We start from the raw sequence: 121,055 nt of genomic DNA, 5'->3' as shown, positions 1-121,055 counted from the left end.
TATTTTTGCAGTCTTGGGTCAATTTGTTGTTGCCAATCTTTGAGGGGGACCTCTTGTAACAGTAGTGTTTTGTTTTGCTGAGCAGTTTCAGCATGTCTTCCCTTTGGGGCATCTCTTGCCTCCAAAATTTAGAGGATTTTCTGTGAGTTCATCAGGACTGCTTGTGACACTGTTGGCAATCAGCATGTCTTTCCAAGGTGTGTAGAATTTGCATTTGGAGTCTATATATATCTTAGTGTCATCTTTAGAATGGACTCAAGCAGCTTGTGGTTGGACTGGACACTTGGACACTTTTACCACATACACAAACTAGTAGAAACTTTTTACAGAGAACACAAGGTTATGAGATCCTTCTCTATGTGGGCATTTTGGTTTTTTATCTGTCAGTGCTCTTGACCCATAGGAGATCAGTTTTGCAGTGGACATGTACAGCCTAATCCATGCCTAATGTTACTGTCTGTATGACAAATCGTTTTTGTGGGGAACTTGAGTGTTGAAGCACTGATCCGAGAGCTCTGTTTAAGCTTCCTCATAGTTTATTGTGCTGACATTGCCAAGTCAAATCTTTGCTTAGCAGCTGTTGTTATAGTGCTGTGAGTGACGCTTCAGCAGGGTTGTACTGTGTCAGACGTACATTTCTAGCAGTCTTTGTAGCAATGCTTTGCCAGCAGATGGCGGCATTTTAAGTAGTGCTTGCACCTTTCTGCTTATACTTCATCTTTTGTAAATGTGTGGCCCATTAACTTGACATGCTACTTGCTATGTCTACTTATTGATACACAGGTGCAATAACTCCTTGTCTAGCTTCAATTGCCAGTAGTAAGTCAAGCTTTAGCAAGTAAAGTAATTTTTTGTCATTTGGAGGGGGCAAATGTGTCACCAAAAACAAATACAAATTAATAAAAGAAACAAAATACAGGACGTTTTTAAAGAAACTCATGGGGGCACATCAAATAACTGCATATGCCAATTATTATTCATTTTTATTTTCTAATGTAAATAATATACATTATTACCAATAGACATTGGGGTCTTATTGCAATACAGGGTGTTTTCTTTCTTTGTTAAATTACAAAAACAAATCATTATTAAATGAAATCTGAAACTAAAAGTGTTATGTAACAAGCCACTTAAACCGAATTTACAGAAGTTTGTCTCGGTTTAGTTTCAATGAGTAAGTCCGTCTCCCCATTACAAAGATGGTGTATACAATATCTACTCACTCAATGACCATGGGCGATTCTTACAATAAAAATGTTTTGGTCATTGCTTTCTTATTCACCAATAGTAACACCCCAAACAGGATGGTGTCTGTCTAATGCATCCCTAAAGTGTGTTAATGAAGCATGATCATCTAAATAAATACATTCAACAAATATGACATCTATATATTAGTCTTTATTAGATCCACTCCAAGTCAGAGAGACATAAGTATATATGAATAATTGCAACTACAGTATGGACTCCAGAGCCACCTCCCTCATGAGTTTACCAAAACAATCCTGTATTTGGAGGTATCTATAAAAGTGTCATCCTTGCACACCTTGGTACTCTCTCAGTATCTGAAAGCTTTGAAGAGCCATCTTATCCGCAACAAATTGATTGAAAACATAGGCTTATATTCGGTGTTAAGCTTGTGCCAAACATAGCACTTCCCATTGAGGCGAAAAAGCCTCAGACCACACTATTCTTCCTATTGGTCTCAGTCTCCAACATGCCTTCTGTTGGAGACTTCTGGCAAGCTGAGATTTGATGTGATTTTTTTCTCAACAGTGGCATTCCTTTTGCCACTTTCCCATGAAGGCCTCCTTTTTGAAGCACCCAGATTATTGTTGCAATATGCACAGTCTCCAGCTCAACAAAAGAAGACTGGAACTCCTTTAGAGTTGCCATAAGCCTTTTGGTGGCCTCCCTGACTAGTGCCCTTTTTGCTCGTATGCTCAGTTTGAGAATGACCTGTATGCAATTTTAAATGTTATTTTCCAGCATCAGTGCAGATTTAACTTGATGTGTTGTATATTATGTTGGATATACTTTAAGTAGATGCAAATATGCACACTGAAAATAAATAACAGTCAATATACAATGCCAATAGCAAAGACAGCTTTTTCTCAGAATAAGACATTTTTGAGATGTCCTGATTAAATTGAGATTTGGATAGAGGGATATGTTCTCTTAGCCATAGTATATTATGCTGGCAGCAAAAAAAACAGATTATTTCCTTCAAAATAAAAGTCCCAATTGAAAATACATACTAAACATAGGTATAATTTTCCTTATAAACATTTAAATTATCATTTTTATAGAACACAGCAGATAAGAAGAACACAGGGTTACTTTAAACAGTTATAGGAATGGCTTTATGTTATTCACTTTTTTAAAATAAAAAAATAAACAAAACAAAAAAGTTATACTGAGATTTACCCCTCCTCTGCCACCAGACAAGCCCAACAAACTGGACAACAAATAATACAGAGTGTTTCTGGCTTTTCTGAATTTCTGAATTTAAAGTTAATGTATATAAATTAATGTGCAATAGTGTTAGTCAAGCTGAAGAAAAAGCATTGTCCCCACAAAGTCACTGTCCCCACAATGAAAGAACCAACTGAATACACCTAACCCAAGTTTTACATCAGCACATATAATAGTTTTTTAAACAAAAATCTAATATTTATGTCAATAGGGAGTTTTTATTGTATTATAACCCATGGAAAGGTGGAGTAAAGGTAATTAACACTGAATTGTATTATTTTGACTCATATTGACTCATATATTATTTTGACAACCATATAAAGATTCTACAAACCTATAGTACATCCAAGACCAATTTTACATTGTACAAATAATCCTTTTCATTTTCTGACAAATTTACATATTGTGATCTGCATTTTTTGTGGTTTTCATCCAGGCCGTGGAACACACATCTCTATACCCTCTACGGGGTGCTGGAGGGTTCATGGGAGTTTGCCCAACCAATCCCATTGTGTTGTGTGGATTTGGAGAAGGCATTCAACTGTGTCCCTATCCTGTGGAGGGTGCTTCAGGAATATGGGGTCCTGGGTCTTTTGCTAAGGGCTGTCAGGTCCCTGAACGACCGAAGCAGGAGCTTGTTCCGCATTGCCAGCAGTAAGTCAGACTTGTTCCCATTGCATGTTGGACTCCGGCAGGGCTGCCCTTTGTCGCCGGTTCTGTTCATAATTTTTATGGACAGAATTTCTAGGCGCAGCCAGGGGCCGGAGGGTGTCAGGTTTGGGGACCACACGATTTCGTCTCTGCTCTTTGCGGATGATGTTGTCGTGTGGGCCCCTTCAAGCCAGGACCTTCAGCATGCACTGGGACGGTTTGCAGCTGAGTGTGAAGAGGTGGGGATGAAAATCAGTACCTCCTAATCCGAGGCCATGGTCCTCAGTTGGAAAAGGGTGGCTTGCCCACTTCAGGTTGGTGGAGAGTGTCTGCCTCAAGTGGAGGAGTTTAAGTATCTAGGGGTCTTGTTCACGCGTGAGGGAAGGATGGAACGGGAGATTGACAAACGGATCGGTGCAGCTTCTGCAGTAATGCGGTCGATGTATCGGCCTGTCGTGGTGAAGAAAGAGCTGAGTCGCAAGGCGAAGCTCTCGATTTACCGGTCAATCTACGTTCCTACTCTCACCTATGGTCATGAGCTTTGGGTCATGACCGAAAGGACAAGATCCCGGATACAGGCGGCTGAAATGAGCTTTCTCCGCAGGGTGGCTGTGCGATCCCTTAGAGATAGGGTGAAAAGCTTTGTCACCCGGGAGGAGCTCAGAGTAGAGCCGCTGCTCCTCCACATCGAGAGGGGTCATCTGAGGTGGCTTGGGCATCTGTTCCGGGTGCCTCCTGAACGCCTTCCTGGGAAGGTGTTCCGGGCCCGTCCCACCGGGAGGAGACCCCGGGGAAGACCTAGGACACACTGGAGGGACTCGGTGTCCCCCCGGAAGAGCTATAGGAAGTGTCTAGGGAGAGGGAAGTCTGGGCTTCTCTGCTTAGACTAGGCAAACTGCAGTCGGTCTAGTAGTGGGTCGGGCAATGGGTCTGTAGTCATTAATTCCTGTGATCCTTCACTTCTAGGGGACTGGGATGGTGATGCAGGATTTGAAACAGGCCGGAATTCAGCATGTCTCCAGTAAGATGTTAAAAATGTCAGTAAACAGCAGAAAGCTGATATGCACAGTGCTTTAGGGTGGATGGGTAGACACCATCAGGCCCTGCTGCTTTGTGGGGGTTCTGTCTCTTGAATAGACTGTTAATGTCCCCCTCCAGGATTGAAAGTTCCATTGTAGTGGCAGAGGTGGGGATGATTGGGATGAGTGATTGTGTATGGGCCCCGATGGTGAGGGGCTGGTGTTGATGGCTGGACACACAGGGAGAAGGTATGCTGTCTTTCAAATCTGCAGCAGAACTCATTCAGGTCGTTGGCAAGTTGCAGGTCATTAATGGAGTGCGGGGATCTAGGCTTGTAGTTGGTCATTGTTGGAGGCCTCTCCATACAGAAGCAGAGGCGTTGGCTGAGAACTGTTGTTTTAATTTCCATAATTACCATACAGGCACTTGACTTCCTTCACTGCCTTACCAAAGCTGTATTTAGCCTCCCTGAACCTGTCTCTGTCCCCGCTCCTGAACGCCTCCTCCTTTTCAAACGCAGCCATCTGGGTTTAGCTGCGAACCAGGGTTTGGCATTGTTGTAACTCAACCTGCTCCATGATGGTACACAGCTGTCCTCACAGAAGCAGATGTATGATGTCACAGCATCAGCATCTTAAAGGGATAGCAACCCACCATGGTAATTATTGCCTGGTGAAATTAAAACATGTATTGGTTCTACAGACCCTATAAAAAAACTTCTTACCAACTTCAGGACCTGAGGACAGGATTGTCATGATGTGTCAGCTCTACTGCTCTGAATGAAACATTGTTTTCAGAATATATTAGCCAGTTTTGCAAAGGTTTTTTTGGGGGGATGGTCTACCCTGAATACAGAAATAATATGGTTGGGGCCCTAAGTGACTGTTTTTGTCGCTTCTGCCTAGAACTGGCTTTGACCCTAACCTTACTCCTTACCTAATCTTAACCCCTTATCCTAACAGTTTTAGAATAAAAAAGGTAATGTCATTTTAATGAGTTATCAACACTGCAATAATTGGAATTTAGAGATTTTATTTTGAAGGTTTACTCATTACCATAATATTGTGACGTCATCATTCGTGCTGCTAGCAGAATATAGTAGTAAACATGGCGACAAGTCAGACAGTCAAGATGCTGTCGCCACTTCGGTTTACAATATATTTGTTATTGTTCGTCGCTCCTGAGATATTTTCATCCAGTCTACACCTTCATCGAGACCAGCAGTTTTTGCTACCGCAGGACAAGGGGTTTTCTTTTGTGAATGCAAATGCATTTATCCATGGAATAAGCACCTCGGGGAAGCGACGGGCTGCGCGTAACGTTGGTACGAGTGAAGATAGGCTATCTTCGGGCATGTATCAGCATCGCAATCCGCGGAGTGCAGTCGAACCACCCGTGCCAAAGGTGTATGGACAGGTAATGCATTAAAGTATAGCTATGTAACTACTGCAGCTAGCTACAAATATTGAAATCACGCACCTAGCTTGTCTCACGTCAAATTTAAGTTCACGTTTGGCTGGATTTCTATAGCCTTGTAGATAGCCAGTTAAGTAACAGAACCTTAAGCAAGCCTGTTGTTTATGGCTCTCCGGTTTCATGCCCGCCCCTTGGCGACGAGACATGACGACCAAATGGCCGAGCTGCCAAACTGTCTAGTGCAAGTGTGCGACTTACTGGTACCTCTGTAGACAACGTTAGCCTAGTTAATAACTGGATATCTAGCTGGAGGTCTCTCTAAGTACAGTATTCCTGTTGGGTTTCAGCGTTCGAGGGAATGGTGTTTTCTTTCATCCCAATGTAGCTATTGCACGAAATACCATAGCTAAAATGCTGCTATTACCAATTCAATGACGTCAATCACCATCTAGTAAACATACCTTTTATCTGTTTGTCTGCAACAAAAACTCCAGACACACATGTAGGCTTACTGCAGGACGTCTTTCAGTTTTATTCTTTACCTACTGAATTCAGTCCTTTTTGGTCTGACCAGTTTGATATCTGGGGATGTCACTTTAAAATATAACACACAAAATAATTATGCCCTTTGCTATTTTGGAAATTCAAAACAGGAAGTTTTGATCTAGGTGCCGACCAGGTAAGAACGTGCAGATCGTCATATAATTCAACATGTTTTGTGTTATTGGATGTTGTCTAACACTGACAAAAAACGGATACAGTTTTCTTGTTCAACAATTCGATTGGATCAGAGTTTATACGACTTTAAAAGTGGGTTTGAACATCCAGCTAATTTACTGACAATATTGCCTTTGTTTCTGACAATTTGCACATGATAAAATAATGGGCAATGAAGGGCAAAAACAGGCTGGGCCACCTTTGAATAAGAACTCTTAGTCATACTGTGGAGGCAATCAAGGAGGGGCTGGAGTGTAAAAATCAGAGCCTCTAGTCTAGTGCCTTGGTTGCGTAGAATAGAGAGAAAATGTCTTGAAAGTACTGTACCTAAACTGTACTATATATTTTGTTCGTTTTTGTGAACTGTTTTGCTAGATTGTGCTTTAATGAACACACCCCTTTAATTGTTTTATCTAGTTTCCTACAATTCTCAAATATATCCAGGAAATAAGCACAACATTCCACAAGCAAGCTCTGGTTCTGTTCCACATGACAAATTGTAAACAGATCAATCAGGATGTGTGTATCAGACCAGAATACCAGTCTTATGTTTCATGATGGTCTTTCATCAGGTTTGGGGAATGTTGATGCTTGGCTGTAGTTCATAGTGTCCGTGTTCCAAAAAAGGGTTTTGGTGTGAAATGGAAAAGTTTAGCCTTCTTGTAGTTTCCAGATATTAGTGCTAATGCCGACAGTTAATTCTGTAGCACAATTAATAGTCTCCTTAGTGCTGCAGAGCAATTACTTGGGAAACATTGGTGCCGTGCTGGACCTAAAACTGCATTTTTGTGTTTAATCTTAGCTTATCTTGCTTCTGTCACTGCTACAATTAAGTGTTTTCATTACGCTCTTAGGCAACCAAGATTTATATGGTCAGACTGTCTTAAATATTATGGAATGAAGAAAGTTGTAGGGAATAGCTTACAGTATTTGAGAGGAAGAAAGGAGGCATACCTAGTTGACAAGAACCAAACATTGCCCTCCAAAGTGAGTTTATTTCCATCCGATTCATAATAAATATAATGATACTGCTCACACAGACATATTGGGAAATACACAAACACATAATAGCCTAAATCTAGTGACAAGATTTAGACAATCTTTCCCCAATGGTACCCTCCATCTCCACACTTAATGTTTCCATTGTTTTGGTAAAATTTCACTAACCTCTTTACCGCATCTATCAAAAAGATCTATGCAATAATAATAATTTAATTATTTTAATGACAGGACAGAATTAGCTAGGGAGACAAGAATGTGGTAGACAGAGAGAAAGGATATATAAATGTTGCTGAGTCTGGTCTTGGACCCCCCCACCACGAGGCATATGTGGTCTGGAGTCAGGAACTAAGACTGCTACAACCGATCACACGTCTGATCATTTCTGTTCTAAGTAGTCCTTGTGCAACATTAAATCCATTTGTAATCTTTTATTCCAACCTTCAATATGCTTTTTGGAACTTATCTTGGGGATTTTCTGCAATATATTTGCTCCTCTGTTCCCTGTCCTCTCTGGTATTCTTTTGAAAAAGTTCTAATGCAGTTGAAGATAGGCGACCAGGAGAGTGAAGATGCACAAAAGAAACATGAGATGTTTCTCAAATCATATATCACCAAGCAAATTATGATTGGAGGAATGGATCCTAAACCAAACAAGATGTAATTCAAAAGTGTATGTGGCATATTTTATATGTGCAGTTGGATACACATGATTATCTTTGATTAAAGTTGAATATTGGGGACGGAAGGACACTCTTCAACTAGCCTACCAACCAATTGACAAACTGCTCCACCATTTGATTACTTAATATTTTTTGTGTCGCTGTGGAAAGAGGATTTACAATGGATTTGTGAGACCTCTATGAAGTTCTGCTCTAAATAAAGTGCCTTTTCTAGCGGTTCTAGTGTGTCTTCATAGCTATAGTAAGCTACAATAAACCCAATGATTTCAAGAAATAAGGGATAATAAGATCTCAATTGTGTCAGGGCCGTTGTTAGGTATTCAGACTTCACTTTACCCATATTTTATTTTGTTATACACTTAATTTCTAAATTATAATAATTTTTTGTGACAAAGCATGAACGTGTTTTTAGAAATGTGCCAGTTTATTGAAAAAAAAATCAATAAAAATGCCAAGAAGTATTCATACTTTTTGTTCAGTCCTTTGTAGAAGCGCCTTTGACAGTGATCACAGCTTTGATTCTTCTTGGGTATGTTTATACCAGCTTTGCCCACCTGGATTTGGTAGGTGTCTGCCATTCTCATGTGTAGATCCTCTCAAGCTCTTTCAGATTGTGTGGGGAGCATCAGTGAACTGTGATAGTTCTGCCCACAGATTGTCAATGGGGTTCAAGTCTGGGCCACTAAAGGTTGGAGACTTGGAGTCCTGGAGTCACTCCCGCTTGGTCTTGGCTGTGCGCTTCTGGTTGTTGTTGTACTGGAAGATGAACCCCAATTTTTTTCCAACCTTCACCAGATTTATGCCTTGACACAATTCAATCTCAGGCTTAAGGAGGGTTCCTTGGAGTTCATCGTTTGGTTTTTGCATAAATTGACGGAAATTATTTTTATCAATTAAAATTTGTTCTATAACACAATGTGAAGGAAGTGAGGTGGTCTGAATACAGTATGCATTTTCTATTGCAGCGTGACTCTTATACATGGTTAGTGGTCTACAGCTTAGTACTTTCATAATAAATGTCGAAAAAAGAATGGAGGGGTGTGTGATAAAAACCGATACAATTCAGATGTTAGAATGTGTAATGTATTCAGATAATTTGTGTGCTTTCATTTATTTGTTAAAAAATCTAATTTTTGAGCATGTATTACCTGACCTGTGCAAAAATGTAGGTCTGCAAAAGTTCATTTGAGATGCCTGATTGTACGCTAGTAATTCTTTAAAGATAAATCCTCTGTTCAACCATATTTTAATTTCAGTCTCCTTACAAGATTAGCTGTATTTCAGACCTAATTTGCACCACAGCAGTATTTTAAAAATGCTATGCCAGGAAAGTGATGTTCAAAATGGCAACTCAACATGAGTCATATTTTCTAGCAGTTATAGTGGCCGTTGTGTATCACAGTAGTGGAGGGTAGATATTGTTGTCCTTGTTCAATAAAGCCACTGGACTGGGATAGCCCGGTTGACACATTTCCTCTGACTTTGTAAAGACTACCACTTAATGGGAGCCCTGTTCCCACCCTCGAAAATGGGCTTTTCAAAATCTATAGGTTTTAGAGATTCTTGGGAACTCACTCTAGCTTGCTCTCGGGAGCTAGCTTGCCTTTTTGATATATATTTTTTGGCTTCTGGTGATGCTTTATTACACAAGAAGAGCTAGATTTCACTATGAATTCTGGATATTGGAGTTTGCTTTCAATCAGGAAATAAATATGTCCTGTTGCTGCCATTGTATACGCAATATATTTAATATATTGTGTGAGGATTTTCTTTTCTTTTTTTTCCACCCCTCCAGAGTTGGGGAAATTCTTAGAGTAATTTATTGTCACCTCACATAGAGGGTCAGCCCCATTTTAAATTCCTTGCGATTGGAAATTAGAAATTTTCTTCTAACCACCAGATTTTGCTTTTGCACTCAAACCATTTGATCTGTCCAAGTATTCCACAAGTTCTGCAGATCTTCTCCTAAACAGCTTCAATGGAAGTAGTCTCAGACTGAAGTGTACCTAATGATTGAGGAGTGGAAGAATCCAGAGTTGTCGGCTCTGGTGTATGTGTGGGTGTTAGCTGCATTTCAGCTGACTGGTCTCTCAAGGCCAGATGAAGGACGTACTAAATCACCTGGAGCTGGATGTGTGTTTGTGCAGCCCAAACCTACCTTCCAAGGAGCACGGACACACTCGTCTGTCTCACATTCTACCCAAAGAAAATGTCAGACACCTACTAATGTCATATACCTGCTGATGCTGTCTGGGTAAATCTATAGCTGACCACAGCGTTATAACATAACCATGTTACCCCACTTATCATTCAGCCTTGTGAAGAAGGACTTTCTAGTCTGTCATGGAGTCTACTTCAAATATTCTACAGAGAAAAGTGGGAGGCCTTTACAAAACATTGCCAAGTTCAATCTGCGCTAAACACAACTAGCCAATTACACATTGATATCACAACTATTTGTCCATCATTCCGTGTATATTAAAATATGCGTCCAGGATAGTGATGGGATTTTGCTGCATCCAGACAAAAAAAACACTGGTAGATTTCTAATGCAAATTGAATGCTCTCACTGAACACTAGTACCACAGCAGGGGGATGATGTCATCGTCTGTTCAGTGCCACTCCAGAATTGCCCCTCATTCAGCGTTGGCTCTTTCTGCTGTCCTGAATAATGAAGGAGAAATTCATTATGGAAATCACCCTATTTCACTAGATTTCTTCTTTGCTTACTTTTTGGGAATACAGATTCAACAATGAGTTGTCTATGTGGACCAGGAATGACAGCAATTCAGCTTTGATTTATTTTTTATTTATTTGTTAAGATTTGTTGCACATCTCATTGAAATGATAGTTTTCACTTCAAAACGACGTGCTGGATAAGGATAAGCCATATTGTAATTTGGGTGAACTATTCCTTTAATGTCAATAGTGGGACACATACTGACCATGCATTGTCCTAATTTTTCACCTCACAATAAAGATTAGGCTTGGTCTTATCTGCAGGTGCATGTAACATAATTACCTGAAGCTTATACATTAGCCTTCAAGTGGTGTTTCTCAGTTGTCTTACTAATCCTATGCTGTGTGACTGGTTTAGACATTAGTATGGTTAAAGGATTGAGGGTGTCCCGTATTTGATTAGTTCAAATATTGTCATTGTTGTCATTTCTGGAAAAAAAACAGCGGTCACTCTGAATAAGAGTGCTTAAATGTAAGTGTTATAAGTATAATTTTTGACATGTTTATTAAAGATCAAGACAATCTCAGTACAATGTCAGTATATAAAACCCCCATGCACGCATGAACTACGCATTGCTCAGTGTCCTTCAGACACTTTACCGTGGTTAGTTGGCTAGCTTTTCTAAGGCCCAGTTTGCATACCTTGCAACTGACATCACTCTTTGTCAACATGCAAAAGAAGCATGAACAGTGTGGTATGGACTGACTGTTCATGTTCAAGGGGTGGTTGAGTCAAATGGGCAGAAAACTGAGAAATGGGTTTGCGTTCTTACTGACTAGATGTTAAATAATTTGGATCTAGCCAGATGCTTTCAGAGAGTGCAAAGGAATGTTTAGTATTTTGCACTTGTTTGGTAAAAACCGCTGTATTCATACTAGTCAAAGTCCAATGAATAACATGCTGCCTTGAGAGACAGATCTACTTAATTCTTAAATCACTTAATTCTTTGTCACTTTATATGCTATAACAAATTCAACTTATGGAGTCTAGACTATATATGCTAAAAAGCTTTTGACAGCAATAGGTTTGTTTCTCGCTGTTGTCAAAGTTAGGCATATTCCAGGCCCACAATTTACTTACTGAAAGAATGTTATGGAAAGGCTAGCCACAAAACCAGTTTTTACTGCAATGCAATATAAATCACTTGCAGTACCACAGGGAATAGGGGATAGCATTTTCTTCAAGTTAACCTAAATGTCTGTAGGTGTAGGCATCTTTTGTCAGAGTGGTTGGCAGGGAGGCTTGAAAATATTTATAATTACTTCAAACAAATATTTTTGCACTGCAGGTTTATGACAACTAATTTGAAAAATAAAATTTATTAAAATTAAAATGTCAGAACTCGATGACATTGAGGCATTAATGTTGAGATTTCTTTGTGGAATACTTCTAAACCAATATCCTAAACAACCCCGAAACTAAATATTAGCAGAATTACTGATCATTTTGCTCTCTTGAACAAAACCGTATGCCAATTGTATCCTTTGACAACAAGTCATGTGATTTAGCTTGCCTTTATACACGTAGATTTATGTCTTCCTAGTTGGAAGAGCAGGGTGAGAAAAAGCAGAATGGCTTTTCTCGAATGCCTAGTAGAAAGGTTTGGGGTAAACTTAATAGGAAACGTTAGTTTAATATGGCAAGCCGTTTTAACATTTATTCGCTAGACTGGGTATTCCTTACAGATATCTGCAACATAACTTTGCTTAGTCAAAACTTCAATTCAAGATATCTACTGTATAACGTCATTCTGAATAGTCAAAACGTCAGTTCTGTAATTCAGTTTTGACAAGTCAGTTTCAAACGACTATTGCCATTCATGTCTGAGGTTTCTCATTACAGATATCTTTAAATAAGTTGCAAATATCCACAATGTATATTGTTGATATCTTCAACTGAATTATGATTAGTTGTAATTACAGTTCCAGATATCTATAATTTAATTCTGACTAGTCACGATTCCAGTTCGAGATATCTTAAATCCCCCTCAATTTAAGATCTCTAGATCGTTCTTTTGCGATATCTTAAATAACGCTTTAACTAGTCATAAATCAGTTGTAGATATCTTGAACTGGAATTCTGAATAGTCTGAATTAAATTGAAAATATCTAAAACTGGAATTATAGCCAGTCATAATGTAATTGTAGATATCTATTATCAAGTAATAGATATATTCAAATTAATTTTGACTCCAATTTGAGATGTCTTTAACTTTCATTCTGCCTAGTCAAAATGTAATTGCAGATATCATGAATTGGGGTATTAGTTAGGCAAAATTACGTTGCAGATGTCTGTAGTTACATGTAGGTGTCAGGAGCGGGAGTGAGTGGCTTGCTTGTATTCAAACACGTTACTACTCTTCCACTGTATGACAAGCATTAACCGCCATGTCAGACCTGCGTGAGTTCTAGTTTTTGACAGAATTATTAAAGCTGCAGGCAGTGCACGACAGGCGTTTTAGGAAGAAATACAGAAGCTTTACTTTCTTTCAAAAGTAGATTATAAAAAATTATTGTTCACCACAAAATCCCAGATGATAAGCTCGTTCTATTTCATTTCATTTTTGCCTGAGTGAACTCAGGGAAGGACTTTGAAATTGGGCTGTTGGTGGTGAAGATGTTCACTGGTCCTTGCTCATATACTGTATATTAGACTGATGTTGACTTAAGCTGCATTTTGATCCAACGGAAGGATATACAACTGGGTGAATACAACAGGTTAGTTGAGAGACTGTTCTTTTCTTTGCAGGCCAACCTGAATGATTCCCACAACCAGATGGTGGTGCACTGGGCCGGGGAGAAGAGCAATGTAATTGTGGCGTTGGCCAGAGACAGCGTTGGAGCCACTGGTCCTAAGACCAGCTCTGTGAGTACAGCAGTACATTTCCTCTAAATGCAGTAGTACTATTCCTCAATTTATAGTAGTACTGTTCCTCAATGTACAGTAGTACACTTTCTGTTTAGTACAGTTCTGGCGATTAGACCATTGCAGTATTGATAATACTGTCTTAACCACTGTATTAATGTTTATTGTTGTCTTTGCGTATGCATGCGGCGTTCTGTACAGGAGCTGTAATTTATAAATAAAATAACCTTAATCAAAAGGCTTCATGGCCTCATTTTCAGTGATAGTGGATTGCACTTGCATACCATGTACCGTCAATTGCATGTTTTTAATTTTTTCCTCTCATCTGTCACATGATAGGTGTATGTGTCCTATGACTATGGCAAAAGCTTCACCGCCATCTCTGACAAGTTTCAGCTAAGTGGGGAGAAGGTGAAAGCGGGAAGTAAGCCAGTCATCTCCCAGTTCTACCATAGCCCAGCTGACAATAAGAAGGTAAGTAGCTGAAGAACAAGAACATTGTATGTTCAGTAAACTTGTGAAGTTATTTCTATAATGGGATGTTATATAATTTAGTTTGGCAGAAAAACTATTTGTTAATCTCCCCCCTAAAAATAACAATATGGTCTCACCAATCATGTTCTCATCCAAAGTTTTCAAAGCAGATTAATTAACCACAACAAATCACAACAAGTGTCTGTAAAATATTTAGGTAAAGTCAACCCCACATACTTCTGGAGGTGCAAGCAGGAACACAGTTTAATATAAAAGGAAAAATTGAGCTTGCACATTCAAATGCTCCACTAAATTATCTTTATTAAAACTTTGTGGAGAACATTATTCAGACAAAGATCCTAAAGGATCAAAACTTTGTTTTGCAGCAATGATGTCGGTTCCTTGCTCTTAGCTGCATCATTGCAAGACCATGGTTCGAATCCTGCTTATGGTCCCGCTGAAGGCAGCACAATTGGCCAGAACTGTCTTGGTTTGAGGGGCAAAAAATCTAATATATCTGCCTTCCCTTAGGTATAGTGGGGCAAAAAAGTATTTAGTCAGCCACCAATTGTGCAAGTTCTCCCACTTAAAAAGATGAGAGAGGCCTGTAATTTTCATCATGCCTGGGTCCTCTGTAGGTTTCTTCCTAAAATTCGACCTTCTTAGGGAGTTTTTCCTAGCCACTGAAATTCAACACTACTGTTGTTTGCTCCTTGGGGTTTAAGGCCGGGTGTCTCTGTAAAGCACTTTGTGACAACTGCTGTTGTAAAAAGGGCTTTATAAATAAATTTGATTGATTGATCATAGGTACACTTCAACTATGAGAGACAAAATGAGAAAGAAAAATCCAGAAAATCACATTGTAGGATTTTTTATGAATTAATGGTACATTATGGTGGAAAATAAGTATTTGGTCAATAACAAAAGTTCATCTCAATACTTTGTTATATACCCTTTGTTGGCAATGACAGAGATCAAACGTTTTCTGTAAGTCTTTAAAAGGTTTTCACAGACTGTTGCTGGTATTTTGGCCCATTCCTCCATGCAGATCTCCTCTAGAGCAGTGATGTTTTGGGGCTGTCGCTGGGCAACACAGACTTTCAACTCCCTCCAAAGATTTTCTATGGAGTTGAGATCTGGTGACTGGCTAGGCCACTTGAAATGCTTCTTACGAAGCCACTCCTTCGTTGCCCGGGCGGTGTGTTTGGGATCATTGTCATGCTGAAAGACCCAGCCATGTTTCATCTTCAATGCCCTTGCTGATGGAAGGAGGTTTCACTCAAAATCTCACGGTACATGGCCCCATTCATTCTTTCCTTTACACGGATCAGTCGTCCTGGTCCCTTTGCAGAAAAACAGCCCCAAAGCATGATGTTTCCACCCCCATGCTTCACAGTAGGTATGGTGTTCTCAGCATTCTTTCTCCTCCAAACACGACAAGTTGAGTTTTAACCAAAAAGTTCTATTTTGGTTTCATCTGACCGTATGACATTCTCCCAATCCTCTTCTGGGCCACCCAAATGCTCTCTAGCAAACCTCAGACGGGCCTGGACCTTTACTGGCATAAGCAGGGAGACACGTCTGGCACTGCAGGATTTGAGTCCCTGGCGGCGTAGTGTGTTACTGATGGTAGCCTTTGTTACTTTGGTCCCAGCTCTCTGCAGGTCATTCACTAGGTCCCCCCGTGTGGTTCTGGGATTTTTACTCACCGTTTTTGTGGTCATTTTGACCCCACGGGGTGAGATCTTGCATGGAGCCCCGGATCAAGGGAGATTATCAGTGGTCTTGTATGTCTTCCATTTTCTTATAATTGCTCCCACAGTTGATTTCTTCACACCAAGCTGCTTACCTATTGCAGATTCAGTCTTCCCAGCCTGGTGCAGGTCTACAATTTTGACAGCTCTTTGGTCTTGGCCATAGTGGAGTTTGGAGTGTGACTGTTTGATGTTGTGGACAGGTGTCTTTTATACTGATAACAAGTTCAAACAGGTGCCATTAATACAGGTAACGAGTGGAGGACAGAGGAGCCTCTTAAAGAAGTTACAGGTCTGTGAGAGCCAGAAATCTTGCTTGTTTGTAGGTGACCAAATACTTATTTTACAAAGGAATTTACCAATACATTCTTAAAAATTGTCTCTTTATGGCGAGTTGGTATTTCATTTAAATGAGGTAAATGCCAAGAGTAAAATAATAAAAAATTATGTAAAATAAATTATTATATTTTTGTTACTTTTTATTGTATTCATATACAGCTCCAGAAAGAATTAAGAGTCCACTGCACCTTTTTCTTTCCTTTCCAAAAAAGTTCTAAAGGAAGGTTTTGAGAGAGGAACAGAAGCGATCAGTTTGCAGTGGTCTCTTAATTTTAACCCTTCTGTTCCTCACTCAAAATCTTTCTTTCCAATGTTTTTGGAAAGGAAAGAAAAAGGTGAAATTTTTTCCTGAGCTGAATATTGATAAACCCCTACTACCCAGGTTGATTGCTTTAAAACATTTCTCAGTTGGCCTAAGACTTTGGCATTGTCCTGTAAGTATATATATATATATATATATATATATATATATATATATATATATATATATATATATATATATATATATATATATATATATATATATATATATATATATATATATATATATATATATATATATATATATATATATATATATATATATGAGAGAGAGATATTACAGGAAAAATCACTCATCAAATAAATTATTTTATTATTGTGGGTAATTAAAGTATATTGCTCCCCCTTGTTTGAGCTCAAAATATAACTCATTGTTTCTGGTGAATTTTATTTTTGCATTCACTTTTGTTCAGTTACATGAAAGGGGCCAATACTTGAGTTAACTGTATATAGCAGAAAGAAAACATATAAAATAATTGTTTTAATACTTATTTGTAATATTCTTATGGTTTATTTAGGAAACCAGCCTTCTGCCACCTTTTTATTTGGTGGCAGGTGAATGCCTTTTCTGCTGGGTTTGCAGGCAAATATTTCATTTTTCAAGCCCTTGTATGATATGAATATGTGTAATGTTTTTACTTTTTTTATTTGCGATCGGCAGAGTCTATGGGCAACTGTTTCATGGTCTAAAAGGCAAAAGTAGTCTTAACTCAGCTCTTTCACAGGGATACTTGATACATCTAGATCTATGGCGTTCTGGGCTAGCATGCCCAGTGTAGATGCATTTAAACAAAGAGTCCTAAAGATAAATTGCAATAATCCCTTTAAATAAGGATGTAATCATGGGAGGTCAGAGAAAGTGAATGGTTAGCCTATAGCTTAAACTACTGACTCTGTTTGAGGCTGCGCTTATCCTTTAAGTCTTTTGTGCAGGGGTATGGGTGGCCTTTCTCTATTTCTAACACGTCTCTTGAGTGTGAAATTACACTTGGTGATATAACAGTTGAATAAGTCCTGGAAGTTTCTCACTCTGATGCGCTGTACACGTTTCCAAATCGGGGCTGTCAAGAATAGCAGGATTTTTGGAAAGGCAGGTAAACAAAAGATCAAAGAAGTAGCGATGAGAAGAGATTATGGCTATGTCTATCTGCGTAATCAGAATTTTAATTAGTTGTTTCAAATGAAGTATATCTGAATCTTTCAGTGATTATCTTTTGAAGTAGATAGAGATTTCTAAAATGTTTATGTATGGCCGGTTCTTACTGTTGTCTGGCTTGAGATTTAATCATGGCAAAAGTCTATTAATTAAATAATTTTTAAGATTTAAATGTTTTGTATTTCGAGGTAATGTTATTAGCCTTTTTGCCTGACTGATAATTCTGTCTATTCTTAAACAAAATATTTTGGCTCAACATTCTGCAATGGTGCAATCAATCAATCAAATGTATTTATACAACAGCAGTTGTCACAAAGTGCTTTACAGAGACACCTGGCCTTAAACCCCAAGGAGCAAACAACAGTAATGTTGAATTTCAGTGGCTATGAAAAACTCCCTAAGAAGGCCGAATTTTAGGAAGAAACCTAGAGAGGACCCAGGCTCAGAGGGGTGACCAGTCCTCTGCTGGCTGTGCTGGGTAAGATATTAAGAGTCCAGTTGGAATAATTAATACATTTATCTGGGTTAAATCCAGGGTCTATTTGATTCTAGACTAGGTCAAATGTATGACCAGGTGGACAAGGACAGGGACAGCAACGGGCCCCCCAAACCAGGTACTCCGCAGCTGTGGACCAGGACCTCATCTCCTCCTAAAATGTAAAACTAGAGGAGACTGAGAAAAGTTAGAAAGTGCATTCCTCATATCCCCCAGCACAATAATATAGCAGCGTAACACCTCTGGAACTGAGACGGGGGGGGGGGGGGGGGGGGGGTCCGGCGATACTGTGGCCCTACCCGGGGGAGGCCCCGGACAGGGCCCAACAGGCAGGAAATCAATCCACCCACATTGCCAGGCATCAACCAAAGGGACACTCACCAACCGCAACCTCCCTGAATGAGGGCAGAGTAGTGCCAGCAGCGTACAGCCTAATTGCATAAGTACGCAACAGAGAGTCAACAACAACTTGTAAACAGTGCCCAGGGTTTGTTTAACTAATCTAGACCTGTTTGTATTTTTATCCTTCCAGTACCTCTTTGCAGACAACACCAACAGCTACCTCTGGAATTCCTTTGACTTCTGCAAGACCATTCAAGGATTCTCTATTGCCTTCAAGCCCACTGATCTGCTGCTGCACAGCAAGAGAGCCAACCTAGTCCTGGGCTATGACGGTTCCCACCCCAACAAACAGGTACATACCTGACTGCCAAAGAAATACTACTTTTTCTGGATTCAAATAGCTTAGACCAAAAGTTAGACAATTAAAGACGTGTATCAACCCATTCATGGTCCTTTGAAATAAGTAATATTTTCTTCACTGTGACACTGAGTATTGTCACTGTGTGACTGTGGAAAAAACCCTTTCCCAAGATCCTGTAGTAATTCAGAATGACAGTCTATTTGAGCTGGGCATCTTGAGCTGGGCATCTTTTAATGTACTCAGATACATTCATTAGATACAGTGGGAGAAGTATTTGATACACTGCAGATTTTGCAGGTTTTCCCACTTACAAAGCATGTAGTGCTATCATAGGTACTCTTCAACTGTGAGTGACGGAATCTAAAATAAAAATCCAGAAAATCACATGATTTTTAAGTAAGTAATTTGCATTTTATTGCATGACATAAGTATTTGATATATCAGAAAAGCAGAACTTCATATTTGGTACAGAAACCTTTGTTTGCAATTACAGGGATCATATGTTTCCTGTAGTTCTTGACCAGGTTTGCACACACTGCAGCAGGGATTTTGTGTTTTGGGTCGTTGTCATGCTGGAAGACCAAGCCATGACCCATCTTCAATGCTCTTTCTGAGGACCTTGCGTGCGCTGCAGGATTTTAATCCATTGTTACTAATGATTTTCTTTGAGACTGGTCCCAGCTCTCTTTCGGTCATTGACCAGGTCCTGCCGTGTAGTTCTGGGCTGATCCCCCACCTTCCTCATGATCATTGTTGCCCCACAAGGTGAGATCTTGCATGGAGCCCCAGACCGAGGGAGATTGACCGTCATCTTGAACTTCTTCCATTTTCTAATAATTGTGCCAACAGTTGTTGCCTTCTCCCCAAGCTGCTTGCCTATTGTCCTGTAGCCCATCCCAGCCTTGTGCAGGTCTACAATTTTATCCCTGATGTCCTTACACAGCTCTCTGGTCTTGGCCATTGTGGAGAGGTTGGAGCCTGTTTGAGTGTGTGGACAGGTGTCTTTTATACAGGTAACGCGTTCAAACAGGTGCAGTTAATACAGTTAATGAGTGGAGAACAGGAGGGCTTCTTAAAGAAAAACTAACAGGTCTGTGAGAGCCGGAATTCCATCATCTTCCGCTTATCCGGGGCCGGGTCACGGGGGCAGCAGTCTAAGCAGAGATGCCCAGACTTCCCTCTCCCCAGACACTTCTTCCAGCTCTTCCGGGGGGTCACTGAGGCGTTCCCAGGCCAGCCGTGAGACATAGTCCCTCCAGCGTGTCCTAGGTCTTCTCCGGGGTCTCCTCCTGGTGGGACGGGACCGGAAACACCTTCCCAGGAAGGCGTTCCGGAGGCATCCGAAACAGATGCCCAAGCCACCTCAGCTGACCCCTCTCGATGTGGAGGAGCAGCTGCTCTACTCTGAGCTCCTCCCGGGTGACCGAGCTTCTCACCCTATCTCTAAGGCATCGCCCAGCCACCCTGCGGAGAAAGCTCATTTCGGCCGCCTGTATCCGAGATCTTGTCCTTTTGGTCATGACCCAAAGCTCATGACCATAGGTGAGAGTAGGAACGTAGATTGACCGGTAAATCGAGTGCTTCGCCTTGCGGCTCAGCTCTTACTGTAGAAGCTGCACCGTAGAAGCTGCACCGATCCGTCTGTCAATCTCCTGTTCCATCCTTCCCTCACTCGTGAACAAGACCCCTAGATACTTAAACTCCTCCACTTGAGGCAGGGACTCTCCACCAACCTGAAGTGGGCAAGCCACCTTTTTCCGACTGAGGACCATGGCCTCGGATTTGGAGGTACTGATTCTCATCCCCACCGCTTCACACTCGGCTGCAAACCGTCCCAGTGCATGCTGAAGGTCCTGGCTTGAAGGGGCCAACACGACAACATCATCCGCAAAAAGCAGAGACGAAATCGTGTGGTCCCCAAACCCCAGTATCACCCCATTATGTTCTGAAAAATTTACACAGCCTACGTTTCAGTTGTACACAGCAGCCACAGTAATAATGTAACTGAATTATGCTTAGTCAATTATGCTAATTTGAGTTGTGGTGTGTGGAGTCCGAAGGCCTATTGTACTTTTCACTTAAGTCAATCTATCTCAGTGTCCAATTGTCTTTAATGAGTTTGTCATAGAAAGCTGTGCGCTTTAATGCAAAATTTACTTGAACAATTACATTGCCTTCATGGATGGCTGTTACAGTGATTTTGCGCGCACACGTGCTTGGACTTGGCAGTTTGTGAGAACTAAAATGTGTTTGGATCATAGTTTGTTACACTTTAAGACTGACAGTGGTGGCAAATCATGATGACCTGTCACATTCTGGGCAGTAGTTCGGAACAATCTAAAAACAGCACCAAGTGAAAATACAGGACAAAATATGATTTTTTTCTAAATAAGTCGGGACACCTTTAAACAGACTAAAATACAGGCCTGTCCCGTGAAAAACGGGACATCTGGTCACCCTATGGATACTGACACAGGAGAGTTACATTAAATATACGTATTTATAATATGGACCCCTGAAACACAGTGCTTATCAAAGTGTACATACCCTTACTGAAAAACCAACATAAAATTACTTGAATAAAGGTGACAGGCAAAGGTTTCTTCCAAACAACCAATACATCTATAATAATATATCCTATGTTTATACTCATTGCTATTTTTATCAATAATAGTGTGTATAAAGAATAGGAATTCTCACTGATATTTGTAATGTTGGGTCAGAAAACATTGGCCCTTACTACTACCAAAGAAGTTGTAGAACTCTAAATTTAGTATAGCCAACTAGTGAAGAATAGAGTTACATTAAATGAGTACAGTGGTTATGGCATTGTCTGTAAAAACAGGGAATCTATATTCAAATATATTAACGACGGTTAGAGGAAGTTATGAGAAAGACGTTAACACTAACAAGTGGCTAGCTCATCATTGTGTATTGACCACTTCACCAACTGTATCTAATGTACTCTCTGATGTGCTGGGGATACTTACATTTACTCCTGGGCAAACTTTTATGTATCCTTATGTTTTTCCTAGTGTTTTTGTTTTGTATAAAAAAAAATAAGAAAACAAGGCATTCTGGGAATGTTGCTATAAGGGAGAGAATGGCGGCAAATAGGATATCAATCTATAGTGTACATCACTGTTCAAAAGTTTGGGGTCACTTCGAAATGACCTTTTTTGGAAATAAAAGCAGACTCTAGGCTTGCAAAGAAGAAGCCATTTCTCAGGCTGGGCAAGAAAAAGTAAAGATTTAGATGGGCAAAAGAACACAGACACTGGACTGTGGAATATCTCTGCCTAGAAGGCCAGCATCCCGGAGTAACCTGTCCACTGTTGACATTTGAGACTGGTGTTTTGAGGGTACTATATAATGAAGCTACCAGTTGAGGACCTGTGAGGTGTCTGTTTCTCAAACTAGACGCTAATGTATTTGTCGTCTTGCTCAGTTGTGCACAAGGGCCTCCCACTCCTCTTTCTGTTCTGGTTAGACAGTTTGTGCTGTTCTGTGAAGGGAGTAGTACATGTTGTATGAGGTCCTTAGTTTCTTGGCAGTTTCTTGCATGGAATAGCCTTCATTTTTCAGAACAAAAATAGACTGATGAATTTCAGAAGGAAGTTCATTGTTTCTGGCCATTTTTAGCCGATAATTGAACCCACAATGCTGAAAATACTGAACTAGTCTAAAGAAGGCTGGTTTTATTGCTTCTTTAATCAGCATAACAGTTTTTAGCAGTGCTAACATGATCGCAAAAATGTTTTTAATGATAAATTAGCCTTTTGAAATGATGAACACAATGTGCCATTGGAACACCTGTCTCATGGTTGTTGATAATGGGCCTCTGTACGCCTATGAGGATATTCTGTTGAAAAACAGCTGTTTCCAACTACAATAGTAATTTACTGCGTTAACAATAATTACACTGTATTTCTGATTATTTTCATGTTACCTTAATTCACAAAAAAGTTACTTTTCTTTAAAAAGAAAAAAGGACCTCTCTAGGTGACCCCAAACTTTTGAACGGTGGTGTATATAAACACAATAGGCAAAACATTTTTGGGATGTTACTGTTACTGTTAGAATGCACCAACTATAGAAGCTGGTTTGCTGCACAGCTGTTCTTTCAGTTTTATACAAATCTAATGTACTCATTGATGCATCTCTTCATCGCCATGTACATGTTAGGCTGCGTAACTTTTACACCATTTTGTTTTTTTGCTTTGTATGAAATTGCCACAAGCACCTTTTTGAATGTAATATTAACTGGCTAGAAGGTTATAATTATGCTACATTTTCTAGTAGTGGTCGAATTAATAGATTAATAATTATGGCATAACTGGATATCCAGGAATCCACTTTAATGTCATTATGCTAGTTGGCTTATGTTTGGGGAAATGATGTGGCTTGCTAGCTTGCTGCATACCAACCAAACCATAGCCAATTAGTAGGACTGTTGTGATGTGGCTGTATGCATACTTTCTGTGATTTTGTGATCCCGTCTGTCAACATCCTGGTTCTGGCTTAGCTGTCCTCCTGGGCTAATACATTTCTGAACAACCTGTTCACAACTGCCAGTGATGCCTTTGTTTCAAGATCCATTGTCCACACCACTCTAGCAGATGCAACAAACGGCACCTAAATAATATCTAAAATCACATTTTGGATTTATTTTTATTTGCCCATGAGTGACGTCACTGTCCCGTTATACCTATAAAAACAAAATTGGGTGGCAAAATGCATATTAGACTAGTTAGGGATCCAACATTTCAGACAGAATAGCAGACAAGTTTACCCAATTGAAATGAACATCAGCACGCTGTTTAATCTTTTTTCCTTCCCATTGCGGTGCTTGTTAGGCATAGTGATAGAGTGATAGAAAATGTATTTTATGTATCATAGTATTCGGCAAGCAGGAACCAGCAATCCGAAAACAGAAGTGAAAGCGATAGCTTGACAAAGTGATTGAAGAAATACTGAAAATGTTGTGCACTCTACCTCGAAAGTCTCAAGCCATTAATATCTGCAAGTTTACACAACAAAATAAGCATCTTGCGTCTTCTTCTATAGGTCCTGGAAAATGTAGCGTAATGTAAACAAGCCCTTAGGATAATAAATTACATTTGCAAAGACGTTGTCGATTATGTAAAAAAGGTTAGGCGATTAACAATTTGAGACTTTATTTTATAATTATATAAAAGAAAACCCCTTGGCCTAGGTCTTTTCATAACACATGTAAATGCATTTTTAATGATAGTGTACATGCATTGAGTTATTGAGCTTGTTTAGCCTTTTCTTTTTCCCTTCCTTTTGTGACATATTTTATTAAACCGATCAACAACATTGGCATAGTAGAATCTCTTGTTTTAAGACTCTATTTGTGAACAATAATTAACGTTTGAATGTTTTTTTTTTTAATAATTTTGCCCAGGAAATAAGAAACAAAAAAGGTAGTACCGACATCACAAAAATGTTGTTTTAAAATATACTGTACTGTTAATTGAGCATAAATGTAGTAGTCAAAATGTTCAATTAGTAGAGACTGTGTTTCTAGTTCAACTGTGTGAAGCAGATTGCTGTTGCAACACACAAGCCGCGCTCAAGTTTGCACGCAGTGCAACGCAACAGCTAGGAGATGCAGGAAGAAAGCAGACAGCAGCTTGCATATTAATCCTACAGCACACCAAAAATATAATTTGAATATAGATTGATTGCATAGCCGTTTTAACTATACAACCCTGCATAAAATGTAAATAAAAACAGAATGCAATGATGTGTAAATCATTTAAACCCAATATTCAATAGAAAATAGTTCAAAGACAAAATATCAAATGTTGAAACAGACATTTTATTGCTTCTTGAAAAATATATGCCCCCTGAATTTGATGACAGGAGCATGTTTAAAAAAAGCTTGGACAGGAGCAACAAAAGACTGAAAAAGTTGTGTAATGCTAAAAAACTAAACCTTGTGAAATATCACACAACTGATTAGGTCAATTAGCAACACGTCAGTAACATGATTGGGTATTAAAATATCCTTCCAGGGAGGATGGTGGTCCACCACTCTGCAAATGACTATGCGGGCAATGTAAGAATAACGTTTCTCAATTTGAAATTGCAAAGAGTTTGGGATACTTAATATCATTAAAAGATTCAGAGAATCCTGGAGCAATCTCTGTATGCAAGGGACCAGGCCGAAAACCAATATTGAATGGCCGTGATCTTGGGGCCCTCTGATGGCACTGCATTAGAAATCTGTAGTGGAAATCACTGCATGGGCTCAGGAACACTTCCGAAAACCATTGTCTGTGAACACAGTGCATTGCTGCATCCACAAATGCAAGTTAAATCTCTACAATGCAATGCAATGAAGAATCCATATATGGACAAGAACCAGAAACACTGCCGTCTTCTCTGGGGCAAAGCTCATTTAAGATGGACTGTGGTGAAGATGAGAACTGTTCTGTGGTCTGACAAATCAACATTTTAAATTATTTTTTGGGAACCATGGACACCGCACCGGAATAAAGAGTAGAGTCACCATCCAGCTTGTCATAAGTGCACTGTTCAAATCCAGAATCCATGGTGGTATTGGGGTGCATTAGTGTGCATGGCATGGGTGACTTGCACATTTGTGAAGGCACCATTAATGCTGAACAAAATATACAGGTTTTGGAGCAACATTTGCTGCCATCCAGACGTCTTTTTCAGGGAAAGTCTTGCTTATTTCAGCGAGACAATGCCAAATCACATTCTGCATTTATTACAACAGTAAGGGTCTGTAGTAAAATAACTAAACTGGCCTGCCTGCAGTCCAGACCTGTCACCCATTGAAAACATTTGGCGCATTATGAAACAAGAAATACGGATAAGAACTTATCTGTTGAGCAGCTGAAATCCTATATCAAGCAAGAATGGGAATACATTTCACTTTCAAGATTACTGCAATTGGTTGTCTCAGTTCCCAAATGCTTACAGAGTATTGTTAAAAGAAGAGGTGATGCAACACAGTGGTAAACATGCCCCAGTCCCAACATTTTCAAATGTGTTGCTGGCATCAAATTCAAAATGGTCATGTATTTTTCCAAAAACAATAACATTTCTCAGCTTCAACATTTGATTGGTTGTCTTTGTAAAAATTTCAATTAAATATAATTGCATAATTGCGTGTTGACTTTTTTGGACACAAGGTTGTACATCAGCAGTGCTTATTTACCCAATAGAGCAAACAAAAACAGAGATGGTTAATAGTGGCTAGGAAAAACTCCCTAGTATAATGTATCTTTCATATCCATTAATTTGAAGCTATGAAGCATTACTATAAGATTCCCTAACTTCACAGATGGTCCACTTAGAAGTAAAACCTTGTTGAAATGAATTTTTTTTTTTTTTACTTCTAGAACATAGGCCTATTGATAGAACAAATGTAAGGGTTCATGGTTTCTGTTTCTGGGGGTGGATTATCCTTGTTAGGTGGGGAGCCAGCATGACGCAGCTCCAGCTCTCAAGTGCAGGGCTTCATCAGGTCAGGCTGGCAGTCAGTGAGTAAGTGTTGGCAAGAGGCATGCATGGTGCACTTGTTCTCTGTAGTGGACATCCACTGCATTGATACAGACTTGATCCTCAAATGCTTGGATGTACGCAAATGTAGGACAGATGCAAATAAAAGAAGAAACAGTATACAAATAATACTTAAATGTTGAAGCTGCATACCCCTGGTTATATATACTAAACTATTTCTGAAAACAAAAAACAGGCGATATTGTGGAATTATAACAGTCTGCCACTTTCATTTAATCTTAAATGATGGAAAATGGTTCACTTTCGAATATTACCCTTGTAATGCAGCCAAGAGTCAAAATGTGCAAATGAGCCCATGACCTACATTTCTTCCCCATCCCCCACCTCTGTTCTTTTCACAGCTATGGAAATCGGACGATTTTGGTGAGACATGGGTGTTGATCCAAGAGCATGTGAAGGCCTATTTCTGGTAAGATCAATGCCTTTATTCATTGTGATGATTCTGAGGAGAGGCAGTGTTTATACGCAGTACTATAACTAATTTGTCCTGTTGAGTGGCAAAACAGCATTGCTCTGTCACATGGGCTGGCGTGTTTGGGTGTGTATGTTTTTGTTTTCTGTTTGCTTTCTGTTTGTCTGTTTGTTCTGTGACTGCCTGTCTCCCACATCTAGTCCTATCCAGACCTCCTTAGATGATGGAAGAATTGCCAGATAAATTACTTATAAATATCTATTAGCGCGCTGCGTGTGAGCTAGCTCCTGTATCTCTCTGAGTCAAATTAAATTAGATTGTCCCTGCAGTTGAATGGCAATGCACAGATAATGACGCTGTGGCCTGTGAGGGAAATGGGAACGGATTAGGCCTACCTGCATTTCATTTGGCTGTGTGCATGGTCTGATAACAACCACCGCTCTTATATACACTAGTGTTAGAGTGATACAGTTCAACCATATCTGAGTTAAAATACAATGAATGTTTTCTTCAGCCTGTCTGCAGTGCCTTATGAGCAGGCATTGCAGAGTAAAGGCCAAGGAATCACATACCTACTTTATAATGTTGATTGTGACAGGTTTGGCACCTTGAGGAAGAGATTCTCCTTGTATCTCTCCCATACAGTATGCTTAGGCAGGAGAAAGGCACACTCCACTCATGCTTACATATCTCATCTATAAAAGAGAAAGCCATCTTGTGAAAGGATTTGACAGATATGTTAATGATTTAAAGGCGTGGTGGGTAGATAGATGTGATGGGTTCATAAAGTTCATTGCCTTTCATTCTCTTACCTCTGCATTTGTTTTGACAGCAACAGGCTCTCATTCTCAACTGTAGATGTGTAATGCTGCTTGTCAACTACGACAGGGGTCTGTTAAGGATGGTGCAACATTTCAGAAAGTTCAGATTGAAGTAGGGCTGCACAATTAATCAAATTAGAATCAAAATTACAATATTGACATGTGCAATATCAAAATTGAATGAGGTGCGCTTCATGCGAGGCAACGGGCATTCATCGTGCATCCGTAATAGTTTTTCTTGTGGGAGCTGTAGGTATTTTTGTAGATTACTTAAATTGCTGGCGTCATTTTGTTTAAATACCTGATGGTTTTTCAATGTTAGTTTGAGTTAACACTGCTACTCCTAGCGAAGACGTTTTCTTCAAGCTAGTGAGTGTCACCAAGATATTGTCTTATATACACAACAGCATATTAAAAGTTCCGGCTTCAATGTTGGTGCCTACAAACATACTTAATATAGGAGAAAATATACCTCAAGGGGTGAGACATTTTGCCTAACTAGCTATGGCAACGGCACAAGTATAGCAAATGCCATTGCATTAAATGAATAGTTAAACGAATGGCCTAGTGCAATGTTTTGACACAGGGTGCACCTTCCAATTGGTAATAAGTGTAAAATAGAAAACATTTAACTTTAAATTGATTTTTATTCAGTTTATAGCACATTATGTAGACTCTAATCTCTATTTTAAAGTGAGATCATCTATCTGTTTACACCATTTTTGAAAATCATGAATCAGTACCATAAATGCAATATTCGTCAAAGAAACTGCGATTACATTTTTTATCAAAATCGTACAGCCCTAGATTGAAGGGTTTGTGTAGAACATAAATCATAATCAATTGTTTGTGCACACATTTTCTACCTTTACAGCCAATCCTGCTTTCAGTTGTTTAGCAGAAATTAAGGTATTGGCTTTTTTGCCTTTTGTCCAATGTAAAAAATGGTGGCCGAAAAGACGGGATGGTTGTAGTGGTAGAACTTTTACATAGAGTGCCCAACACAACTGAAAAATGAAACAGAAGTGACCAATTCTGTACTATTTTCCACGTGTGTGGTTCTGCACTCCACTGTTTTGTTCCACGTCATTGGCTGCATTCAGATCATTGATTGGTTCAGGCCTTTATGGCCTGCTTTCTTTCTTTACCAAGCCAAGCCTTTTTTGCTGATCATGAGATTTCCACATCTAATTTGATTTCAGAGGCCACAGAGAAAAAGGCAGGCACAGCAGATTGGAATAAGAAGGCTTTGTAAGCTCTGGTTCACACCCCTGTTGGGTGTTTAACCAGCAACTTTGTAAAAACCAATCAAACCATCAAATCATATGTTTTTGTTCCTCTTTGTCTCTAGTGTTTTATTCTGTTTGGTGGTCGGCTCGAGAGGCCTTCTTCAGAAAACCACTCATCACCAGGCCAGTGTCTGGTGATGAAATTCCCTGTGGGAAATTCCATGTGAAATGAGTTAGATTATTTTTTTTTTCAAATGCATTTTTTTCTGTTTAAACTTTTCTTAATTCTGTGTTTTACAATTTATTCTAATTGAATCATCAGAAAGTGTCTAATAATGTTAATGCATACAATTTCAACAGTTTGATAAGATATAACAGTACATTTGTAATGATGCAACACTACATTGCACTCTTTTTTTTATCAAGGCTAATTAGTTTAATTTCAAGTGTAAACACAATGTAGATACATCAATAGTTGGCTAGATGGAGAGGCAGACAGCTGCTGACATTATGCATCACTATATTTCACCATGATAGCTCATCATTTCGAATATCACAGTTTGCATTAATGTGTATTTTTTCTTTAACTTTTTGTCTATATACTTTTTCTTTCCTTTCCAAAGAGGTTTAGCAGGGTTTTCTTAATTGTATCCCTTATTTTGAGTGAGGAACAGAAGTTTTGAGAAATTTAACTCTTCTGTTCCTCACTCAAAACCTTGCTTTTCAACTTTTTTGGAAAGGAAAGAAAAAGGTGCAGTGGTCTCTTTAAAGTTTTTCCGGAGCTGTATTTGTGTACAGTTGCGCTCAAAAGTTTGCATACCGTTGGAGAATTGGTAATAAATATACCATTTGCAAAGAAAACATCAGTGAGCAGACAAAACACATGTGTTTTCTTTCTTATGGGATTCACATTAAATTCTAGGTCATAACAGAATGGCAAAATCATAAAACAAAACATGGCAAAAAGATTTACTGACCCATGTTCAAAAGTCTGGATACCCTTAGTTCTTAATACTGTCTATTGCCTCCCTTTAGCATCAATGACAGCATGCAGTCTTTTGTAATGGTTTGTCTATGAGGCCCAGAATTCTTGCAGGTGTTATAGCTGCCCATTTGTCTTGGCAAAATGCTTCCAGGTCATGCAAAGTCTTTTGTTGTCTTACATGAAGACAAAATCTCCCCAGAGTGGCTTGATGATATTAAGGTCAAGACTGTGATGGCCTTTTTCTGCTGTAACCACTGAAGAGTCAACTTGGCCTTGTGCTTAGGGACATTGTTGCGCTGGAAAGAGCGTCCCATGCGCAGCTTTCGTGCAGAAGAATGCAAATTGTCTACCAGTATTTTCTGATAACCTGCCGCATTCATCTTGCCATACATTTTCCCAAGATTCCCGTGCCTTTAGAGCTCACACCCCCCAAAACATCAGTGAGCCACCACCATGCTTCACAGTGGGGATGGTATTTTGTTCACTAAAGGCCTTGTTGACCCCTCTCCAAACATAGCGCTTATGGTTGTGACCGTAAAGCTCTATTTTGGTCTCGTCACTCCAAATTACAGTGTGCCAGAAGCTGTGAGGCATGTCAAGTTGTCGTTGGGTATATTGTAACCAGGCTTTTTTGTGGCATTGGCACAGTAAAGGCTTCTTTCTGGCAACTCAACCATACAGCTCATTTTTGTTCAAGTATCGTCGTATTGTGCTCCTTGAAACAACCACACTGGCTTTTTCCAGAGCAGCCTATATTTCTCCTGAGGTTACCTGTGTGTTTTTCTTTGTATCCCAAAAAATTGTTCTGGCAGTTTTGCCTGAAATTTTTCTTGGTCTACTTGACCTTGGCTTGGTATCAAGAGATCCCTGAATTTTCCACTTCTTAATAAGTGATTTGCAAGGCTTTGGATGTCTTTTTTTAATCATTTTCTATCTTTATAAAGTTCCATGACCTTATTACGCAGGTCTTTTGACAGTTCTCAGTATCTAGCCTGCTCAGTTCATCCATGTGAGAGCTAACAAAGTAATTGACTATTTATACACTAATTGCAATTTAAATGTTTGTGTGTGTGTGTGTGTGTGTGTGTGTGTTTGTGTGTGTGTGTCTATATGTTTATGTGTATGTGTATGTGTGTGTATATATATATGTGTGTGTGTGTGTGTGTGTGTGTGTGTGTGTGTGTGTGTGTGTGTGTGTGTGTGTGTGTGTGTGTGTGTGTGTGTGTGTGTGTGTGTGTGTGTGTGTGTGTGTGTGTGTGTGTGTGTGTGTGTATCAGGGATGGAAATTAGCACCCACCACCAGCCAAATGTGGGTGATTTTGTGTTGTGGTGGGTAAACTCGCTTCACCTACCGGCCACCGTGGCGGGTAAATAAAAATAGCATACCGTTTCACCCGGACACTTTAGAGGCGGCGCAAATTTAAAAAAAATGTGGCGTTACATTGCAGGCGTTAAGAGGTCTGCTAAGAAAACATCTCAGGAGGAGCCAGTGGACAAAGAGGCAAAAGTCCAAAAACTTTTTTTAAAGAACGATGGAGAAAAGCAGACAATGAGGAGTCCCGTGATTGGTTAGTTTACGACGAGATAAATCTGATAATGTACGGCTCTGTATGTCGTCAACACGCTTCAGAAGATTCTGATCAGCAGGAGTAAATTGTACTGGGAGTGGGGAGGATGGGTGGAGGATTGTTAGTTTTTTGTTTAATCTGCCCTACTCATTTAATGAAATGTAATCAGGTCATGGTTTGTGTATGTATAAGAGAGAAAGAGAAAGTGTCAGTGTTTCAATGAGACTTGAGATTAAATAAACTGCTTAAGTATTGTAGATCTTGTAGTATTAATTTTCACATGCAGTTACACATTGTTGGTTAAAAACAAGAAAGTGGCTGCTAAAAACATTGAGTGGCTGGTAGATTTTGAAATCCACCAGCCACAGTGGCCGGTGGACAAAAAAATTAATTTCCATCCCTGGTGTGTATATATGCATAAATAATGTGTGTGTATGTATACACGGGTGTATGTATGTATGTATTCTATATAATATAATATTCTATATTAATTTTTTCCGGAGCTGTATATATCCTTTGTATTACTGTAATATAGGGAGGAACTGTAGGAGACATTGGTCACAGCTTGATTTCCCAGTATAAAAAATTGTGAAATAAAAAGGAACACTTCTCATATTGGACCCAGTCTAGACATTGGGAATAGTATGCATAATGCCATTGTTAGTAAGAACTAAGTAAGTTCTGTAAATGTCTTTCAGTTCCGCTGTAGCTTTCCATGAATTCACTTAAAGTGCGCTCATAACATTACTGCTGGGAATATGCTGTTAGAAAAGTTGAAAGATTAGTTCCTCGATCACTCAGTTCATCTTGGGCACGTAGCTCTAGCTGATTCCAGTGCAGTTTGTTTTAGCACGGCATTGCCGACACCTGAGAGAGAAATTCTCCTCTAGGGCCTGGTGAGGGTGGCTCGGGTGGGGGTGGGCGGGGACAGGCTGGCTCTGTCCTGCTGGCGCTGCTTGACGGACGACAACTTGCCCCTCATTCTCAAGGTTCAAAATCCATTATGGGTAGTATCCCAAATGGCCCCCTACTCACTACGTAGTGCACTGGTTTTGGTCAGGGCACATGGGATTCAACAGCAGAGGGACTGTAGGGAATGCAGCGCCATCTGCAACAAATGTTAAAATGTCTTTGTTGATCAGAAATGGTTCAGAAGTTCAAATGGGTTCACCAGAACCAGCTATGCTGCCTCTGTGTTAGGATTGTCACTGATCCGTAAAACATTTCCCTGATGTCTTTCAGTGAGTGTTTATAACCATTAAAATACTGTGCAACTCCGGACTTTGTATTTCCGGAAAAATAACTATAATTTCTGGCATTATTTGGGCACTGAATTTTCCCTTTACGTTATCTGAACTGGAATAACTCCAAACCCATTCCCATTCAAGCCACATGATCAACAAAGGAAAAAGTCAACGGTATCAGGTTTTTCCTGGAAGGGTCATGTGGTCTAGGAACAGCTTTTGGCCCTACACTTGTAACTATCTGTGGTTCTGATGGTGGTTCTTTTCTGCTGGTTTCCAGGGGTGTGGAGCCCTATGACTCCCCCACAACAGTGCTGGTCCAGAGGCAGGAGCCACAAGGGGTCTCTAGCATCCTCAGCAGCACCGACTTCTTCCAGAGTGAGGAGAACCGCAGAGTCATCCTGGAACGAGTGGACAACTTCCAGCTTCGGGAAAAGTACATGTTTGCCACAACTTCCAGAGTATGTGACATTCACTTTAAAAGCAACTAAACAATTGCATGTCTGGGATTCTGTTGCTCTTGCAATTTGGAGGATACTTGTATTATCTGGAAGTGGAAAGTCTACGTTTATTTGAACAGCACCAATCTGATACTTACTATTAGTCAAACCCCTCATATGCAAGTGGTAGACCTAAAGACATGATACCTCCATCAAATGTGTCGAGTGTAATAGTTTTAAATTGAGTTTCTTATCTCTTATTCATATCTGAAGTATTTCGCTTCTGATGAAAGAAAGCAAAAACAATGTCTGGTTTTATGAATTATACGTGTGGTCGTATTCAAGACACAGACACATATGTGCAGCTTATCGAAAACAAATGCTTGGCTAAAGTTCCGTAACAAATATCCAGTGTTATTTGAGTAGGCCGATAAATGGTTTGTAAAATAAATAATAATTGACTAAAAGAGAGGTCAATCGTGTAGGATGTTAAAATAAAAAATGTCAGCTGTTAAACCTAGGCTATTATAACTGTTGAACGCAAAGAAATGTAATTGAATATTATTGAAATGAGTTTATGCTTCGATTTGTTCATCACTCAGTGAGTGAGATTCAGTAACTTCTTGAGAAAGGACATATTTCCTGTGTAAGCAACATAGAGAGAGGAGAGACGGGCCATGTCATGTTCAATACGTGGTAATGCGGTGTGATACAGACCAAACCAATCAAAACTAGGTCAATTGCAGTTCATTGCAAATGTGTCTCTTTTGAGCCATTTCTTACCTCTGTTTTCCAGGCAGTTCAAACTCAGGCCTAGCCCCAGATAAGGCCATATACTCAATGCTGTGAACGTGGTGTTGTCACCCAGCCATTTTTAAATACAGGCTTACAAACATGCCTCCGCGTGTTACTGCACAGTCACGTGTGTGCGCACCCTCACCGACTCAGTAACTCTCCGACTCAGTAACTCTCCGACTCAGTAACTCTCCGACTCAGTAACTCTCCGACTCAGGTACTCTCCGACTCAGGTACTCTCCGACTCAGGTACTCTCCGACTCAGGTACTCTCCGACTCAGTAACTCTCCGACTCAGTAACTCTCCGACTCAGTAACTCTCCGACTTACCCGCCCCCTCACCCACTCACTCGCCCACACATTCACCCATTCACCCGCCCACTCACCATACACACTAATCATTTACTTTCTTCGGTTTTTAACAGATGTCTTGTGCACAAAATGTTCAGAATGGACACAGCCAATCAAACCCACCTAGAATGTATTTGTTGCAGTAGATTACCTTTGTTTCTCATACATTTCAACAATTACTATTATTCATAAACCAATAATACTGATAAAAATAGGAAACAGTAAGATTGTGCAACCTTCATAAAATATGCATTTTTAAAGCCCTGTAAATATGCACATTTGTTTAGTGAATGTTTTATATTGTAAAAAACCAATTTCTTCTAAATAGCACACAACGTTTAGAGACACATCATTTGTACAACTCCATTTCAGGTTTATCGATCAGGTTGTCAGAACAGCCCACCGTTGTTTGTTGTTTGCTGGGTGATCTACCAACTGGTTGGTCTTGTTTGTTAGCTGCCAGAGAGTGCTTATCAGGAGGGACTGATAAATGCTAATAAAGTTATGGTTTGTTTGTGGTTTGGTTTCCCTGGGGCGTCAGTAAGCTTTGATGCGCACTCCTCAGGGCTCTGTTGCCAGGGGCAGCTGTATACTGTACAGTGTTATGGCTCCCAGTGGGCTTCTCAGTGTATAGTGTCTGAGTGGGTTTCTTTCCGGCTGGCTATTTTACACTTTCGCTCATGCAAATTTAAATTCCCACTTGCTTTTGTTATGCTGGGGTTGCGTTTTTTTTCCTCACCTCCCCAATTTTGTGATATCCATTAGTACCTTTTAGCATGTGTTCCAAGCCATCGTGCTCTCAGCCACACTACATGTTGAACCAGGAGGATAAATCAGGACATGCTCACTTGACTGATGACCTCAGGTAGCTCAGGCAGGCCCCGACCTGACTGAGGGAGTTGATAGAGCGTGATGAGGCAAGGAAATCCTCCTTTCACTTCCACCCCACACCCTGCGCTACATTTGCTATATAAAGGACAGTGGTAAACTCTGTGGGTAAATCTGTTACCTTATATTGACTACATCATCAGTATATGGCTATGTTTTTATATGAGAACCTCAGTGTATATTTTGAAGACTCTAGCAAATAGCACTTATTGAGGGTCTGTTATCGCCCCGTCTAATCCCACAGCCTAAACTGAGAGCATGTGCCCAGTGACGCAGTCACAGAGCATTAGTTACTAGCGCTCTCAATGTTAACTTGTCACTCTCACTGCTCTCCCCCATCTCTCGAAAGAGTCTACTACTATCTTCGGCAAGAGCTAATAGGATTAACGTAATTAATATCACAAGCGCTTTTGGCAGCACCGAGCTGCTTAGGCTAATTAAAGCCCCAGAAAGCAGGGTTTTAGCCCAGGCTCGACAGTATAGATCCCTGAGTAATAATTGATAATCAGACCCTAAAACCACTTCTCCTAATCTCTAAAAAAAAAAAAATGCCTTAAGTACGTTGATAAAAAATATGTGAACATTTACACAATACACACTATGTACCACATTTCAGTAGTCGCTAGAATCCATTTAGCATTGTGTTAAACTGACTAACGTTTTTATTAAGTTTACCTCCACCATAGCGTCTATGAACTGTTTGGATTTTGCCACTGGCCGTTTTAACAGTTTATTAGCAAGTAATTGGCTTATTAGTATGTACTAACTTCATAGGAATAATCATAATAATTGAGCAATTGCTAGCTAGCCTGAAGATTAACTTTTCCATAACAGAAACAGTCGCAATATAAGCGTATACAGTTTTAGTTAAGGCGTAATATAACGTAACTACTGTATGTTGTAGCCAGCAAATGTTTGTCTATCCTTACCCAAAACGCATGCAAGGATGCATACTTCTAAAATCCACCAGAAACAGTCGCAGTATAACCGTAAACTGATTTTTTTTTCATGCTTCCTATAATGTAGATACTGAAGGTTTTTGCCAGAGAAGTATTCATCTATACGGAATAATTCATAATGCGTACTTGGCTTTGCCTGCGAGGAGATACGAACTTGGGACCTGTAGTTTACAGGCCCGCTTCTCTAACCACTACGCTATTTAACAGGGGTCCGTTGGTGGGTGGGTGGGTGGTTGAGTGAGTGACATTTAATCTTCTTGGCAGGCTCCTCTTACGCGGTCCGGCAAAATGTATTTGCTGTGGGGGCACATCACATTTTCCATTAAAATAAGAAGGAAACACTGTAAAATGTGCAGTTTTGTCACAACATAATGCCCCAGAAGTCTCAATGTTTTAAGGGGTGTTGCCTTTGCAGGAATGTCCTCCGGAGCTGTTGCCAGAGAATGTAATATTTATTTCTCAATCATAAAACCGTGGTTTTAAAGAATATGATAATATGCCCAACCAACCTCAAAATCTCAGACAACATGTAATCATACCAGTCCAGGACCACCACATCCTGCTTTTTCACCTGTGGGATTATCTGTGAGTTAAAGAAACTGGGTTTGCACCGCATTAGAATTTCTGTCAGAAACTGCCTCAGGGAAGCTCTTTGCATGCTCATTGTCCTCACCATGCTTTTGACTTAAGTGCAGCAGTCTGACTGACTTTAATGAGCAAATACCCATTTTTGATTGCCATTGGCTCACTGGAGAAAAGTGCTGTAACTCAGTCAAATCTTTGAAATTGTTGCATGTTGTGTTCATAATTTTTGTTCAGTATAATGTAAAATAGTTGTAGGGGATTTTGAGTTGGACACTGGACTGCGTTGGTAACAGTCGCATAGGGTTGCACATTTTTGGGAATATTCAGAGGTGAAAACTGGGAATATGTGGGCATTAACATGAAAATTAATATTAATACCATTTAAATATATTTTTGCATTGGATATATATTACCATATCATATGCAGACAACAACATAAAACCTTTAACTTATCATAAGTAGACATTATTACAAATTATGAAATCCTTCTAATTGAAATAAAACAACTATTTAGCTATAAGCTGAACTTTAATTAAATGAGTTGACTCTTCATATGGGAGGATTTCATTGAACAACAAATGTGAATATTGAATGATATGTTCCCAAAGATCCATTGCATCAACAAAAAACTGTTTCAACGTACACCCGTCAAATGGTTGTCTAAAAACTAAAGCTTTGGTTGTTGTCCTCTGAGGCCTGCATGTCTTCTGCCTGAACTTCCTCAATGTCCACCTCTTGAACGTCAAACTCTGAGACCTCCTCTTCACTGTCACTTTCCATCCTTGTTGAGGATGGCTTGTTGTCAGGCTCAAAAAGCCAAAAATGTGTCCGGATGGCCACCAATTTTTGAACTCCTGTATTGGTCAGCCTGTTGCGTGCTTTTTTGTGTATGTTCCCAAATAGAGACCAGTTGCACTCTGAGGCAGCTGATCCAGGCCGAAGTGGGCAGGATACAGCAGTGATGACACTGTAGGCGTTGTTGATTTCTGTACCAGACAGGATGCTTAAAAAGTTAAAAGCAAATTCCCAGACTTATCTTCCCATGGACAATTTCCATAAAATGTATTGAAATGTACTGGAAAGTTTCCATCCCTTTGTGACCCTAGACTCACATTTACTAGCTCAGCATGTTATTTTTATCACCCGATTCATGGGTCTTCGGATGAGCACCAACAGACTTTTTACACTCTGTGGTAGGAATGTCGCAATACCAGAATTCTGACTTTTGATACAATACCAGTGAAATTACACAGTTGTCGATAAAAAATGTATTAATTAATTGTCTTATTTGTTTCCAGACATTGTTGGGGAGCCAAAAACCCACTGTCCAGCTGTGGGTCTCTTACAACCGCCAGCCAATGAAAGCTGCTCAGTTCATGACCCGCCACCCAATCACAGTGAGTCTTCAGGCCTGGTTTCCCACACTAGAACATGGAGAACAAACCTTTTTTACTGTTGTAATACATTATAAAAGGCTTTATTGAAAGGTTAGGCTGTAAATAGTTGGTCAATGCAGAGAATTGTAAGTAAAAATCTAAATCCCAGAACGTCTACATTTAAAAAGCTGTTAATTCTATTGGACATTGTCTGTTTTTTGTTTGTGTCATGAAAGTGCCATAAGTTTAATGAAAATGACCAGCTTCTAGTCGAGTGAGAGTCATGGATTTATACTGTTCCACACAAATAAGGCACACTGCTTAATGTCACTCTTCTACTTCAGGAATACTACATTGCAGATGCTTCAGAGGACCAGGTGTTTGTGTGTGTGAACCATGTGAACAACGTCACCCATTTATACATCTCAGACACCCAGGGCCTAGCCTTCTCCCTGTCCCTGGAGAACATCCTTTACTACAGCCCAGAAGGCTCGGGTAGCAACACCCTCATCAGGTAGTCTTTTTAGTTTTAGTGCTACTCAATACTCTACTGTGTATGATTATTCTGCTGAGCAATGAGGACACCAGGCCTGGGTTGAAATCCTATTGGTATTTTTTTAATAATACTTAAGCTTAATGACAACCGTAACAGGAAAATCTGATAAGTGCCCACCTGGTCATATGGAAGGCTCAGTTACTCTAAGAAAACCCAGGTCCAAAATATAACTGATTCACAGCTAAGGTCCCTAATTGGCAGCCTACCTCAGATCTTGCGAGGAACAAGCAGAACAGGACACACCTATCAAGCCCATCTTCCATGATGAAATGCACACACCCTTCCATCCAGTATTCCCCCCAGGACCATTTTCAGAGAGATGAGAGAAGGGCAAGTTATCAGTGCTATGTCAGATCAGGAAAACACTGTGGGGCCCCTCCTGGCGTGCATCTCTAGCAACAAGAATGAGTAAGCGCATACGTGCGTGTGTGTGTGTGTGTGTGTGTATTTCCTCCGTTTGGTAAACAACAGCAGGGCCAATGCCTTTATTGAAGTCCCAGTGAGCCTTTGTTAACACAGGCTTATAATTAGTCAAATGACTGGGTCCCCAACACGTCTTCAGCTGCCACCAGTTGTTTGGGCCCGTTATGTGAGAGCAGGTTGAGGTTGCTGGATTGTACGGCGACCGCAGCCTACAGCAGACCACGTGTTTCCCCTCACCTCTGCAGTCACGTGAAGCTCTGGAGTTCTTACTATGTTGTTCTGGCTCATGTTGTTTGTGCTTGTGCGTGCGTATGTGTCTGTCTGTGTATATTCGCCTGGGTCTCTGTGTGTGTGTGCGCGCGCCTGTGATTTCTTCGCAGGTATTTTGCCAACGAGCCATTTGCTGATCTGCATCGCGTGGATGGTCTGCGCGGGGTCTTCGTGGCCACACTCATCAACGGCTCACTCAGCGAGGACAACATGCGCTCCGTCATCACCTTTGACAAGGGGGGCACCTGGGAACTGCTGCCGGCCCCCTCCACTGATAGCCTAGGAGGAACACTGAACTGCCAGGTAGATGTGTAACAGAATGAGCTGGTACATTTACCTAATTTCAGAGTGGTTATTATTCTCTAGCCCGGTCACCTATAGTATTTGTCCTGAAACACAGCCCCTAGATGGTAGCTGACTGGCAGATTAATACTGGCACATTCCACAAAATGACATCAACAGGGTGACTTCCTGCTTACAAACATAAAACATAATGGAGCACTGTCCACAAATTCCCTTCAGCTCTTTTAGCTGTAGACATGCATAAAGGGAGGGCACAAATCGGGAGCAGCCATCTGGACAGATGGGATTCTGTTTCTGGTAATGTGTGTAAACAGGACATTGCTCCCTTGTTTGTTAGGCTGTTATAGTGCAGTTTGAGTCTTTTGAGGCAGGTGATTGGAAGGGCGGGTAATCTGAACCTAGATCAGAACAATGTGTTTATTTGCATTCTAAAAGGGAAGTGGCTTTCGATGTTAACAGGTGTGTGCTGTTCGGTAAGAGGATGTGGTCACTTTCTCAGTTGTTTTTATTTTGTCTTCCTGACTTATCCTCTCTCTCTTCCCCGCAACTAATGTCTCTACATCCCTGTATCTCTCCCACTGTTTCCCTCCCTCTTCTACACCCCTTTGAAACTACTCTATCCTCCCTTCCATATCCCCCCTCTCTATACTCCCCGTCCTCTCCCTTCCTGTCTCCATAGTTCTCTAAGGGCTGCTCCCTCCACCTGGCCCAGCGCTGGAGCCAGCTGCTCAACATTCAGCTGCGCAGGATGCCCATACTGTCCAGGGAGTCAGCCCCGGGACTCATCATGGCCACAGGTGAGATGGCAAGGCTTTATCTGACCACGCCGACTGAAATGTCATTGCTCACTATACAGCCAACTCCGGAATTATTTTTACACTGGCATGTTTTATCAACAATTTCCCATTTTTGTCAAACTCGGAAAAGTCCTTGGCTATTATGGTGGTGTCTTTGGGGTTGTTATCCTGCTGTTTATGAGGAAGCACCATCCTGTCAGTTTAGAGGCACAGGGTTGTATCTGGGAAGATAAAATGTTTCTGTACACTCAAATCAAGACTAGACATTTAAAGATTTATTTTGCGCATGTGGTAATTATGCGAACAAACTCGCTTAAAAAGCCAATTGTGCAAATACTTTTGACACCATGATAAGAGGACCATGTCCAGAACGTGGGTCATATGATATAAAATCATTTGAAGTTTTTGTGTCAGCCAGACCTCAGAATAACTATTTGTTTAGAAAACATGACTGGCCTATGATAGAGACCTACTTCCTCTATCAGTCAGTCACACAGGAAATGTGAAGATGCTGATTCTTCCTGCTGGTTGGTCTGCTGATTTCTTTTTAGGTTAACCAATATTCATCCAGCTGATAGCGAATACTTTTTCCGTGTGTGTGTGTTTGTGTGTGTGCGCATGTGCCTACATGCCCTAGTGCTTGTAGCTGTGCTCAGGTCAGAGCAGTTGGCTGTGACTATGGCTTTCTCTAGGAACAGTGGGACACAAAGCCTGTGTGTTTAATCCGCCTGATAATGTCTCTGTACCTCTTCACGCCTCTTTCTGCTTGGCAGAGTGCATTGATTTTCGCTGTGGCTTTGCTGTGCCTGGAAGCAGCCTCTCTACACCCTGTGAGCTGCTAGACCCCCTAATTAAATTCTAAGTAGATAATGGGCACACGGAGGAGCGCAGAGAGTGGCAGGGAGGATGGAGGGCCGGGGAGACGCCATGTTGCCCATCTACCGCTTTATCGCTCACACACAGATGTGCTAATTACTTCTGCCTCGCCCAGCGGGTACACGGACTCTGTCGCTGGCACACATGCACACAAGCACCCTCGGGGACGCACATAACCAGCATTCCCTGCTGCCTTGAATGGGCAGTTTCCACCGTTTGTAGTGACTTGTTTCTTAATTTTTAAAGCACCGTTATGGGGCCTCCAATAATGACAGTCATTAGCGGTGGTACAAAGAAGCATAATGTGGTTCACACGCGGCGGCGTAATTAAACAGCTCTCTAGATGAGTGGCTGACAAAGGGAGAACTGAGAGACTGATTCCACTCATTGGGGCCTCCAGCCCTAGAATAACTACAAATGTATTTGATTTGAACCTTTCGGGAAATCGTTTTCACCTTTGTGTTAATTGCTGCGCTGTGATGAATTTCTCATAGTATGTGCTATTCATTGATGGATGTTTATATGCAGGCTATGTACTGTTTAGTGACGGATGTTTCACTGTTGGCTATATAATGCTCAGTGAAGCTTGTCGTCCTTATGCGTTTGTGTTGTGTAGGGCCAAGTGTTTCCGGACGAGGTCTTTGTTGTTGGGGAGCAGAGACCTCTCTACCTTCTCTGTCACAACCTCACCAGAGATCACCCGGACCCTCTTTACTTGAGTCTTTACTTGTGTTTGTCTGTCCTCCAGGTTCGGTGGGTGGAAACCTAGCCAACAAGCCCAATGTGTACGTGTCCAGCAGTGCTGGGGCCAGATGGAGAGAGGTGTGTGTGTGTGTGTGTGTTTGGAGGATAAGGGTGTACTAACAAGCTGCATGTTGTGTTGTTCATTGTGTGTGCAGGGTGTTGTGTGTGGCTTGTTTTTGTGTGTCTGTGTGTGTCGTTTGTGTGTCCGGTGTGTGTGTGTGTGTGTGTGTATGCTATGTAATGCATGTCAAAATGAGCATGCTGTAAGTAATGACACTGGTTGCTCTCAGATGTTTGCTGCCTATGCTACTCCCTCATACCATAGTATTTCTGTGGAACTCCTTGCCACAATTCTGAATGCTCAGCGGACACTATCTTTGACAGCATATTATTAAGCTACCACAAACATGGTAATTTGATAGCGGTGTGATTACATCATAAACATACAGGGTGGTTAGGCCTACATGATGGTGTTATTGTCTCTGAAACTGTTTCTTTCCTCTACAGTACAGATTTCTAACATCTGAGCTTTACCATACTTCAGTCTGTTCAGTGGAACAATTTAATCCCACAACATTTTCAGCAGCATTAGGCATCCTTTTTTGTTAACTTAATTTGAACCTGTTGAAAGTATACAGCACTGAAGTGTACAATGAGGACCAAAGTATATTTTCTAATGATAAGGCCAAACCATTGTGGTAATCATTTTACAACGCGTGTCATATTCTTCCATACTTTCACCTTCGTCTATTGAGCTTGAAAATCCAATTAATTGTGATTCTTTATTTTTATATCTTTTGAAAGAACTTAAGAATTGCATTCCTTTTTCTTCAGGCGCTGGCCGGTCCTCACTTCTACACGTGGGGTGATCATGGAGGCATCCTCATGGCCATCCCCCAGGGAGGCTCCACCACACATCTAAAGTGAGTCTCTCCCAACTGTCTGCTGCTTAGGACCCCCTCGTCATTTCACCCCTGACCTCCCTGGAACTCTGCCCTAGGTCGTTGACACTCTGTCCACTTGCCTGGTTGAATAAAGGTAAAAATAATGATGCCCATAACAAGACCGTGCCACCGCCAAGCCAAACACTGTGCTGGCTCTTTGACTTCTCGTGTTGTTCGGCGTGGTTCCGGCTTCTACAGAACAGTTGAGATACCACCAGGCTGCGCTACAGCTTGGCTTGGCTCGGTACCGTTGACTGTGTTAATACTGTGACCGTGCGTTGATATCCCTAATGTCGCTATCATCCTTTGATGAACTAGGGTCTCATCCCAATGGTGTGGCTGTACATTAAGCAGCCTCGCGCTACAGAAACCGCAACCTGCGGTCCACTGTGGCCCAGACCAGGCGTCTTATCGTCTCTGTCATGGCCATGTGTTTCAGGTTCAGTACCAACGAGGGGGAGACGTGGACAGACATCCGCTTCTCCGATAGGGAGGTGTACGTCTACCAGCTGCTGACGGAGCCGGGGGAAAAGAGCACCATCTTCACTGTTTTTGGCTCCTATGCTGACCAAAGACACAGCTGGTTAATCCTTCAGGTCAACACCAGTGATGTGCTTGGTGAGTGGACTGGACATCCCATAGTAATATTGCAACACTTGGTAGGAGGCCGAGATGACAACGAATAATGGCTGTGGTGTCTCTCTAGGCGTGCCATGCTCAGAGGGAGACTACAAGCGCTGGTCACCATCAGACGAGCGTGGCAACAACTGTCTGCTGGGCCGGGAGATGGTGTACAAGCGCCGTACGCCGCACGCCACCTGCTTCAACGGCGAAGACTTTGACCGCCCCGTCTCCGTGTCCAACTGCTCCTGCACGCGACAGGACTACGAGTGGTAAGTCTAGAAGGATCCGTTGCCAAGCCCATGTTAACTAACCCTGTTCACTTAGTCAACATGAAAGGATTGATTAGGCTCTGTCTTGGAAAGTAATGGCTTTCCTTCTGACGATCTAGCTGGAATGTTATTTAACACCTTTGCTTTCCTTAGGGTTTGTATCAGAGTTGATCAGAGTTGGCCCACACAAATAGTTACGTAGTCAAGTCACAGTCTCTCTCCCACCTAGTGACTATGGCTTCAAGCTGAGCGAGGACCTGTCCCTCCAAGTGTGCCTGCCAGACCCTGAGTTTTCTGGGAACCTCTATGCCCCTCCTGTGCCTTGTCCAGTTGGCACTACCTACCGTCGCAGCAAAGGGTGAGCCAATATACCTTTCTTAACCTACTGTCACCTCCTCAGGCTACAGGCTGTGTTATTTTACTCATTGGGTTTTTTCTTATTGTTAAGGTGACTCCACTCATTCATGGTTGAATCTAACTAAGCTGAATTCTTTTCTGTTTTTGGACTAAATTTGTTGGTTGTGTTCTAAATGGTCCCTAGTCAAATGTAGGGTAATATAAAGGGATGTGTTTGGGATGCATGCATAAAGGTTGTGACCCTTGTCTGTTGACTAATGGCTTCTAAAAACAAATTACATCATCTAGTGCAGAGTCTTTCAAACTTGTTTTTGCCAGTATTGGCCAATGCTTTTTAGTTTTTTGTAATATATACAGTAAGGTCCGGAAATATCTGGGGACTGAAAACATTTTCATAATTTTGACGCTGTACGCGTCAAAATTATGAAACAACCGAGATGCAATTGAAGTGCAGACGTTCTGCTTTAATCCAAGGGTGTGATCAAATATATTGTATGAAATGTTATGGAATTGCAACCATGAGCTGGCTTTTTTAGATGTTTTTTGGCAAAGTTAAATCTGGCCTTTCTATTCTTGAGGCTTATGAATGGTTTGCACCTTGTGATGAATCCTCTTCTCTTCATGGTAGACTTGGATAATGATATGCCTACCTCCTGGAGTGTTCTTCATTTGGCTGGATGTTGTGAAAGGGTTTTTCTTTACCATGGAAAGAATCCTACAGTCATCCACCACTGTTGTCTTCTGTGGACGTACAGGCCTTTTTGTGTTGCAGAGTTCACCAGTGTGTTGATTTTTCTCTGAATGTGCCAAACTGTTGATTTGGACAACCCTAATGTTCCTGCTATCTCTCTGATGGATTTAAAAAAAAAATTGCAGCCTAAGGATGGCCTGTTTCACTTGCATTGAGAGCTCCTTTGACCGCATGTTGTGGGCTCGCTGCAACAGCTTCCAAATGCGAATGCCACACCTGGAATCAACTCCAGACCTTTTACGTGCGTAATTGATGAAGAAATAGCGAAGGAATAGCCCACATTTGTCCATGAAACAGCTTTTGAGTCAATTGTCCAATTACTTTTGGTCCCTTGAAAATGAGGGTGCTACATATTAAAGAGCTGTATTTCCTAAACCCTTCCTCCAATCTGGATGTGAATTCATTATTTAACTGTCCTTTTAATATATTTTGGTAAACAGCTAAAATAACAAAACTTGTCGGTGTCCAGACCTAACTGTATATTATTTAACAATTTCTTTATCTACTACCCTAACACAGTGAATTGTTTTGACATAGCATTATCAAGCAATTTTATTTTTTATTTTAGGACACATTGAAGCTATAATGTTGCTAAATAAAGATGTGAAATGTCCTCCCATATAAAGTAATTAATTAAATAAAATGTATGTTATAAAGCGCTTTTTACACCTAGCAGTTGTTAGGAAAAACTCCCTAGTAGGTTCAGAACCTAGGATTCATGATAAACCTAAATAACACACACATTTTAAGGTCACTAAAACAAACTGACATCTAAAGGATTCTGGTCTATGGTTTGTAGTTACTGACATGCATCAAGATGGTATTAGGAAGATCACCAAGTAGTAATTGAATGTAGAAAAAAATAAATGCTTTGCTTTCAGTTGTGATCTTCTCACAATCCTTCTTGACTCATTTTCCTGTAAGTCATCTCTTGAATTTAAGGGGTCATAATTACTTGTAGCGCAAGTAATTTAAATTTGGGTATGGAATTCAGTCTGTATGTGCCAAATGCTATATATCGGACATTGTGGGTTATGCATGTAACTCTGGTTCAATGAAAGAAGCGCCATTGCAGTCAATGAGAATGGTCCACGGACCGGGGTTTGAGAAACACTCAAAAGATGATCAGATATGAGTATTAAATACATTTAATGTAATAGGTGTCTACTGTTGTGATGGGTGGAACTGTCTTTTGCACTATGGTGAAGAGAAAGGAGTGACGTCATTCCGTTACCTAGCCCTTGCTTATCAATGAGAACAGCCCCACCTAGTGTCATACAGAAACAAATAAAACTTCATAATAACATTCTCTAATACTATATAATACTTTGACACAATCAAATATGTTGTTCCTTTCTTCTCCTCATTGCACAACTGCTTATCATTGGAGTGTGTGTCTACATCTCTCAGATACAGAAAGGTGTCTGGGGACAGCTGTAATGGAGGGGATGTAGAGGCAAGGCTGGATGGTGAGATGCTGCCCTGTCCTGTTGGAGGCAAGTATCCCTTTCAATTATTAATCATCATCAGAGGGCAAGCAGAATTGAACACAAAAAACTAAATGCAATTGGTACAGGTTGAATATTTTGTTCAGTTCAATTAAATAATTAAATAAATGAAATATATAAAAATGTTCTGTTTACTCTGGTTCCCTCTATTCATAATTATGTTTTATTAGAAGATCTGCTTAAACCTTTGTGAAAAAAGGTGTAGACAACTTTAATTTCCCTGAGGGGACAGTATTAACACATGTTACTACTGTATACACATTAAACACTGCTGTATACACAATACAATATAGATTAAAGGGATGTTGTACTGTATTAAGGTTGTTTTTTCCCCTTTCTCCTTGTCTTCTCTAGAAAGTAATGAGTTCATCCTCTATGCTGTGAGGAATTCCATTCACCGCTATGACCTGGCCACAGGGAGTGACCAAGCCCTGCCTCTCTCTGGCCTCCGTGAGGCTGTGGCCCTGGACTTTGACTATGAGAGGAACTGTCTGTACTGGGCTGATATATCACTGGACACCATACAGGTCAGAGCTGACATTTTCTCTAAGCCATTACCTAACCAAGTCTATTTAAATGGCTGTCATTCAGTATATACTACTATGAAAGCCACTGTGGTATTTAGTCTTTAAGGACAGTGTGTGGCCGCGGGTGCTCTGTTACATTGGTTCTGTACTCCAGTCCATGGGACCAATACCTATGTACATAATAAGAGAGAAGGGGGCGTGGTATGTGGTATGTTGGCGTGGAATGCTGCAGGTCCTTCCCACCCACTTCAGTGACCACATCTCTCCCGGTTCTCCCATTCAGAGGCTGTGTCTGAATGGCAGTACGGGACAGGAAGTGATTGTGAGGAAGGACCTGCAGAATGTGGAGGCCCTTACCTTTGACCCCATCAGCAGGCTACTTTACTGGGTGGACGCGGGTGCACAGAAGATTGAGGTAAACTTAAAAATTGGGATTTGTCCAGTATATCGTTATCTTCTTTGTAAGATTTTAATGTTTTAGTGTTTAAACTTAAAACTTTTTTTCTCCATCGCATAAAAGCCTAGTTTAAGGTTATATTCCTCCCCACCTAACAACAAATCTGTTGTTGTATAGCATTGGTCAATGCATTGTGTGATGACAATGGCAATCCGCTTCGTGTTTATGTCATGTTGTACAGGTGTCTAACCCCGATGGGGATCTGCGTCACACTCTGCTCAACTCCTCTGTGCTTGAGCATCCCAGAGCCATGGTCCTGATGCCAGGAGACAGGTAAACCAAAGCATTTCTGTGCAAAGTGGTCGAGTCCTCATGACTGACTATTAAAGAGACATTTTACATCACCTCGCTCCTTTAATGTTAGCATCTGTCTGGTATACTTGCCTAATCTGCGGCGTGTCCCTCCTGCCAGCCTGATGTTCTGGACGGACTGGGGTGACCGTGCTGCCGGTGTCTACCGCAGCTACATGGACGGCTCCAATGTGTCATGTATCGTGTCGGAGAGCGTCCGCTGGCCCAATGGCATCACGGCCGATGACCACTGGCTCTACTGGACCGAGGCCTATGGAGATCGCATCGAGCGTGCCGACTTTACTGGCGGTCAGCGCAGCGTGGTCATGGAGGGCCTGCCCCACCCCTATGCCATTGCTGTTTTCAAGGTACTTTAGCGCGCTAGATGTTTGGTACTTTATATTTACAGCCATTTTACAGCTTCAGATTTAGTGATTTAGCAGACCCTCTTTTTCAAACTTCTTTGTGTATTTATAAAAAAATTATAAAAAATAGGCCTCAACCACTGAGCGACATTGAGCTATCATTGATCATTTAATGAATTATCAAAACCCTTTGGTTCTCGACTTATATCACTTTTAAGTGATTGCTTATAAGAGTAGTTTTTTTACAGTCTTCCAGTTACTGGGAAGATTCTCATAACTGTGTGTGTTTGTGTGTGTGTGTTTTCAGAACGACCTGTACTGGGATGACTGGTCAAGAATGGGCATCTTCAAGGCTCCCAAAGCAGGCTCCCAGGACAATGAGCTAATAGTGGGCAGATTGACCGGGGTCATGGACCTCAAAATATTCTACAAGGGCAAGGCCAGAGGTCAGTGATGCAAAACTATTTTTGAGGAATTAAAGTGTATTCTATGTAAACCTTCCAAGAACTTCAGTGATCATCAGTAAATTAGTGCTCCTCACAACCAAGTTCAACACAAATGTTTAGTTTTCATTCTTATATGCTTTGCACCTCCTCTGGTTAAGACGTTAGGATGAAACAGTCAGAGGTTACGAAGCAGAACATAGCATCAGCGTGTAAACTAGCTAGAAAGATGTGTCTGCATCGAGTCATTGTCTCTGGCCCCCTCCCAGCTAGGGGTGGTGACGAGCTCTACAGCAGACTTGCGCAACTCAATCACTGGCTGAAAACTGAGTTCTGCCCGTCGCAGGAGGTAGAGTTTGTTGATAACTGGCTTTCTTTTTGGGACTCTCCCAGAAATAGGGCCAGGCCTGATCTGCTGAGGAGCGACGGACTCCATCCTTGCTGGAGTGGTGCTCTTCTTTTATCTAGGAACATTGACAGGAGTCTCACTCCTATAGCTTTAACATGAGATAGGGTGCAGGACAGGCTGCAGGCTGTTAGCCAGCCTGCTAGCATAGTGGAGTCTGTCAATAGCATAGCCAGAGTAGTTAGTACAGCTTTACCTATTGCCACTGTGACTCGTTCCAGGCTGAGAAAAGTTAATCAAGGTAGTGCTAACAAACACAACCTTATTAATATAAAGCCTTCCTCCACCTCGGTCAAAAATAAAAATGACTATATCACTTCGCATCTCAAAATGGGACTCCTAAATGTTAAATCCCTTGCTCCAAAGGCAGTTGCAGTAAATGAATTAATCTCAGATCATAAACTAGATGTTATTGGCTTATGTGAAACGTGGCTAAAGCCTAATGAATTCACTGCCTTAAATGAGGCCTCTCCTCCTGGTTATACTAGTGATCATATCCCTCCTGCATCCCGAAAAGGAGGGTCGTGTCGCTAATATTTATGACAGTAAATATAAACTTACTCTCAAACATATTACTGAGTTTCATTCTTTTGAAGTTTTACTCATGAAAGTTAACCAGGCCGATAAATCGTTTTACATAGCTGCTATTTATAGGTCCCCCGGGCCATACACAATGTTCCTCAATGAGTTTCCAGAATTCCTGTCTAACCTTGTAGTCATGGCAGATAGTATTCAAATTTTTGGCGATTTCAATATTCATATGGAAAAGTCCAATGATCCTCTTCAAAAAGCCTTTGAAGCCATAATTGACTCAATGGGTTTTATCCAACATGTCTCAGGTCCAACACATTGCCACAATCACACCTTAGATTTAGTCCTATCACGAGAAATAGATACTGTAGATCTAATAATTTCCCCCCAAAATCCTGGATTATCGGATCACTGTCTTATTACATACCGTTAAAACAAGAAATCCACTTGCTCCGCAAACAATGAGTTTCAAAAGCCGTACTATAAATTCTTGGACTACAAATAGATTCCTTGATATTCTTACAAGTTTGCTCGTTAACGACAGAGTAAATAAATCTGTAAACAATCAAATCAAGGATCTAAACTCAATACTGCGAAATACATTAGACGCAGTTGGCCCACTAAAAACAAGAAATATGCAACAAGAAACTTGCTCCTTGGTACACAGACAATACTAGAGCACTTAAGCAAGCCTCCAGAAAATTGGAGCGAAAGTGGCGCTCCACCAAGTTGGAAGTATTTAGACTAGCCTGAATAGACAGTACACTACACTACAATACCGAAAATCACTCACGTCTGCTCGATCAGCTTATTTCTCCAACCTGATTGAGGTGAACAAAAACAATCACGAATTTCTCTTTGATACATTTGCAAAGTTAACAAAAAAGCAAAGCTTAGCAAGTGAAGTGGGTCTTCACTTTAGTTGTAATGAATACATGAACTACTTTGATGAAAAGATCATCACCATTAGAAAACAAATAACTGACTCCTCCTTAAATAGTTATGGTCCTCAAAATCTCAGTTGTCCTAAAAATGTCCTGAACCTCCCTGACCAGGTTTCAATGGGGACACTTAAATTTTTTGATACCGTATCGCTCAACACATTTACTAAATTTGTAATGAGTTCTAAACCCAACTCTCAGCTAGACCCGATTCCAACAAAATTACTTAAGGAGCTATTTCCTGTGCTAGGTCAGCCAATGCTGAACATAATGAATTGCTCCCTTTCCTCCGGATATGTACCAAACTCACTAAAAATAGCGGAAATTAAGCCTTTTCTTACCTTTATTACCTTCTAATGGCCTCAGACAAAGGTTCCACATCCGTCCTGTTGCTTCTTGACCTTAGTGCTGCTTTTGACACTATTGATCACTCCCTTCTCTTAGAGAGACTGGAAACCCATATTGGGCTACGTGAACATGTTCTAGCCTGGTTTAAATCTTATTTATATGAAAGATATCAGTTTGTTAGTGTGGATGGCATATCCTCTGACAAGTCAAAGGTATGCTTTGGTGTTCATCAAGGCTCGGTTCTGGGCCCATTATTGTTCTCACTATATATGCTCCCTCTGGGTGATGTAATCCGAAATCACAATGTAAACTTTCATTGTTATGCTGATGACACACAGTTATATATTTGGCAAGGAGAAGCCCCTAAATTAGCTACTTTGGAAGCATGCATTTCAGATATTAGCAAGTGGATGACCGAGAATTTCTTGCTCTTAAACTCAAGGAAAACAGAAATGCTCGTTTTAGGACCCAAAAAACAAAGAGCGTTGTTAGCAGATCTCACTGTGAACCTCGACGGCTGCATGGTCGTATCCCAAAAAACTGTAAGAAACCTCGGCATTTCCCTTGACCCTGACCTCTCCTTTGAAGAACATATAAAATATGTCTCAAGAGTTGCTTATTTTCATCTTCGAAACACTGCAAAAAATGTCAAACTTTCTAACAAAAACTGATGCAGAAAGGGTTAGGGCTGATTTTAAGGTTTTACTCTTAACCTATAAATCAATACATTTAATTGTACCTAGAATTTCTAAACAAACAGCTGGCGGCAGGGCCTTTTCTCATAGAGCTCCACTACTGTGGAATCTGCCAATTAAGGTTAGAAATGCAAACTCAGTGCAAACTTTCAAGTGTCTACTAAAAACTCATCTCTACAGCACGGTTTATAATTAGGTATAGCCTGGCCCGGGGGCGTGAAGGTGACCAGTAAGCTTGATACTGTCCACCCTTGCTGTCATGCCAGGTGGGCTCTCGTCGCCACTGTAAGCTGTACGCTGCTGGCAATACTCGGCCCTCATTCAGGGGGGTTGAGGTTGGTGGGTGTCCCTTTGGTTGAGGCCTGGCAATGTGGGTGGATTGATTTCCTGCCTGTTGGGCCCTGTCCGGGGCCTCCCCCGGGTAGGGCCACAGTGTCGCCGGACCCCCCCGTCTCAGTTCCAAGGTGTTACGCTGCTATATTATTGTGCTGGGGGATATGAGGAATGCACTTCTAACTTTTCTCAGTTTCCTCCAGTTTTACATTTTAGGAGGAGATGAGGTCCTGGTCCACAGCTGCGGATTACCTGGTTTGTGGGGCCCGTTGCTGTCCCTGTCCTTGTCCACCTGGTCATACTTCTGACCTAGTCTAAAATCAAATAGCCTCTGGATTTAGCTCAGAGAAATGTATTAATTATTCCAACTGGACTCTTAATATCTCACCCGGCACAGCCAGAAGAGGACTGGTCACCCCTCTGAGCCTGGGTCCTCTCTAGGTTTCTTCCTAAAATTCGGCCTTCTTAGGGAGTTTTTCCTAGCCACTGAAATTCAACACTACTGTTGTTTGCTCCTTGGGGTTTAAGGCCGGGTGTCTCTGTAAAGCACTTTGTGACAACTGCTGTTGTAAAAAGGGCTTTATAAATAAATGTGATTGATTGATTGAATGAAGTGGTCAAAAGATCATTCTGCTCCTTGCTCTTGAAATGAGCTGCAAAATACTAAAAATGCATTCTCTGAAATACATCGTATGGCAAATTTTCCATCGGAGGACCAGCCTCCCATTTGATTGTCTTTGTGTACATGTGGTCATGGCATTGCTTGAATTTACAAATTTCTTAAGGAAATGTTCATATTGGCAAATCCCTCCCGTAGAAATTATAGCATGGTGTTTGTAGGGGGTGTTATCTGTAGTAATCTTGCTACTTTAGCAACAACAATACTGGAAAGCTATACTTGTCTGTAGACGACAAACCTGTGTGTCTGTCCACCTCTCTCTAGGCCACAATGCCTGTGCCGACCAGCCCTGCAGCCTGCTGTGTCTCCCCCAGCCTGGGCATCGCCACACCTGTGTGTGCCCTGACGGAGCACCGACCACCACCCTACCCAACGGGGAGCTCCAGTGCCAATGTCCCACTGGCTTTCAGCTTCATAACAACACCTGTGTCAAGATTGGTGAGGCCTGACACACGCACACACACACACAGAAATCCAGGGGTTTGCAACTGCTGATAATGTATTAAGATATCCAACATAACAATTCAGATTACGCTATTACAGGGCTGTTACCCTATCACAGTGATGCAGGCTTTTGCGTCAGTCTAGCACATACACCTGAATGAACATATCACCAAGGGATTAGGTAATGTGTACTGGGCTGGAACAAAACCCTGGCATTCTTAATATAGTTGGAAATGAAAAGAAAAAGAAAATTATATCCAGGGAATATATGAACAGTGACAACCATAACAAATAACAAGTAGCAAATATTAACTAATAATAATAACATAAACTTTAGTATTTACAGGCAGTGCCAGTACATAATCAATGTGAGGGGAACTAAGTTGTCTTGGTACCACTAGCCATGTTTGCCTTACGGTAGTATAGAGGACAGTCTATGGCTTGGGTGGCCGTAGTCATTAACTATTTTTCGGGCCTTCGTCCTGGTGTTAGGGAGCTTGACTCTGGCAGTGACCACGACCGTTCAACGCACTCTCAGATGCACCTAGTAAACGAGAGTGGGGCAGTTGCCATATGTAGAAAATGTTGATCATTGCATAAGGGTGGAAAGGCACTGGCATGCTTTCATTACAACTGCCCAGGTGTGTGGGCCATGTTAGCATATTGGTGATTTTGACCCAGAGGAACTTCAAGCTGTCATCCTGCTCCACTTCAGCTCTTACTGTTTGGACGAGGGTTTTCTCACCCCTCCCTTTCATGTAGTCCATGGTCACCTCTTTTGTAGAGGTTGAGGGTGTTCTCCTTGGTCTTGGCCTTCCAGGCAGCTCAAAGTGTGGTGCCTGGCTGTGTCCCTGGTTGTTCTTGTTCAGGGACTATTTTTAATGCTTTTCAGGTGCCATGCAGTGGCCTTCAAATACACATACTGTTGATGAATGTTTTCTGAAAGAAAAACCCAAATCCAAATGTGACTTCCCAGAACACGTGTGCCTGCCCAACCAGTACCAGTGCTCCAATGGCAAATGCATCAGCAGCATCTGGAAGTGTGACAGCGACAACGACTGTGGTGACATGAGCGACGAGCTGGAGTGCCGTAAGTAGAGACGAATTCGCACCCGATGCCCTGAATTATGTTAGGGTAGGACATGGTTGTTTGTAAAGCTCATAGTGAATAGTATGCATCCAAAAGATTATGTTGGTAGGTCTCTTCTAGAGATGGCTTTGTTAGATTCTGTCCAAGTTTGATCCATGAGCAAAATAAATGCAATCGGAAGTCAGGGGAGAGCCATCTTTATTCAGCATGAGTCTATGATGTTGACCTTCCATTTCTCATTTCAATCTCTCCAAGTGGACACTGTATTTATGCCCCAGCACATCCCCTCCAATATCTGGCTGTCTTTCAATCACATATGTGTATTCTATATATTAACCTTACATGGCCTAATAGTGTCCCCTCTTAAGTTTCTTGGCTCCACAGCTAACAGGTTGTGTGGGGCCCCTCAGTAGTAGATACCAACTGCTTGTGATACGGTACCTCATATAGCACAAGATAACGAATCACTCCTCTAACAAGAGAATAGAACTAAAATACATGCATATCATCAGGTAAAGACAGGTTTCCTCACAAGAGCTCATTAATACTCATTAATACATACATTGTGTAATTCAGCTACTTTTCATGCTCAATATCTATCAGCTTCTGTTACTTTACACTATAGATTTGTACTAGTGACCTCTGCTGTTTCAATACAGTAGAGATCTTTTTAGAGATCGTTGCCATGCTGCTCTCACAATACTGTGCAGTTACAGGCAATGTAGCTCTCTCGTTGGCTGGATGTCAATGTCCTGTCATATGATCTTGCCCTCTGTGCCCGTGCCCACCTTCTGCAGCCACCACTTCTTGTGACCCGTCCATCCAGTTCCGCTGTGTCGCGTCCGGCTCCTGCATCCCGCTGGCCTTCAAGTGTGACCACGAGGATGACTGCGGGGACAACAGTGACGAGGAACACTGTGGTATGAGAGAGGGAGAGGGAGAGGGGGGGAACGAGAGGGAGATGGAGAGAGACTGTGCTTGTGTGTCTGTGTGTTAATGAGCTTTTTGTGTATTATTTAGTTGTTGCCATGGTCACTTACTGTGTGTGTGTATGTGTGTTAATGAGCTTTTTGTGTACCATTTAGTCATTGCCATGGTCACTTAATGTGTGTGTGTCTGTGTGTTAATGAGCTTTTTGTGTAACATTTAGTCGCTGCCATGGTCACTTACTGTGTGTGTCTGTGTGTTAATGAGCTTTTTGTGTAACATTTAGTCGCTGCCATGGTCACTTACTGTGTGTGTCTGTGTGTTAATGAGCTTTTTGTGTACCATTTAGTCGTTGTCATGGTAATGTACTGTGTGTGGGTGTGTGTGTGTTAATGAGCTTTTTGTGTATAATTTAGTCGCTGCCATGGTCACTTACTGTCTGTGTCTGTGTGTTAATGAGCTAGTTGTGTACAGTCATGGCCAAAAGTGTTGGCACCCCTGAAATTATTCCAGAAAATCAAGTATTTCTCACAGAAAATTATTGCATTAACACATGTTTTGCTATACACATGTTTATTCCCTTTGTGTGTATTGGAACAAAACAAAAAAAAGAAGGAAAAAAAGCTAATTGGACATAATTGCACACAAAACCCCAAAAATGAGCTGGACAAAATTATTGGCACCCTTTCAAAATTGTGGATAAATAAGATTGTTTCAAGCATGTGATGCTCCTTTAAACTCACCTGGGGCAAGTAACAGGTGTGGGCAATATAAAACTCACACCTGAAAGCAGATGTGTGTCTGTGTGTACCACACTAAGCATGGACAACAGGAAGAGGGGAAGAGAACATCAACAATCTCAAGGTTACAAGTCCATCTCCAGCGATTTAGATGTTCCTTTGTCCACAGTGCGCAGCATTGTCAAGAAGTTTGCAACCCATGGCACTGTAGCTAATCTCCCTGGACGTGAACGAAAGAGAAAAATTGAGGAATGGTTGCAACGCAGGATAGTCCGGATGGTGGATAAGCAGCCCCAAACAAGTTCCAAAGAAATTCAAGCTGTCCTGCAGGCTCAGGGTGCATCAGTGTCAGCACGAACTATCCGTCGACATTTGAATGAAATGAAACACTATGGCAGGAGACCCAGGAGGGCCCCACTGCTGACACAGAGACATAAAAAAGCAAGACTACAGTTTGCCAAATGTACTTGAGTAAGCCAAAATCCTTCTGGGAAAACATCTTGTGGACAAATGAGACCAAGATAGAGCTTTTTGGTAAAGCACATCATTCTACTGTTTACCAAAAACGGAATGAGGCCTATAAAGAAAAGAACACTGTACCAGAGCCAGTGTCAAAAAGCTGGATTTGCAACCTGTGGAGAGATCTTAAATTGCTGTTGGGAAAAGGCGCCTTTCCAATATGAGAGACCTGGAGCAGTTTGCATAGGAAGAGTGGTCCAAAAGTCCGGGTGGGAGGTGTAAGAAGCTTATTGATGGTTATAGGAAGCGATTGATTTCAGTTATTTTTTCCAAAGGGTGTGCAACCAAATATTAGGTTAAGGGTGCCAATACTTTTGTCTTTTTTTGTTTTGTTCCAACACACAAGGGGAATAAACATGTGTATAGCAAAACGTGTTAAAGCAATACTTTTCTGGGAGAAATACTTTCAGGGGTGCCAACACTTTTGGCCATGACTGTATCATTTAGTCGCTGCCATGGTCACTTACTGTGTGTGTCTGTGTGTTAATGAGCTTTTTGTGTATCATTTAGTCACTGCCGTGGTCACTTACTGTGTGTGTGTTCCAGAGAGTCACCAGTGTGGACCGGGGGAGTTCACCTGTGCGCGAGGCGTGTGTATCCGTGACGCCTGGCGATGCGACGGAGACAACGACTGCCGGGACTGGTCTGATGAAACCAACTGTACCGGTGAGGTCAGGGCTACTGTGTATTCAGAAGGAAATGGCACAACACCTCGGTCTCTGTCTGATCTTCTCCCCCCCCCCCCCACCTCCTCCCTCAGTGGGTCACCATACCTGCGAGACCAGTAGTTTCCAGTGTCTCACCGGCCACTGTATCCCCCAGCGTTGGGTGTGTGACGGTGATGACGACTGTCAGGACAGCTCTGACGAGGAGCAAGCACATTGCGGTGAGGACACCACGCCCCTTACATTTCCATTTTTCAAGTCAGTTGTCATATGTCGAGACCAACACTCATGACCCCTGTCTGTAATGTTCTTGTTATGACGGCTTTAGGTAGCCTTCATGAAGGGCTTTACGAACTGTGTTACTCGGATCGCTATGCCCCGTCTTTCTTAGGATGTTATGACACTAACAGATGGTGTTTTGTCGTTGATAGAGGGGGATCGCTGTAACGGTTTCCTGTGTTCCAACGGCACCTGCCTGCCCTCTAGCGCCCACTGCAATGGAGTGCATGATTGCCCAGGGGGTGCCGATGAGCAGCACTGTGGTGAGTCACCGACTGAACAGAATGAGTTGCGTCTGTGGGTCCAGATACAAACAGTTTTAGAATTGTCTTTAGAACAGCTCACTGAATACCGGACATTGAGATCAATAAGACAAGATGCACAGTCAAGACTGCTGAGAGTTGACATTTGTCTGAAAATTGGATTCCAGATGTTATTAATATTTGGACACAGAAATCAAATAGCCTATTATTTTTTTCTTTCTTATTTTAGCAATCAAGCTAACTAGCTATTTCAATTTATTATATCGCATCTGCAAACTGCCATAGAAGTATAATGTATATGCTACAATCTGGTAATATGTGTATTCTGGTAAGATAGCTTATTTAATTTAATTGGTGTATGCATTTTGTAACATTGAGTAACTATGGCACTTGGGTGCTATTGTATTATTATTTAGCATATTTATCTCCCATGTTTGTTTCTTATTAATCAAAGGTATTTACATAAATTACTCAAATTCTATTTACTAATGATGAATCAATCATACTCGTATTGGAGACAGACCTATTAAATCAATGCCACATATTCCTTTTAAAGTAAAATATTCTTAGTGACTTGTAGTAAAAAGGCTTCACACAAATAGTATTCCATAATAAATAAACAAACGTGTTGAAATGTTAACTTCTGTCTTATTTCTCCTGAAAAGTACTTTAAGAGATTCTTTAGATTTTAATGGTCCAAGTAGTCTTTCAAAGAAGGACAAAACCGTACTTATTTAAAGCAATTACTCTATCAGAACCACACAATACATTTTTAGGATGATTCTGTTCATGTGATATTGGACCGCAGGCTCTAAGTACCACAATACCTTTATTAATGTGGTGCCCTCACAAGACCATCACAGACTACCACAGGATATTTTTATGAAGGTTATCATTGACTGATTTTTGTCATTGAGCCCAGTGGTTCACAGGCTACTAGAGACTCTTTAGACCACAGGCTTACTGCTACATCAGGGGACACGCCTGGGGTATTTGAGTTTGGAGAATAATTTGTTGTTGATTCTTCCAGATTTTACCCTGGTTGACCATATTTCAGATGTGTCCAATTGTGACGGAGCCTCCTCCTTTGCAGATCCCCTGTGTACCCGCTATATGGAGTTTGTATGTCGGAACCGAGCCCAGTGCTTGTTCCAGTCTCTAGTGTGTGATGGGACCAAACATTGTGAAGATGGATCTGATGAGGACGCAACCTACGCTGGCTGCTGTGAGTTCTGTTCTACACACTTATCCAGATTTTCAAATACACATACATTTGTGTCCCAAGGAGGCTCTTTAGTCCCGTCCTTGCTTTCTTCAAATGGGAAAATAAAATAGTCCAGAGGTTTCCATGTGACATTGGTTTTGTTTTTAAATGAATAGGTTTTTTTTGTAATCATGCAAATCATAAAGAAGTAATCATTGTCAGAGCACATCTAACACATTTTCATATTATTCAGTAAACACAGTAAAGGAATAGTACCTACTAAGATATGATAGAAAATGTGTTTATCTATACCTCTATATTCTAACAAAATGGAATCAGAATTATTATTTTAAATATATACAAAATAAATATTTGTTACGGACTGATTTGTTGTACCGATTGCCAATTATCTGTCCCTCTAGCCACTCACCCTGAATTTGAGAAGACGTGCGATGCCTACAACTTCCAGTGTGCCAATGGTGTGTGTGTGAGCTTGGGGTGGAAGTGCGATGGCATGAACGACTGCGGAGACTACTCTGACGAAGCCAACTGCGGTGAGAACACACTTTGCCGAGTGTGTGTGTGTGTGCATTTCACATGCATCGGATAAGTACACTGCAGCTCTTTCTAAATTGCGTTTGTGTCTTAGAATGACCTTGTTGCTGGGTGCTTTTCAGGCTCCTCCACTGACGCGCCAGGCTGCACGCGGGACTTCCAGTATGAGTGTCGTAACGGGCGTTGCGTGCCCACCTGGTGGAAGTGTGACGGAGAGAACGACTGTGGGGACTGGTCTGACGAGACTCAGTGCACTGGTACTGTCCTTCACCTTCCTCTGTCCCAGTCAGATTCAGTTCCAAGGGGTTGTATTTGTCTCTCTCAAAGATGGAGACAGATACTTTATCTCTCTGTTACACTGTCTGTTCCAAGTTTGTTCCTCTTTTTCTTGTTAGTGTCCCATCCACCACCAGGAGACTCTAGTACCGAAGCATTTGAATGATCTTCTGTTGTTCTTCTTCTAGGAGGGGTCACGCCCTTCACCACTGCCCCAGGTCCAACTTCCTGCGCCCCAAACCGCTTCCACTGTGGATCGGGAGCCTGTATAGTCAATTCCTGGGTGTGTGACGGCTACTCTGACTGTCCCGATGGCAGTGATGAACTGGGCTGTCCCACAGGTGAGCCCCCCTCCCCCCCTTAACACCAAAGTGCTTGACAACTTGGCTACACAGAATTACTTACTGAGCTGTATGTAGGGCAAATCTCTCAAAAATATTGGTCTCCTTTGATTAATCTGCAATGATTGAAAAGTTCTTAAAAGTTTAAAAACACTACTAGTTGCTTAGAAACTGATAGGTTGTTTGGTAGTCTGATTGTCTATCTATATCTGCAAAGCATGTACAGATGGACGTCCAAACTAAAGTTGAACCATATTATTGGTTTTGTTTCAATTCCAGCGTCCAACAGCACGACAACCCTGGCCCAACTGTCCACCCCCGTCTCTCCTCTCCCCCCCGGCCACTGTAACAGGGGCCAGTTCCTCTGTCGGAAGCCCCCCATCTGCATCCCTGACTGGCAGCGCTGCGATGGCCACCCACACTGCCAGGACGGCTCGGACGAATCTCTCTGTCGTAAGTTTGGCACATTGAGTGCTCAGACATGTACACTTCATGAGGTCATGTCAGTAAATCCATCAGTCAGTACCCAGACATGTACACTCTTCATGAGGCCATGTCAGTAGATTCATCAGTCAGTACCCAGACATGTACACTCTTCATGAGGCCATGTCAGTAAATTCATCAGTCAGTACCCAGACATGTACACTCTTCATGAGTCCATGTCAGTAAATTCTTCAGTCAGTACCCAGACATGTACACTCTTCATGAGGCCATGTCAGTAAATTCATCAGTTAGTACCCAGACATGTACACTCTTCATGAGTCCATGTCAGTAAATTCTTCAGTCAGTACCCAGACATGTACACTCTTCATGAGGCCATGTCAGTAAATTCATCAGTCAGTACCCAGACATGTACACTCTTCATGAGTCCATGTCAGTAAATTCTTCAGTCAGTACCCAGACATGTACACTCTTCATGAGGCCATGTCAGTAAATTCATCAGTCAATACACCGACTTGACTGAGAACTTTCAAGCTGGCCCAAAGGATGCATCCAAAACACTTTGCCAACCAAGTAAGTAATCAACAGTGTTTTGAGAAGCACAGATCCACGTGGAGTCAGTGCCATAACAGCGGGCCACTGAGGTGTCACCCTGTGCCTGTGTAATGTTGAAAGGGGGATATGTTTCCCACACTGATCTCTCTCTCTCTCTCTCTGGTAGCTACACAAGGGCCTTTGACTTGTGTGAACGGCACGCTTTGCGCTGATAGGGAGGCCTGTGTGCTGGAAAGTGAGAAATGTGACGGTTTCACAGACTGCTTTGACCACAGTGATGAGGACAACTGCACCAGTGAGTATTACCTTCCACAGCACCTCAACAGACTCAGGAGCTGCCAGCCACTCCCTGCCTTACACATGTCAACACTAGCAGTAGTAGCAGTACAGGACAAATGTAATGTTTTTCTTATTGTGTATTCTCCTATTGAAATCATGTCCCAGCATCATCATTTGACAGATCCTGTCTCTCTATAGGTGACTCTATGGTCTACAAGATCCAAAACCTTCAGTGGACAGCAGATTTCTCTGGCGCCATCACCCTGACCTGGTCCAGACCCAAGAACCTTCCCCCGGCCTCCTGCTACTTCCTCATCTACTATAGGTCAGTGGGTCAGTCCGTCAGGCCCGCCCTGCTGAGCCTGCCTCTGTCCCTCCATGTGGTCATTCATGTACCTGTGTCTGTGTGAACCAGGCCAGTGGGCACCCAGCAGTGGACGTCCATGGACACACACAGCAACAAGAGCAGCTCCACGTTGACTGTGCTGAAGCCTGACACCACCTACCAGGTCAAGGTGCTGACGCAATGTCTCAGCAAGCTGCACAAGACGAATGAGGTTCTGACCCTACGAACGCCTGAGGGATGTGAGTGACGCCAGCTGGAATGACCAGCTTGGGGAGGGGTGGGGGAGAGGGGTGGGGGAGAGGGGTGGGGGAGAGGGATGGAGTCAGTGATTTCACCGTATCAGATGTATGTTCATTTGTGTGGTCCGTTTACACATAACCAGAATGATCCTGAGAAGGTTCTTCCGGTAATAAACAAACTAAACCGGCACAGGTCAACAAAGACGTCATCTTGAATAAACAGTAACAAAACTGTAAATAAAATGTAATGAAACTCTGGATAACAGAATGGGAATAAACACTTTACGTTATACTGCAGAGGAAGGCTGTGTGATTAATATACACAGTGTTGTGCAGAGGTGTATGTAGTCCTTATGCCATAATCTGTCATAGCAAAGGATTTGCGTTTGGGTTGAGTTCACACTTTGCCCATTCATTTGGTCTCCAACAGTCTTTTAGTTAATGTACCAGTGTCATTTTATTGTTGATTGAAAGAACTTTAATGTTGGTTTCAGTGCCCGATCCCCCCAGAAACCTACAACTGTCATGTGACAACGGAGAGGACGGCACGGTGGAGGCTTCATGGAACAGTCCGGACAAAGCCCATGGCCTGATACGAGAGTACATTGTGAGTTAGCCTGTCTAGTCACTCCATGATTTCCTGTGTTTAGCCAAGTTACCTCATGTCCATTGTTAGTTTTCATGTCCTGAATAGTAGTTTTGTAAGAAAAGATGCACTGATCCAATGGCTTTGAGCTAATATCAGAATAAACCTCTTCTTCAGCATCCAATTGAACCTTGCACGCAATGTGGGCCAGGTCAATGTGGGCCAGGTCAATGTGGTCTATTTGGGCTAGGGACGCATCATTTATGATGATGATGATTGAAATTGGCCAATTGATAATAGGTTAAAGTAAAAAATATATTGCAGCCCTCTAGTGACTTCCTGGATATGCACCTGCTGTCTCCCCCTTCTCTTTATAATTTAAACTCAAATCTTGGATCTAACTTCTACAAAATGGAATATACGTATTATAACCAACAGTTAACCCTGTATGTGTGTGAGTGTATTCCTTCGTGTTTCCTTGATTGCTTGCGTGCGTGTGCTACTGACAGGTGGAGTACAGTGAGAAAGGTGTCGAGTGGTTCTCTCAGAGAAGCCCCGGCAACAGTGCGGAAGTCAAGAACCTCCAGCCTAGCACTCTGTACAAGTTTAGGGTAAGAGACCTGTGTCTTTTATAACCTCTTTCTAAAGGCATTTCACTTCATTGCATTCTAACAGGGACTTATAACGTCCTCCTGCGAGCATTTCCCTATTTTTCTCTCTTCCCCAGTATAATGATTTCCAATAGTGCAGGAGCTCACAACAGGCTCATGATGTGTTTTGCTGCACATCCTGTCAACCAGAAGGTCAATTCAAATCAGTGTGTATTGGGACACGCTCACTCGATTGACAATCTGAGTTAGCGTTTGTCGGTTGCTGAGCCACCCGGCGGCCCTCGCCTCCATTTATATATTTTTTATGATGATTTTGATTCCTTGTAATTTTTGAGTTGTGATCCTTGTTGTTTCCCAGGTGGCGGCAGTCACCAGTCGAGGTGTGGGGAACTGGACTGAGGTGAAAACTATCACCCCTAAAAAAGGTACGATGAATTCTCAAGTTCTTTGTTGCAGAACCTTGTCTTATTATATTGTTGAGATGTAGTGTTATATTGCCCTCTGCTGGCCACCAGTGTGTAGTGGTCTATTACAGCCGGTGATGGTGTCTCCCTCCATTACAGCTCTGCCTCCTCCGTCTGTTATCACCGATAGCATCACAGAAGACTCCATGAGCTTGTCTTTCAGCTTTAATTCCCCAAACACGGTGTGTGCTGTGCTTTTGTTGCATGTTTTTCCTGTGTGTTTGTGTGTGTGTGAGATATGACATTAATTCTACCGTGTGTGTGCGTGTGCGTGCGTGTGTGTGCGTGCGTGTGCGTGTGTGTGTGTGTGTGTGTGTGTGTGTGTAGGTCAAGCAATATATGGTGGTGCTGTCCTGGGTGTTTGACGCTCACGTGAAGGAGAGCAAGAACTACACTGTGAATGGCAGTGTATTGAAAGGTACCCTTCGGACAGTAGAGTCAACTCATTTTCATCAGGAACTTATAGGTTTTTCAAACACCTAACTTCTGGTCACGTGTGTGTACTTCAATGTGTTTCGTATTTTAATCAAACCATGGCTGTCACTTGCAGTTATGAACCTTACCATGGGGACCGTCTACGAGGTGGCTGTGTGGGCACACACCAGTGTAGGGGACAGCCCCACGGCCCTGTCCCGCCAGCAGACTAAAGGCACCCAGCCAGAACCTCCTCTCCTCAAAGCCCGGGCCCTCAACCAGACCTCTGTAGACTGCAGCTGGACTGTCACCGGCCCCCCCGCCAAGGTAACATTTCTACTGTATCACATGATCACAAAGGCCCCCCCCCCTCTCTGATGTTTACTGTCATGGCGAGGCGGATCTGGTTTCATCCTGTTAAACGTGATCCGCCAGGATAAGTAGTGTTTGCTGGGCTGTCAGTAACGTGTGGTGTGTTGTGTTGATCTGTACAGGTGTATGGTATCTTCTTCGCCACCTCCTTCCTGGACCTGTACCGCAGCCCTCATTCTGTGGATACCACCGCTAGTAGCAGGATCGTCACTGTGGACAGTGATGAGCAGTACCTGTTTCTTGTGAGTTTACCACCCCAATACACTTTTAACCAGATTCCCCTCTTAACGCCTGATTATTGTTGATATTCATGTTGGGTGGTGTTTAGTCTTTCACGTCGTCATCCCAGCCTTCTCCGATAATGGGAAGAACGGTATTCCTGGCACGCTCAAAAATGAAAATGACTACCATACTGGCTGGTTGTAATCACGAGTGCGCAGAGGAGCAGCACCATCTGAGGGGAGGAGATGAATGCACAGAGAAATAGAAGTGGGCGGTCTGTGGCAGCTGTACAGAGAACTTGTCAAAAGCTCTTTGACCTTTCATATATGACAGATAGCTAACACTGTGACCTCCTCCTTATTTATTTACCTAACTAGCATATTGCTGAACCCAATTTAATACACCCAGTTACTCCCCAACTTGCGCTTCCTCGTACTGTGTTCTTTTCAAACTCTTTCCTGTTTTTGATATGACTGGCTCAACAATTCTGTCCTTCAGTACATAATAAAATAAAGGGACAGGTGAAAGGATGTCATCTGCTTTATTTTGTTATTATTAACTTATAGCACACATTGATTGCTTATAATTTGCTTAAAACGTAGTTAGGAAGAGCAAAATAAAACGGCTATTGAAAACCTTCTGGTGGCTTTTCCACATACATTTTTACATTTTGGTTTGTAAATATCCATATCATTTGTGTGTCTGGGTTTACGCTTCGCCACATGTTGCAGGTACGGGCCATCTCTCCCTACCTGGGCCCTCCTTCGGAGTATGTAGTGGTGAAGATGATTCCCAACGAGCGGCTGCCTCCTCGTAATCTTCACAAGGTGCGCGTGGAGAAGACCCAGGCTACGTTGAAGTGGCAGCCTCCCTACGATTACCCCGGCGCTCCTCTGGTATGACCGTTATACCTGTACACCTTCAATGAGAGCCTGTCGTGGCCTTCACGCCGCCTTAAGCATCAACGCTTGCTAAAAATGGTGCTTAGTTTCATCATTCACTTTACAATGTTAGTTGAAACAGACCCACATTTTATTTTTGCGGTCTCTTATTTCTGTAAAATAATTAGTAGATTTATGTTGAGGCGTACTGTATCCCTGTTACCACTGGAGAGGTCAGACAGTCAGTGTCACTGTCATTGAAAGCAACACCAAGCTGGAAATGTTAACCTGGATTTTATTCTCTGAAGCTGAAGCTCGGCTCAAACCATAGAAACCTGTTCTCATCGACGGGGGAAAAGAATCGAATCGGCTGATTAAATCAGCAATAGAGATTATTTGGCCTGTTGTTATCGAATTGTCACTGATTGTAATTGTGAATCAGTCAGCACGTCTGTCGGGTTTTGCAGACCTATGCAGTGCACGTGAAGGATGTGGTGCGTAAGACGGAGAGCAGCTACAAGCTGAGCACCCAGAACAACACGGTGGAGTACTGCCTCAGAGGTCTGGAGCCTGGTGGACGTTACAGCATCAGCGTTCGCCTGCGCAACATGAGCAAGGAGGCCAGCTACACTCTCAACACATGTAGGGCCCAGCTTACATACCAGCCGTTGTGCACGTTTTTTTTACAATGCCTGGGGACATTTTAGAGTATCTCACGGGTCTTGTTTGTTTCTCTCGATGGGATGCGTACCCCGACTGTGATATGGAATGAACTTGGCCAAATACTTTTTCAATAGTGGTACATAGTGGTCAGATTTGAGAACTGGGATTGTGAGAGACCACATATAAGACCCAGTAGGGTTTTGTTTTGTTACTGATAGTTGTCTTTTTCACTTTGTTCATAGTGCCCCTGCCTGCACCTGAAGCTCTGAAGATCTTGACAGAGAAAGACCATGTGTTCCTTTTCTGGAAGAGTTTGGCCGTGAAGGAGAGGAGCTTCAATGAGAGCCGGGTTAGAATCACGCACGCACAAACATGCACACACAGCTGTCTCTGCCTTAGATGACATATCCAGCCCATCTGCCTCATCTGCTTTTTTATTTTCAGTAACACAGTGGATTTCATACCATTATTCGTCCTACAATGGATTTTTCAAATTGTGCTGCATTGCAAAGTGTGATTTAAATTGATTTGTGTGTTCAGGCTAGACAGCACTTCTCATGTCTTGTCATAGATTTTACAATCGATTTTTAAGTGAGAACCAAACTAAATTGGCCTCTGAGGAACGCTCACTTAATTCTTGGTAAGCAAATTTTTCAGTCACCAACTGTTGTGGAGATATCCTCGGGTTGTTTCCTTCCCTCCTGTAGCTCGTTTGAGAAGGATGAGTGTGTCTTTGATGTGCTTGGGTGGTTTAACACATCATTTACAGCATCGTTATTAACTTGACCGTGCCTCAAGGGGAACGTATAGCTTTTTAAGATAAAATCTTCAAATATGTTAAAATATACCCCCTGGAAGATTAAGACGCAACCTTACAAAATGTTCTACCTAGAAATTACATAGATGTGGTCATTTTCATGGCTATACTTTCATGGAAAGTTTGGAAAAAAACATGGAGTTAAGGCATTACTGAAAATGCTAAAGCTGAGTCATTATGTGACTAATTATGACTTTGTAAGCCACATTTTCCACGTATGTTTCTGTTTTCTGGGAGCGCGTGTGAGTGTACATTAATTCTGGGTTTGTCACCTCAGGGCTATGAGGTGCACGTGTACGACAGCCTGTCCAACTCCACTGTACTCCTGGGCAACACCACAGAGACCTTCTTCCGGATCAGCAGTCTGCGGGCGGGCCACAACTACACCTTCTCCGTCCAGGCCCGCTGCCTGCTGAACGGACAGCTGTGTGGCGAGCCCGCCCTGCTCCTGTACGACACGCTGGGACAAGGTGAGCGGGAACGCTGGACTATGGCATTTAGTACTTAAAACAGCCGCCTCAATAACAGGGTTGGTCGACAGTGTCATGGCGAAGTAGAGACCGCTATGACGTAAATGGTGCCCTATTCACTCTCACTTCGCCAAGCGGACGAACGAGGTAAAGAATCGATCATGACCCCGTCCCTCCCCTTCAGCCTCCAGTGACGCAGCTCAGAGCTCGGGCCAGCCGGGGGACATGGCGGCGGTGGTGGTGCCGGTGTTGTTCCTTCTGCTGTTGGGGCTGTGTGGAGGCCTGGTGGTGCTGTACCTCAGGCACCGCCGCCTGCAGAACAACTTCACAGCCTTCGCCAACAGCCACTACAACTCCCGCCTGGGCTCGGCCATCTTCTCCTCAGGGGACGAGCTCGGTAAGACTCTTTGGTTTGGTTCTGGGTAGGGTTGCGCAATTAATCGAATAGCAATTGGAACTGTGATACTGACCTGTGCAATATCCAAATCGCCAACTCTTTGCGATTTTCAGCTCCAACAAAAGGGTGAATTAGATACGCTTCACGCGAGGCAACAGGCACGTATCATATGTCCATAATAGTTTTTCTTGCAGGTGCTGTGCGGTTTTTGTAGATTATTTACATTTCTGGACTAATTTTGTTTAAATTCTTGGTGGATTTTCAATGTTACTTTGAGTAACACACACTATGGAGGCTATGACCTTTATTATGACCTTTAGTTTGAAGTTAGATTATCCACGCTGTTTACACCCATGTTTGAAAATGGCAATATTTGTCAAAGAAATCTCAATTCAACGTTTCATTCAATTGGTGCAGCCCTAGTTCTGGGTTGACGTAGAACCAAGCATATAACCCGTGACTGTTTCGATGTGGGATGGCTGCTGTGGAGCACGTTGTTATGTCAGCACACGATAGAACCTGGACCACATTGTCTTCATTTGTTTTACTAGCAGCCTTTACAGTGTCTGTCTCTTTGTCCATCTGACCTGCAGTCATTTCTCCTGTCCGTAGCCTCTACTGAGCATGTGATTAGAACAGGATAAACCCAGAGTTCCAGTTAAATGCTGCTCATCTTGGGCCTGTAGTTTGTCCTTGTCAGGCAGCATGGTCCAAAGGCACGCTCGGCTGTACTCATTTCTTATGTGGATGTCCATGATCGTAAATTGCACAGGCAGACATCATGTCATTCTTGTGTACTTTCTTATTCCCTCCTTTCACTCTCCTCCTTCCTTAAAGGTGACGATGATGAAGATGCCCCCATGATCAGCGGGTTCTCAGACGACGTTCCCATGGTGATTGCGTAACTGGACTTTCATCTCTTTGTCCCTCTCACCCTTTCTCCCCCGCCTTTCCCACCCCGCCAACAGTGCGCCAGTGCCCATGTAATACGACTAAAGGTCAGAGGTCAGGAAAGGTGCGGCAACAACCAACCCCCTCCGAGGAAAACAGTCTATTAGGATTCAGGTTCAAAGGAAGAAAAGTGATACGCAAAGAAATACATATTTTTTAAAACAAGAATACGATGCACTTTTTTTTGGATGCGCAATAACTTATTTTTTTATATGATATATATATATATATATATATGTATGTATAGATATATATATCTATATATATATATATGGGTCAAAGGACATTGTTGGGCGAGAATTGACGTAAACTGTGAAGGATTATGAGTTTGTCAGGTAAGTCGCGTGTTTGTCGCTCTGTGAAAAGACCCTTTTGAACTACAAACTTACTCCATAAAGAGCAGTTCATTGCTTGAAGCCAAAATAAGCACCTAGCAACTGGAACATCCAGTAGAATAAAGAGAAACAAAAACTATAGTGTATATGTACCGTTGAAAAAGATTTGACCAATAAATGTTTCATAATGGAAGTCAGGAACACAAGCTTTTAGCACCGCTCAAATTAACACAGGAACAAGACGTTGTGGTGGATCTATATATATGTGATTTGTGTCACTTTAAAGAGTATACCATTTGCCCGTGGTACATTGTTTACAGTGTCTGTACTTAAATCAAAGTGAATATGTGGCTTTCTGTTAGAATGAGCTAATTTGAATCCGTCAATGTTTTTTTTTTTTTTTTAAGACCTGTCAATTGGTGTGATCACATCTGTGGTCGTCTTTGTAACCAACCAATGAGTAGTGATTAGATGAAATGAATGACCTCGTGCTTGTCTTGCCGATAACATTTTCTTTAAACACCAGCACCGAAGTAAGTGGCTGTAGTCAACACAGAATGCAGTAACAATAGTTCTGAAGAGTTTATCACATTTGGCCTGTTATTAACTTCACCTGATCCATCTGTTTAGTTTTCACAATGCCACATCAGTAATACTGTGGGTGGTTCTAAAAGAAAACGTTGTGATTTAGATGGTTTTATCAGGACCGTCACAGTGTAAATATTGTTATTGAATTATAATGCCTGATCTGCTGCATTTAGTTTGCAGTGTTTGGAAAGTTTGTCTCTGATGTTCTCAGGGAACTGGGTTTTTGTCAGGTCTGACACTGGCGTGGTACCATCGTCCAAGTCTTTAGCCAACATTCCATCATTTTTTGGTTATTTGTTTGGTTGTTGTTAAAAAGATAATCTTTATAAGGCATTATTGAAACCACTTTTGCTTGCTGGGATAGTGGTACTATTGTTTTAGGTCACAAAATGGGGGACTCTGTGTAGCTCTCTCTATCTTTCATACTGTTCAGCCAAAAGCTTCATGTTGTTAAGCTGTGCCAATCTTAAAGCTAGAATCCTTAATTCAAGCAATAAATGTTTTTTTCAGCCCTTGTTTTGCTAAAAAGATAATGGAGGTACCTAGAGAGATGTAGCCGCTAACAATTCCACGGGTGCGAAGACGTGATATCAAATCAGATAGTTATAAGCATATATTGAGGCTATGCAGCGTTTTTTTATATTTAAATTGCTGATAAACACTGTAACACAAGCTTATATTTTGGTTTCTGATGGGGTACAAAGGTGCAACTAATCCTATAAGACATTATTCAAGAATGAATGGGTATATATCAGTAATTCATAGATTTGAAAAGTGGATTCTAGCTTTAAGAAGAGGAATACCTTTCTTTTTTTCTCTTCCCTCTCCCTATGCTTTAGTCAAGAACTGAGAACTGTATTTTTTGTCAATGCTAAAGAGCCATTTAAATTGATGTGAGATGATATGCTTTTATTCATTTGTGTTTGTTTGTGAAATTGTTCATGAATGTATTTTATATCTGTGATTTTATGACTTTGAGTCGATGAGGAAACCTTACTTCCTCTGTCTCTCCCACCCTTTGTGTGAAATGGATACACTCATAGGGTGCTCATTTTGTAAAGCCAAGACATCTGCTTTGAATGGTTAAGCCCTATTCTCTTAGGATAGGTACCTGGAAATTCCCTGTCATGACAGTCCCCCCCCCCCGCCACAACCACATCCACCTGGGGGTTGTGATGTCATAGCAGTCCTTCATTGCGCTCTCTGCCCCCGGTCATGCTGGTGATACTTTCAGTACTTGCTTTTGTATTATCTTCCATTAGGTACTTTCTAATTTATTTTCTAGGCCTTAAAATAGTGCTGTTAAGATAATGATGGTTTCGATACTGTACATTTTCTGTGGACTTCTGTTGCTTCTTCAATTAGCCACATATGCCTTATTAGAACACATTGAGTTTGTATGTATGTACTATATTTATGACAACACAATTGCATGCACACACAAACTGTACACACACACACACAAGACCCTTACACTAGCCTGCAGAGACTAAAGAGAGTTGTGTATTTAATAGAGACAGAGAAGTAAAAGTTGTTTGTTATATTATCAGGAGACTGCCCCTGTTTGAATTTGTTGTTTTACATTTTAAATGGGGAAATATCGAAAGCCACCTGGTGATTGTTCTTTTAGTCCACGTTTTACAGTTGTACAAAACACAATTATTTGTTACCCAACCCTGGTTGTCCAGATGTTAATTTTGTTTCTGTAAAATAGTATGATTAAAGTATTTGCACAGATTTTGGACACCGCCATATTTTAAGATGTTGATCTTGCTTGCTTATTGGGGGTTTAAAGGAAATGAGATATGAGGTACAATTTCAAATGTTTTACAGACCACTGAAATAAACTTACTTAAAATGTGCCAAAGACCTTTTGTATTGTTTTCAGTTTGTCCAATATAAATACTACATTTGCCAAGGCCCCTAACAAAGCAAAGAAAGTGTGAAATAGTTTCTGTGTGTCCAAGAGACTCCAGAGTATGGACATAATGGAGATGATCTCAGATAAGTCAATCAGCCCCCTGCAACCTGGTTCCTGCCTCAGGTCTCCTGTGTGCAACTAGGACTTTCTGGGACCTGCAGAAATCTCCTGGTCTTCTCTTTTTCGTTCTTGGAGTCATGCAGGATGACCAAAGCTCCACTGATACTCATAGCCTGTCATGATTGTTGAGTGAAGTGCCTTGTCCAAGCTCTCAGTGGGACTACTAAAAGACAGAGAAAAGACAGGGGTTATCACCACTTTAATGCCGGCAGCAGAATACCCTACACAGCTGTGTGATTACAGTGAGAGGCAGGTGCACTTCTCAGTAGAGTATAATCAGGATGGGTGCTTTGAAGATGCACAGTAGTTATCAAGAATATTAGAATAATAGACATCCATGAAATTCAAAACAGGATATCACAATAACAAAGCTGAAGAGAGCAATGTATTTAATTATAGTTTTCAAGTGCCACCTATTTCAAGTGTAACTTGAACTTATAACGTGCATATCATTTATCCCTTCCTTTATACATTTTTTTTTGCAAAGACAGGTTTTCAAGAAATATTTGTTATTTTTGGAAAAATACATGCCCATTTTGAATTTGATACTAGCAACATGTTGGGACAGGGGCATGTTTAGCGTTTGGGACCTGAGGAAACCAATTGCTGTAGTTTTCAAAGTGAAATATTTTCACATTCTTGCTTGATATAGGATTCCAGCTGCTCAACAGTTTGGGGTCTCCTTTGTCGTATTTTTTGTTTCAAAATGCGCCAAATGTTTTTAATGGGTGTCAGGTCTGGACGGCAGGCAGGCCAGGTTAGCCCCCAGACTTTTATTATGGAGCCATGCTGTTGTAATACGTGCAGAATGTTGTTTGGCATCGTCTTGCCGGATGGTCCCTCTCCTCTTTAGTCCGGAGGACATGGAGTCCATGATTCCCAAAAATAATTTAAAAAAAAAACTTTTCAGACCACAGGAAATGTTTCCAATTCCTCTCATTCCATCTTAAATTACCTTAAACTAGTGATGGCTAAACGAGGCTTCATTAGTGTTATTTTAGTAGCAGGATTTTATGCTGGCAGGATCTGGATCTTGTTTGCCTGGTTTCTTCTTTGCCTGGATGCAGCGACATACTGTATTCACAGACAATGGTTTTCGGAAGTGTTCCTGAGCCCATGTAGTGATTTCCACTACTGAACCATGTCTAATTTTAATGCAGTTCCACCTGAGGGACTGTTTTTTGGCCTTGTCTCTTGCATACAGAGATTTCTTCGGATTCTTTGAATCGTTTAATGATTTTATGTACCCTAGATAAGATCCCCAAACTCTTTGCATTTTTACATTGAGAAACGTTATTCTTACATTGTTGCACTATTTGCCTGTGCAGTCTTTCACACAATGATGAACCCCTCCCCATCCACACTTCTGACAGACCCATCCTCTCTGGAATTGTATTTTAATACCCAATCATGTTACTGACCTGTTGCCAATTGACCAAATTAGTTGTATGATACAGTTAGGTCCAGAAATAATTGGACACTGACACAAGTTTTGTTATTTTGGCAGTTTACCAAAATATATTCAAATTACAGTTAAATAATAAATATTTGCTTAAAGTGCAGTATCTCAGCTTCAATTTGATGGTATTCTCATCCAAATAGGTAAAGGTTATAGTAAAGGTTTAGGAATTACAGCTCTTAAATATGTATCCCCCTCTCTTTCAAGGGACCAAAAGTAATTGTACAATTGACTCAAAAGCTGTTTCATGGACAGGTGTTGGCTATTCCTTTGTTATTTCTTAAATTAAGCAGGTTAAAGGTCTGGAGTTGATTCCAGGTGTGGCATTCGTGTATGGAAGCTGTTGCTGTGAACCCACAACATGCGATCAAGGAGTTCTCAATTAAAGTGAAACAGGCCATCCTTAGGCTGCAGAAAAGGGAAAGAAATCCATTAGGGAGATAGCAGGAACATTAGAAGTGTCCAAATCAACAGTTTGGTACATTCTGAGAAAAAAACACATTGTTGAGCTCTGCAACACAAAATGGCCTGGACGTCCATGGAAGACAAACAGTGGTGGATTATCGTAGGATCCTTTCCATGGTAAAGAAAACCCCATTCACAACATCCAGCCAAGTGAAGAACCCTCTCCAGGAGGTAGACATATCATTATCCAAGTCTACCGTAAAGAGAAGACATCTCAGTGGCAAATACACAGGGTTCACCACAAGGTGCAAACCATTCATAAGCCTCATGAATAGAAAGGCCAGATTAGACTGCCAAAAAACATCTAAAAAAGCCAGCCCAGTTCTGGAACAGCATTCTTTGGACAGATGAAACTAAGATCAACTTGTACCAGAATGATGTGAAGAAAAAAGTATGGAGAAGGCATGGAACAGTTCATGATCTGAACACTGTGGAGTCAGTGTGATGGCATGGACATGCATGGCATTCAATGGCACTGGGTCAGTAGTGTTTATTGATGATGTGACAGAAGCATCCTGGTGAATTCCAATGTGTATAGAGATATATTGTCTGTTCAGTTTCAGCCAAATTCAACAAAGGTAATTTGCTGGCACTTCGCTCTACAGATGTACAATGACCCAAAACATACTGTGAAAGCAACCCAGGAGAGGCAAAGGAGTGGAATATTCTGCAATGGCTGACTCAATCACCTGATCTCAACCTGAGTGAGCATGCATTTCATTGCTGAAGACAGAACTTAAGGCAGAAAGACCCATGAACAAACAACTGAAGAATGCTGTAGTAAAGGTCTGACAAAGCATTACACAGGATGACACCCAATGTTTGGTGATGTCCATGCATTCCAGACTTCAAGCAGTTATTGCCTGCAAATGATTCTTGACAAAGTATTTAAAATTAACACAATCATAAATAAAATTTTAATTTGTCCAATTACATTTGAGCCCCTGAAATAAGGGGTCTATGTATGAAAATGGTTGCATTTTCTAAACATTTCATACGATACATTCATTCAACCCCTTGAATTAAAGCTGAAAGTCTGCACTTCAATTGCATCTTGGTTGTTTCATCATTTCAAATACATTGTGGTGGCATACAGAACCAAATATTTCCGGACCTAACTGTATTTCACCAGGTTTAGTTCTAGGTTTAGCATTACACAACTTTTCCAGTCTTTTGTTGCCCCTGTCCCAACTTTTTTGAAACATGATGCTGGCATCAAATTCAAAGTGGGCATATCTTTTTCAAGAAGCAATTAAATGTCTCAGTTTCAACATTTCATATGTTGTCTTTGTACCATTTTCTATAGAATATAGAGTTTAAATGATTTACACATCATTGCATTCTGGATTTATTTACATTTTATGCAGCATCCCAACTTTTTGGGAAATGGGCTACAGATTAATTTTTCACAGGGAAATTATCCCTTTGTGATGTTGCTTAGGAACTTATAAATGTTCTTCAAACTACAGTTATCAGTAACCTCCGCAATGGATGATGTTATAAGAGGTTTCTGTTTCCATGCTACAAACACCACCAACCAGTATTCATTAGAACAGTGGACAAAAAAGAAATTGGTCAACACCTGAAACCAACTTTGGAAGTTGAACAGCTACTATTAACATACCTCAATTTATGATTTGCCATGCTTTGAACCTAGATATGCTTTGAACTCTGTTTGAACTCTGACATGGTCTCAAATGAGAAATGAGCAATTCAGGACTAATATATTGCAATCTCTAATACAGCTCAATGTGGTTCGAGGGAATTGTCCATAAAGGAAAATTGTAATGTAAAGTCTAGGATAATGACAGTCTTTGCAACATATTACTTGCAGCATAAAAAGGTGTCCTCTTTTCTAAAATAATGAATGTGGTAATTTTTAGACAATATTTTGTCCTGTGAGGTGACCCCTTAGGCAAGAGCACCCCAGAGGCTGACTTTTAAATCTCTCATTCCAATTTGCGGCTGCTCCTTTTTGTCCTACCTGAGGGGGACATTACCAAAATAAATGTTTCTAAACATAGTTACTCATCCTGAACTTCAATCAGGACCTCAAACAACACTACTACTGCACAGGACTCCTGACAGGAACATTATCATATATTTCCCAAAGTAGTAACTAATCCGTCTGTCTTCCTGCAGGAAGTCTTTATTGTGCCTATCCCATGTAATGTTTCCTCCTTAACGGTCTCCTCTATGTTACCTGTACAGTATTTCTCTTACTAAACGTATCTGGCTGTATTTATTTTCAGATCTGTCTAGTCCTCCATCACAGACAATGGACCCAGACATGCTTCACTCAGATGTATCCAAATGCATGTGTTATGTACAGATGCTTGTTGTTTAAGTGATCCAAACCAATGCCCAGTTCCTTTGACTATGAACAGTCTTCTAAATTCTGTCTCTATTCTAAATTGAGCTGCCATGCTCTTTTTTCCTTCTCCACTCATCCTTCTTTTCACATGTGTCCATCAGATTCTGAAAGCAGCTCAGACAGAGAAGAACAACCCCAGTGTGTGAGGTATTCACTGACACTGTCATGGATTTATCCTTTTTATCCCAAAAACCCATACTAGGTTCCTTCCTCTGCCCACTCCACTGTTCAGTCTAAATGTGCCAGCAATGCTCTTAGACAGCCTTAGACATTTTTGTTAGTCCTTTTTTTGTGTGTGCTTTTTGGGATTATTTTCTTATTTTTCCAGATTACAACTGATAGTTTAGAGGGCAAAATCTAGCATAAGAGGCCCACTTAAAATAAGGGTTCTATCTGAAGCTAACTAAGATGATGTATTCTACTATGTAGAGACAAGGTCAGTGTCCTAAATGGCATCCTCTCCCAAACCTAGTGCATTACTACTAATATATGGACCCCATCAACAGTAATGGACAATGGTGTGAAGACTGCCATGGATTCAGACAGCCAGGATTCCGGCAGTGAGGCACTTCTTCCTTTGTCAAATGTTGTCATTCTCAAGGCTACCACTAGAGGTTTCACTTGTTCAGTTTTAGTGCTGCCAGAAAAAGACCTGCTTGTTAAAGACCTGCTTGTTAAAGAGTTCAATTCAAAAAGTCATTAATGTCTTTCTGAAGTTTGAATGCAATCTTTTGAACACTGCATGTACTGAGATAACACGGATTCAAGATTATCAGTTCATATCAGCGTCATGGTACAGTATATCAACCTTTTTAGACACAAATTCTCGCAAATCAAGGCTTAATAAAGTATCCCAAACTCAACAGGTTCTAACCCTCCCTCTAACTGGTGTAATGCCATGTCAGTCACAGATTTGTCTCTCGCTCCGACTCTCCTGTCCCCTATACAGTGGACAAGGGCTGGTTGTTCTGCTGGTGAAATGTCAATGCATTGGCTGAGACAGAGTTAGTGTTAGGGCCTCTTATCAGCCCCGGCAGAGGCAACAGTCAGCTCCAGTGTACTGCAGTCCGGAAGCAGGCTGGACCCCTAGGAGGACGAGGAACAGATGCTGGGGAGGTTTTGGAGATGGGGGTTGAGAGGTGAGGACTGGATAAACTGTCTATACTTACATGGCCAGCCAGCCTTCACTGTACACAGGAAAGACTGGTCAGTTCAAACACACACACACACAGATCGCAAGGTCGCTTTAAACCAACATGTTACCCAGTTAACCAGGGAATGTCACAGTTCAGTTCAGTGGCAACATACTGCCACCCACATCAACCTCCCAGATCTCCTTAACAATGCCCCATGTAATCATTTTCCGGCACCATGTTTCTAAAGCACTGAAACTCAAGTACTCAAACCCTGTTATTTAATGTAATGTTAGGAAGTAAGTACACCCCCTGAAGTACAAACCCGATTCCAAAAAAGTTGGGACACTGTACAATTGTGAATAAAAACAGAATGCAATGATGTGGAAGTTTCAAATTGTAATATTTCATTCAGAATACAACATAGATGACATATCAAATGTTTAAACTGAGAAAATGTATCACTTTAACACCCGGTTTGAATGTTATCATTGCATTGAATGGGCGTTATCAGTGGTTATCAGCCTCATAGATATGGGTCAGAAGTTGCTTGCTACGCCTACTGGTAAGCTCAGAAGCCTGTTATCATCCATTCGCATGGTTAATCACAGATAAATACACGAGAAGACTCCAGATCCAATCCCAGACGAATTCAGGTCGCTGCTACAGGTAAGACCATTAAAATGGGTTAAGGTTAGGGTAAGTCTACAGGTAAGACCATTAAAATGGGTTAGGGTTAGGGTAAGTCTACAGGTAAGACCATTAAAATGGGTTAAGGTTAGGGTAAGTCTACAGGTAAGATCATTAAAATTGGTTAAGGTTAGGGTTAGGGTAAGTCTACAGGTAAGACCATTAAAATGAGGGGTTTTGCTACATTTTTAAGTGAGCGGAATTTAATGGGATGGACTCATCTAGATAGTTTGCCAGTGGTCTGGATTTTGGAATGGTGGGAAATGGTTCAGTAACCCCCCCACAGAGTCATTGCATCAATCTGTTTTGAGAGCCTCAAGCAACTCATATAATATCGGCTTGTATATTGGAAGAACTGTCATGCTCCATCACACAATACATGACTAAATTATACAATTTATTTTGTTAAACTATATTTTAAAAAATTATACCAATTTGGGGCAATCCTGCTTTCTGTAGTAAGGTTTGAAAGAGTATTCCCTACTGAAGATTTTTTTTTTTTTTACAAAAAGCCTTTGTTGCAATTTGACAAAGACTAATATGCCATTGTACCACTGTGGATACATGTTTACAGATGCCTTTTATTTTCAGTCAAAATATCTATTAACTGTATGTCTTTGTGTTAGAAAATATGCCCATTACAGGAATGTTAAATGTTTTATCAATATATTTAGACTACCGTTCAAAAGATTGTGGTCACTTAGAAATGTCCTTGTTTTTTAAAAAGAAGCATTTTTTGTCCATTAAAATAACATCAAATTGATCATAAATACAGTGTAGACATTGTTAATGTTGTAATCAACTATCGTGGCTGGAAACTACTGATTTTCAATGGAATACATAATAATTGGAACATTTTCTTTGTAATGCTGTGTGTGTGTTTGTTAGTGTTTTTGTAAAATGATGTGGCATAATTTGAAAGTATAGCCTACATGGCACATACAAAACATACGTTTTTACAGGACAGTTGCCTACATGTAATCTGCAAGGCAGACAAATTAAAGACCATGAATTTGCTTGTCAAAATGAGTTCATCATTGGAAAAAGTTATTTCTACTAGTAAATGTGTGTTATTGTTTGTTGGCATAGTATAACACAAATGTGCTGCTTACCCATGTGATCTGTTGTTGTGGGGAATGATTTTGAGTGCATTGGGTTCTGGCACCATGAAAACAAAAAGCAAAATAGCACTTTTCTATGCTTACTAAAAATGCCAGGCACCCTAACCCACATTAGTGGTAGAAAAATAAGTATTGTTTCATACTTTTCATTATTATCGTATTCTCCAATCTCCATTTTATTAGAGGCGGTGACTACATTCACTAGGAATTATGGAACTTCTGGTATTTTATCTAACAGACCAATAAGAGGAAGTAGATTCAACAGTGAAATTCAGATTCACTCATTCTGGATTTGGTTAAGGAAATCTTGTGTTTTTTTTTTAATGATTGCTAACTTTAGTAATTAGTATACAGCTCTGACAAAAATTAAGAGACCACTGCACCTTTTTCTTTCCTTTCCAAAAAAGTTGAAAAATAAAGTTTTGAGTGAGCAACAGAATCGTTCAATTAGCAGTGATCTCTTCATTTTAACCATTCTGCTGTATTAAGTAGCTTGGCTATGGTGAAATGACAATTTTATATCTAGATCAACTTCTCAGTGTTCACATATCTTAGACCTGTGGGACTGGCCACTGAGTGGGCTGTCTCTCAAGCTGTGGCCTGTCAGTATGCAAGCTTATACTGCTTAAGTCAGAGCCCCAATGCTGACACGACTTACTGAACATAGCCAGCAGTCAACCTCAGCACCTGGAGTGAGACCTGTGTGTCAAAAGCCCTGAGCTGTCTGTTCTCTGCTGAGAGTCAAATATTTTAATTTGGCTATTAAATGTAGTTATCTCTTGGATGGAGGGCTGCCCCTGACCTCCATTAAATCAATCAATCAATCAATCGAATTGTTCATAAAGTCCTTTTTACATCAGCAGTTCTCTACAAAATGCTTATACAGATACCCAGTTTGAACCCCCAAAGAGAAAGCAACAACAATATATTGATGCACAGTGGCTTAAATAAACTCCCTACTTGGGTCAGAACTTAAAAGAAACCTAGAGAGGAACCATACTTGGAGGGGTGGCCAGTCCTCTTTTGGCTGTGTCGGGTGAATATTATAAAAGTACACTAAATTTTTTTGGATGTTCAGATGACTAGTGCGTCAATAAAAACAGATGAGCTCTTTCGAGAGTCTCTGTAAAGACTCTGCACATTACAATTCAGATCAGCTGCACATCCAGGTGGACAGGGACAGGGAAGGGACTGCAGAAATCGTCAGGTAGAACCTAGATCTGTGAAACAACCATGTGGAAAAGGAACAGCCAGAAGCCACCAGGCTCGTTAGTCCTAAGGCATGGTCCAAGGACTCAGGTCCTTCTTAAACAAAACCCGACACCAGACAATTAGAGGAGGAATTGTTTAGATCCAAAAGAATACCTCAGCATAGTAATGATTATTGACACTGTATTTCCATATGACATCACCAAGAAGCAGTATATATAGTGAAAACAAAAGCATTCCCAAAACAGAGCCTTGAGGAACACCAAACTGTACCATTAATATGCCAGAGGACCGAGCATCCAAACTGATGTCTTTCTGATAGCTCTAAAACAGGAGAGAATGTGTTTGCATAGGCCAATATGAGTTTCCAATCTGTCCAAAAGGAGTGATCAATGACATCAAAAGGAGCACTAAGGCCAAGAAGCACAAGAATAGACAGAGCCTTGGTCTAATGCCATAGATAGGTAATTTACCTCCTTCACTTGTTCAGTGTTAATACTATGATTTGGTCAAAAACCGGAGTGTGAATTTTCAGGAAGGTATGATGTCTGCACCGCGTGGCACCGCAGCTCCTCCTCCTATCCGGCGTTCCACCTTGCCGGTGTTCTAACCACCGGCCGGAGTGTGATGCAGCAGTGCACCCCGCGGACGCACCTGTTTTCACTTTGTTATTAGTTCAGTGTATATTGGTTCTGTCAAGCACAGTTCGTCACGGGTTATATGTTTGTGAGGTGGTGTTGAATTTTACAGAACGAAATACAAGAGCTTAACCGCTATCACGTTGTGTTTTCCCCCCTTTTACCTCATTTTACATACACATTTCACTTGCACCTTTACAGAAGGCAGTTAGAAGGCAGTTTGGCTTTTCCAAAAAGTTTTAAGTGAAATATGAGGTTTGATATTGACAGAAACGTATTGTGGGTTGCTTTTGTTTTCTCCAACCTGGTTGGAAAAGTAGGATGATCGAACAGATGGGAATGCTTTTCAAAATACAGTACCAACACCAGATTCACCTCTATGTTGGTTGCCCAGCCTCCTGGTAAACATTGTGTGACTGCCAACTGATTCTACAGTTTCACACTGAGCATAAAGGAATCGTAGATGAATAGGGTATTCAGTTGTTCAGAACAACTAGTAGAACGTGTCACTGATCAAACCCCAAGAGACAACTCAGACTCAGATTTTGACTCATTATCTAGTGGGGAAAACTGCTTGATTAATTCATTTATTTATTTAGGCTCTTAGAGTGACCCTAGCGATTCAGACAGCTGGGGCCCTGTTTCCTGGGGCACTGAATGTCCACAAGTGGCATAAAGTACCATCAGCTCCTGGTGCCGAGGTGGGGCCGTTTGTCAGTTCCCTTTATCTAACTTTATTTGTGTTTCCTGACCTTTCTGGTGTTTATGGATGACTAATAGAGTTGGTCATTTGTCACCTCATTTTTATACTAATTGAAACAGGAAGTCATGAATGATCACTTAAAGGGATAGTTCATCTAAAAATCATATTTATAAAATAATTGCTTACCAAAAGTTAGTCTGGAATGGACATAGTCATTTCTCCCAACCATCCATTATTCAGCTCTGTCCGCAGCTGTAATTAGAATTCTTATCATTGTCTTAATTCATGAATGGAAACTCTGCGTCCCACTACAGCAAAGCTGCATCGCAAGCGGAAAACTACTCCTAAACACTTCAAACTAAATTTAGTCTGTCATGGTACTATTGATTGTTTTTTAACTATACACAGACCAAACAACCAGTGGAATTTGGTCAATCCAAACCAGCACTAGCGAACTGTTTCCTACAGCCGTTCACACAGCTTGTGTGCTTCGGTGATGACGTCATCAAGGTGGGAGTGAACTTTAACCTCCAGAAGCTATGATTTTGTGGCTAGATTTTGATAATCAATAATGAATTATTATATAATGGATCCAAGCACAATCTATTTGGATGTGAAGAAGGTTGGGCTTTTGCTGTACTCCAAACTGAACCAGTTAAATCAGTTTATTTTGACTCACATATTGAAATTTCAACTATAGCCGGCAACAACAAATGGATCCCACTCAAGTGTTCTTCAAAAATACGTCCGGCCTTTGTCAGCAATACCAACTGTGTCGTTTGCATTGCAACATGAAATTAACATTCTCCATTCTGAAGAATGTCTACCTATTTGGTGAACTGAACACATGCAGAGTATTTTACTTAAATGAAAAGGTACTTTTCCAACAGACAATAGAAAGAGACCTGACAATCATTTCAGCTTGGAAGAAGAATGAAATCAGAAACATCTCATAATGTTCAGTGGAGCATTAACGAGGAAGCTGCAATTATTTTAAATAGTTTGCCAAAACCTCTATAAAATTGCCTGGCCATTTCTTCTGTTAAATGTTCTGTTGTTGCTTTTCTTTATGTGTTTTGTATGTGTTTTGTATCCTGTTGCAAGATTAATGTTCAGATCAGCTTCAGCATATTCTCCTCAAGAATTATCTGGTATAGTATAGCATTCAGGTTAGAAATTAAGGTTAGAAATGCAAACTCAGTGCAAACTTTCAAGTGTCTACTAAAGACTCATCTCTACAGCATGGTCTATGATTAGGTGTAGCCTGGCCCAGGAGTGTGAAGGTGACCAGAAGGCTTGATACTGTCCACCTTTGCTGTCTTGCCACGTGGGCTCTCGTTGCCACTGGGATGCCCTCCCTCCAAAGTCACTGGCTTGTTGTTGTCTCTCTGTTGTGCACTTGTGCAATTGGGCTGTACTCTGCTGGCAATACTCGGGCCTCATTCAGGGTGGTTGCGGTTGGTGGGTGTCCCTTTGGTTGATGCTTGGCAATGTGGGTGGATTGATTTCCTGCCTGTCCGGGGCCTCCCCTGGGTAGGGCCACAGTGTCATCGGACACCCCCGTCTCAGTCCCAAGATCTTACGCTGCTATATTATTGTGCTTGGGGAGTAGGGTCAGTTCTCCTTCCCCACTATAAATCGTTGTTGTTATGAGGAATGCATTTTCTGAATTTTCCCAGTCTCCTTATGTTTTAACCTTTAGGAGGACATGAGGTGCTGGTCCACATCTGCAGAGTCCCTGGTTTGGGGGACCCGTTGCTGCCCCTGTCCAAAGTCCTCCTGGTTGTGTTGCAGATCAAGATGATACCTGATGATTTCAGCTGACACTGTGCTGACACCTCCTCCCTCCCCTGTGTTGTCCCTGTCCTTGTCCATCTGGTCATGCTTTTGACCTGGTCTAAATTTAAATAGACTGTGGATTTAGCCCACATGCATTTATTTATTATTCCAATTGGACTCTTAATATTTCACCCGGCACAGCCAGAAGAGGACTGGCCACCCCTCTGAGCCTGGGTCCTCTCTAGGTTTCTTTCAAAATTTCGGCCTTCTTAGGGAGTTTTTCCTAGCCACTGAAGTTCAACATTACTGTTGTTTGCTCCTTGGGGTTTAAGGCCGGGTGTTTTTGTAAAAGCACTTTGTGACAACTGCTGATGTAAAAAGGGCTTTATAAATACATTTGATTGATTGATTGGTTTGCGCAGTCTCTTTCACACACTTCGACATTGATTTTTGGCAAGAAAGTCCTGTAGATCCCTTGATGTTACTGTACAGTTCTTAGAGACTTCTATGTGCATCTTTTGGTCAGCTCTTGTGCTGAACTTTTTGGGGATGACCTGTTCTGATTGTCAGTGTTCTGGAATTTTTTCATGTTCTCGATGATCTGTCGGACAGTGTCTGACTCTTTGAATTGCTTGGAAATGGTTTTGTAACTACTCCCAGACTGAGCCTCGGATATGTCTGTTGATCCTGGTATGTGTTACCGCACACCCACATAGTTAAGACCATACAGGACCAAGTCTCTAACAATTCCAAGTTACTCTTTAATGATATTCTAATCATTTCAACTTGTTTTTAATGCACCAGATGCAACCATTTAATGTAATGATAAAGGTACAGTAGGGGTGTATTAAATGTTTCTGCATAAGGAAATTGTGTTTATTTTAATTGCGTAAATAAAAAGATTAGCGGAATATCAAAGTAAAATGTATGATTTGTTATTTCTTGGGGTACCTTTATCAATAAATGTATTTATAATTTAGCTCAAAAGTACATGTGCCACAAGGTAGAAAATTGAAAATTTCCAGGGGGTGCACTTTTTCACTTGATTGTATGTAAGTAAGCCTCATCTGTGTCAATGATAACATATGAACACACATTTGCACTAAATTTTCAAAGACATAGAGGAAGAAATGAAGGGCCTTCTGTCTGAGTGTTCCTCCTCCTCCCTTTACCATTGTAATACCTTATAACACTTAACGGTGGGCTCAATCATGGTCTATCCAGAAGGAACTTGAGGCTCCTCCTTACAATTCAATATGCAGTAAAAAGTGTGTGTTTGTGTGTATCAGCATGTATATGTGTGTTTTCTGTGCACAGGTCTGTGTCTGTCTGTGTGTGTGAGGTCTCTGCAGCCACTTGATCAGAGTAAGAGAGTTTGACTCATTAATCCCCAAGGGTCAAGAGGTCCCTGAGACCCTGGTTGGTTGGGAGCTGAAAGGTCTAGAGTCTGCGACTAGTGGCTGCACAAAGTCAAAGACATGCTAGGGGAAACTCAAGAGGTACTTCTTACCAAAGAAACCTTTTGATATCCAGGTTGAAAGAGTTACCTTCATGGGCATACCAAGACAACAAAGACAGGCATCATTAGAATGCCTTTGTATTGTTTTTTAATTTGAAGAATTCATTTCAATAGCTAATGTTACAACTCATGAAGAGGCAGGATCCAATCGCAGAGTAACAAAAACCAAGGCTTTTAATTGAGAGTCTTAGAACAAGACTCAACTGGAACAATGACCGACAAACAGACAGGAAGTTGGGACACTAAATAGGGAGGTGATGAGGGGAAAAGCAAACACAAGTGAGAAGATTAATAAACTAGACACAGGTGAAATCAATGAACTCAAGAAATGAAACACCCCTGAACTTAGAAAAATAGAATGACTGTAACCTAAAAACACTTAACATTTAAATATAATACTCGCAGTGGCTTTGGCCGTGCCCAGCTGATACAGCTGGTTCCAATTTGCGAATTATCTTTTTTATGAAATGTTGGAATTTGAGGTTGATAATATTTATTTGAATTGTAATTCAGAAAGAAGGAGCATCCACAGGAAAACATTTTCTATAATTGGAAACTTTGGAAAAAATATTTTTCTTCAGACCTGCATCATTATCTGCTGTATCTGATTGTCTGTATTTGCTATTGTTTATCTATTAAAGCATCAAATTATCTACATTTAGGTATGTCTTCTTTGCTGAATAATTCTATTTTTGTAGTCTAAATATTATAAAACTAAGTTAAATAATTAAGAAACTCCAAATGTACTTTCTTAGAATAGTGTTCAATTAAATATAGTTTATGGATCATTAAATAATTATGTCAGTAACTGAATAACAAATGAAAATACTTATTTAAAGTATTTACATTTGAACACAGCAAATTTAAATTAAAAGATTTTTAATATGGCTGACAAATTTGACATTAACCAACATAAGTCTTGAACAATGTTGGTTTTCAGAAAATGTGTTGAAATAAAACGCCTGTTCCTTCACATGGTTCTATAGCTGAGACCACTATAAACAGCGCCCTCCACAATTATTGGCACCGGTAGTAAAGATTTGTAAACCAGAAAAGGAACCATGCAAGCCTAGTTCAGCCACCCCGCAATTAAAAAGATGAGTGTTGTTGTCCCTGGCTTATTTCGACCTGTGGTAGACTGTGTCTTTTACCATTATGCTATTTAAACAGCAGGAATTCAACTTTTACCTCAGCCATTACATTTTTGCTGAAATAACATGCACAACAGAATTTTTATTAATGGAACTAAAGTGTACTCTTGTACAAAGATTACTATAGATGATTAGCTATAGCTATACAGCCTACCTATAACAAAAACAACGACTCCAATCATACCATGGCTGGTTTGTTTCTTTAGAAAACAATAAGAATATAAATGGATCATGTGATAAAATGATTCTCTTAAATATATGAGATTCATGGTATTACAGAGTGGATATATATTGTTGTGTGATGGCTGAAAAGTACAGAGTGGATAAATATTTCTGAGAGACAAAAATTGGAATGAGGGTAATTAAACCCGGTGAGAGCCCCACAAGACCACAGGGATTGCTGATCCTTTACTGCGCAAGGAGTTGTGATGTAGTATGCCCTGATGGGTGCTTCGAAAATCCACCAGTAATAGTCGCAATATAAGCGTAAACAGTTTTATTTTAGGCTTACTATAATGTAGATGCATAATTTGTTTACTTGTGCAGAGAGTCGGTATAGCTTCTCGACATTATATCATTTTGTCATGCATTAACATCACGCTAAGTTTTAATATTTAGCTAGACACCATTAAGCATTGTGTTAAATAGTCACAATATAACCCTAAACAGTTTTATTTTAGGTTTACTATAACTACTGAAGGTTGTAGCCAATTAGTATCCACGTTTTTGCATATCCTGAACAAATCCTAATGCATAATACATCCGTGTGGATGCTCAAACCCCGGTCCACCTGCATGGAAGTCCGCGACTCTAACCACTACGCTATTTTACAAGGCTCGTTTGGTTGGTCGACTGTTTCACTCTTCTTGGCCTGCTCCGCCATTAATAAAAGTGTTATAAAGAATTAAAATTTTGCTGAATTAGGTTAATGTCACACTGAAACTAATGAGAAACATCCAACCTTTAACTGAAGTACATTTATTCTGAGAAAAAGAAATCTGTACATAACAAATACAGCTCCGGAAAGAATTAAGAGACCGTTTTCTTCCCTTTCCAAGAAAAGTTGTAAAGGAAGGTTTTGAGGTAGAAACAGAAGGGATGCAAATTGAACGCTTCTGTTCCTCACTCAAAACATTCCTTTTGAACTTTTTGGGAAAGGAAAGAAAAAGGTGCAGTGGTCTCTTAACTTTTAACGGAGCTGTATATTCATATTTAAAACTCACAAAGTATGACAAAACATTTTGTCCCAACTCTCAAGAATCAGTGACACATATACAGTACCAGTCAAAAGTGGGTGTGTTGTCCAAACTTTTGACTGGTACTGTACAAATAATATACATATATACTGTATACATACATTATATATACATATATAATAAAAACAATATTTATATTTTTAGCAGCCTTATCTAGAGTTTCTTCTTTAAGTCCTCTATCCATCTTTTTGGGTGAACACTAAAATTAGTATGCAAAGCAAATGACTGCTGGGTCTGTCTAGCAGAGGACAGGATGCTGCAGGCCAAGTTCAGTCTTTCAATCACTTCACTCTGCTTTTGGGAGATGAGTAGATTGACCTTGTCAAAGAAGCAGATGGGACTCGGCCACTGGGTATTTAGGTTGACTACTCTGGGTATTGGTACATTCCAACTTTCATGGCCTTGAGGTGTCTTTAGTGTGTGCCCATCCCCTTTATGAAATTTTCCGAAACTCAAAATATAATGCCCCCCCTCTCTAGACACTTACCAGATGTTTGACTTTAAACTGCGTGTTCGTTTTTCACCTTCCTTTATAACCAAGGTTTCCTTGAGAGAATGGTTTGCTATTTTATTATCATGTAAGTCTGATCTTGCCAAATCATCTCATTAGTGTGGAGCATGTGTAATAACTATTGTTTTTAAGAAGGAAAATGTAGTAAAATACCACCTTAAATTGTAAGCATTTGTGATCACTCCCATTTATGAACATCTTGATCAAACACCAATGCACGCATGCACGGACACACATAGACATTACGTTATCGATCTTTCCAATAACTGTACCGTTGAATACACTTCTGCCAGAGCACGGCTTCCACATTAACTGTGTGTGGATGGCTAGCAAAGTCCTGGTGTTGTGGACGGTTTTATTGGAGGATCATGCAGGTTCTTTTAGCCAATCAGGGAGATTGGTGCTACTCCTGTCCTAGCAACAAGACTCCATAGCTGTGCTTTGTTCACATAGGATTTCTGATGTTTCCTATAAAACATTGAGCATATTTATATGAACACCTATCAAATAGCCCCTTATTTGCTACCTGCTGTACTGTACATGTGGATTATCCCTTTCATGCATATCAGTGGGTAACTAATAAATTGGGCGAGGAGGGGGTGGGGAATGTTGTTAAACCATGGGGGATGTTTAAATGGAAGTGTTAATGAAAGTACCTGCAGAAAAGTAGAGGACCAGTCACACACAGACCCAACCTGTATTTCAGGGATTGTTTGTTATTAATATCCCTTTCAAATTTGTTTTTATGTACTTTTCCCCCCAAAAAATGTGCCTGTGTTTATCCCATTCTTGTTGGCATGCACATTTATATAGCCATTGCTGTAGACAGGCATTCTGAGAGGTGGGAGAGGTTTATTGCAGCCTATAAATTAATGTAACAAGCCAACTTGACTGCAAAGCCCATTCATACATGTATTATAAATGAACAGGACCGCAATGTGTTTCGGAAGCAAGCATGATGAATATATGTTATTGTCATCAAGTTGTTCTCGTGCGTGGACAATCGGCCAATAGTGACAGCCTCGTGGTGGTGCCTCAGTTTTAATTTGTAGTTACTCGCTAACATTAGTTGGCTTATGGGTGTGGTAGTTCAGAGATGTAATTATTTGCATGTATTACAGAGTTGATGTTGATATTTAAATGTACTTAATTAACTAGCTATGCAAATGTAATGAATATTGCTTTGTGGATTCAAGTCTGAGAAATATTTGATCAAATATTAGGTCTCCCATAACATTGTTGTTCCATAAAGGTTATGTTGGTCAATTTTCACTTTCTGTATTAGGAACATTCATCAGAATCTGAAACTCAATGATTGTTATATCACAATGAGTTTGCATGCTTATTAGATTATATTATATTCTACTTTATTGTCATTGAACAGTACAACCGCAGTTTGCATCTAACCAGAATTGCAAATAGAGGAGGCAGAAAATTAAGTATTAAGTATATGTATGTACAAGTGGAATGTATGGATGTGCAGTTAATTCAAATTCAATTCTAAATGTGCAGTGGAAAAGATACAAATTTACAGGAAATGTACAAGTATAAAGTATAATGTATGTACAAGTGGGATAAAACGTTATGCAAATTGAAGGAGTATGTACATGTGGGATAAATCGATGCAAATTGAAGGAGTAGGGTAGCATGTGCAACAGAAATGCAGGGATAGCAGCAATGAGGATCCCAGGAAGGTCTGCTGATTCTGGTGGATTTTCGATGTATGCATCCATGCATGCTTTTTAGGGTAGTACAGACCATAGCCCCTTGAGCTGTAAAAGAGGCGGTTTCCATAATTCTCTAGTCTTTTCACTTGACGAAAAAGTCAGTTATTGCCACCTATATTGATAGTTATTTTATCAATGTCATCCTCGAATGAAAGGAAAACTAACTATGTTGTGCCATGAAATAGCTTAGGCAGTGTTAAGTTTGTGCTCAATTCTTATGACTATTCCAACTAGTAAGACACTAGTAGTCCTATTACTGGGTCATAATCTGTTAAATAATCTGAGACCACTGCACCTTTTTCTTTCCTTTCCAAAAAAGTCAAAAAGGAAGATTTTCAGTGAGGAACAGAAGGGTTAAAATTAATAGACCACTGCAAATTGAACGCTTCTGTTCCTCACTCAAAACTTTCCTTTTCAACTTTTTTGGAAAAGAAAGAATAAGGTGCAGTGGTCTCTTAATTTTTTTGACAAACGTTAAGAAACGTTTGTCAGTTTAATATAATACTTAATGGTGTCTAGCTAAATATTCAAACTTGTTGTGATGTTAATGCGTAACAAAATGATCTACTGTTGAGACGCAATTTTATTACAAGGTAGTATGTCCCAATCGGTCCCAATACTGGCATACTAGATTACTATATACTAAACCGTATGTACTTCACCATCATCTGCACAGTATGTACTGTACATGTAATACGTTGTATGCAGTATGCAATTTGAGATTCAGCCCAGGTCTGGTAACCCAGAATGTTACCAGCCCTCAAATAAGGGACTGAGTAAGAATGCAATTACCTACCAGGTAGAATGGAGAACTAGCAGTTGTTAATGGGACCAGTGGAGACTGAGTGAATGAGGAGTGGATATCGTCCACCCTTTTTTCAAAGTGATTGACAAGGTTGAGAGAAGTGAGTGGACGGATGTTATGTCCTACATACTTACAATGCTATGATTGTGGGTTTGATTCCCAAGGGGTGCGCAGTATGAAAAATAATATGATTTTTTGTTGCATTGAATACTATAATTTCCTCTGGATTTAAAAGTCTGAATTATGAAATATTAAATGTAATATTTAAGAAATCCTATACAAATATATTTAAATATAGCTTTTCTTTTTGGAAAGGTGTATAAATTGTTGACAGTTCACTTACATTTTCAATGTTGTTCAGAAATGACCGCACACTCTCTTTAATTTCAATGCCTTGGGGAGCAATTCTCTTGGCCAACCATTCCCTTCCATTTTTGATGAAGGTCAATAAAGAATCCTTTGCTTGGTCATTGGAGTCATTTTATTACATCAGTCTCAGCCATGTTTTATTAAAGCTGCGCTAGGTAGGATTATTCTCAGTACAAAATAAAGGTTTTGCCCCCTATAAACATGTTGTGTAAGCTAATGAGGCCCTCTAAGAGTTGTTTAGCAACATAAACATGTTCAGTGCCAGTGGAATGTCAATTTATCATTTTTGGAGTGTGCTGCAAATTTTCAGCCAATTCGGTTCCAGCAATCCCCTTTCAGCCAACTCCAATTATTATGCAAAATGTAATTATGAAAAGTGTTGCTATTGATGTATATATATTTTCAAATTCAAACGCTTTTTCTAATAATTTCATTTTAAGATGTTTGGCCCTCCAAATGTAAAAGCGTCTGATAGGATTTTCAGGATGGCCAAAGGGAGTAAGATTTTGCTGAAGGAAGATAGGATAGATAAGAAGGGTAGTGTGAGAGAGAAAGGACTTCAATAGTGCATGGGCAGCGAGATATGGTCGGAGGACAGGGAGTGAAAAAGAAACAAACAACTGTAGTGGTCAGAGACATGGAGGGTTGCACTGAGATTACAGCCTCTAGTACAGGGATTCTTAGCCTGGGGATCCAGAGAACCACCCTCATTACCTTCTCCCCTCTCTCCAAATGAATCCTGCTACTACTAATGTCCACCTGCCTACTTAAACCCACTGATTTCTCTCCTTTAGATCTTCTCCCATTTCCTACTTACCTTCTCTTTTTTTCTAAAACAATGTGACCAACACTCTTGTTATCTCTCTCAGAATAATCTTCTTTACCCTAATCAGTCTGACTTCAAGAAAGATTGCTCAGCTGTGACCGATCTTCCAGGTCTTTTCCTTTCTAGTGCATGCTCACTCGTTAACAAAATCAGCGAGGTACAACTTATGATAAAGACTCAAATGAAATGACATGAAATAATTTTCACATTTTCTGGTTCAAGGAATAAGAGTGTATCGTCTCCATTTCTGAAGCTGTGGTGGAAAATAGGCAGCTTACAGCTGTACCGTATTGATCATATTCCAAATTGATTGATTAAGGTGTCTTTTTTGTCAACCAAGCAATGTCCAATACATTCTCTATATAGAATTTTGCCAGGTCTAACCCCTCCATTATCTCAGCTTATTATAATGTAACTATCATACATTTTTCTTATTTTTCCATTGCTAAAATAAAAAAAACTTGACTTAATACTTTTCATTTGTGTTTACTTGTGTTTGTAGTACTGGAGTCCAGGACTTGGACTCAAGTCAGACAACATTTTCAGGACTCGTGACTCAACTTGAACTTCAACTATTGGTGACTCGGACTTTGACTCCGACTCCTCTTTTCCACCATTGGCTACTCGGCTCTTAACAACTTGTGGTTGGTTTTTACTTAGGTATAGTCTATGATAAGGGCATGTAATATTAGCTGACCTCAGTGCTCAGAGCAATTCTGTTTTGCGTTGGGAATTTTCACGCCACACTGCCCACATCAGCTTGTGATCTGCAGGGGAGTGTGGGCAGACAGGCAGGCAGGCAGACTCCACTCAAGCTCTGATCACACACATAATAAAATCAAATCTCTTTCCTCCCCGTAGCTAACCAGTACCAGCCTTCTGGTTTGGCCACCCCATGGTTAAGAAAAAGAGCCTGATCTACTAAATTACAACCAGTAGAATTGTGTTTAATAGTGTAACAGCAGTCTACCTACGTTTGCCTCTACCTATGGAATATTAATAATTGAATTTGCGTTGTCTTGCTAAGTCATTGCACTTTTCAATCTGTGTCCAATTGCTTGGAGATTCTGGGTAGTCTCCCTCTCATAGTCAACGAGAACAGCCTGATTGTGGCTCATACCGTTCAAAAGATATGACACTTTTTCTTTCTATAGTGCAGTACATGTCATCCATTTTCTAAAGTGTTGTTCTGGCGGGTTCTATACTGTCAGACATGAAACAATAACCATTTGTTTAGGCTAACTCTTGTTTTCTTATAACAAATGATGCCAGGGTGTATGCATTTATTCCTTCAGAAAAAATTCACTGTATAACATAGGTTCTACTGAACACACCCTGTCATTTCGATCAAGTCGATGAAATATTTTGCAACTTAACAATGTTTGACAAAATGAATACACCCATAGAAACCTAAGGTGTAAGGACTAGTGCTGTGACCTCCTCTCAATTGTGGGAATTGTGGGAATGTCAGTGTCTGCGAAAATCAAGTGACCTACTCCTGCAGGTTCATGTTATACAACATATGTAGAGTAGGAACTTTCCTCACACAGGAAGTGCTGCAGGTCTTAATTCAGGCACTTGTAACATGCCATCTGAAAAACATTTTCTTATTGTCTGGGTTGTATGCTTGTTCCTTCAAACCCTTGCAAGTTATCCTGAAAACTACAGGTTGTCTGGTGTTCAACCCTCCAGAGTCCTCCCGTATTGCCCTGCTACTCACCAGCTTCCAGTCAGAGCTTGCATCCCCTTCAAGGTTGTGCTTGCCTGCTGAATAGCAAGGCAAACTGCCCCTCCCTACCTCCAGGTTATGCTCAAACCCTATATCCAAACAAGCAGTCTGCTCTGCTTCTTCCAGTTTCTTGACCGTCACACCCCTATGCAAAGCCACTCCCCATTGGTGGAATCAGCTTTCTTCTGATGCTGAACAGCAGAGTCCCTACCCATATTCCAAATGTACTTACTTCCACATGTACTTACTGTGATTATGATCTGTGTTTGTCTCAGCTGCCGCTTAAGATAAGTTGCTCTGGATAAGATAGTCAGCTAAATTACTAAAATGTACTTTATGTTCTATCACTGCAAAACCTACTAACAAATCAAAACCCAGATTATTGTCAATTTTAAATAATATTGTTGAACATTCTATGGATGGAACATTTCTGTCTCCACCTTTTGGACTATTGTGTCCTGTGTAGTTGAATCTGCATCCCAAATGGCACACTATCCCCTATATAGTGTACTGATTGTGGACCAGAGCTCTATGGGACCTGATAGAAACCGATGCATGTTATAGGCGATAGGATGTCAGTTACAAGGTGGGTTATCATGCCGGAGAGCAGACGGCAGCCCTATCATATTCTCTCCATGGAATAGCGACCCCTTTCAGTGCATACTGCTATAAATAGCAGGCAGGGTCAGGTTGCTATGTTTAGAGAGGTGTCAGTGAGTCTTGATCAGGACCGGGTCTATAGCTCTTCACTGAGTGGACAACGTTGTGATGGCATACCACCTCCTAGCCTTCTGCTCACACACACAAACACACACACATGCACACAAACGCACACATACAGATGGCTGTGAAATGGCGCCAACAGAACAGCTGCTACTTTCAAAATAGGGGTGTATATATTTTTTTTTTGCCACCTCCACTTGTTCATCAGAAAATGTGCTACGTGTATTTAAAGTGGTCGAGACTTTTAACTTTATTATTAGTTGATCAACTCTAACTAGGCCTTCAGAAGGGATCAGACAATTGTACAGAAATGTACTATTATAATTTGGAGATGGCCTTGTTGGCAACGCCAATGCTGGCAGAATTAATGTAATGGAACAGTAACAATTTTTTCCCCCATCTCTATTATGTTGTCACATTATAATTGAAGTGGGGGAAAAATTATTATAACCCATCATTTTACTTATAGCCTATGAGTAAAGGTTTAGGACATACGTTTTATTTGTCTTTGCTTTATTGCTGCCTCTGAGCACCTATAAATGTTCACCCTTTGCAGTTTAAACTTGCATTTCCAAATGAAACTTTTTCATTTCAACCAGGACCACTTAAATTGTGGATATACACTTGTGCTCAAAGGTTTGCATACCCTTGGGGAATTGGTAATATATGTACCATTTGTAAAACCTGAGTGAGCAGGCAAAACACATGTATTTTATTTCTTATGGGATTCACATTTAACTGTAGGTCATAAGAGAATGGGACAATCATAAAACAAAACATGGCAACAAAGAAAAAAATGAACTGACCTCTGTTCAAAATTCTGCATACCCTTAGTTCTTAATATTGTGTATTGCCCCCTTTAGCATCAATGACAGTGTGCAGACTTTTGTAATAGTTGTCTATGAAGCCCCGAATTCTTGCAAGTGGTATAGCTGCCCATTTTGTCTTGGCAAAATGCCTCCACGTCATGCAAAGTCTTTGGTTGTCTTGCACGACCACATGTTTGAGATCTCCCCAGAGTGGCTTGGTGATATTAAGGTCAGGAGACTGTGATGGCCACTCAATAACTGTCACCTTTTTCTGCTGTAACCACTGGAGGGTCAACTTGGCCTTGTGCTTAGGGTCATTGTTGTGCTGGAAAGTCCAAGAGCGTCACATGCGCAGCTTTCGTGCAGAAGAAGGCAAATTGTCTGCCAGTATTTTCTGGTAACATGCTGCATTTATCTTGCTTTCAATTTTCACAAGATTCCCCGTGCATTTAGAGCTCACACACCCCCAAAACATCAGTGAGCCACCACCATGCTTCACAGTGGGGATGGTATTCTGTTCACTATACTGTAGGCCTTCTTGACCCCTCTCCAAACATAGCACATTTGTGCTATTAGCACTTATTGTGACCATGAAATAAAACTATTTTGTGGTCTCGTCACTCCAAATGACAGTGTGCCAGAAGCTGTGAGTTGTGTCAGGTGTTGTTGGGCATATTGTAACCGAGATTTTTTGTGGCATTGGCGCAGTAAAGGCTTCTTTCTAGCAACTCAACCATGAAGCTCATTTTTGTATTGTTGTGTTGTGCTCCTTGAAACAACCGAGCAGCCTGTATTTCTCCTGAGGTTACTTTTCCTTTGTATCCTGAACAATTCTTCTGGCAGTTTTGGCTGAAATCTTTCTTTGTCTACCTGACCTTGGCTTGGTATCAAGAGATCCCCTAATTATCCACTTCTTAATAAGTGATTGAACAGTATTGACTGGATTTGCAAGGCTTTGGATATCTTTTTATATCCTTTACCATCTTTATAAAGTTCCATGACCTTATTACGCCGGCCTTTTGACAGTCATTTTCTGCTCAGCCATGGCTCAGTATCTAGCCTGCTCAGTGCATCCATGTGAAAGCTAACAAACTCATTGACTATTTATACACAGACACTAATTGCAATTTAAAGTGTGGGAAATTCACCTTTAATTGCCATCTTCACCTGTGTGTGTCACCTTGTGTGTCTGTAACAAGGCCAAACATTCAAGGGTATGTAAACATTTGATCAGGGCCATTTGGGTGATTTCTGTTGTCATTATGATTTAAAATGGAGCCAAACAACTATGTGATAATAAATGGCTTCATATGATCACTATCCTCGAACAAAATATTTTTTTTGTGCATGATCAGTCATATATTCAAAGTCAATGCCAAAATGTTCTAACTTCTGCCAGGGTATGCAAACTGTCAAAAAAAGATTTATTCGCTTCACCTTTATTTTCATCAACTTCCAAATTCACCTCTGCATTTCAAAAGCAGTTCTATTGCAGAAATGGTTCAGTGTGGTTCCTAGTGACTATATCCATGGTCACAATTAAAATAATCCCATTAGCACTCACCCTTAACCTATCCTTGACTTAGGCAAGAGCTTACTGTAAACTGAACAGCTAAATCTTTTTCAGTTCCCGCACCTTTGATAGAATATTAGCTATCAGGGATTGTGGACTTCCTGTGTCTATCAGCAGAAACCATAATTAGTGCGGCAACTTTTTCAGCTCTGGACAACATCTACTCCCAAATCTGCAAGAACGATTTTTAGGGTGGCTGGGATGATCATTTCAGAATCACAGTTGATATGTTTTTAGAACTGTAAAGCCTTCATTGTTGGGGGGACTTCTAGGGAAAAGGTGTTTTAGTAATCTAGTCAAACATATTCTCTTTTAATTAGATTTATAGTGACTAAAACCTAAGGACTTTTTATTCTGTCAAGTCAACATGGATTTTCCCTGTTAATTCTAGATGAAATCTTAAGTTTAAGTTACACTTTCATCCAGTACTGTAGTTGTGAAAGTAGTGCTCAGTTTTTGATCAACTTTGTCTTCCAGTTGTGTACTGCATTCCAACAACTTCCCACTAGAATCCCAGAATCTTCAAGAAACAAGATTCATAATTTTTTTTAATTACGGGAAAGAAAATCTTGTCAGTTTCTGCACCATATTTTATACAATATCTGAAGCCAGTGCTTTACCTAGCAATGTGTTAGAAGATAAGACAGCCAATCTAGCTGTGAAGCAATCCAAAGCATGAGTAGCATTACTAATACCAGTGTCTTTGGAAACTTAATGACACAACAGTGTAGCGTGAGAAAGACAAACCTGACTTTTAAAGCCCCCAGCTCAAACATGACCTCTTGTGAGAAATCCTTGGAGGAATCCCAGTGATATTCCTGTCACCCCAACCCCACACCCCCCTTGAAAATAACTTTCTTGGCTGTCTGTTAGTTTCATTCAGTTTCTTCCCACACTGGCCATGTATGAAGACCTAAAGGTGTTTTTCAATTGTAAATATTTGTTAAACTTTTTTGGCAAACTACTGAATCGTTTTCACCTCTTTAACACTCTGTGTCTAAGGACATGCTTGCTTGCCGGATACCACAGACTCTCTTACCTCCGGTGACCTACCCAGCACAAATGATTTGTGAGTGCACATTGCTTTCCACATATTTCTCATTGTATCCGTACAGTGGGGAGAACAAGTATTTCATACACTGCCGATTTTGCACTGCCTACTTACAAAGTATGTAGAGGTCTGTCATTTTTATCATAGGTACTCTTCAACTGTGAGTTACGGAATCTAAAACAACAATCCAGAAAAATCCCATTGTATGATTTTTAAGTAATTAATTTGCATTTTATTGCATGACATAAGTATTTAATACATCAGAAAAGCAGAACTTAATATTTGGTACAGAAACCTTTGTTTGCAATTACAGAGATCATACGTTTCCTGTAGTTCTTGACCTGGTTTGCACACACTGCAGCAGGGATTTTGGCCCACTGGCTGTGTGTTTCAGGTCGTTGTCATGTTGGAAGACCCAGCCACGACCCATCTTCAATGCTCTTAATGAGGGAAGGAGGTTGTTGGCCAAGATACATGGCCCCATCCACCCTCCCCTCAATACGGTGCAGTCGTCCTGTCCCCTTTGCAGTAAAGCATCCCCAAAGAATGATGTTTCCACCTCCATGCTTCACGGTTGGGATGGTGTTCTTTGGGTTGTACTCATCCTTCTTCTTCCTCCAAACACGGCGAGTGGAGTTTAGACCAAAAAGCTCTATTTTTGTCTCATCAGACCACATGACCTTCTCCCATTACTCCTCTGGATCATCCAGATGGTCAGTGGCAAACTTCAGACGGGCCTGGACATGCGCTGGCTTGAGCAGGGGGACCTTGCGTGCGCTGCAAGATTTTAATCTATGACGGCATAGTGTGTTACTAATGGTTTTCTTTGAGACTGTGGTCCCAGCTCTCTTCAGGTCATTGACCAGGTCCTGCCATGTAGTTCTGGGCTGATCCCTCACCTTCCTCATGATCATTGATGCCCCACGAGGTGAGATCTTGCATGGGGCCCCAGAATGAGGGAGATTGACCGTCATCTTGAACTTCTTCCATTTTCTAATAATTGCGCCAACAGTTGTTGCCTTCTCACCAAGCTGCTTGCCTATTGTCTTGTAGCCCATCCCAGCCTTGTGCAGGTCTACAATTTTATCCCTGATGTCCTTACACAGCTCTCTGGTCTTGGCCATTGTGGAGAGGTTGGAGTCTGTTTGATTGAGTGTGTATACAGGTGTCTTTTATACAGGTAATGTGTTCAAACAGGTGCAGTTAATATAGGTAATAAGTGGAGAACAGGAGGGCTTCTTAAAGAAAAACGAACAGGTCTGTGAGAGCCGGAATTCTTACTGGTTGGTAGGTGATCAAACACTTATGCAATAAAATGCTAATTAATTATTTAAAAATCATACAATGTGATTTTGTAGATTTTAGTTTTAGATTCTATCTTTCACAGTTGAAGTGTACCTATGATAAAAATTACAGACCTCTACATGCTTTGTAAGTAGGAAAACCTGCAAAATCGGCAGTGTATCAAATACTTGTTCTCCCCACTGTACATGTCCCTACTGCAGTTCCATTGGTGCTTAACAGTAATTTTATTTGGTCTCCACAGACATCTCCCCAGCACTGGAATATGCTAGAGGTGTTCTTTAACTAGAGAGAACTAAACTAATACAATCCCTTCCATGTGGTGTGAGGTTTATAATAAGCCCCATAGGCATCTCCAGGGAGAGTACGAGTTTGAAATTGAGACGTACACAGCCCAGGCTGTTTTGGTTGCATGTGGGTTTGATGTTGTTTTTCTGTGAACTCCTGTTTCTTTGGTATGCCTGTCCATCTCTTCATCTGTCCATTAATACGTGTCTGTGGCGGCGACTGACTCAGGGTTACTAGGATGCGCGCAGTGTCGATATTGTCATTCCCCCCAGGACTGAATACAGCCCCATCTCCCCCCATGCCATAACACAAGGCACCATCACCATCATTAAGTTAAAGGGTATATTTACTATAGACTTTTTAACTGCCATATGTGTACTGTATTATACAGTGTGTATACATGTATTAAATGTACTCAGTAATAAATTACAAGCATTGCTATTCACACTCGTAAATACTGATAAAGACACACAGTTCCATATAGCAATATTTATAAAACATTGTAAATATAATTATAAATATATGACTTATAATGGACAGCAACATAGTTCTTTATAATTGATGGCAATTATTTTCTCAAGGATGACACTGCATTATAATGATCATCATTGTGATTAAAATGTTTTAATTTTTATTATTTACAACATTTTTTATTAGAAATATAGCAACCAATTGTTGTGCAGGCATTTTACTGTGAATTGTTTTTTGAAACATTATATCCATATGCCTTTAACTATATATATGCTTTTTAAACTGCATTATTACTGTATTGTATTGCATTATGAGTACATGTAGATCATGTTTTATAATGTATTATTCATATGGCTGTTAAATCAAGTGTTACCGACAAATTTTATTTTACTCAACTACATTCCTAAAGGGGATAAAGTATTTTGCTACATTTTCTATGACAGCCAAATCATTTGCAAGTCACTCTATATAAGTGTCTTCTAAAATGACTAAAATGTAATGTAATAAAAGCTTAGGAGAACAGGAAAAAGTTCTAGTTCACAGAAAATCCCGAACATTTTTTACTTCTGTTTGTATTGTTGGATTTCGATAGATGTATTGTTTGTACTTCAATATGTATTTTATCTTATTGTTTTGTTACTTGTAATGTAGACACCAGGGAGAATAACAGCAGCTTTGTAAAAAAAGCTAATTGGGATCCAAATATACAATAATACACAACTGCTGTTGATACACATACCAAATACTTTACACTTCTACTCAAGTGGTATTTTACTTTTCTTTGAGGGATCTATAGTACAATTTCTTTCCACTGCTAAACAATATGTTTGTTGTTTGTGGCACAGTTGCCAGCCCATTGTTCTGAATCTACCATTAATATGCGTTGCAAATCTGCTTATTTCACAGATTCCATCAGAACAGCTCAGACAAAGGAATAGCTATTACAGGGCCCTTGTGAGAAAAAAACACAAACAGAGGTTGCCAACGTGTTTCTTGACTATCAGGAACCCCAACAATGAGAGGCTGTGTGGGACAGTAGGTTGATTGATCTGCAATGTGGGATTGCTTCAGTAAGTCTACATCTATCGTTCCCCAGATTTCTGGGGTAAAAACTGAAAGCTGCTGCCATTCACAACATTTTTTAAGCTGGGATTTGTTCAAACAACCATAGCATTTTTTACCTAGTGTCTTTTTTTTAACAATATTAATCCAAAGCCCATCGACAATTATAAATAGTGACATCATGTCTGTGATGGGGTTTGCACTAGTTATACTTGTAGGTTTTGATGTAGAACCCAAGACCCATTTGTTAGTTACTTCATAAATACTTCAATGCAGGATAATTTTTTTATTGAGTCATACAAGACCCAAAGGTATTACTTTTTATCACTGAGAGCAAGGATCTCCCTGTCCGGACTGGAAAGATGTTTAGTTGGGACTACCAATTTGCTGAAACAACCAAAGTTGAGTACAGTTCACTCCAGCTCAAAAGTTTGGGGTCACTTAGAAATGTCCTTGTTTTTCATGTAAACATACATGAAATGAGTTTGAATAGGAAATATAGCAAAATGAATAGGGTCATTGGCAAGTTGAGAAATAATGATTTTTGACTTTCATCAAAGAATCCTCCATTTGCAGCAATTAAAGCCTTGCAGACCTTTGGCATTCTAGTTGTCAATTTGTAAAATGGTGTCAAGCATTCCTCCAGCATCTTTACATTTGGTCTGTGTCTCACAAATTGTTCTTCATTGTGATCTGAACACAATGATGAGATCTGCCCTGAGTACCTCAAGTCTCTGGATGTTGTGGGGCTGTCTTGGTTGACACGCCTGTGCAACATCGCGTGGCGGTCGGGGACAGTGCCTCTGGGATGGCAGACCGGGGTGGTGGTCCCTTTTTTAAGAAGAGGGACCGGAGGGATCACACTTCTCAGCCTCCCTGGGAAAGTCTATGCCAGGGTACTGGAGAGGAGAATACGGCCGATAGTAGAACCTTGGATTCAGGAGGAACAGTGTGGTTTTCGTCCGGGCCGTGGAACACTGGACCAGCTCTATACCCTCTACGGGGTGTTGGAGGGTTCATGGGAGTTTGCCCAACCAATCCACATGTGTTTTGTGGATTTGGAGAAGGCATTCGACTGTGTCCCTCGCGGCATCCTGTGGAGGGTGCTTCGGGAATATGGGGTCCTTTGCTAAGGGCTGTCAGGTCCCTGTACGACCGAAGCAGGAGCTTGGTCCGCATTGCCGGCAGTAAGTCAGACTTGTTCCCAGTGCATGTTGGACTCCGGCAGGGCTGCCCTTGGTCGCCGGTTCTGTTCGTAATTTTTATGGACAGAATTTCTAGGCGCAGCCAGGGGCCGGAGGGTGTCAGGTTTGGGGACCACACGATTTCGTCTCTGCTCTTTTCCGGATGATGTTGTCATGTTGGCCCCTTCAAATCAGGACCTTCAGCATGCACTGGGACGGTTTGCAGCCGAGTGTGAAGCGGTGGGGATGAAAATCAGTACCTCCAAATCCGAGGCCATGGTCTTCAGTCGGAAAAGGGTGGCTTGCCCACTTCAGGTTGGTGGAGAGTCTCTGCCTCAAGTGGAGGAGTTTAAGTATCTAGGGGTCTTGTTTACGAGTGAGGGAAGGATGGAACGGGAGATTGACAGACGGATCGGTGCAGCGTCTACAGTTATGCGGTCGATGTATCGATCTGTCGTGAGGAAGAAAGAGCTGAGCCGCAAGGCGAAGCTCTCGATTTAGCGGTCAATCTACGTTCCTACTCTCACCTATGGTCATGAGCTTTGGGTCATGACCGAAAGAACAAGATCTCGGATACAGGCGGCCAAAATGAGACTCCTCCGCAGGGTGGCTGGGCGATGCCTTAGAGAGAGAGAGAAGCTCGGTCACCCGGGAGGAGCTCAGAGTAGAGCCGCTGCTCCTCCACATCGAGAGGGGTCAGCTGAGGTGGCTTGGGCCTCCTGAACACCTTCCCGCTCAGTTTGAATGGTTCCTATTCATATCGCAGTCTGCACTTGGTTTCACTCATCAGCAACATGGGTGTCTTTGCTCATCTGCCGTCATGTCCAAGTCAGGTGGTACTGGCAAGACGGGAAGTACAAGATGCTGAGTGCCTGAGACGCTGTCAGGTTAATAGTGCACACGTTGGGACAGTGACTTAAACAAGCTTTGCATTTGAAGCTACATAGTGCCCACTGCAGACCGCTGACGATTCGTTAAACACGCTTCCCTCACATCCAAAAAAAACTGATGTAATGAAGACACACTAGATTTATTAGTTGGCTCATAACTTTCGTCTTCCAAACTGTAGAGGAGTTTGGCTACGGTCCTCATTTTTTCTGGCTCTATCACTGTATCGCTAGCATTCAAAGAGCATTCTGCGTCATTGATGGCTTTGATTCGCCTTGGTAAACCCTGTTTCATTTCAACTTTGTTGCATCCTTTTGCCTAAGGCAGATGGGGGCTTGTTTTTCAAACGTATTTATCAGAACGTTTGTTTTGATGATTTATTAGACTGTACTCTACCATGCAATACTCTGTCACATTCACTCTCTGGAGCTGTAAATCTTTGCAATGTAAATCTGCACAAGAGTTGTCTAACTCTACCTGATTTGGTGCTGCTCGTTTGTGTGGACTCGCCACAGAGCAACGCAATTATGTCCTCAAGCAATAGGAACAGTTTGAACTCTAACCTTTAAAACTTTTGTCTGATGGTTTTAAGTATTATTTTGCAGCGGCTACTGTCTAATTTGGATGGTTATGTTCAAGCCATCCCTTTTTTCCCCCCTAAGGCCATCGAGGGGACAACTGGTTCAGTTCCAATGAAGGCGGCATTAAACATCTTGCCACCTTCTTTGCCGGCTCCAGGTTTCCCTGTCATATCTTAAGGCACTGACTCCCTGAACGGACGAACAACTTCTTTTGTGGTAGCTCCAATAAGCAGAGTATGTCTCTCAAGGCAGCTGCTTAAAATCCTGCTTCCCACAGCTGTCTTTCCTTTGAAGCTAAGCAATGGTATTGGTCCCTGGATGGGAGAGCAGTTGCTGGTGGACTTTGTTTAGCACATACATTTCCCTCAAGGTGTAGGGCTATGAGCAATGGAGACTTGGCCAGGGGCGCTTCCGACATCGTTCTCCATCTGTCCTGAGTGCTCTCTGAAAGAGCATGTTCTTTTTTGGTGGGTATGCTTCGGGAAACACAGAAGTTTGCACCCCCTACTTTGCTTGGTGGCAGGGTGATTTGGAACAAAATTGTTATACAAAGGGAGAAAGAGAGACTTTTAGATAGAACTGACATGTTATGACTTGTGATATAGATTGAAACACTCTGTTGGCGATTGCAGTGACATCTGAATGGATATTCTGTGGCCGCCTGTTGAGCGAAGAAAATCTCTTATATTAGCATGGCATTGGCTGAAAGTATGTGCATTTAGATGGTTTCATCACGGGAGACACAGGACAACTTTTTACATAAGATCATTGAACCATTTAAAGATAATTAAATCCTAAAAGTACAATAATTAAAATCTTCTTAATGTGACATCAGAGATACAATAAAGAGATACAATAAAAGTTTCAGGGGTTTTGTCTCAAAATGTTTGGGCTTGCTGGATTGGAGATAGTGCTTAAATGACAAATAAATATCTGGGATCCCAACCTCTCCTATAACAATATATAGTCAAAAGTATTAAAACCTTGAGGAATAAATTATTCTCTGATGGAATTACATTTTACTTTCAGTATTCGTGCAAAAAAGTTTCATAGAATTCAGAAAGTGAATATGATTAGTGGCATGAAGTAGCAATGAGGAGAAATTTTAACTTTCTTGCAAATGCTTTGCTCAGATCATTTTACTTGAGAATTGAAATATACACATCTATAATACTTGAAGTGAAGTTATACATATGCATTGTAGTAAATGAAAGCACAGAAAAAGTTAAGCAATGGGACCTAAATGTGGCAGCTCTATTCTGAGACTGGGCTAAGTAGACTAGTGTGTCAAGTGTAAAAGATGTGCAATCATCAGCAAAACTCACACACACACACACACCCAACACATACCCTCTCTGAACCCCCCTCCAGGGGTCAGGCGTAAACCTCAAATAGCTTCTATTCTCTGTTTCTAAGCTGCAGGAGATAGCAGCTTTGTACGCCAAAATTGAATACGCCCAAAATGGAGTATTAAAAATACTTTAGTACAGTATACTGTGGTATCTCTATATTTATATTCTATTTAGTGCTTTGAAGGTTTTAGAAGATTGTTTTTCAGTGCTTTTGTACAAAAAAGTATCCAAATCCTGCATATACCTCAGCTTGCTCCAAAACATAATTGCAGGGGTGTGGTCGCAAATGCTGGACACAGTATTCCAGATGTGTGATGTGCGCCTAGTTTAGTACCTGTGCTGCTTCCTGTTTGCGGTAAAGTTGTAGGTGCGAGTCGCTGTCCAGATTTTTACATTTCTTGGAGCTGACAGGACTTCCCTGTACTAACCTCTACACCGGCTGCTTGTTAGGGCTTGGGCTGATTTCAAAGAATTGGTGCCAACCTACAAAGCATTACATGGACTTGCTCCTTTCCTAATTGGTCCTGCTCTTAGCTAAATGCAGGAGCAACATGGCAAGTATTGGCGAGCCAGAACTACAAGACCTGTCATTCAGGTCTGCCATCTGGGAACATTTCGGTTTCCCTGCAAACTACAACAGGGATTGAGGTGAATGAAACTTCTACAACATGTGGGCTCTGTTCGATTGGCAATACGAGTAACATGGCTACTCATATTTATTCTTATACATGCAAAATATCAAACGCATTTTCTCAGGTAGAGATGATTGTTTTTTTCTTCTTAATGTATTTCTTTGTGACCCTGTTTTGTTTAAGTCACTTCTATCAGATTTAATTTTGATATATGCTGCTGGACTATCCACTGCATGAAATAATTGTATTTCATGTTAAACCGATCAGCCATAACATTATGACCACTGACAGGTAAAGGGAGTAACACTGATAATCTCATTATCATGGCACCTGTCCGAGGGTAGGATATATTAGACAGAAAGTGAACATTCGGTCTTCAAGGTCGATGTGTTAGAAGCAGGAAAAATGAGCAAGTGTAAGGATCTGAGTGACTTTGACAAAGGCCAAATTGTAATGGCTAGGCGACTGTGTCAGAGCATCTCCAAAACTGCAGCCCTTGTGGGATGTGCCCGGTGTGCAGTGGTCAGTACCTATCAAAAGTGGCCCAAGGAAGGAAAAGCAGTGAACCGGCAGCCAAGGCTCATTGACTCATGTGGTCCGATCCAACAGTCGAGCTACTGTAGCTCAAATTGCTGAAAAAGTTAATGCTGGTACTGATAGAAAGGTGTCAGAACACACTGTGTATCACAGTTTGTTGCGTATGGGACTGCATAGCCGCAGACCAGTCAGGGTGCCCATGCTGACCCCTGTCCACTGCCAAAAGCGCCTAAAATGGGCATGTGAGCATCAGAACTGGACCATGGAGCAAAGAAAGAAAGTGGCCTGGTCTGATGAATCATGTTTCCATTTATATCACATGGATGGCTTAGTGCGTGTGCATTGGAGAACACATGGCACCAGAATTCACTATGGGAAGAAGTCAAGCCGGCGGAGGCAGTGTGTTGCTTTAGGCAATGTTCTGCTGGGAACCCTTGGGTCCGGTCATTCATTGGATGTTAATTTGACACGTACCACCTACCTAAGCATTGTTGCAGACCATGTGCACCCTTTCATGGCAACGGTATTCCCTAATGGCATTGTCAGCTTTCAGCAGGATGTGTCATGCTGCATAGCAAAAATGGTTTAGGAATGGTTTGAGGAACACAACAACAAGTTCAAGGTGTTGACTTGGCCTCCAAATTCCCCAGATCTCAATCCATTCAAGCATCTGTGGGATGTGCTGGACAAACAGGTCTGATCCATGGATGCCCCACCTCACAAATTACAAGACTTGATCTTGGAGCCAGATACCACAGCACACCTTCAGAAGTCTAGTGGAGTCCATGCCTGATTGGTGTATATGGCAGACACTGCTGTTTTTGTTGTCCCTTTGTTTCTATATGCTCCTGGAAATTAAAGCTACCCATGTTTTCTATTGTAATAAATGGAAAATCTAAATACAAATGACATATTTCTCAGGCATTTATTTTGTCTATGTATCGAAACCCTACCAAACTGTGACACCACTGTACCCTATCGTACCGAACCGTGAGTTTTATTTCACCCCTAGTACATACCCCTATACGTACCTACAAAGTATGTCAGTCATAAGAGGTCTGACAGTTAGCACTTTCATATTTTGGTTTTCAAATCAACATGAAGCAACTAAAAGAGTTGCAAAGAATCCAAGTAGCCATTACCCGAATTGTAGGTGGATCAGTCAAGGAGAACAGTATCAAGGAGAACAGTCTAAAAAATCATGACAGCATATGACGAACATGCACAAATTGCATGAGATAGACCGTCAGAGATAGGCGGACACTTAACAGAATAGTTTACTACAGAAAATTACTACAGAATTTAGTTGGAACCTCTGTGACCCAATCTCAATGAAATATTTATGTTGTAAGCTTCACAAAGCTGGAATTTATGGCAGAGCTGCCATTCCTATACCATTTTGTCCAAGGCCAAAGACACATTACTAGGTGTAAGCAGCACAAAACCTGGACTTTTGAGCAATGGAAAAAGTAATATAGTCTGTTGACCTATGGAGGTGGGAGTCTACTGGAGCAGTCCTCAACTGGCAGCTTCATTATGTCATATCCGCAAAATACCTGTCCCATTTTTTCTTTTAATTTTTCCTTTTTACTGGCCAGTTTGAGATATGGCTTTTTCTTTGCAAATCTGCCTACAAAGCCAGCATCCCGGAGTTGCCAGAAACAAAGAATGGCCAGAAAGAAAAAACTTTCTTCTTAAACTCGTCAGCCTGTAATCAAATCCACAAATGTTTATGCAGAAGATACTGAACTAGTCTAAAGAAGGCCAGTTTTATTGCTTCTTTAATCAGCACAACATTTTCCAGCGATGCTAACAATCGCAAAAGGGTTTTCTAATGATCAATTAGCGTTTTATTATTATTAACTTGGATTAGCAAACACAATGTGCCATTGGAACTCTGAAGTGATGTTTGCCCATTACTCCAGTGTTGCCGTTCAGGTTGCACAGGCAGTCCAGCTCCTCCAAGATGTCACATCTTACTGTCGCAAGAAGGTTTTCTGTGTCTCCCAGTACTGTCTCAAGAGCATGGAGGAGATACCAAGAGATGTGCCGTTACACGAGGAGAGCTGGACAGGGCCATAGGAGGGCATCAACCCTGCAGTCAATCCGTGGCAATGCACCTTGACTACCTCCTTCGATCCCATTATCGCACACTCTCAACTCCTGCATTGGCCCTCGCACCTGTGAGAGAGGTGGAACCAATGGAGGTCAGTCAAACACACCTATTGGAGGAGGAATGCCAACGGAGAGGTGAGCAAGGCCTGTGTCCTTACTGTGGCCTAGCCAGACTTCCATTGGGAGGATGTCGCACCAGCAGTCTCGGTTCCGGACCAAGGAAAAGAACCACCCACACCGCCATTTCAGTCCAGGTAAGAGTGGCATTATCTTTCTTATTGAAGTCACCTAACCCTTTCACATTGAACCTTACCAGCAGCTTACTTCATATGCTCTTTACCAGCACTAGTGGACTCTGGACTCTTTACATGTGTCCATTAAACGATTGGATAAGCCCGTTCTTGTACTGGCCCTTGATGGACATCCATTAGGCACTTGGATGTTACCTCAAGTATCGAACAACTCCACAAAGCGCACTACATCACTAAGTTGGACTTACGTAGTGCGTACAACATGGTGCACATTCGTGAGGGTGATGAATGGAAGACCACTATGAATACTTTGTTATGCCTTAAGGATTAACCAATGCCCCATCCGTGTTCCAAGATTTTGTAAATGAGGTATGTTGTGTAAGCATTGTCTATATTGATGACTTACTGATCTTTTCTCCCACTCTGGAAACTCATGTTCAGCATGTACGGGCAGTCCTTAAACGCCTGTTAGAAAACCAGAAATGTTCCTTCCAACAGTGGGAGGTCTCTTTCCTGGGCTAACAGAACTCCCACTAGAATTCAGTTGAACCAAGGCTTTACCAGGATTTCAGGGATTGGCTAACTATTCTGTACACTTTGTTAAACGCTTCAGCGCCATGGCTGCTCATCTCACAGCCCTTTTGAAAAAGGGGCCTAAATGATTAATTTGGACCAGAGAGGCTGTTGGTGCTTTCCATCATCTAAATAATCTTTTTACCTCAGTCCCCATTTTGCACCATCTCGATCCGGAACACTCTTTCATGGTATTGGTTGACGCTTCTGAGATTGTTATGGGGACGATTCTATCCCAGATGCACGGAACACCTTCTAAGTTCTACCCATGTGCTTTTTACACCAAGAAGATCACCCTTGCTGAACAGACCTACGATGTGGTAGATCAGGAGATATTGGCTGTTAAGAAAGCTCTAAAGGAATGGAGACATTGGCTAGAGGGTGCCAAACACCCATTTCTGGCATGGATGGACCACCGCAATCTAGAAAATATCGAAGCGGCCAAGTGACTCAACCCCAGGCAGGCTAGATGGGTCATGTTTTTTGCCAGGGTTGATTTATTCCCTATCCTGCGTCCATGACACTGAGGAGCACACTTTGGAGACCACTCCCATTATCCCTCTCTCGCTCCTGTATTGTGGGACATTGACAGAGAGGGAGATCCCACTCCCTCTCTGTCAGGTAGAATTTGTGGATTACAAGAAGTCTAAAGGCTACAGTCACGCCCCAGGTCTCATCGATTGCATTGAGGTGGAGTGTGTGGCCAGCTTCAAATTCCTGGGTGTCCACATCTCCGAGGACCTCTCCTGGACCATCAACACATCAGCCCTGGTCAAAAAGGTGTAGCAGCGCCTGTCATTTTTGAGGAAGCTGATGAAGGCCTGTCTATCTTCCAAGATCTTTATGAACTATTACTGCTGCACAGTCAAGAGAATTCTGACTAACTGTGCCATGCAGTTTAGTGGTTGCTCCATAGCCGACCAACCATAGTAGACCTCCAGTGCAAGCGATGTCTGCACAGGGCGCACCATCATCAGGGACCCTTCACATCCATGCCACAAACTGTTGGCCCTCCTACCATCAGGAAGATGGTACAGGTCTCTTCATTCCCTCACCAGCAGGCTCAGAAACAGTTTATTTCCATCCACTGTAACCCTGCTGAATTCTGTGACCCGCAGACATGCGTCTCAGGGACCTTGTTGCACTACTCCCTTTGTACTACTGGACTCTGACACTGGTTTGCAAAAAATTTATGTTTTCAGTAGTTACAGGTACATGTCTACCTCAGGAACCTCACTGCTAATATCCCTGCATTTCAGTTGCACATGCACCTTGGACATTCAATTTGCCTTCATGGCACATTTAGAATTGCCATCGTATTTGCATTTTTCAGTTTTTACATATACAGTGCTGGAAAAATTTAAGCGACCACTGCACCTTTTTCTTTCCTTTCCAAAAAAGTTGAAAAGGAAGGTTTTAAGTGAAGAACAGAAGGGATAAAAAAGACCAGTGCAAATTAAATGCTTCTGTTCCTCACTCAAAACTTTTCTTTTCAACTTTTTTGGAAAGGAAAGAAAAAGGTGCAATGGTCTCTTAATTTTTTCCGGAGCTGTACATGTCTGAAAAGTCCAGTCACCATCCACATCCCATTCCTGGACAATCACACCAACAGCTTGCACATGCTCACTAAGCTCTGCGCAACATTTACACACATTCTCCCAACTGGCCTCTCCTGAACTTCACTCTACCACTAGATCCCAATCACCTGAATTCTGATCACCTGTTTCCTATCTTCCTATCCCCAGTCCCTAAATAGCTCTCCCCAGCCAGTCACTCTTTGTGAGGTATTATATTGTGCGTATGCTTACCAAGCCTGTTGGCGTTACACAGTTTACACCATGTATCGATTTTCTGCCTGTTTATTTTGGTTCTCCTCCTGTACTTTTACACTGTTAGCTGTTCTGACCACCCTGCCTGCCTAGGATTCTCCATTTAGCCTGCCCCTCGGTACATTCACTCGTTGACTTGATACCTGGTGTACCAAACCTCATGCCTGGCCTCTGAATTACCCATCTAGGCTTCTGATTGGTCTTGTTGTCATTCATCCAGATTACCTGTTTTTTGTCCTGAGTTTTTTCCCTGTTGAACTGGTTCATAATAAACTGTTGTGCTCCGCGCTTGGATTACAGTCCTGTGTTCTGGAGTATTCGTTAAAATATCTACCTTGGGGAACTCATTGTCGCTATCTCTGCACCATACTTGTAAATTTTTCTGCTCAACTCTGTTTGCCTTAATTGTACATTTAGTGTTGCCATTTGTACTGAATTTGCCTTCATTGCACAATCCACTTGTAATATACATACAGCTCTGGAAAAAGTATCAGTTTCTCTGGTGTTACTATTCATAGGTATGTGTTTGAATAAAATTAACAGTTTTGTTTTATTCTATAAACTACTAACAACATTATTCCCAAATTCCAAATAAAAATATAGTAATTCAGAGTATTTATTTGTAGAAAAAAAAAACTGGTCAAAATAACAAAAATAAAAACATATACAGTGGGGAGAACAAGTATTTGTTACACTGCTGATTTTGCAGGTTTTCCTACTTACAAAGCATGTAGAGGGCTGTACTTTTTTATCATAGGTACACTTCAACTGTGAGACTAAACTAAAATCTAGAAAATCATATTGTATGATTTTTTTATAATTAATTAGCATTTTATTGCATAAGTGTTTGATCACCTACAACCAGTAAGAATTCTGTTAGTTTTTCTTTAAGAAGCCCTCCTGTTCTCCACTCATTACCTGTATTAACTGAACCTGTTTGAACAAGTTACCTGTATAAAAGACACCTGTCCACACACTTAGTCAAACAGACTCCAACCTCTCCACAATGGCCAAGACCAGAGAGCTGTGTAAGGACATCAGGGATACAATTGTAGACCTGCACAAGGCTGGGATGGGCTACAGGACAATAGGCAAGCAGCTTGGTGAGAAGGCAACTACTGTTGGCGCAATTATTAGAAAATGGAAGAAGTTCAAGATGACGGACAATCTCCCTCGGTCTGGTGCTCCATGCAAGATCTCACCTCGTGGGGCATCAATGATCATGAGGAAGGTGAGGGATGAGTATAACCCCAAGAACACCATCCCAACCGTGAAGCACGGAGGTGGAAACATCATTCTTTGGGGATGCTTTTCTACAAAGGGGACAGGATGACTGCACCATATTAAAGGGAGGATGGCTGGGGCCATGTATCGCAAGATCTTGGCCAACAACCTCCTTCCCTCAGTAAGAGCATTGAAGATGGGTCGTGGCTGGGTCTTCCAGCATGACAACGACCCCAAACACACAGCCAGGGCTGTGGTTCCGTAAGAAGCATCTCAAGGTCCTGGAGTGGCCTAGCCAGTCTCCAGACCTGAAACCAATAGAAAATCTTTGGAGGGAGCTGAAAAAGTCCATATTGCCCAGCGTCAGCCCCGAAACCTGAAGGATCTGGAGAAGGTCTGCATGGAGGAGTGGGCCAAAATCCCTGCTGCAGTGTGTGCAAACCTGGTCAAGAACTACAGGAAACGTATGATCTCTGTAATTGCAAACAAAGGTTTCTTTACCAAATATTAAGTTCTGCTTTTCTGATGTATCAAATACTTATGTCATGCAATAAAATGCTAATTAATTACTTAAAAATCATACAATGTGATTTTCCGTCACTCACAGTTGAAGAAGACCGATGATAAAAATGACAGATTTCTACATGCTTTGTAAATGGGAAAACCTGCAAAATCGGCAGTGTATCAAATTCTTGTTCTCCCCACTGTATATAAATGTTTCAACAACAAAATACTAATGTTTTAACTTAGGAAGAGTTCAGAAATCAATAATTGGTGGTATAACCCTGATTGTTAATCACAGCTTTCATGCGTCTTGGCATGCTCTCCGCCAGTCTGTCACAATGCTGTAGGGTGCCTTTATGCCCCTCCTGGCACCAAAAATCAAGTAACTTGGCTTTGTTTGATGGCTTGTGACGATCCATCTTCCTCTTGAACAAATTCCAGAGGTTTTCAATGGGGTTCAGGTCTGGAGATTGGGCTGGCCATGACAGGGTTTTGATCTGGTGGTCCTCCATCCAAACCTTGATTTACCTACCTGTGTGACATGGAGCATTGTCATGCTGGATAAACCAATTCTCAGAGTTGGGAAACATGGTCAGAGCAGAATCAATGTATCAATCAATACTTACAAAGAGCCGTCTTCTTCTGATTTTGATGGTCCCAGAGATATAGCCAAGCATTTTGTTTGATAAAATCAGTTTTTAAATTGACAACGATTCATGTTCTTCACAGCGAAATCCAACTCGATCAACTCCGCACAAAACTATTCATGATATTCAAAACCCTTACTAGGTTTTAACACAGCATAAATGGTATTTCTGAAAAGAAGAGAGTCTCTAGCATTTAACCAGACATAGTTTATCCTTCTACGAGGCCTTTATGCTTCGCACAACGTCAAAAACAAAGACATGCAGTCTGGCACCGTTTACACACAGGCTTTTGTGTTTTGTAGCATGTATCTTCCTCAAACAATGACTAATTGATTTGAAACTTGCTAGGTTGAGAGCACACAAGGCACACTTTACGGTAATTGTTGAACAATCACCTTTAGACGCACACACAGGACACACCAAGAGTGCGCAACACCCCCACAAATCTTCAACCTAACTTGACCATTGTGCAAGACGCATAGCTGTCGCTGCTCACAAAACTATACTCGGCATTTAAAGTTTAAATGGCTTCTCCTAGGTGGAAAAGCAACATAGGAGACCAATTTGGACTAGATTTTTTGAAGACAACATGGACTGTGAGTCAAGTAACTTGGTGAGTACAATAAGATTGATTACCCAAGACATACAGTATATTAGCATTAGCATATTAGGCTATGTTAGGCAATGTCATAGTCATAGTTTCTGAGTGTCTTACTAACAATTGGGTCACGTCATTATAGTCGATTTCAGTTCATAATGTCCTTATACACTCACCTAAAGGATTATTAGGAACACCTGTTCAATTTCTCATTAATGTAATTATCTAATCAACCAATCAAATGGCAGTTGCTTCAATGCATTTAGGGGTGTGGTCCTGGTCAAGACAATCTCCTGAACTCCAAACTGAATGTCAGAATGGGAAAGAAAGGTGATTTAAGCAATTTTGAGCGTGGCATGGTTGTTGGTGCCAGACAGGCCGGTCTGAGTATTTCACAATCTGCTCAGTTACTGGGATTTCTAGGGTTTACAAAGAATGGTGTGAAAAGGGAAAAACATCCAGTATGCGGCAGTCCTGTGGGCGAAAATGTTTTGTTGATGCTAGAGGTCAGAGGAGAATGGGCCGACTGATTCAAGCTGATAGAAAAGCAACTTTGACTGAAATAACCACTCGTTACAACCGAGGTATGCAGCAAAGCATTTGTGAAGCCACAACACGCACAACCTTGAGGCAGATGGGCTACAACAGCAGAAGACCCCACCGGGTACCACTCATCTACACTACAAATAGGAAAAAGAGGCTACAATTTGCACAAGCTCACCAAAATTGGACAGTTGAAGAATGGAAGAATGTTTACCTGGTCTGATGAGTCTTGATTTCTGTTGAGACATTCAGATGGTAGAGTCAGAATTTGGCGTAAACAGAATGAGAACATGGATCCATCATGCCTTGTTACCACTGTGCAGGCTGGTGGTGTAATGTTGTGGGGGATGTTTTCTTGGCACACTTTAGGCCCCTTAGTGCCAATTGGGCATTGTTTAAATGCCACGGCCTACCTGAGCATTGTTTCTGACCATGTCCATCCCTTTATGACCATCATGTACCCATCCTCTGATGGCTACTTCCAGCAGGATAATGCACCATGTCACAAAGCTTGAATCATTTCAAATTGGTTTCTTGAACATGACAATGACTTCACTGTACTGAAATGGCCCCCACAGTCACCAGATCTCAACCCAATAGAGCATCTTTGGGATGTGGTGGAATGGGAGCTTCGTGACCTGGATGTGGATCCCACAAATCTCCATCAACTGCAAGATGCTATCCTATCAATATGGGCCAACATTTCTAAAGAATGCTTTTAGCACCTTGTTGAATCAATGCCATGTAGAATTAAGGCAGTTCTGAAGGCGAAAGGGGGTCAAACACAGTATTAGTATGGTGTTGCTAATAATCCTTTAGGTGAGTGTATGTGACCAATTGTCTATGTGATTTGGCTATGCCATTTTGGGGCTGTTTCTTATGGCCTATTCATCCATATGTCTCCCTGAATACCCAACAGTGATTCAGGAGGTCCCTCTGGCTCTTTACCCCAAACCCACTGTGACGCCATCATCTGGCTGGTCATTTCAGAGCTTTCCCAGAAGTCAATAAGTCTCCCCCTTCTTTTTCCTATTCCCTTCTACTCTTTTCCTTTCTACTCCTGCCAGCTGTTTGCTTACTGTCTATGTGTGTAAGGAGGCATAGATACCACATATGATGTTAGATCATCACATATGATGCAAACATCACATATGATGTTAGATCACCACATATGATAAAAAAAACCCACATATGTTAGATCACCACATATGATGCAAATACCAATTATGATGTTAGATCACCACATATGATGCAAACACCCCACATGTTAGATCATTGGATCCGCTTGCTTGTCGCACCTCCTGTTAGTACATTTATGAAGGGAAGCAAATTGTCCATAATGTATAACATTCCTGGGAGTGTGTAATCCTTATTTTAATCACCTTTGCACTGTTGTTTGTTTTGGTAGGTATGAACTTGAAAATTCATAATGTGTCCAAAGTTTGGAAAGGACACTTTGGCCTTGCTTAAAAAATAACTAAGTCGATCACTGAATTTTATATCAAATGGCCATGAAACTTTACCCAGATCCTTCTGACATCTATTGAATCATGTGGAAAGTTCCTCCAGGTTCATAATCCATGTTTGGCCTTCCCCACTGCAATTCAAACATGAGGAGGAATTTTGTTTTTGTTTTATCTTCTGCCAAATCTATTGTGTTATACTTTCCTGCATTAATTTATAGTTCCTACAAACTACAGAGTGTCTCCTTTCAAGTGGAACCAATAATATGTTTCTACTATATTCAGGTCATGAGCTACAAGCATTTAGATTTGGGTACACCATTTTAGGCGGATCCATGAGAGGTTAATGTTGCTGTAGGCCTCTTGGAAGCCACCCTGACCAGTTTTCTCCTAGTTTTTTCATCTATTTTGGAGGGACGTCCAGTTCTTGGTAATGTCTCTGTTGTGCCATATTTTCTCCACTTAATGATGACTGTCTTCACTGTGTTCCATGGTATATCTAATGCTTTTGTACCCTTCTCCTGACTGATATCTTTCAACAATGAGATCGCTCTGATGCTTTGGAAGCTCTCTGCAGACCATGGCTTTTCCTCTGAGATGCAACCAAGAAAATGTCAGGAAAATCCTACAAAAACATCTGAACATTATTTGTGATTAATCAGAGTCACTTTAAATTATGGCAGGTGTGTAATGACTTCTATTTAACATGAGTTTGAATGTGATTGGTTCATTCTGGACACAGCCACATCCCCAGTTATAAGAGGGTGTGCACACTTATGCAACCAGGTTATTGTTATGTTTTTTTTTTTTTTTAAATGTCCCCCTCAAAGATTTCAGTTTGTTTTTCAATTGAATTGTTCACATTTTAGGTCACATTAAAACTGGAAAAAGTTCTGACAAGATTTATCTTTGTCTCATTCTTTTACATCACAAAAACCTGGCATTTTTACAGGGGTGTGTAGAGTTTTTATATCCACTGTAATTGTTTTTCTGTTTTTCTTGAGTTTAAAAGCAAGAAGTTCTCTGTCATCCACTTCCTAATATCTAAAACACAATTTTGGGGCTTCTCCATGCTTCATCGAAATATATAACTGTGTGTCATCAGCATAACAGTGAAAATTGACAATGTGATTCCGGATTACATCACCCAGAGGCAGCATATATATATATATATATTTGTTTTCTAATCTTAATGATCTTTTCATCAAAGATGTTCATGTATTAATTACAGCTAAAGTGAAGACCCAAATCACTTGTTGAGCGTTGCTTTTTTGTTAACTTTGCAACTGTATCGAATATACATTTTGGATTGTTTTTGTTAACCTCAATCAGGTTGTAGAAATAAGCTGATCAAGCAGATGTGAGTGCTTTTGGGTATTGTCGTGTACTGTCTATGTAGCCTAGTCTGAATACTTCCAACTTGGTGGAGCGCCACTTTCGATAAAATGTTCTAGAGGCTTGCGTGTGTGCTCTAGTATTGTCTGTGTACCAGGGAGCAAGTTTCTTGTTGCGTATTTCTTTTGTTTTTAGTGGTGCAACCGTATCTAAAGTATTTCGCAGTGTTTAAATCCTCGATTTGATCGTTTGCGGATTTATTTACTCTGTCATTGATGAGTGAGCTTGAAATCTATTTGTAGTTAGAAAATTGATAGTACATCTTTTGAAACTCATTGTTTCCGGAGCAAGTGGATTTCTTGTTTTAACAGTAATTGTAATAAGACAGTGATCCGATATTCCAGGATTATGGGGATATCTACAATATCTATTTCTCGTGACAGCACTAAATCTATTGTATGATTGTGGCAGTCCGTTGGACCTGAGACATGTTGGATAAAACCCATAGAGTCAATTATGGCTTCAAAGGCTTTTTGAAGAGCGTCATTGGACTTTCCCATATAAATATTGAAATTGCCCAAAATGTGAATACTCTCTGCCATGACTTCATGGATGGACAAGAATTCTGGAAACTCATTGAGGAACATTGTGTATGGCGCGGGGGGCCGGTAAATAGTAGCTATGTAAAACAAATTATCTGCCTTGTTAACTTTCATTAGTAAAAGAATGAAAACCAGTGATGTGTTTAAAAGTACATTTATATTTACTGTCATTAATATTAGCAACACCCCCTCCTTTTCAGAAGGAAGCAGGTGTTCTTCCAGGATAACCTTATACTTGGCTTGATTCATGTGTCCTTCACAAAGACAAATTTGCCCGATTCCAGCATTGCTGAAGCATCCCCAGCTCATCACTGATCCTCCACCAAATTTCGTAGTGGGTGCGAGACACTGTGGCTTGTAGGCCTCTCCAGGTCTCTGTCTAATCATTAGACGACCAGGTGTTGGGCTAAGCTGAGAATGTGTCTTGTCAGAGATTACCTTACTCCATTCCTCTACGGTCCTATCCTTATGGTCTTTTGCAAACTTCAGCCTGGCTCTTTTTTGCTTCTCATTGATGAAGGGCTTTTTCAAGCTTTGAACAACCTCAGCCCTGCCCCTAGGAGCCTGTTTCGAACCGTCCTCGCCGTGCACTTCACCCCAGCTGCTATTTGCCATTCTTTTTGTAGGTCACTTGATGTCATCCTATGGATGTTGAGTGACATTTGAATGAATTGACGGTCATCTCGGTCAGTGGACAGTCATCTTCACCCTTCTTTTCCTCACGTTCATATCACGTGTCTGGAGGGCATTTATGGAGAAACTCAGGGTCAAGGCCAGTCTATCCTCATCCCCAATCTAACGGGCAGATATAGAGACTGATTCAAGTGCTTCGGAGGTTCCTACTGTCAGGATCGTCCGGGGGATTGGTCCAGGCACTGAATACCTCATTTACAATTGTTAAAATAAATCCATCTTTTGAAATGCGTGCAAGGGTTCACACCAACGGCTGGGAAAGTTTTTCTTTTAATTATTCAGGGATGAGGGTATGGAACACAGTTGAGAATAATTATTGTCTCGGCATAACTGTGACAAAATGTGATTATCACTAGGTTGTAATTCTAGGTTAAAAAGTACTGTATGGCATACTACACAGGTTATTCAGAACTACCTGATTAAAGGCTATGGTAGCATACTATCAGATTCTATAAAAAAAATATCCTGTTTTATAATTTCTTTGAGATACAAATTAGCTCTTGCAACATAATTCTAAACATTTATATTCAAGAACAGCTCACGGACAGAAAATGCTAATTTTTACATACATAAAAAATAAGCATAGAAATAAAAAGGTCCTGAGCATAAACATTTCTTCTGAAGACAGATATATTTTAGTAATGATATTCCACTTTTGAAAGTGAGTGATTTTGTTCAGGTGGGGCTGTCAATAGGCAATAATCAATGTTGTTTTGTCCTAGTTTTGGGAGCTTTAATTTATGGATGGATATTACCTCTTTATTATACATCCAATAGGTATAGATGCAACTTTAGAGTTGTTCAAATTTAGAACAGTGATCTGCACCGTAGTGTGTGATCAAGACTCTAATGATATTGTTGAGTTAGGAGCTATTCAGGTCAGGTCACCCATAAAACAGACTTCTCCAACATCACAAACTGTATAATTTTTTTTACATATATCAACCAACCTGACTGATTGCACTCAATAGTCTTTATTAGCATCCTAGACCTTAAGATGTGGCAGGCAAACCTGCAACCTCAACATTTCCACAGCATTTGACAGAATATTCTAAGCATTACATCCTCCATTCCTGTCTATTCTCCAGAAATAAAAATCCTGTATTGCTACATATGTTTAATTAAAGAAAATAATAGAAAATAAACTAATATTTGGATATTGATAATTGACTGTATTGATTTGAGGTAATTATTCATTTATAACTATGGAGCACCGATCTCCCCACACTAGTTGGCATTTTTCGTGGCTAGGATTCTTTCCACTCCTGGGACATAGCCTCCAAGTAGTCATAGTTAAGGAAGTTGGTTGTTTCTCTCTAGTTCTTTGTCTGTAAACTACCTAAGGAACTTGACCACAATTGGCCTGGGTCACCTGAGCTGGTTACAGATTTTCCAGTAGTGTGGGCACGCTCCGCCTCAATCTTCCCATAATCCATCTGTGGCTTTTACATTTCAGTTTAAATGTGGAAATGATATGCCATCCAAACCAATGTTATTATACCTTGATTTTTGATAATTCTGTTTCCCTGTATACTTTCCATTTCAGTTTGTGTTATTGCAGATCTGTATTGCATACATAGCAGTTCTGTATTGCAGGTATGTCAGGTTAGCTGTTGGAAACTGCAACTATCAGCAGAGATTTAAACAGCCACAAGTCTGCAATAAGCCTACAGCAAGCCTGGGACAATCTGTGGTCCCATCCACAAGTCCTACCGTGTTGTGCACTGGGTTCAAGCTGTCAAGGAACCGAGCTAGTAAGTAAATGTTAGCAGCTACAATAATGTTAACTGTTATGCCAGGCACATTTTCATATTTTTGGTTTGCCAGATCTGGGACAGGCACAAGTATCTGAGGCTAAATTAATTACGGTTCCAATACACTTTCAGCAACACATTTTCAGAAACGTTTTAAGCAAGCAATTTTATTTATATAGCACACCTCATACATCGAAGCAATTCAATGTGCTCAATGTGCTCAATACTCAAATGAAAACATCAAAGCAAATGAATACATGATAATAATAAAAAATACAATAAGAAAACATAAAAAGATTAAAAATGGGATAAAAACTTAGGAAGCTATAAGGCTAAACAATGTGATTAAGTTTAAGTGCTCAGTTATAGGCACGTGAGAAGAGAAGTGTTTTTAACCTGGATTTAAAAATTGAAACGTTTGGGGTACGTCTAAGATCTTCTGGTAGTTTATTCCAGTTTTGTACAGTATAAGTGCTAAACGCAGCTTCTCCATGTTTAGTTTGGACTCTGGGCTCTACTAGCTGACCTGTGTTCATGGATTTAAGAGCCCTGTTCGGTTTATATTCTGCAAACATATCAGAATTGTATTCGTGTCCTAAACCGTTCAGAGATTTATAAACTAAAAGCACCACTTTGAAATCTATTCTGTAACTGACAGGAAGCCAATGCAAAGATTTAAGAACCGGAGTGATGTGCTCTGTTCTCTTGGTCCTGGTTAACATTCTAGCAGCAGCATTCTGAATGAGCTGTAGTTGTTTTACAGTCTTTTTCGGGGATCCAGTTAAGAGGCCATTACAGTAGTCAACCCTACTAGAGATAAAAGCATGGATGAGCCTCTCTTGGTCTTTTTGGGACATCAAGCCTTTGATTCTGGCTATATTTTTATATAACACAACCAACTGAGCTTACTCTCATTCCTTCTTCAGGATTTCAAGCAGGAAGCGGCACGACGGAAATTAGCTGTCTACTGTTTTGAGGTGAACTATAAGCCACAGACAGTGAGGAATCTGAAAAGTATTTCATGAAATATGATTGGTCAACACAGCTCTTCCACCTTTGGGTCAGTGTGTGTGCATATGTGCATACTAAGCCAAGTAGATGTTAATGCAATCATCTGCTGGTGTGTGGAAAGGGGCTGCAGCTGATAGGCAGAATGGGGGTGGGGGGCTGGAGTCAAGCTACCATCTCTCTAATGTCCTAAACTTGTGATTGGTCGGGATTACTGACCGCATACCTGATACTGACTTACCTCTAATCGCCTCCTTCCTGTAGTCAGGTTCGGACAGGGCTCCTTTCTCCTTTTATCTCTACCAACCTTCTTGTTACACAGATCAGGTTGCAAAAAGGGAAAGCCGACTGAACGCCTCTGGAACTCCCGCCTCCCCTTTCTCCATGCTCCTCCCTCCCTTGCCTTCTCTCTCCCTGTTTTTCTCTTAAAACAGGTAAATCAGCTCTGGCTCCACACAATCTATAAAACATAACATCTGTACATTTCTACACAGGACTCACAAGAAACACACAAGACAACTGATACGAAAGTTATTGCACAAGACTTAGG

The 121,055-nt window shown here is 41.0% G+C and overlaps 1 protein-coding gene across 2 annotated transcripts; it reads left to right on the top strand.

The window, feature by feature from the left end:
* The first annotated feature begins 5,257 nt into the window (after positions 1-5,257).
* sorl1 (sortilin-related receptor, L(DLR class) A repeats containing) lies at positions 5,258-71,270 on the top strand. Of its 2 annotated transcripts, none has more exons than XM_010893671.4 (48): positions 5,258-5,559; positions 13,447-13,563; positions 13,903-14,037; positions 18,636-18,797; positions 26,726-26,793; positions 32,924-33,104; positions 37,959-38,057; positions 38,381-38,550; positions 39,396-39,588; positions 40,268-40,385; positions 42,010-42,083; positions 42,840-42,928; positions 43,389-43,567; positions 43,656-43,842; positions 44,072-44,200; positions 46,361-46,446; positions 46,813-46,985; positions 47,269-47,400; positions 47,624-47,715; positions 47,855-48,101; positions 48,406-48,544; positions 52,739-52,912; positions 53,895-54,008; positions 54,806-54,928; positions 56,741-56,860; positions 56,955-57,080; positions 57,291-57,401; positions 58,495-58,626; positions 59,028-59,159; positions 59,283-59,417; positions 59,625-59,777; positions 60,057-60,230; positions 60,940-61,068; positions 61,251-61,377; positions 61,468-61,637; positions 62,132-62,244; positions 62,733-62,834; positions 63,193-63,259; positions 63,398-63,480; positions 63,626-63,716; positions 63,849-64,039; positions 64,207-64,326; positions 65,038-65,202; positions 65,655-65,829; positions 66,093-66,199; positions 66,945-67,137; positions 67,322-67,534; positions 68,372-71,270. In XM_010893671.4, the coding sequence occupies exons 1-48, from the start codon at positions 5,275-5,277 to the stop codon at positions 68,437-68,439; spliced, it is 6,663 nt and encodes a 2,220-aa protein (XP_010891973.2). In that variant the 5' UTR covers positions 5,258-5,274; the 3' UTR covers positions 68,440-71,270. The 2 variants fall into 2 exon arrangements, with proteins under 2 accessions (XP_010891973.2, XP_010891974.2); XM_010893672.4 differs by lacking the exon at positions 5,258-5,559 and adding an exon at positions 6,142-6,238.
* The last annotated feature ends 49,785 nt before the right edge of the window (positions 71,271-121,055 follow it).

The sequence above is a fragment of the Esox lucius genome, chromosome 1 (genome assembly GCF_011004845.1).
Source record: "Esox lucius isolate fEsoLuc1 chromosome 1, fEsoLuc1.pri, whole genome shotgun sequence".
In the NCBI taxonomy this organism is placed as follows: Eukaryota; Metazoa; Chordata; class Actinopteri; order Esociformes; family Esocidae; genus Esox; species Esox lucius.
The sequence above is the reverse complement of the archived record's forward strand: the minus strand, read 5'-3'. Positions and strand labels throughout refer to the sequence as shown.

What these genes read in the sequence shown, in the direction of transcription:
- sorl1 (XM_010893671.4), top strand. Translation starts at nt 5,275, where the DNA reads ATGCTGTCGCCACTTCGGTTTACAATATATTTGTTATTGTTCGTCGCT. An exon ending in CATGTGAAGGCCTATTTCTG is followed by an intron (nt 26,794 to 32,923) that starts GTAAGATCAATG and finishes GCTGGTTTCCAG; the next exon opens with GGGTGTGGAGCCCTATGACT. An exon ending in TGATGAAACCAACTGTACCG is followed by an intron (nt 56,861 to 56,954) that starts GTGAGGTCAGGG and finishes CTCCTCCCTCAG; the next exon opens with TGGGTCACCATACCTGCGAG.